Below are 143,331 nucleotides of genomic sequence, written 5' to 3'. Positions count from 1 at the left end.
GAGCTGGCCATGTGAAGATGGATGAGGGGAGGTGGCAGGAAGAATGTTCTGGGTAAAAGAACAGCAAGTCCAATGGCCAGAGGGATCAGACCATGTTGCTGGAGGAACAGGGAGATGTTTGCGTTATCATTTGCATGATAGGCTTATTTCTAGTTAAACCAAGTTTAGTTTGCATATGAATAAATAACTGATATATAGGGCTCTTAGTGATGGAAGCAAGGAAGGAAGGAAGTGTTATCACTGATTGATTGATTCACTCATCCACTCATTCATTCATTCTTTCAATAAGAATTGATTGAGCACCTTTGTAGTGCTGAGCACTGGGCTAAGTCCTGAGGATGCAGAGGAAAACCTGAGGAGGGCTCCGTCCTAAAGGTGCTCACAGTTTATTGAGGAGAGCAGACAAAAAAATAATTTCCGCAGGTGCGAGGACCGCCCATACTGCCGTATCATGGAGGACCCACCGCATTTCCAACCCCCTTCTCTCTGGCCATCTAGTCATTTTCCCAGACTCCTGTGCAGTTAGGGGTGGGCATATAACCGGTTTTGGCCAATAAAATGTAAGAGAGATCTGCTGAGAAGTGTCTGGGAAAACTCTTCAGATTAAAGGTGAAGCCACAAAAGATACCACCACTTTGCCCCTCTTGCCTGCCTTTGAATAGAATTGTGATGATGGCACAGTGGGTTCTGTGGCAGCCACCTTGTGATCATGAGGTGATGAGCACCAGCATAAAGCTGGTCCCTGTTGGCTTCATCGAGCTGCTGCGCCGAACCTGGAATTACATCTACCTTCAGGGACTCCTGGTTGAATTAGAAATTGCATGTTATTATTGTGTAAGCCAGAAGTTCTCAGCTGGAGGTGATGACATCCAGGGGACCTTTGGCAATGTCTGGAGACATTTTTGGTTTTCACCATGGGAAGGGAGTTACTTCTGGCATCTAGTGAGTAAAGGCCAGGGATGGTGCTAAACATTCCACAATGCATAGGACAGTCCACACAACAAATAATTATCCAAAATGTCAATAGAGCCACGGTGAGAAACCTAGTGTAAGCCATTATTGACCAAGTGCTTTCTTTTTTGATACAGGGAGTGGGAGAGCCTAGCCAGAGCTCATGGGATGGGGAGATAGGAGGAGGGGCAATGTCTACCTTAGGACACAGGAAAGAGGAGTGCAGGGAATTATTCCAGCTGGCTTCACTCACACTGTTAGGCTTGGAGCAAGTTCCATGAAAGAGTTGTGGACCCCAGTCCCTCAGGTGAGACCCCACTGTGAGCTCCTCTAGACCTAACCCTGCCTGTACCCAAGTGCCAACTCTGTGCCCCAGGCTAAGTGCTCAAGTGGATCGCCTCCCCAAAATTTCCCAGTGATTCTGAATGGTCAGTATCATTTATTGCTGCTGAAATAAAATTTCATATTCTAAGGCAAGTCAAGGAAAATTTAAACATAAATAATTTTCTCTGTCCTTTGGCCGCCTCTCTCCCCTCTGCTGTGCATTGTGTCTGCATTATGAATCGACCAAACCTCCCCACTAGCAGAAATACCTGCTCAACCATAAGGAGCAACTTTCTCCACTCCTTAAACTCTAACATTCCTTCTTAATCTTGTAAGGGGCCACCATGACCCATGACCCACTGCTCGCTTTGTGTCACCTGTCAATAATATGTCACTTAATGTACAGCCCTCTGTCTCAAAACCTTATATAACTGTGCTTTGACCTCTAATGGGCAGAACAGTCCCCAGAGCTTTCTGAGTGGCTGTTCCCGGGTTATAATCCTCAATTTGGCTCGAATAAAAATTTCCATTTCTTCCTTAGACTGGTTAATTTTTTCGTTGACATTCCCACTGTACAGCTGTGAAAACTGAGGTGCAGAACAATGGGGTCCCATGGTTAATGACATGTTTTGGAGATTGACTAACAGGTTTTTTTAATCGGCCATTTAGCATTGTCCCTTAAGCATCTTAGTTTATCATTTTGTTTTGTTTGTTTGTTTGTTTCCTAAGTCAAAAGAGCTTTTATTCATTTTTAAAATATCACAAATGAGTCTGGCCTCTTGCAGTTTCTGTAGCTGGATCACTCAGATCTTATTCTTCAGCCTGCCGAACTGTTTCTTTTTCAGAAACATAGATACCATCCCAAAATTTTCTGATATCCGTGTTTTTAACTGTTGTGGCTTGCTGAATCAAAGCAGCCAAGTCTGACACAAGTTCAGTGTTGTTTCCTTCAAGAATCAACGCATCTTTCTGGGCTTGAGATACTGAACAAGCAACGCCTGGCCTCCTCCGAACCCTGAGGATATATTTTTCACCCAAAAAATTCCAGATTTCAACAAGAGAAGCATTCTGCTGAATAATAACGTTGATGGGGGAAGTAAGCATACACAGACCTCATCTTGCAACGGAAGCCCAGTGTAACACCCTTGATCATGCTCTGTACATGGCTACAGATAGTGCAAACAGTCACCAGCTCCTTTCTAATCCCCCACCATTTGTCAACCGGAGCCTCTTTTTCTTTCCAAGGAGACTAAGTTCTACATTGATGTGATTGAAGTCCCTCTGCAGGGTACCTCTGGGGCCCTTCACAATAACGGCGCATCCCTTCAGAGTAACGTTGACATTTTCTGGAATGTCAACAGTCTGATTGCTGAGAATGGTCTTCATTCTCACAGTAGATACAGCAAAAAGCTATTTTATCATTTTGATCATCACTTTCCAGATCTGTAAAACAACACTACCTACTTTATCAACATTATTATGGGGTAAAAATAAATAATGCATGTAAAGGGCCTGACATGTGGTAAACATTTCACAAATGGCTGTTGTTGTTCCTACTATTTCTTAGTATGCCCACTGGGGCTAAGGAGCTGGGGCTGCAGTGCAAATGTCAAAGCCAGGTCATCATCACGGTCGCCTGAGTCACCCACTTGCAGTGGAGACCCAGAAACAACTGAGGGAGGGGAGATTCTGGGAGCCACTGGGGAAACAGAGAAAGTCATTGAGATAGGGGAGTGTGAATGCAGACTGAGATTCATTGAGTACTTTAGGCACAAGACCTAAATACAGTTATTTTGCATAGGAACCAAAAGACTTTTTTTTGGCCACGCCACACAGCTTATGAGATCTTAGTTCCCTGACCAGAGATTGAACCCTGGGGCCCTTGGCAGTGAAAGCACTGAGTCCTAACCATTGGACTGCCAGGGAGTTCCCCCAAAAGACTATTCTGAGACTACCTTCTGGCCGGGGGACTTTGGTCCTTGGTCCTTACCTGGCTTGGGAAAGAGTGAGGTCACAGTCTTTCAGGTACGTCTCACCGAGGAGAAGGAAGAAGACATCCCTCCAGGAAACTTGGAGGGTTGGAGTCCAAACACAGATGGGGGGTAGACCTTGCATTGGTTGATTCCTGGTAGAGGGTGTGGCCCTGGGAAGGAGGGTGCTTCACACCGTTGCTCTTTGTTCCTGGGAGTCACCAAAGGCACGTGTGCTCCATTTCCATAATGCAAAGTCTCTTGCCAGGTTGCGGGCAGATTTCTGGCAATTGAGGCTCCAAGCATAGACAGGTGTGAGTGTCTCTTGTGAAAATTCTTCTTCTCTTAAATATGTCACTTAGAACTACTCTACGGATGGCTCCTGAGACTGGGGCCCTCTCTTCAACCCACCCCTCTGCATTTTCACTCAAGAGCAAGTTTATCTTCTGTGTTGCACTCCCGGGCCACACAAGAGGGTAAATAATCTTTCTAAACAAACAAATATACAGACTCTCAGGGGGAAATAATATCCATTTTGTGTCTATACCACCATTTATTTATTTACTCACCTTATTGTTCTGGGGCATTTGAGTAGTTTCAAGTTTTTGAGTTTTTGGCTATTACAAATCGTGCTGATGTAAGCAGTCTTATAAATGTTGTTTTGGGGGAGCACATGCCTGCATTTCTGTTATGCACGTATCTAAGAGTAGAGGTGCTGGGTCAGCTTTACTAGATGTTACTACTCAGATTTCCAAAGTAGCTGTACCATGGTCCACTCCCACCACCAGCAGTACATGAGAGACCAGGTTGCCCCACATCCTCTCTGACGTTTGGTATCACCAGTCTGAGAATTTACAGCTACAGCTGCACACAGGAGTATGGCTGCCTCTCACAGACATGAAATAGGGTGAAAAAGACCAGACATAAAAGTAAACATGCCATCTAATTCCCACTTACATAAAGCCCCCAAACAGGCAAAAATAATCTAAGGTGTTAGAAGTCAGGATAGTGGGACCTATGAGAAGCAGGAGGGGGGCTTCTAGGGTGCTGGTGATGTTCTGCTTCTTAATCTGGGTGCTGGTTACACTTTACTCCCTTTGTGAAAATTCATCAAGCCATGTAGTCAGGATTCATTCACTTTTCTGTTTGTTATACTTAAATAAAAATTTCAAAAAAATATTCTCTCAATCTCCTTCTCTCCCTTCCTCTGTCATCTTTCCTCATGGTACTCGGTTGGGAACTGTCCCCTTCAGAGTCCCCTTCATGGCCCTGCGACCTGTACAGTTGCGCAGGTTCTACACTCAGAAGAACCTTTGATTGGTTTCATGCTCTGCCATCTTTGTCTTGAAATTCTTAATACTTTTTGAACAAGGGGCCTTTTGCTTGCTTGCTGAGCCTCACACATCACATAGCCACCCTGGCCATGGGCAGCTGCCAGTGTCTCTGCACAGATCCCCACGTAAGGCTTGGTCTCTGCTGGGCACTGAGGACAGGGCCAGGTTGCGATCTGCCTGATCAGGGAAGGTGCCAAATGCCCATTTTGGCCCCAGGATGGTTCTCCCTCCTGCGAGAACCTGGGATTGTATTTACCTGCGGATGGAATTACAGGGTCATAAGGTAGGTTCATGCATAATGCCTCTCATGGCTCTCTGCCCCTGTGCTTCCATCTGCCTTAAAAAAAAATTGTAAAATATACATAACATAAAATTGACCATGTTGGGCTTCCCTGCTGGTGCAGTGGTTGAGAGTCCGCCTGCCGATGCAGGGGACGCGGGTTCGTGCCCCAGTTTGGGAAGATCCCACATGCCGTGGAGCGGCTGGGCCCGTGAGCCATGGCTGCTGAGCCTGCGCGTCCGGAGCCTGTGCTCCGCAACAGGAGAGGCCACAACAGTGAGAGGCCCATGTACCGCAAAAAAACAAAAAAAATTGACCATCTTAACCATTTTCAAGTCTGTAGCCCAGTGGCATTTTAGTACATTCACATTGCTGTACAACCATCTCCACCATCTGCCTCTTGAACTTTTTCATCTCCTCAAACAGATACTTTGTACCCATGAAACAATAACTCCCATTCCCTTCCACCTGCTTTTACGATTTTTTTCCTGTCTGTCTCTCTTCCCAGTTACACTGTGAACTCCGTGAGGGCCGAATGGGGCTTACTCCCCTTCAGATAAGGAGGAGCATATATGATGTACACAGGGCCTGGAGGACATGGGGAAGAAAATAGTTTTGTTAAATAAATTTAAAATATGGGATATAATTTAACCCTTGTTTGAAAACTGGGCTGATTCTTGGGCTAATAAATTCTCTAAATTCAGTGTTGAGCCAGTACCCAGCACAAAGCTGGATCCAAAACCTCTTTGCTGACAGAATGAATAAGGCATTAACTCTGCTACCAATAATAAAATATTGACTCTTTATTAAGCACTTACTAGGGGCTCAATATTCAGAAAGGACTTAGTATTTGACACTCAATATATTTTCTTCTTTTCTTTGTGAGCATTATCACATTTGACCCTACGGTCACCCTCAAAGGTGGCCACTCAGTTTTCGAGGGAGAAATAAATTCAGAGACATTGTGTCCCCTGCCAGAGGTCTCTCAGCTGACAGATGGTTCCAGCCTGGGCGACTCCAAAGCTCAGTGCTTTCAGTATTTACTTTACAATGCCTCCCTGGCTTAATTAACCAAAACAGAATTTCTGACAGTTTTTTACTTTTGTTTGAATAAAACTAGTTTTTCTTTTCTGATTACAAACATGGATAAATTCGCTTTTAAAAAAAAATTCAGGCACTACAGAAAGTGAAAATGTGAACTTTTAAGACTTCTTAGAATGTTCTGTCAAGACTCATGGGAACCCTACCAGGGGTAGCAGAATTTGGAGAACAGGCTCCTCATCAACTCCTCCTTCTGAGTTTTTTTTTTTTTTTTTTTTGCAGTACGTGGGCCTCTCACTGTTGGGGCCTCTCCCATTGCGGAGCACAGGCTCCGGACGCGCAGGCTCAGCGGCCATGGCTCACGGGCCCAGCCGCTCTGCGGCATGTGGGATCTTCCCGGACAGGGGCACGAACCCGTGTCCCCTGCATCGGCAGGCGGACTCTCAACCACTGCGCCACCAGGGAAGCCCCTTCCTCCTGAGTTTTATCTCCAGGTCAAGGAATATATATTACATACAATGACCTTTTTTTCTAGATCATTCCCTCTTCAGAGTTCTTTGGAGAGAACCGAGGAAGGTTTGCAGGTGCTAAAACTACCTCCTCCTCCTCCTTTCCCCTGACTCGTGTTTCCCATAAGAGTTTTTCTTTTCTATTCCATGGACTGGCCTTCCTCCAGCCAGGCCTAAGTTTGTTTTCTGAGCGTTGGTTTCTCTTTGGGGGTAATAAGGAAGTTGTCAAGCAAAACTGTTTTTTCCAGGGTAGCTGAGATAAGCCTCTTATCTGTGGAGGAGCGGAGAGCAGCCCTGGGATAGGATGACGGGGCTATAGTGGGTGGCCCCTGGATTGGCTGCCCATGAGCTCACCTCCTGGGACATATGATAAATATGGCTCTGACCAAAGCATCTTCTGAAGCAGTTTGGAAACTGGCAGCATATTCTCCCTCGGAGAGCTGGGACTACTACCCCTCACTGGATACAACTTGCAGCAGACAGGGAGTGGTGCCTACACGTTGCTGGGTACCCAATGCAGAGCCCTCCGGTTGGAAGGTCGGGACCAAAATTGCCCTGGGACAGGATTGACTTTCATGGTCTGAGGTTGGTTGAACGATAGTCTCCCCTTTGAAGGCTGGAGTAGTGGGTAGGTATCTTGGGGTCCTGAAAGGAGGGTAGACCCTGAATGTAGTCCCAGTGCTGCTTCTAGCTTGCTAGGCTTCAGTCTCTTCATCTCTAGAAAGATAGAAAATTCAATGATGTGATCTCAACCAGGTGTCATGCAAAGAGCTCTGAACTACCTTGGACACAGAAGCGCTGAACTCAAGTCCTAGCTTAGCAATCCTGAGCAGGGAACTTCACTTATCTGGGCCTCAGTTTCCTCATCTGTAGAACAGGGACAGCATTACATACCTCTCCTGCTCATTTCCCTAATGGAGGTTGTAGAGGTCAAGTTATAGGCTTTATGCGAAGGTACATAGTAAAGGGAAACTTCACATAAATGGGGACGCTGTTATTACCTATGGCTGGATTAAGATTTTATCATTTTAAGTTTCTTGGAAGCTAGCCCAAGGACAGGGAGATCTTATGAAAAGAGTTCTGGTGGCCTGCTGCTCTGACAGGGATTTGAGAGGGGATTATAACATTGCATGGTCTGTGGTCTTACATAGAGGACAAGACGGGGTGAGAGCACAGATGTGCTGGATGGAGGGGAGCCGCGGTCATTTCTGGAGCTCTCCAGCTTTGTGTGTGATGACCCCACTGTCCCTGCAAGTCTGCCCCACTGCTGTATCATGGGGCCTGAAGTTCCACCATTAGGGAGTTCAATCTTTTGGGTTTCGAAAGATCCTCAAAAGATGCAAATCCCCAATATTTTGGAAAACAGGTACCAGGTGACGTGTGTTTGATGGTGACAATCGGATTGGGCAGATGGTACAAGTCCAGCCCTTTACATTGAGCTGTGGGGCGGCTCAGGCAGAGCTGACCCGCACAGCGGCACCACGTGGCTGCTCAGATAGCTCTGTGATCTGAAGCTTTGTGCAAAATCCCACTGGGCCCTGCTGGGGTCAGCCCGTGGCTGGAGCCCTCCGTCCCAGCCTGGCCTCACATTTTGAAGTGGACAAGGACCAGCTGGGGAGTTCCCAGAAACGGGTGCCCAGGCAGGGGATGGGTGCAGAAGCCATGTGATTTGAGGTCATCGGGTGATGGGCTGGAACAGAGAGGACTCAGGGGGTGAGGTGCCCTCTCCTCAGGCCGTGAGGGCCTGCTGCCAGCCGAGTCAGCTCAGTCTAAGGGGGACTGTCCTTAATTCCTGCTGGCTGACAGCGAATGATTTGCCTTGAAGGGTGGTGAGTTCCCATTGCAGGAAGGGTTCCAACAGGGGATGCGAGTCTGCAAAGCAGTCCTACCCTACAGGAGGTGGGCTGGATACTTCTTAGGTCCCTTCCAACTCTAGGAACCTGCTAAGGACCCCACAAAGGAGGAGGAACACCTGAATTTTCCCCATCTAACACCTGGGAGCTGGGCATGGGAGCAGGATGGGTCCGGTGTTGAGGGAAGAGTTGACCACCTTGTCCCCCACTCGAGTCCTGCCAGTGGAGGTTGGAGGTGTCCTCCCAGGAGCGTGTGGCCTGTGGATGGGAGGCACACCATCTCGGGAGCCCAGATGGAAGGCTTTGAGCATGAACAGGCACTCACCCTTGGGGTTCTAAGTGTCCATGGGCTCACCTGTGTCAATGAAAAGTAAACGTGAACTCAGGGTCAGCCCTTGACCCTCCAGCCCATTGACTGGCTTCCAGCCAAGAGTCTGTGAGCCCCGCAAAGATTGTTTACAATCTTTGCCTCTGGGACACAGATTTCAATACCTGGGCACACGTGAATGTCTGACTCCACGGGTACAGGTCACGGCAGGTACATGTGTGGACGTGGGTTATCTCTGTCAGTGTGAAATAGCAGATTTGCTCACTTCTAAGTGTGTGTGTGTGTGTGTGTGTGTGTGTGTGTGCTTATGGGAGGCCTCTCAGCGTGGGAGAAAGAATTTAGAATCCAGAGAAGTGGATTCAAGCCCCAGCTCTCTCCCCTTCCAGGCTGTAGGACCCTGGTCAAGTCTCTTAATCGGCAAAGCCTTAATCCCCCCACTGCCAGCCTGGCCCATTGCCAGGGCTGTGGCCAAGTTGAATTAAGATCATGAAGATGAAGGAGGTGCTGGGTGTCATGTGGCTGGTGAGCACATATCTGTGTATTGTATATTTTTTCCACAAACACTGAGAGCCCCCTAGGCAGTGTGGACACAGCAGAAACCAGGCAGGCTTGGGCCCTTCCTGTGGAACGTGGATCTAGACAGGAAGGGCATTCAGCAAATAAATACTCAGATAATTATTTCCTTTACACTTGGAGTAAGGGGAATTCCAGGGTGTTATGAGTCCTTGTAAGTTTACGGTATACATGAACATGTTGCTGGGTCACATGACCGTCTTAGCCCATTTGGGCTGCGATCACAAACTATCATAGACTGGGTGGCTTATAAACAACAGAAATTCATTTCTCACAGTTCTGGAGGCTGGAAGTCCAAGACTCAGGCACCGACAGATTTGGTGTCTGGTGAGAGCTTCCTGGTTCAAAGACCAGGTCTTTCCGTGTCCTCATGCGGTGGAAGTGGCAAGAGAGCACTTTGGAGCCTCTTTTATAAGGGCACTAATTCCTTTCATGAGGGCTCTGCTCAAATGACTTGATTATCCCAAAGGCCCCACCTCCTACTACCATCACACTGGGGATTAGGTTTCAACATACGAGTTTGAGAGGGACACAAACATTCTCAGCCTACAGCAATGAGTGTCTGTGGGTGTGACTCTGGGTCCACACGCACTCTCCCTCGGAGTAACCAGCTGTTTATTGACTATCTATTGTGTGAAGTCCAGCGGGGGCTGGAGGGGGGCGTGAGAAGGGGAGTGGCTAAATTCCTCTAGGAAATGGTGCCAGAGCAGTTACAAAGTAACATGACAGGTGCATGAATTAGAGAACTGTGTACAGATGAGGTCAGGGTATAATTTAGAAAATAAACCCCAAATAGTAGCATGCTTGGGAAAAATTTGCAAACTTTCCGCTCCACAGTAACTTAAGGTCAGCTCTGGGAACTTTTCTGGTGTTTTGCTGTTGTTACTTTTTAACATGTCACCGGTATACGTCATGTCTTATCAGAAGTCCTGTAATCTGTAGATCACTTGGGTATTTCTGAGCAGACTCGGACTTTGCCCTGAAATCCACTTTCTGCCAAGGCAATCAGCAAGTTTACAAGAGCAGCTGGGTTTCCATGCAGCTATGGTCTGTTGCTGTCTCAGGGTTACTGTCTGGAAGCATGGACCAGACAGGGTGGGATTTCCTGACAGGCAGGCAGAACTTGGGTGAAGTCCCAGGCAAATCAGGGGCACAAAACAGGAAAACAGAGGAAGGAAAAGAAAGACTTGCTTTGATGAATTCTAGATAGGCAGGGTTTTACAATCAGAAAGTCTGGAAAGATTTAATTTCAGCACACATAGAATTTGTGTGCATGTGTATGTATGGCGTGTGTGTGGGGGGGGTAATATTAAAACACCATCTTCTCAGGCTTAGAGACTTTAAAAGTCTAAGGACACGTCTGCCCCACAGAAGATCTTCCAGGGTGTCTCGCTGGGGGAGGGTAGGTTTGCCCTCCTAGGTCAGCCACACTCTCTCAGTCGTGTGCTTAGTGTTGCAAGACAGAATCTTTGGAACATTACAGAGGAGGAGCGGCCAGGGGGGTAGGAGGACAGTGGGTCTGAGCTCTGTCACAGCTTCCCAGAGAGGAAAGAGTCGCAGGAAGAAGTAAGAGGACGAGGTATCAAACACTGCAGCACCTTGAGGGAGGATGAGGAATGGGAAGAGGTCACTGGATTAGGGTAGGAGGCCTTGGGAGAGTCTGAAGTTTCTCTTCACTGGGGGAAACACTCTTGGATGGCCAAGGTCACACATCACCCACACCACCTCTCCTTGCCTCTGGGCTGGGGGTTGCTCCTCCTTCATCTTCCCCTGGGCTCAGGGCACTGTTGTTCCAGGGAAGGGGTGGTCAAAACAAGGCAGTTTTCTTGAAAAAACATCACAAAAGAAAACCATTGCCAGGTGGAATTGTACTGATGCTCTGATTAGAAGTAGCAGCGTGTCCTTTGAATGCAGTAGGAGGACGCTGCAACCATCAGCAATGGTGAAAACCGTTTCCATAGCAATGACAGTTTTTTAAGGAATGACTGCACCTCTTTTCTCATTAGCTGGGGAAGGATGCTGTGCCCTCATTGTGGTGGGCCCCCTCGAGCCAAGTTAGCATAGGAAGAAAAGGGGCTGGTTTGGTGGTTCTCTTACTGAACAGCTTCTCTGCCAACCTCATCCAATTTGCCCTGATCACAGGAACATACGGAGCAAGCAAAGAGAACCCTGACACCATTCAGTGAATATTTCTTTTTCTTTTCTTCCTTCCTTTCTTCCTTCCTTCCTTTCTTTCTTTCTTTCTTCCTTCCTTTTTTTCTTTCTTTCTCTCTCTCTTTCTTTCTCTCTTCCTTTATTTCTCTCTCTCTCTTTCTTTCTTTCCTTTCTCTCTTTCTTTCTTTTCTTTTTCTTTTTCTTTCTTCAGCTGTGGGGCTTGTGGGATCTTACTTCCCCCACCAGGGATCAAACCTGTGCCCTTGGCTGTGAAATGTGGAGCCCTAACCACTGGACCACCAGGGAATTCCCTTAGTGAATATTTCTGGATCAGCTTACTTGGATCTTAAAATCAAATAGATCTTTGACCTAAACTTCTCCTAAGACCACGTGCTACTAAAGAGAGAGAGTAGGGACTTCCCTGGTGGTCCAGTGGTTAAGACTTCACCCTTCCACTGCAGGGGGCGTGAATCCTGCATGCCTCACAGAGCATGGCCAAAAATAATAATAATAACAATAAAATAAAAAATAATAAAGAGAGAGAGTAGCTATCAGGGAAATAGAGCATTACTGTCATCACCACCTACTAACACCTCCACTCCCGCCCATGTGAAGAACTGAACATTCTCTTTGAGGGCACAACCTACATCTTGTTCCCTAGCACCGAGCAAACTTCCCGGTACATAGTGGGTGCCTGTTAAAGGTTTGTTGAAAGAACTTAATGAGAAGAAAGCAAAATATTTTCTTCTATGATTTCTTTTCTTATCCCACGTAACGCCACATTTTGGAAGCACAACCGTAAGGCAGCCTCTGAGGCTTTCAAGAATGTTAGTCAATTTCCAGATAAATTAGAGATGTGTGTTGCTTAAAGTTTTCATGTAACTCAAGTGTTCCTTTAAGGAACATTAAACAACAAATAAGGCCTTCCAAATTGCCTGCTTCTTTGTTTTCTCATTTCCTCCAAGACCGTCCATGTATGGACACTCCGCAGTGCCGGTGGTACCCACTGGCCTCTAGCCATCCTCCCTACCCTTCCTCCCAAGACCCATGTTAGAAGGAAGAAAGGCATCCTTGACTGTTACTGTCACCTTCAAATCTCTCTGTTATGTCCCTGTGCCTTTTCTTCCCTCTATTTATGTATCTTCCTCACATTCACATGGATCCCTGCACATCTGAAATCATAATTATAGGTTCTTATTTTTGCCTCTAAGTGGGACATAGTAATAGAGTACATTTTAAAGTAATGAATCAGTTGGTAAACACAGAAGATACATGATACATAATACGTAAATACTTAATACACTAAATAATAGTAAATGCGTGATGAGGCTATAATTACAGATTAGAGTAGGCAATCCATAAATCTAAACTCCATAGGAATCTCTGGGAGCTCAGGACTGAGATTCAAAACATACTTTATTTTTCTTTTACCTTCCACCAAAGGGCAAAGGGTTTCTGAGCAACTCTGGGAAAATTGGAAAGCCCCAGGTGTTTCAGATTAAAGACACTCTAATCAAGTGAGCTGCCTACCCCCCAGCCTACTAAAAAGCTGCCCAGGAGGAGGTGGTTCTTTTGTCTTTTCCATGGGCAGCTGCTTCATTCTAGATGGAAAACGGAAGGGCCCGGGCTGCTTTAAGATGGAACTGGTGCAAATTCATTTATTGTATGTTAACTAAACATTCTTAGGTATTGTTCAGTTTACTAAATGTTTGTTATACATTTATTCCTTTGTTTAATAAGTACATCGGTCTAGGTACTCAGGATACAAGACCTAGCAAAACAGACAAAGGGGAGGGAGAGAGGTTCACACAATAAACCACTAAACACGGAAAGATACGATATTGCCTAACATCGGGGGGTGCAGTAAAAGGAGGAGACGGTGTGCTAATGGGAGTGCAATGGGAGGGCCCCTATGGGAAGGTGACATTTGAGCAGAGCCCTGAAGGAAGTGAGGGAACAAACTGTAAGGTGGTCTAGAAAGAGGGAACAGCCAGGGTGAAGACCCAAAGTGGAACAGGCCTGAGGGACAGCAGTCAGGGCTGTATGAGGGGAGTGGAGTGAGTAAGTGAGTAAGAGGGGATGGGAGAGGTGATGGGGCCGGGTCAGTGGGGCCTTACTGGCCATTGTAAGGACTTAGACTTTGAGCCATTGGAGACAGGAGAGTGACAGGCTCTAACTTAATTTGTAAAAGCTCCCATGGCTGCTGAGGGGAGAAGTTACTGTAAGGAGGACAAGGGTAAAGCAGGGAGATCAGTTAGGAGGTGACTGCAGTAGTCCAGGTGGGCAGAGATGGGGCCTAGACCGGATGGTGGTGGAGGAGGAGGGGCGATGTGGTTCCAGGCCAGGTGTGTTTTTTTTTTTAATTTATTTAACTAATTAATTTATTTTGGCTGCGTTAGGTCTTCGTTGCTGTGCATGGCCTTTCTCTAGTTGTGGCGAGCCGGGGCTGCTCTTTGTTGCAGTGTGCGGGCTTCTCATTGCAGTGGCTTCTCTTGCTGTGGAGCGTGGGCTCTGGGTGCATGGGTTTCAGTAGTTGTGGCTCGTGGGCTCTAGAGCGCAGGCTCAGTAGTCGTGGCGCACAGGCTTAGTTGCTCCGCAGCATGTGGGATCTTCCCGGACCAGGGCTCGGACCTGTGTCCCCCTGCATTGGCAAGCAAATTCTTAACCACTGTGCCACCAGGGAAGCCCCGGGTGTGCTTTGAAAGTGGAGCCAACAGCCTCTGCTGATGGATCAGACGTGGGGAGCAAGAGAGAGAAAGAAGTTAAGGATGACTTCAAATGTTGGACCTGAGCAATTGGAAGAACAGAATTGCCATTTACTGAGCTGTCTTGTGAAATATTCTTAACAGCCTGTGAGATAGACAGGTAGGTCTCAGGCACATTTCAGATGAAGACACTGGGCCAGAAAAGCTGCAGGAGCTGCCCGCAGTCCCAAGGGGCAGGACGTGGCCTCTGGCTCCAGCTGTATTCATTTCCCATTGTTGCTGTCACAAAATACCACAAACTCTGTGGCTTTGGAATAACATGAATCAATTATCTTATGGTTCTGGAGGTCAGAAGTCCAAATTCAGGGAATTCCCTGGCCATCCGGTAGTTAGGACTCCACACTGCCACTGCAGGGGGCCGGGGTTCCATCCCTGGTCAGGGTACTAAGATCTTGCAAGCTGTGCGGTGCAGACAAAAAAAAAAAAAGTCCAAAATCAGTCTCAATGGACTAGAATCAAGGTGTTGGCAGGGCTGTGTTCCTCCTGGAGGCTCTGGGGGACTAGCTGTGAGACCTGGGGCATGACCCCCTGTGGATCAGCTTCCTCCTCTGGGAAATGAGACAAGGGTAGCCCTTCCTCCCAGGGATGCTGAGGAATTTAAATGAGACAACAGCTTCGAGAGCTGATAGTACTCACATTAAGGGTAGGTTGGTTGGACACATGGGTCAGCGCTGCTAGCCCACCCGGCAGACTCCGAGGCCTCTTCTAAGGGAGTTGTCTGTTTTGGTTGCAGTGCAATGGAGCCGCCGCGGGGCCCAAGGAAGCCTCTGTCAGGGAGAAGAGCCAGGTCTCTGGACAGGCTGCAGAACCCCCAGAAGGATTCAGAGTCGTGGGACTGCCGGTGCGTTTCCCGGCCCACCAGCCCCTCCAGGAGGATGCTGCGCCGGACGGCCAGTGACGGGGCCAGGTGTCCCAAGAGCCCAGCTCAGTCTGTGGAGGCTCAGGGCACCACGGCTGCAGCCCTCAGCCCGGAGGAGACCAGGGAGTTTCTCCCCAGTGAGCAGAGGCCTCCGCAGGACACCAAGAAGGACAAGGCCCAGTGTCGGGCCCAGCAGGGTTGGCTGAGGACCATAATGAACATCTTATTTGGGACGGGCCCTGAGGAGCCCAAGGAAAAGATCAACAAGAGGGCCAAGGGGAAGGAGGGCCTCCCCGAGCCTGCAGAAACCCCCGAGACACCGGGCGAGCCAGCTCCCAGGAAGAAAGCCCACAGCAAGAAGGCCAGCCGCAAGAAACACGGTCACAAGAAACATGGTGCTGAGGAAACCAAGGGCATCCGAGATCAGGAGGTCAAAGGGCAGGAGGCCAAGATGGCTGGTGCCTCATGCTGCGAGAAGGCTGATCTGGGCCCAGCAGCTGGGGGTGAGCAGACCATGCCAGTTTCTATGGTAACCCCACAGCCACCATCCCCCACCCCAAGGGCTAGGGTGCTCTGAGCTGGCTGCTCAAAGCTCTCAATAGAGGGGGACTTGGAAGGTAGGGCCACTATCAGGAACAACACCACTTCTTTTTTTTTTATAAGATTTAAAAAATATTTATTTTATTTATTATCATTTATTTTTGGCTGCATTGGGTCTTTGCTACACATAGGCTTTCTCTAGTTGTGGCGAGCGGGGGCTACTCTTCACTGAGGTGCGAGGGCTTCTCATTGTGGTGGCTTCTCTTGTTGTGGAGCACGGGCTCTAGGCGCGCGGGCTTCAGTAGTTGTGGCACGTGGGCTCTAGAGCGCAGGCTCAGTAGTTGTGGCGCACGGGCTTAGTTGCTCCGCGGCATGTGGGATCTTCCTGGACCAGGGCACGAATCTGTGTCCCCCTGCATTGGCAGGCGGATTCTTAACCACCACGCCCACCAGGGAAGCCCAGCACCACTTCTCTGAGGTAGAGCAGCACCGTGGCTGAGAACTTGAGGTCAAACCCCAGTTCCACCACTCGCTGGCTGTGTGACCTGAGGCTGGCGACTTTCCTCTCTGAGCCTCCTTTTTTTTTCCCCCTTGATACAATGGAGATGATAACAGTTGCTATCTCGGGGGGTGGCCATGGCCCAGAGCTGACACGTGGGAAGTGCTTCATAAGTGGCAAATGTTATTGTTAGGTACTCTGGTTTGAGGAGCACAGACCAGGGAGAAATAGGAAGACAGAGGGGAATCAAGGAGGGAAGCCCTACCCACCAACACTAGTCTATATGTGAGGACTCGGGGTGGGTGACAGGGAAATAGAAACAGCTTGCTTCTGGGGTGCAGGTTCTAGACTTGGCTCCATCAGGAATAAACTTGCTGTGTGACCTTGAGCAAGTTGCTGTCCCTCTCTGGAACCTTTGATTCTCGTTTGTAAAATGAAGGAGCTGTTCCCCAAGATGCCTTCCTTTTCTGATGCTTAGCGTCCTGGAGTTGAATGTTCCACAGGCTGCTGGAGGAAGATGAAGGTTTGCCCTATAGGACTCAAAACTCACCACGTTTTTAATGGGGGAGAAGGGACACAAGGAAGATCCAAGATATTTTGGGGGTGGGGGGAAGGATATCTGGGTAGAGGCATCCTCTTTTCAAATGGAAACCTTGGTGGGTTTCTGATTTTTTTTGGTTAAGCCTAGAGCTGCTCCAGCAGTCCCTGTCCTGCTGTGAATTCTATGCTGTTTTATTGTGTTGATTAACAAAGTTGGAAGACTGTCACTGACACCCACACACTGCCCCACGCACTTGGTTTCATCTTTATTACAGGAGGGGAAGTTTCTGACCTCCGCCAGTTCTCCCTCCTTGAAGGTGGAGGTGCTGGAGTCCGGAAGGTTTCTTCCCAAGCCACAGGTCGCCAGGGGGAAGAGGAGCTCAGAAAGCCTGACAGTGAGTCAGAATCTTCTTAGTGACCTCTTTGCCTGCAGCTGGGGCAGCTGTTGGCAAACGAGGTGAAGTGCTCCCAGTGCCTGCTTAGACCTCTCAAAATGTGTGTGCTGATCTCACCGGTTCTGGTGCTTCTGGTCACATTTACATTAGAGTTTCACAGAAGGGAGTCTCAGGAATTAGACTGGCTGCTGGCAAATACTCCTGCCTTGTGTGTTGAGCATGGGACTTTTTTTTTTTTTAGTCATTTTTAACTCATAGAAGGAATATATACATATATATACATACACATATATATACATATATATTTAAATACAGAGAAGAGTGGAAAGAGTAGTTCTATGCACACTCATATACTCACAGTTGTTAACAGTTGGCCATATTTGCTTCATGTGTGTATAATTTTGTTGCTGAACCATTTTAAGTAAAAGGATGCTTCAACCTTAAATCTTAAGCACATAGCTGCAAGAAATAAGAACAGTCTCACACACAACCATAGTCTTGTTATTGCCCCTAATAAAAGAAATAATGCTGTATTAATCTAATTCCCTACAAAGAATGGGCATATTTTATTTTATATTTTATTTATTTATTTTTTTAATGAATTAAGTTATTTACTTATTTTTGGCTGCGTTGGGTCTTCGTTGCTGTGCGTGAGCTTCCTCTAGTTGCGGCGAGCGGGGGCTACTCTTTGTTGAGGTTTGCCGGCTTCTCATTGCGATGGCTTCTCTTGTTGCAGAGCACGGGCTCTAGGTGCACGGGCTTCAGTAGTTGTGGCACGCGGGCTCAGTACTTGTGGCTCGCAGGTTCTAGAACACAGACTCAGTAGTTGTGGCTCACGGGCTTTGTTGCTCCGCAGCATGTGGGATCTTCCCAGACCAGGGCTCAAACCTGTGTCCCCTGCATTGGCAGGCAGATTCTTAACCACTACACCACCAGCGAAGTCCCAAGAAGGGGCATATTTTAAACGATATGAAATGGAGAAGCTATGCATCTGTCAAAGAATAGCGAAAAGGCATTTAATTGGTTATTTTGCAGGATAATTGTTTTCTCACATGAGAGGGAGTTGTCAGGTAGACCGAGTCAAAGTACAAAAGCCTAACAAGATTTAGAAATGAGAGAGAAGAGAGGGGTGAAAAAACCTGCAGATAGCCTGGGAGGAGGGAATCTTGTTTGCACCTTCTTTTGTGTAATCTGATCAGCTGGCAACTAAGCAGAGGCTCCTTTGGGCACATTGTCTTTGGGTAAGTCGACTGGAATATCAAAGAAAACCATTTATGTTGTTTGGGCTTCTCTGTAAATGCTTGGCAGTGTAGTTGGGGCACCAATGGGGCAGGCTACCTGTGTCATGCCTGCTGGAGTGCCTCTGTCCAGCTTAGTTAGGCCTGGTCTCCATCATTTCCCCTGCTGGAATTTTGTAGGTTGGATCAACATTAGCCTTGCAAAGTATTTCCAAGCACAGTCTCTCATTTGATGGCCTGACAGTCTTCTGAGGGAACCAGGACGGGGATTATGATCCACACTTCACAGAGGAAGAGATGAAGGCCCAGAGAGATTAAGAGACTCACCCAAGGTCACACAGCTTGTCAAACCCCAAGTAGATACGCACAGATCTGCAATGTTCAAAGGAAATCATGGGGCACAAGTTGAATGCTTGAAGGACTGACTTGAAACGTCCTGCATAAAATTTCATGCTTTGGCCTAGTACCCTTCGCCTGTGGATCTTCCAAGCCTCTCTCAGAAGGACCAGTCCCTGGAATGTGGTGCTTCTCCCACACCCCAACTTCCGTGCTAAAGGAGTTGTTTTAAGAGGACCCTGAAGGCCCAAGTTGGTCTCAGAACTCCAAGACAGTCATTAGAAAGGATTCTCTGTGCATCTAGAAAGATTAACTGGGTGCATTTGTTTTCTTCCAGAGGATACCATCATCCAGAAGATAGTGGAACTTCTCCAAAAAGTGGGAGACCAGTTGGAAGAAGAGGTGAGGGGCAAACTGTCTGCACAGATGCCCAGGGGCCTGCTGCCTTCCCCTCCTCCTCCTTGCTCGAGCCCCACCTGTCCTTCTGGGCCTCAGTGCTCCCCTGCTCCAGGCTCTGTCACCTCCCTTGCCTGGGGCCACCCTGAAGCCCTTGGTTGCCCCTCAGTTGCTTCTTGGGGAGCTTTCCCCTCTCCTCAAGGTCAGGGGCTTGACTCAGTTTCTCTCATCTCCCCCACAGCAGCACCAAGCCTCTCAGCCAGAGGTGGCTCCTCAAAACCCAGCACCAGGCTTCAGGAAGAAACCCCAAGAGAGAAAGTCTAGCCTCAAGAAAGCCTTTTCTCATAAGAAACATGGTTCTGAGGAGCCCAAGAGAGCACAGGCTGCAGATGTTTCCGGCCCAGAGTCCCGGCCGCCCAAGAGGCCCAGCTTTCTGCCCCTGTGTGTTGGTGGCCATCGGCCCTCCAGCTCCAGGAGCCCAGGTGAGCAGGCTCACAGTTACCACGGCAACACTGCAGCTGCCTACTGCGCTGGAACCTTCCCCAAGGCTTGCATTGGCCATTTTCAGAGCTGCTATCCCAGTTCTGACTTTTGCTCTGCCCTAAGCAGTGTGGGGAGGGCAAAAGGGATACCTCCACGCACGAAGCCTCACTGTCTAGGCAACCCAGCTAAGCCCCTGGTGGAAATCGTGTTCAGGGATTTCCCCCAACTATGCTCATCTCTCCGTAGCCTCAGCTTCCACACCTTGGCAGGGTGTAGCATGTGCAGGAAGGAACTGGAGCCTGGGAGGCAGGAGACCTGGGTTCTGGGCTCCATCTCTGTGCCTCAATCTCCTTGCCTGTAAAATGAGACACTTCCCTGCTGTGTATCTATATGCAATCAGTCCTCATTTTATGAATTACACCTTATTATCCTCATTTCACAGACGAGGGAACTGAGGCTTAGGGAGGTAAAAGAATGTGTTTGTGGTCACATGGCCCATCAGTGATGGAGCCAGAGCTACAGGGAGAAAGGGTCAGCCTGGGTGTCAGGGAGGAACAGCCCAGCAGGTCATCTTGGCCAGAAGAATGTATACTTTAAAAAGGAGAAGGCAATGTTTAACACCAAAGAGTGGATCCCCAGTGGTGGGATTTCAGGCCGCAAGGGGAGATATTTTCATGTAGGGGGATCCTGGCTGTGATGAGTTTAATTCGTGCCAGGGCATCAGGCATTTACTCTCCAATTCATGGATCAAGTCAAGATGGTGGAGGGATGAGGTCTCCAGGGGAGGGAGGAGAGGGGAGCAAAGCCCAGGAAAGGCAGCTGTATGGAAGTGCAAAGGGATGAGGGAGCTTGGTCTTCAGTACATCAGAGCCACGGCCCTGCCCAGCAGCTCCCCGCCACCCCAGCAAGGCCTTTGCATGCACTAGCCACAGCGTGCACTTTGGAGTCTCTGCTGACTTCTGTGCATTAGTTAACACCCTCAGACTGATGAAGCTCACTCACCATTTCCTCTTCTCAGGTGTGGAAAAACCTGAAGTCCAAGAGGCTCTGTCTACAGACGGTGGGGATCCAAGTCCCTTCGGGCTTTCCAACCCAGCAGGAAGCCGGGGACCCGAAGAGGACCTGCAGCTGGACAGAGCCTCGGAACTCAGTCAGTACCCCCTCTCCTTTTCTCAGAGGCTCCTTGGAAGATGTATGGTCTGACCCCTCTACTTGCAGAAGAGAAACTGAACCAGAGAGAGGCAGTGACCTGTCCTTACCTGCCTCTGAGTGAAGCAGGCTGGGGAGGCAGCTCAGGGTCCAGAGCACAGGCCCCGAGCCAGGCTGCTGTTACTCTGTCTGAGTCTCAGCTGTAAAACCACAACAGTGATAACATCGTCCTTGGTGAGGCCAACATAAGGCGATACAAGGAAAGCATCGGCCCATGGCAAGAGCTCGATAGATGGTACGATCTTTGGGCCTGGATTCAAATTTGGGCTCTGACCTCTCCAGCTGTGTGATCTTGGACAAGCTACTTCATCTCTGGTCTCAGTTTCCTCATCTGTAAAATGGGGATAATAATAGTACCTACTCTCTAGAGTTGTTGGAGGCTCTAAATGAATTAATGATTATAATGCATTTGGAGCAGTACCCATGAGCAGCTAATAAATGTCAGCTGCCGTTTACTGTGACTATTAGTGTTGTCGTCATGTAGCCCAGCTTGAGAACATAGCCTCAGGAGAAGTAAAGAGGATAGGAAAGGGGGTAGGGGCCTTAGGAGAGAAGCTGAACCGATGGTAGCTGCCATCACTATTATTATTATTTTATCATTGGCAGAGTTGAGCCTAAGATTATATAATCACTGTCAGTTCTGTGTGTCTGAAGAACCACTTCCCCTACCTCCCCCATTCTGCCTTGTTTGCTTTTCACAGAAAATGTGCCTTGAAGGGGAATTGAGAAGGGCCCTTGTTCTACCTAGAAGAGGAGGAAAGAGCGGGGTGAGGGGACTTGTGGGGACCAGGCCTTTCGTTATGGTCTTGAGACACCTTCTCCTGGAGGCAGGGGCCTCGGCTGTTTCCTGCACCTAACAAGGCACATCTAGGCCCTTCCTCAGTGGTGAATGAATAAGTGAATATGTTCCCGTGAAGCCAGCTCTGCCCGCAGGTTACCTCTGAGGAATCTGTGGTCCCCATGGGTTGGGCCTGAGACAACCTTAAAAGGCAAGCTCATTAGCACCCCACCCTGGAGACCTGTGAGAATCATCCAGGGAGCGATTGGGCCTTAGGAAATGAAGACTGACCATAGAAAGGCTTTTCTCAACACTCAAGGGTGAGCAATCGCTTTGTTCTTTTTTAGAATTTATCCAGAAGATCATTGACCTACTCCAAGTTGCAGAGGAGCAGGGGGGAGACAAGGTGAGGAAGACATTCCCCATGTAGACCCTGACCCTCACTATGGACACCCCTACCCCTCACTATGGACACCCCTACCCCTACCTGGCACAATAACTTCCCTGCCCCTCCCCCAGTTCTACATCTTGCCAGAGCCTGGCTCCAGTCTCTCCTTCCCAGAGCCTCCTCTGACCGCTGCAGGCTGTACTTGTTTCCCCAGCTCTGAGCACCAATCACCCTCCTCCCCCGGCCACACCCTCTGGTCCATAGTGGGTCTCTGTTTGTTTCAGGCGATGGTCTCTTTCCTCCGCTCACTTGTAACCTCCTCAAAGTAAGGGACCCTGACTCAGTTTCTCTTATCTCCCCCACAGCAACTTCAAGTCCAGGAGCCAGAAGTGGTTATAGGAAACCTGGCCCCAACCTCCAGGAAGAAATCACAAGAGAAAAAGTCCAGTTTCAGAAAAGCCTTTTCTCATAAGAAACATGGCTTCAAGGAGCCCAAGAGAGGGGGTGCTGCTGGTGCTGCCAGCCCAGACTCCCGGCCGCCAAAGAGGCCCAGCTTTCTGCCCCTGTGTGTTGGTGGCCATCGGCCCTCTATCTCCAGCAACCCTGGTGAGCAGGCCTGGGGTTGCCATGGTAACAGAGGCTGCCTCTGGCCCCTAGGCTTCTCCAGGGTAGGGTCGGCCAGCTGCTTGGTGTCCTGTGCAGTCTTGACTTTCACTCTCTGCTCTGAGCTGAGTGGGGAGGTGTGGGAGGGCTGTGGAGAGGAGAAAGGGGTCGGTTGCTGCCAGGACCCACCCCTATGACACACACCTTCCCTCCCCCCGACCATAAACACCTAAAAACAAATGTGGTATGAGAGCGATGCATCTGTTCCTCAGATACATGCATCAGAATCACCTGGAAAGCTCATAGAAAAACAGAAACCCAGATTAGATGAAGTAGGATATGTCCTGGGCCTCTGTTTTTTCACTACACCGAACTATGAGGACCACTGGTGTACAACAAATTCTCCTGACATTTGCGGAGTGCCCGCTGCCTGCCACGTTCACACATATTATCTCATTTAACACCCCCACTCACAACCCTGTGAGGTCAGTCCTGTTACTCCCATTTGACAGATGGAGAAAGTGAGGTTCAGACAGGCTAAGTGACTTGGCAAAGGCTCGCAGAGTTAAAAGGGAAGTGGGCTCACTGGGTGGGACCTGTTGGTAGGCCTGCTTGTTTTCCTCCCAGACCATGAGGAGGCAAAGGGCGTGGTTGGAAGAAAGAATGAGATTTCTGGAGGCGCAAAAAGCACTGTGAACTCCTCTGAGGCAGGTCCAGTGGGGCTGGGGGTTCCCAAGGTGGCTGGGAAACCAGGACCCTTCTTGAGCCAGAGCCTTTGGACAGCTTCTTGTCAGAACCTGGGTTCAGCAATGTGCTGGTGGATTTGAGACAGGTGCAAACACACTCACACCAACTCCTCTTTGCCCTCAGATCCAGAGGACCTGGAGTTCCAGGAGTCCTCGCCTGCAGAAGGGGGGCCAGTTGGATCCTCAGAAGCACCCTCCCAGGCCAGAAGCCACAAGCCAGAAGCAGGACCTCAGCCACATGGAGCAAATGAATCTAGTTAGTGCCACCCTGCTCTCTCCTGGGACAGCTTCCCCGGGGCTTCCCTTTTGCGTGGATTTCACAGCCTGAATCCTAGTAGCGAACTGGGAAGACAGCTGACAAGTACCCCAGGAGACTCTAGAAGGGCAGAGAGGAGACAGGGTTGGCCTTTGAACAGGTGCTGGTGGGGCAGAGTTGCAGGTGGACAACCTTCTTCAGGTAGAGAATACCTGTCCATTCTGTGGGATGTAATTTCACCCCCACCACATGCCATTGCTTTGCCTGAATGTTTCATATAAAATTCCTGTCTTGCTCTGGGTCTCATAACCAGTGGCGCACCGGCAAACAAACTCTGGGTAAGGGCGGGGGGATTGGGGGAAGCCCTGATTTGTAGCATTTGCAGATTTCTGTGGTATAAAATTCCCACCACGGCCAATTTCAAGCTGCTGACAGTTTATAACAACAGGTCCACAAATGTCCTGAGTATTTACAATTAACTCTTGGTGCAAGCAAGAGTTTGCTTGCTTTTTATAGCCCAGGCTGATGGTACATTCCCGTTGCATCAGTAGCCATGGCATTTGCCCTCCCTACATTCTGAGGAGTTGTTCCTGGTCCCAGCTCCCATTCCTGACTACTCTGTAGCCTGGATAAGGTCTCAGTTTCCCCATCTGTCAGAATGGAGCTGAATGTGGTGACAGGTGAGGCTCGGCAGGCCGAATTGCCTTCTATTTCTATACAGCTAACCAAAACAAAGCTCACATGCTCCAGCCCTAGTTTAGGGGAAGATTTTTCTTTGCCCTTCACATCTAATCTGTGTACTGTGTTTTAGAGACAAAATACTTCTGCAATCGATGGATGGGTTATTACACAACAACATGTCAATAATCCCTCAATCCTTCTTTATTTTCCTTAGAGGAGCTGATCATCCAGAAGCTGGTGGCCCTTCTCCAAGAAGTGGATGGCCAGTTGGGGGAGCAGGTGAGGATTGCTCAGTCTCCACAAAGACTGGACCCAAGTTCAGTCCCCATCTTTGCGTCTGGGTGACCGTGGTAGGCCCCTTAACCTCTATGAGCCTCTGTTTTCTCTTTTGCAAAATGGGGGATAAATACCTACTTGCCAAGGTTAGTGCATCTATAGAAAATGCCAGACACATAGCAGATGAGATCAATGTTAACTTAAAAATAATATAAACCTATGTGGCTCCCCCTGCCAGCCGGGACCTCCCCCAGTCCAAATCCTCCTTGAAGTTCAGTTCACGAGCCACCTCCCGGGAAACCTCCTTCCCTGAGTCCCGCTGATCTCGTCCTCTGCTATCTGCAGTTCACTCTGTTTTGGCACGCACCTCAGTAATTATAAGGTCTCCAATTCTTTCAAACTTTTATTAGAGTTTCTTCCCTTGCTAGGTAGAGTGTAACATAAGGTTCCCTGCCTTTGAAAACCTCACAGACTACTTGGAGAGACAAACGCAGATCGCATATGAAGAGGAGTTACGTGTGAGCACAAGTCAGAGATGAGTCATCAGTGTAGCTGACCTTGTTAGAGCCTCTCCTTACCACCACAGAGCACCTGGCCCAGCTCCCAACTGCCAGTACCTGCATCCCTTTGCCTGAGGACTGGCCCCCAGAGCCATTTACCACCCACAGGTTAGGCCACAATGAGCACTCTCCACCTCCCCAGGAGCAGCCCTCAACCACTGGCTGATGCGAGCTGGTGTACACATACCCCAGCTCCCTTATCCTTTGGAGGGATAACTCTGTGGTGTGTGTTCTTCGAGGGTTCCCAAAGTGCCCCGAGGGGATCAGGCTCAGCTGCCAGCCTGAGTGGGATGCCTTCCCATTCTTGCCCCAGGTCTCCATTCCCCCATCTGTGTTTGCCAGGATCACTCACCACATAAGTGAGCTGCATCCGAGTCCTGGTCTCAGGATCTGCCTCTGGGGGGAACTCAACTTAAGACATTTAGGTATTAAGAGGGGGAGGCTTAGGGTGGGAACTAAAATTCATCCCACATCCACTTTGCATAAAACATTAAACTATCTCACTTAATCTCCTCCCCCCAACGACAGTGTTGGGGGGGGCACATATTATTACCCCCATTTTACACACGAGCGGTCACACAGCTAGTAAATGCTATTTACGCGTCTGTTATCTGAATCTAAAGACCTACATTTTTTTTTTCCCCCACTTTGTTCTGCTGGTACAGTTGTACCTTGCAGAACAGATTCTGAGAGGCTGGGGATGGTAGATGAATTTAACAAGGGATGCTTGTCCCAGGGACAATGAGGCACCCAGCCTGGCTGCATGGAGTTGGGGGAGGGAGATGCTGTGGGGAGGGGGCTCCCTGCTGGCAACACTGATGACCTGCCTTCATTTCTGCTTCCAGTTCAGGCAACACCCCAGCTTTAAGAAGATTTTTTACAAGCTCCCAGACTCTTCCCTCAGAAAGCTCATAGCCATCCTGCGCCCCCAGGAGGCCCACTCCACGGAGCCCAAGAGACCCTACTCGTTTGTCTTTGGCTTGGCTAACAAACGTGCCGACAGCAATTACCAAGCCGTCCTCAGCCTCACCGGCCTACACTACAGGCAACCGAGTTTTAGCCAGTTCCCATACAGGGAGGACCAGCAGGTGAGAAAGGGCAATATGGCACGAGGGGCCACAGACTCACAATCACAAGGACCTGCCTACGGTCCTCTCCCCTCCCCTGCTTACTTCAGGACTTCTGGGGTCCAGCTCAAATGTTACCACCTTGCCAAGGCCTTCTGAGACGATTCTACACCACAGCAGCCTCTTTTCCAAACCCCGCCCTCTTTGCCTGCTAATTAGCTAATCAGCATCTTCTTTATTTGGTCTCCAACTGGATGTGCATTTTCACACTTCTTGACATCAGTATGGGATATTGGACCAGCTACTATCTTAGCTCGCCCTCTTATTATTCCATGGGTTGTGCTGCTTGGCTTTCCAATTGAGACTGCTGTAAAATTTAGAGAACAAAGTAAGATAAGATTACATATCAAATAAGGTAGGTGAGAAGGATCCCTGGGGCTGTTTGGTTCTGGAAGGCTTCCTGGAGGCCATTCTTCACTGACCTTGCCTTGATTGATTAATTAAGAATAGCCTCTTTTTGAATTATGGTTTTCTCAGGGTATACGCCCAGTGGTGCAGGACAGGTGTAAAGATGCAGATGTAGAGAATGGACTTGAGGACATGGGGAGGGGGGAGGGTAAGCTGGGACAAGTGAGAGAGTGGCATGGACATATATACACTACCAAATGTAAAATAGATAGCTAGTGGGAAGCAGCATAGCACAGGGAGATGAGCTCGGTGCTTTGTGACCACCTAGAGGGGTGGGATAGGGAGAGTGGGAGGGAGGCACAAGAGGGAGGGGATATGAGAATATATGTATACATATAACTGATTCACTTTGTGATACAGCAGAAACTAACACAACATTGCAAAGCAATTATACTCCAATAAAGATGTTAAAAAAAAAAAAAAGAATAGCCTCTCCACTGCCATCACTCAGCCTTTTTTTTTTTTGGCATAGGGGGATCTTAGCTCCCCGACCAGGGATCGAACCTATGCCCCCTGCAGTGGAAGCTTGGAATCCTAACCACTGGACCGCCAGGGGATTCCCCATCACTCAGTCTTTTGACTGGTTTCATGCTTTTCCTAATAATCCCCCCTTCCCTGAGGCTGCAGGATGGTTCCTGTAGAGATAAAACTTAACGCATTTTTTTTTAATCTGAATTTTCTGTTGGACTCTAATAGAGATCTCCCCACTCTTTTCAAATTCTCTTAAGATGACCTGCTTACAAACATTTGACCAGATCTGTAGTGCAGAAACCACTGAGTGAAGTTGTGATTTTAAAGGAATGAAATGTCCTATTGGTGTTGGACACATAGGACCAGAACTTTTATATCCAAATTGTCCCCTGGGAAACCAGACCTTTATTGCAATGATGTCACCATCATTCGAACCCTTTGTCTTCTCCTCCTGGAATTACCTTTAGAAGCCATGTGATAAGGCTCTCAAGAAAGCTGGTCTTATTTCATGATACTTGTACCTCATCATTCGAATGGTTTTCCTAGTGGAAACTCCTCGTGACCTTAGACCTCTCTTTTCTCAGACTCACTGTCTTCTCCTGGAGAATAGGGATAATTTGCCCTCTAAATTGGGTTAGGTAATAGCTGATGGAGTGATCTGAGTTCTTTGTGAAAGATATTATAGAAACATCAATTCTGACATCCTCAGTAGCCCTAACTCCATCTTCTGGTTTTGCTAGCCATTCATTCATTTATTTATTCAACCAGTAGACATTCAGAGCTTCCTATGAGCCTAACTGTGCAAGATGCTATGAGAGCCTGTGGAAGGTCCTGCTAGTGGAAAAGGATAGAATGTTTACTGATGACAAAATTAAATATCAATTAAATGCCAAATTAGCACTAACTGAGGTCAATAAAGCAAGTTGGTTCCAGGAGCCTTCCAGGAAGTAGCAGGCATTGATTTTGACCTTTGAGGATGGAGAAGCTATAGATGGGGAGAAAGGACCAGTAGGACACTGCAGGCAGGAGATACTGTGTGAGCAAAGACCCAGAGGTGGGAGCTAGTGGGTTAACGAGAAGTCTGTTGTTATCAGCGTGGGACCCATACATAATTGGGCTATGGCTAAGACCTGTGTTCTTTTTCTCTTCCCAGAACGGCACAAATCCTCAGAGCCAGAGTCCAGATTGAAAGCTACGCTTTGCACTCAAGTTCCCTGAATTATCCAAACATCGGCAGCTTTAGCCAGGAAACCCTGAAGATGTCCCAATCCAGTGCTTCACAGACATGACTGAAGACAAGAATGGGCAGCCATTCTGCATCCTTGCACCGTTGTAAGCTTATCTCAGTGGAGAATGCAGAAATGTTCCTCCACAAAGCTGGAGGCAGAGGCCATGGGGGGAAATAGCACTGGACTGGGAGTTAGGAGACCAGGACTCCCCCTGCTCACCTGCCCCAAACTTGCTGCAAGACCCTGTCCACATCCCATGTTCCCTCTCCTCGTCAGACCTTGGATTCTGGGCCGGATTAGTGACCCATCAGATCTCTTCTGGCTCTATTATTCTGAAGTCTCTCTAAAGAGAGGTAGTAAGTGCTTTCACTCTGTGGCTAAATATACCCACCCCACAGAGCTGGAGGCAATCTTTAAGTACTGACCAAATGAATGAATGGGGGGAACTCTTTGAGATCTAGGCAATTTTTCCAGGCATTCTCTGGGAGGCCTTGGTCCTCAACTGGGATTGTGCAACCAGTGGTTCTATCTCTAAACTGGGAGCTAGGGAGGAAATGGGGGAGCTACCTCAGCAGGCACTGGTCCGGGAATCAAGGCCTTTGCATTCTGGGGCCAACCCCAGTGTGTAGTGCCAACTTATGTGCCCTTATTTTTTTTATCATGTGTTTTCTTGATCCACCAGGGCTGAAAATATGCCTACATCATGTAGAAGGCCTGTTGATACTTTCTTCAGATGTTGGTTTTAAATGTCCTAGTTTTAAAAATAAATTTTTGTTTAATCTCTCACCAGAATGTCCACATTCACTTAACAGATGGGCATCTATGTTTAACACATAATTTATTCAGTTGGCTGCACTGTAGGTGTCATTCAGATATGCTTGTTTGGAAGACCAGGAAGTGTTCTGGCCTCAGGGACACCTCCTGATTTCAAAGCACAGTGACTGGCGCATCAAAAAACAACTCATCAGTGTTGTTGTTGTTTTTAAGGCATAAAAAGGAGAAAGGAACTATTAGGGTTGCCAAATTTAGCAAAGAAAAATGTGGGTGGCCCAGTTAAATTTGAATTTCAGATATACAACAAATAATTGCAATGCTGGGGGCACACTTACACTAGGTCATTATTCGCTGTTTACCTAAAATTCAAATTTAACAGGGTATCCTGTATTTTTTATGGCAACCCTGGAACTAATGCAACAACAATTCTCTAATTACCTCAGAGCATCTGGGCCCTAAATACAGGCTTTGAGTTAAAACAATAGTTAACATTATATTCAATCCTCCCTTGCACACCAGGGAATAAGTGTTCCTGAGTTGTAACAAGGTTGAAATCCTCCCTCCCCTGGCTCACATGTCTCAGGGCCTCTGGGCACATAGTTACCTGCAAACAGCAAGACCTTCCTGGGGAAAAGGACTGCAGCCAGCAGGGCTGCTCCACGTAACTCCCAGGTGCTTCCTTTGACTGGTCTGGGCCGCAGAATTGGAGAAGGCAGAGGGTACAAGAACACCTGAGATCTGATTCTTCTCAGGCTTCTCAAAGGTACACTTAGGTTCCTCCAGGTAGAACCATCTGAAGGGGGCTTGTGTGGACTCTTGTTCCCTGACATGTGCCATAGCCTCCCACCCACCATGGGTTAAACTTGCATGTGTCCTTCTCAAGGGCCACAGTTTAGGGCTGTCTTCCACCCAGTCCACCGGGTGGACAAATCCTAAAATTCTAGGATTTGTTAAGCAAATGCATCTGAGGCCTGTGGGCAGCCCAGGCTTCCTTACTGGGTCTGGCTGGAGCTAGAGGTTATCCACACTCTGGGAAGCAGTGAGGTATTTTTTTTTTTTTTTTTTTTTTTTTGCTGTACGTGGGCCTCTCACTGTTGTGGCCTCTCCCATTGCGGAGCACAGGCTCCGGACTCGCAGGCTCAGCGGCCATGGCTCACGGGCCCAGCCGCTCCGCGGCATGTGGGATCTTCCCGGACCGGGGCTCGAACCCACATCTCCTGCATCGGCAGGCGGACTCTCAACCACTGCGCCACAAGGGAAGCCTTTTTTTTTTTCTTTTCTGGACAGGCTGGGAAAATTGAGGTTAAAGACGTCTTTCTTTCTTTTTTTAAAAATAAATTTATTTATTTATATTTGGCTGCGTTGGGTCTTCATTGCTGCATGCAGGCTTTCTCTAGTTGCAGCGAGCAGGGGCTACTCTTCGTTGCGGCGTGCGGGCTTCTCGTTGCAGTGGCTTCTCTTGTTGCGGAGCACAGGCTCTAGGCGCATGGGTTTCAGTAGTTGTAGCACATGGGCTCAGTAGTTGTGGCTCACGGGCTTAGTTGCTCCATGGCATGTGGGATCTTCCCAGACTAGGGCTTGAACCCAAGTCCCCTGCATTGACAGGCAGATTCATAATCACTGCGCCACCAGGGAAGTCCCAAAGATATCTTTCTTGTGGACCATTTTCACTTGGGTGTGAAGAGCCGACAGAGTCTGCCCTCATTTGGGCTGGGAAAGGGGAGGGAAGGGGACATAAAGCTTCCCGTTTCCTCTACAACCATGGGAGGACTCCATGAAGGCCAGGGCTGCCCACTCCACTCAGTTGCACCACATAATCCCTCAGGAGCTTGTAAAGGCTGCATGCCAGATGAGCCCCACCTGCGGACTTCCATGAGTGGCTGAGGTGGAGCCCACTGGTTCCAAGTCAAGCCTTTTGTATGCTGTGTGAACAAAAAAAAGCAACAGAAGGAGATGTGGTCTCTTGATGCCACAGGAAACAGGAAAGAGTGTCCATGGCTCAGCTCTGCCTGACCGCCAACAGTTTTGCCCTGTGGATGAGATCTTGGGGGGCTAGGATCTTGAAAAAGTGAACTCAGGCTAGGTTGGGAGGAAGGCCCAGAGCCCAGCCAGCTGGGAGGAGGCTGTGCTGCTCGCTCTTCAGTGCCCGTCTGCGCTGACGTCCATCTGTCTGTCCAGAGCAGAGTAGTGGAAGGACTGCAGGGAAGCTGGGAGGATGTTTAGACAAGAAGGCTCTTGCCTGGGGGAAGCAGGACCCTCTACACCAACAGGCTTGGTAGTGGTGGCATGCAGGTCCCCAAAAGGCCTGGGGTGAGAGGAGGGCATCTGAGAGCGGCGGGGAGAAGCCTTGGCCTTGCGGCCGTCAGGTTCTCTCCCATTCCAGCTCAAGTTTTCTCTCTCGGCTCACAGTTTCCTAGCAAAAGAACACAAATTCATCATTTCTAAGACCTGAATCAAGGACTTCCCTCCCCTTATTTCCACTGAGAACACTCCTCACAGATTTATATGCCTTGTGCATCCTGAGCAAGTAGCCAGGCTAATATGTGGAAATTGGAAAACTCAATTTATACAAAAAGCCAGTTCGAGGGTTCACTTTATTATACAAGGGTCTTTTGCAAAAGGAGGATTCCATTTGCAGAGCAGGAGTTGATAAAAGAGTGTTTGAAATATTATTCGACTTGCCAAAGTCTGGTTGGTGTTTGGTTTTGCAGGAAGAGGGAAGAAGTGGAGTGGCCTCCAGAGTGCGGAGGACAGTTGTTCAGACTGCACACTGCCCAAGGGTACACTGCCAATACAAAAGGGTAAGCACTTCACAGACATACTTACATGTCATTCATACAGCTTTCTAGCAGTTGGCAGTCAATTGTTCAAACGAAATCAGTGTATTATGACAACATTCAAGCAGCTGGCAGTCAAGTTCTGAAGGAAGGGGTGCTGTTTTCTCAGTGTACAAGGCATTATATGGGCTAGTGTTGGCCCTGACTGTGACCAGGAAGAAGCAGGTGAGGGCAGAAAGGAAGCTGGGGCAACAGGGCTCAGAGGTCACCACAGTATCCTGGGACAGAACAGGCAGTGTCCGGTCTCCAGGGACACACTGGGGAGTTCCACACCTCAGGGCAGCTGTATTCCTTGATCCGGCTGGGATGAGGTCTGTAGGTGACCCAAACTGTCTTGGAAGTGGAGAGCAGAGAGGAGTCGAGTGGGCAGGGAGCAGACCTGGATGCGAGAAGTTGAAGTTAAGCACATGTGAGGGGAAATGAGACAAAAAGGAGCAATTGGAAGCCCTGATTTCCAAGCCCTCCTCCACCTGCTGTGTGACCCTGGGCAAGTCACTTGCACCCTCTGGGAAACTGCAGGAAGACACCTGAAGAGCTCATCTTGGAGAAATGTTGGGATGTGGACTTGCACATTCTTGGATAATTTTCAAATCTGACTGTGTCATTTTGTTGTTTAAATCCTATGATGACTCCCCAGTAACAAAGGTGAAGTTCAATCTCATTAGCATGGCACTTAAGCCAGCCTGACCTACCCCCTGCCATGTTTCCATGTGCACCTCCAGGCCTCTCCTGCCCAAATGGAGGAACTAGACTAGACTTTGTGACTTCTGATTCTCACTCCAGTGCTCCTTCTACCCCAGGAGACTGTACCACTTGGTCAACATCAAGATTCTGGTGACAGACGATCTGGATTCAGATCCTGGCTCTGCCATCTACCAACTGTGTGACTTTGGGCATGTTACTTAACCTCTCTGTGCCACAGTGCTTGGAACATAATAACTACTCTATAAGTTTTAGCCATTATTAAATTCACCTTTGAATTAGTAACTTTTAATAAGTTACTAATTCCATAGTAACTCAAAGGAGGGGCTCTTTAATGGTGGAAATTTGGGGAGTCTGACAGACTTGGCAGCAATTAGAAGGATGTGGGTAGCAATCAGCAAGATGGACCTCCTCCTTTTCCATTTGTAGCCTGTAGGCAGTCTCTCAACTTCTCAATCTGTCTCTCTACTTTGAGGTCAGTTACACAACCTGAGTCCGATGACCAGCAGAGGATAAGACTAGCAGAGGAAAGCTAGGCTGATATATATATCTAGCCATGCTCCAGGAGGAGGGCATATCTGGCATTACTGCTGGTCCTGGAAATAAAAGGGACAGGGAGCAGACTTGACCCCAACCTGTAGCCTAAGCAGAGCTATCCCAGCCAACTCATAGCCCTATGAAAGAGAAAAAAATAAATAAATGTTTGTTTTGTAATCCACTGAGATCTTGGGGGAAGAGGGTCATTTGTTATACAGCATTATCATAGCAGCAATAACTGACTAATACAACCCACACCAGAGTATGGATTTGAACTTCTAATTTAAAACATACACACATGCATATTAATGTATGGGAGATTTACCCTGAGCTTTTATTCGAGACTCTTTCCTCTGCTGGGACAGATATCAGCTGGGGACCAGGAATTTACACAGGACTAGCCTGTGGATGTGACAATGTCTCTTGTGATTGTAGTTTTGGAACAGACCTTTCCTCTTCCTGGACCACTCCTACCTCTCTATGCCTAGTATTTTTAAGCCTTTTTTCCCTGCCCACTAACCTTGTATTTGAACTCAAAGCATGGAATTGCTTAAAATCAATTGGTAAATTGCCCCCAAGCAGTTTCATAACCTGTTCTATAAAGGAGCACTGCACACAGGATGTGTGACCCACTGACAACAGTGTTTTCCACAGCTTACGAATGTTGTTTTGTTTGTTTTTTATCACAGCCTGCTTCTTTATAAAGCACCTTGATTCCTAGAAGTTTATCAACCAAGGTAGCTCTGGTTGAACTGCATAGTTCCCAGTGATCTGATGTATGGGAAGAGGCCTGGCTCTGAAATCAAAGACCCGAGTCTGGACCTGGCTTCCAGAGGGCACTCCTAGCTGCAGGGAAGCTTCCCCACACCCATGGCAGACCTGCCTACATCCTCATGACCAAACCTGACCCTGAGCTTCTAGAGAGAGACTCAAAGTTCAGGGAAGTTTTGGGGATGGAGACCAAGGAACAGAGTGAGACTAATCCCAGGCAGCAGTGATCCTACAAACCCCAGAAACCACCAACTGCCCTCTGGGTCCTACACCTTTGCTGCCCATCCTTTAATCCAGAAAGTGGCACGTAGGTCTGCCCTACTTCCTGCAGAAGCTTTGAATTTCCTCCCCACCATACTGCTTCCTACCACCTACCAAGTACCTACTTGCCCAGATTTTGCAGTGGGCCTATGGCTGCCAGGGTGAGCCTCTGACCCTCATCTACCTGATACATCCCTGTGCCTACCCAGGGACTCCCACCCAGGACTGGATGTCTCATAGAAAGAGTTAGAAATTTTTCCAACCAATTAAGGCTTGAAGCAAATTAAATAGCAAGGTCTGTTCCATTCAGAGAATGCTTCAATAATCCTGTGAAATAACTGTAGATGATACCTGGCTTGATTTGGGTTTGAGGCTGGCATTTTGAATTTGTGAGTGTGTATGTATATAGGCATGTGCCTTTAAAAACAATTTTATGGTTCAGTAAAAAAATTAAGACTTGGTTTATATGGGGCTCACAGTTTGGCAAATTAGTTGGTTTTACTCTTGTCTTTGGTCTAAAGTTCAACTTTGGGGTAAATTCTTGAAAGTTTGGGATCAAGTTGAATTCATCTTTGATATCCCCAGAACCCAGAAGAGTGCTTGGCACTTAGTAGGTGCTCAGTGAAGGTTGACTGATTAAATCAACAACAGTCTAATATAGTCAAAAGCTATATAAGAAGCAGGCCTACATTGGTCAGAACCGTTAGCTGTAGGTTGGCAACAGTTAGGAACGCTACCTGTTGAGCCACACGAGCACCCACCTGTTTGTTTGTTTGTTTAATATTTATTTATTTATTTGGCTGCGTTGGGTCTTAGTTGCAGCACGCGGGATCTTTGTTGAGGCATGTGGGATCTTTCGTTTCTGTGTGTGGGCTTCTCTCTAGTTGTGCCTCAGGCCCTGTTCTCTGCAACTGTGGCCATAGAAAAACTCAGCCACTGCCAGAGCTACCCCAAGGCAGGAAGGGATGAGGTTGGGGGGCAGAAATACCCTTGATTCACCCTCTGATCTCCTGCTGCTGCATTCCACTGGCTAAACCCGCTGGCATTCAGTCAGCAAAGGAGTCTGGGTATTGCGGTTCCCAGAGAGGAAAAAACAAACAAACAAAACAAACAAACAAGAAACAGCTCCCCAGGCCCTCTCCCAGTCACTGCAAAGACAATAATGGAGTACATGTTAAACAACCCAGCAACCCAGACAGTTGGTGCGCATTATGAAAAAAGATTTTCTGGGGACAATCTACAACATAGGAATATTAGCCCTCTTTTTATGCTGATAGAAAATAATTTGGATTAAGGGAAGTTTTTGGTAGAGTCTCTTAACTTATACTGTGCAGGATCCACCAAAGGCTAGAATGTAGCATGCCTGCCAGCTCTTTTGAACGGAGACATCAACAGAGAGTCAGATACGAGGAGGGGTACACACTCTCCCACTGCGTTTAGAGAAGGTACATTCCCCAGTGTGCACAGCAGGGACTGGGGGGAATGACACTGTCAGTATGAATAGGCTCATATCCCACACATTGCCTCCACTGAGGAAGAGAGAAGAGGGAGTGGTGGTCTGCGAACGGTAAGGCGATGGACTGAAATCACATCCAGAAAAGTAACTCAGTGCTCCTTGGGCAGCTAAAGAGATGGAAAATATCACTCAGCTGGGCCCTCTCCCCTGACCAAAGGAAAGAACATGTTCCCAATTGAGGAGACAGTTACATTGCATAAGGCTTGCTCATGGTTTCCTTCACATTAGCCAGAGGCACAGTGTGTTTGGAATTTGAAGAAGCACAGGGAGCTACAGCCAAAAGTGAAAATATAGGAGACATGAGTGAGATGGGGTTGGGGAGGAGTACTTAGTCATTTTTGAAGTAACAATAGGAAGTAAGTGAAATGTTCAGAAACAGTAAAGAACTTTTACTCTCAAATTCTTGTATTTGGGACCAGAATCACGTTGTTGGATTTGACTGAGATCCAGGGCAGTGACATCTGCAGAAGGTCTGAAGCTGACCCTTGATATAATATTATCAGCAATTCCCTCATAAAAAGCAGCCAGGGCTTCCCTGGTGGCGCAGTGGTTGAGAGTCCGCCTGCCGATGTAGGGGACACGGGTTCGTGCCCCGGTCCGGGAGGATCCCACATGCCGCGGAGCGGCTGGGCCCGTGAGCCATGGCCGTTGAGCCTGCACGTCCGGAACCTGTGCTCTGCAACGGGAGAGGCCACAACAGTGAAAGGCCTACATACCGCAAAAAAAAAAAAAAAAAAAAAAAAAAAAAAAAAAAAAAAGCAGCCAGTTGTGTCAGGGAAAGTTTTCAAGAAAATCCCCCACAGGAGTCTAAACCTTCTAGCATCTGCTTTATGTAATGCTTTTGTCTTTTTTGCTGGAATAGGAAATACAAATCGTTTCATGACCATTGTTCTTAAGTAAGCTCTCTTTTCTTTTGTGTTTTTTTTTTTTTTTTTTTTTTTTTTTTTGGCTTGCGGGATCTTAGTTCCCCAACCAGGGATTGAACCTGGGCCCACGGCACTGAAAGCCTACGTGCTAACCACTGGACCACCAGGGAATTCCCTTAAGTAAGCTCTTTGCATGTTTCTGATGAGTAGGGGGATATATAACACATGAATATTAATATGTAATTATGTAATACATGTAAATAAAAATAATATAGAATAAATTAATAACTTCCTCTTCTGAACTTCTTTCATTTGGGGACCTGCCGGATATCCCTCACTCTCCCAAATCTATTTGTGGCTCCTTTGTTTATGGATCTTCCTGGGACTTTCTGCAGCACCTGCCGCCCCCAACAACAACATGGCCACTGCCAAACAACTGCTAACATGAACCCCTGGGGCTCCACTCTGCCCAATCCCTACAGGTGGCCTAGGGTGTCACTGCTGAGACCAGCTGGAGGCTCCAACAGAATCCTGAGCACTACCGACGCTCAGGGCCAGGCGATTCTTTGTTATAGGGGTTTGAGCATTGCAGGACGTTTAGCAGCATCCCTGGCCTCTCCCAACTAGACATTACCCACTTGGTGACAACCAAAAATGTCTCCAGATGTTGCCAAATGTCTCCTGGGGGGTAATATGGCCCGCAGTCACAAACCACTGGGCTATCCATACCCTCCGTCCACCCCCAATATGAGTAAGGAACGCCAGCTCTGGGTCCAGGAGTTCTCAGTCCCCTGAAGATGGCTGCCTTTAAGCACAGGTGCAATAAAATAAAATAAATGCATTTCATGTAACAGGGAAGAAGGCAGCAGGTGAAAGACTTTGAACAATTTTCTGACTCTTAATGTTCTGATAGTTTTGTCTCATTGTTAAAAGAATCAAAGTGAACCTATTCAAAAAAAGAAAGAAAGAAAGAAAAGAAAAGAAAAGAAACAAAAAAAAGACAAAGTGAACCTATTCCAGAGAAATGGGGGTCACTCCTGACTCAGGGCAGATCCACAAAGAAGACAACCTTGCTAATCTGTGCTACTGTTTATCGTAATAACTATGGAAGCTTGGCTGGTGGACCATGAGGACCCTACAACCTGGCTTCGGTCCATCATTTGGGCTCCTCTCCCTTGGTCCCCACGCAGACCACCCACAGTGGCCAAACAGGTATCCTCTTCATCCTGAATGTACCTTGCACTTTCCTTCTCTGCACCTGAGCCTCTGGAATAAACAAAATCTGAAATGTTCTTTCTACTCTGTCGTATCCCACAAACCACAATTGTCAAAATCTTGCCCACTTAAAATCCCTGTCACCTCCAAGAAGCCTTTCTTATCTCCCCAGAGAGATGTAATCTTATTCTCTATTAATACCCTCAACACTCTTTTTGTTAGTTATATAGTACTTAAGAATTCCTTTTGCGTTTTTGAGGTTGGTATCCATGCCATTCCCTCTGCAAAGAGCTGTTCATCTTTGCAGCCCCCAGCGGGGTGCTTCACCTGTAGTAAATAACCAGTTTTTAAAAATACTATTTACAATCCATAATGGACTAGTGCTTTTGTGAAATACAATATAAATGAATTAGTAGGAAAATGACCAAGCTCTTGGATGTCATAGCTCTACTGTATTGCTATAAACATTTCTAAATGCTTGCTCTCACTTTCTGTACTCATTTCATTGTGAACTAGTTAGTAACAAATAATTCAGGGACTGGCACTGGTCCACAGACCCCTTCTTGAGCAGCATTGCCCTGGCACAGCAGCTTTCACAATAAAAAAATCTACTAGAATAGCCGCTCTCAAATGTGGAGGGCTTGTAAAAAATGCAGACAGCTGGGTCCCACCCCTAGAATTTGTGGCTTAGTAGGTATGTGGTAGGGCCTGAGAATTTTCACTTCTAACAAGTTCTCAGGTGGTGCTATTGCTGCTAGTTGGGGAGCACACTTTGAGAATCACTGGACTAAAGAAGAAAAAAAACAAATGTCAAGTACACTGCCCTCTCGTGGTGGTCTGTCCTCATAGCAAGTAGAGCCGCTAAAGTTACGGGCTAACTTCACCAATGCATCCCTCTAAAGCAAATGTTATCAGCAACCATGTCGTTACACACTTGCCAACGGGCTCCAGACATGAGGAAGCTGTGAGAAGCCAGAAGGGTCCATACCTTGGGGCTGTTCTGGGCCCAGTTCCTCCACAGGTGGCTGTGCAGGTGATGCTGAAGAAGAACATTGGGGCAATGTTGGAGATGTGCCCACAGCGGAAGGCCCCAGGGACGTCCTGGATGACATAGATGACTGGGGGGGTGGGGATCTGAGTGGCGATCCAGTCAGTTGTACCTGCTGTGATGGTGATACGGGTGACAGCCCAGGTGTTGAGCTGGGGAGGAAGTGCACAGCTGGGAGTGATACAGGTGGCAAGTCAGTTGGAGAATGTGATGGTGATGAGGCCAGTGGCGATGCAGGTGGTGAAACAGGTGACTCCACAGGCCACTCACATGTGGATTCAAGTGTCTGCACAGGTGGGGACAGAGGTGGACCACGGCCACCTTTTCTTTCCCCTTTGGGAGCCCATTGTGTGTGAAGTTGTCTGGATTCTTCTGGACTGGCCCGCTCTGTTTGGAGGCTTGGTTGACAGTGTTCAGGGCACTCATTGCCAAGGGCGAGTTCTATCTGGCAGTACACTTCTACCCAGGGGAAAATCACTCTCTTGGAAGGAGAATTAAGGTAAGCAGCATCTAGGAAAAATAGTAGCATGGGGTCACAGGTGGCATTACTAACCCCTGGCATCAGCAGAGTATTTGCAAAAAATGGTTTCCCAAACTATTCTCATAAACAAGATTAGTGCTTTTCATTGTTTTTGTTCTGTTTTTGCTGCACTGCACAACTTGCAGGATCTCAGTTCCCCGATTAGGGATTGAACCCCAGCAGCGAAAGCCTAGAATTCTAACCACTAGGCCACCAGGGAACTCCTGGATTAGTGCTTTTCAATGGCCTTTCTTTACTTACTTGAATTTATATTGAATATCTGATTGTGTTTTTTTTTGCAGTACGCGGGCCTCTCACTGTTGTGGCCTCTCCCGTTGCGGAGCACAGGCTCCGGACGCGCAGGCTCAGTGACCATGGCTCACGGGCTCAGCCGCTCCGCGGCATGTGGGATCTTCCCGGACCGGGGCATGAACCCGTGTCCTCTGCAACGGCAGGCGGACTCTCAAACACTGCACCACCAGGGAAGCCTTCTGATTGTGTTTTGATCCACTTATTCAATGGATACTTATTGAGCATCTAATATGTGCCAGGCATTATACCAGGCACTGAGGAGTTGAAGGAGACAAAAATAGGCCTCTTGGAGCTTACAGTCTAGCCTGGGGGCAGGCACTAACCATGCCCATAACCTCAAGCTTTAACCAAGACAAGTGCTAGGAAGTGAAGAATGTGGTACTAGGAGAGACGGGAGCAGGAAGGGCTTCCCAGAGGGAGTGACGTTTGAGCTGAGACGTGACAGGGGAGGGGTCCAGGGGGTGGTCAGGGTGGGATGAGGAGGAGCATTCCAGGCAGAGCGAACAGCACACACAAGGGTCACAGGTTCGGGGGAGCAGCAAGAAGCCAAGGCCCTGGGAGGTCAGTGTAGGTGGAAGAGGGGTGGGCATACTTGTGATGGGACATGGGGCTAAGGAGACCACAGGGGCCAGACCATGCAAGGGCTTACAGGCGGCATCAAAGACCCTTGGTTTGGGCTTCCCTGGTGGCGCAGTGGTTGAGAGTCCGCCTGCCGATGCAGGGGACACGGGTTTGTGCCCCGGTCCGGGAAGATCCCGCATGCTGCGGAGCGCCTGGGCCCATGAGCCATGGCCACTGAGCCTGCGCGTCCGGAGCCTGTGCTCCTCAGTGGGAGAGGAAAAAAAAAAAAACTTCTCCTTTTCAGAAGACACTGTTAAGGAGTTGAAAAGAGAAATCACAGACTGGGGGAAAATATTTGCAAGTCATATTTCTGATAAAGGGCATTTATCTAGAATACATAAAAGCTCTTAATAAGAAAACAAACAATTCCATTTTTTAAATGGGCAAAAGATGGGAATTCCCTGGCAGTCCAGTGGTTAGCACTCTATGCTTTCATTGCTGAGGAACCAGGTTCTATCCCTGGTTGGGGAACTAAGATCCCACAAGCTCCCATAAGCTGTGTGCGGTGCAGCCAAAAAAATAAAAATAAAAAATAAAAATAAATGGGCAAAAGAGTCAATTGAAAGGGCTCCCAATGGCCAAAGGTGGAACACTTTGAGTAAGAAAATAAATAAAGTAGGACTGAGTAATAACCCACAGTATAAAATAAGTATCAACGAGTCCATACTAATATAAACAAATGATTGAATAGGTAAACAAACGATTGACTAGGCGGAGAAAGAGACACATCTCTCATGATGAAGAATTCCCAATAATTTCTGTAGATACTCGGCCCTTAAGGAAGTGGAGAATAACTCCCTACTTCTTAGTGACTTCCTTCCAAAGAGCACAGTATGGAAAGGAAGAGTAGATTTACAGTGGAAAAACCCGACAAACACCACCTCACAGCATGTACCCTTGATACAACGTGATGAGAATGGCACTTTGCCTCTGTGGTCTTTCCCCCGCAAACCCACAACCCCAGTCTAATCATGAGAAAAACACCAAGCAAATCCCAACCGAGGGACATTCTACAAACTATCTGGCCAGTAGGTCATTAAAAACAAGGAGAGTCTGAGCAACTGTGACAGACAAGAGGAGCCTAAGGAGACAGCACAACTAAATGTGATGAGGGATCCTGAATGGGATCCTGGGTCAGAAGAAGGACATTAGGTAAAAACTAAGGCAATCTGAATAAAGTATGGACTTTAGTTCATAACGATTTATCAACATTGGTTCACTAATTGTAAACAATATACCATACTATGCACCAAATGATTTGTGTACCATGCTATAACATCTAACAAGTGTGAGACCTAAAACAATAGGGAAACCTAGATGTGGAGTCTATGGAAACTCTCTGTACTATTTTCACAGTTTTTCTGTAAATCTAAAATGATTCTAAAAAATAAAGCCTATTCAAGGTCTAGGGGAAAATGGGCAAAAGAGTTGAACAGACACTTCACCAAAGAATATATTTGAACAACTAATAAGCCAAGGAAAAGATGCTCAGCATCATTAGTCATTAGGGAAATGCAAATTAAAACCACAATAAGATACTACCACATACCTATTAGAATGGCTAATATTAAAAAGACTGACCATACCAAGTGTTGGTGAGAATGTGGGGAAACTGGAATTCTCATTCACTATTGGGAATGTAAAATGGTACAACCACTCTAGAAAACAATTTGGTAACTTCTTAAAAAGTTAGACATACATTCTGGGTATGTTTCTCAGTACGTACATATCTGAAAGTATTGAAAATAGGATCTCGAAGAGATATCTGCACACCCATGTTCATTGCTGTATTATTCTCAATAGCGAAGAGGTGGAAGCAACCCAAATGTCCACTGACGAATGAATAGATAAAGAAAATCTGCTCTATATACACGATGGAATATTATTTAGCCTTAAGGAAGGAAATCCCGTCAGATGTTACAACATGCATGAATCTTGAGGACATTATACATGAAATAAACCAGTCACAAAAAGACAAATACTGTTATGATTCCACTTACATGAGGTACCTAAAGTATTCAAACTCATAGAAATAGAATGGTGGTTGCCAGGGTCTAGGGGGTGGCAGAAAAGGAGAGTTGGTTAATGGGTGTAGAGTTTCATTTTTGCAAGATGGAAAAGTTCAGGAGATTGGTTGCACACCAGTGTATGTTTAACACTACTGAATTGTACACTTAAAATGGCTAAGATGGTAACTTTTATATTATGTGTGTTTTACTACAATTAAATACATTACATTTTATATTAAAATATTATATGTTATACATATATTTGTAGACATATACACATTACATAATAAACATGCATCCACCATATGATCGGGTCATTCCATTCCTGGGTATTTACCCAAGAGAAATGAAAGCATTTGTCCATACAGAAATTCATGCATGAATGTACATAGCAGCTTTATTCATAACAGCCCCGAATTGGATACAACTAAAATGCCCATTAACAGGTGAATGGATAAATGAACTGTGGTATATACATTCATACAGTGGATTGGAACGCAAAAAGGAATGAACTATTTATACCATGCAATGACATGGGTGAATCTCAGGATAATTATGCTGAGTGAAAGAATGCAGACAAAAAAGAGTTCATACTATAAGAGTTCATCTATCAAAAACTCTAAAAATGAAAATTAATCTATAATGACAGAAAGACATCAGGGTTTGCTTGGGGATGATGGGATGAGGGAAGGTGGGAGGGATCCCAAAGGGGCATGAGGAAACTTCAGGCATGATGGATTGTTCCCTATCTTGATTGTCGTGCTGGTTTCGCAGGTGTGTGTGTCTGTGTCTGTGTGTCTGTGTCTGTGTCAAAACTCACCCAATTGTGAGTGAGAGGAATGGAGGGAGGAAGGTCAGTTTGGCCGGGCATGGCTGGATATGGGATGGATATTTCAGACATGGCATCCTCTGAGCTCCAACCTCACCATGTACATGTGTCTGTGTGGGGAATGTGGATTTTCAAGGATGCCAGCAAGCAGTGTCCTTCCCTTTGGTAGAAGGCTGCTGTTAGGGGAGGCCAAGAGTGGAGAGGGAGGCTCACCTGGTGGCAGGAAAACTAGGTAGATGTGAACCCTTAGGAGGGAGGAGAAAGAGGATGCTAGGATGTGAGCTGAGGGTGACACCTTGCACCCTTGCACACCTTGCAGGTGTGGCTTCCTACCTGAGCTGACCCCCTTTCAGAAAGCAGGCAGGAGGCTGGAGCAGACTTCCGTTTTCCGTTCCCAGATAGTAGGTGGGGATTTCTCAGGCTATGTCAGTATTTCCTGCTTGCATCTGGTGCCGGGAGAAAACTCCAGGCCCACCAAACCCAAGAGGATTTAGGTGCTGGAGCTGAAACTTGCACTGAGAAAGCCACGCACACATTTGCAAATTGGGAGAGGAAGCAAAAACAGCTGGCAGCCAGCACGAGTTTTTTTCTCCCTTATGAGTTGTGTCTGTTCCTACTTGGAGTGATTCCAGGGCCATTGGGAAAAAACCTGCCATCCTCCATATACTGCCCCAATTCAGGAGTGGATGCCTGCAATGCTACTATTAGAGTTTCATCCTTGGGTTTAAGACTGCCGTTCATACCTGTGAAAATGTCCACACCAGCTAAGGGTGGAAGCGGGGAGGGTGAGAGGGTAAGGGGCTACTGAGAGATGGGGGAGACTAGAGATGCTTAACAGCCCACTTTGTAAGTCTTCCCAGGGCTTGCCCTGAGAGGAAGAGAAAGGAAAAGTTCTAGGCGAGAGACAGGTATGGAGGCAGCCAGGTAGCCAGGATGCAATCTGAGGTGTAGCGGGATTTCCTGGGGCAGGCAATTGGTGTCTGCTCCGAGATCCAAGAACCAAATCAGGGGCTCCCCAAACCTCAAGCCCTCGATATACACCATCACTGAGGAAAGAATGGAGGGGATCCCCACCTGGGGCAGAAAGGACCACAGGCCCTAGCCAGACCCTCCTATTCCCTAAGCTCTGTAGGTGAGACCTCATCTCCACCGCCACCACCCCCCTCAGGTCGTCCTCCTTTTGGACACTGGGGGCTCGGCTTCACAGCTGTCACCTGTGAAAATGTGGAAGATGGGGCAGTTGTCAGAGGACAGTCAGGGTTAGGAAAAGTCTGTCTGCAGAGAGGTCAGAGGGGGCAGTGGACTGGATTGACCGTGGCTAGGAATAAAACTCAGAGGTAGGTTCCACCATCAGCCACCTTGTACAGATGAGAAAACAGGTCCCAGGAGATGAATTACTTGCTCAAGGTCACATAGTTGGTGTGTCTAAAACCAGGATCTAAACCCTTTTTACAGATTTGGAACTAAGACTCAGAGAGGGAGAGTGATTTCCTGGAGCTCACACAGCTTGGGGGATGGGGATCCTGGCCCAGGGCTACTTGCCTCCAGAGCCACATTCTCTCCATCCTGTTCTCCTGCTCCCTACCCCACTAGTCGGGAGAATGGACCCAGGAGAAAGTAAAGAGTTAGGACAGCGGAGCTTAGGAAAGCAGGAAGCAATTATTTGGCCGCACCACGCAGCATGCAGGATCTTAGTTCCTCAACCAGGGATTGAACCTGCACCCCCTGCAGTGGAAGCATGGAGTCTTAATTGCTGGACTGCCAGGGAAGTCCCAGCAGGAAGCAATTTTGAAGAAAAAAAGTGTACATCTCCTACGAGAAAAACCTCATTCCACCCCTTAATCTCACTCTTTAAGTATATTTTTTAAACTACATACACAAAAAGTTCACCACAGCATTGTTTATAATAGTGAACATTTGGAAACCCAAGAATGATCAAAGTATTCTGTACAACTGTGATGGAATATTATACAGGTGCCAAAAAGCCAGTTACAAAGACCATATGGCAACGTGGAAAAAAATTTATTATATAACATTAAGTAAACCCTTTGATCCAGAAATCCCCTTTTTCTGGAAATATGCTCTATGGAATTAATTCTAAATACAGAAAAGCATTTTTTCTTTCCTTTTAACAAAGATGTTTGCATGGCCTTCATGGAGTTAGCGTGTGTAGTGTATGCCTTTGGAATCTTCCTCCCACCCAGATAATACACAGAGGATACACAGGGGTGGAACCATGCTTTCCAAACCAACTTAGGGCAAGGGCTCTTCTCTCTCATTTGTTGATCAATACGTCACTCAAAAGTCTCACACAAACATAAACTAGTCACATCTAGTTCTACATTAACAATACTGTTTCATTGGAAAGAGAATAAAATGCAAGAAAATGTAATGATATGAGAATGGAATGCTCCAGGGAGATATGAGCTATGTATTTCCTAAGCATAGTTTTTAAATTCAGAAATACGTTTGTACAAAAGCCCTAGACACTGTCCCATCAGTTAACCTAAAGCCCCTTTTCCACAGTGGTCCTAATTTCTGGCCACAGTAACATCTGGACAATGAAGGCTGTCAGGTCCCTGTGCCCATTTCCAGCTTTCCTGGGTGAAGAGCACCCCACAAACTGGGGGGAAATGCTCCTCTATCCAGCCCTTCTACTTCCTGTCTTTGCCCCACTTTCCTCCTCTTCCTCGGGGCACCACATAGTACTTACTCAGCCGCCTCAAGTACGAAACAGCATCTTCATACCCTCTGTAGTAATAATTGTGCAGGATCTGCAAGGAGGGGCACCAGGAAAATAACTAAGGCTGTAGCAACAGAGAGACCCATAGTCCCCTCTTCCAAAGCAGTTGCTTTCATTGCTCTTAAGCTTTATATGATGAGCTTTTCAAAATGTGCCCATCCTTCAGTACCTGCTAAGAACAGCTGGTCATCAGCTTTCCCTGGGCCGGAGAGGGTGCGATGTTTATAGTAGAACCAGAGAAGGTGCATTTGGACAGTATAAAGAGCAGCATTTGGAGACTGGACGCAAATCCCAGTGCTGCCACTTACTGGCTGGGTGGCTGGGTGAATGTAACCTCTCACAGCCTCAGTTTCTTCACTTGTAAAATGGGAATAAAACAGTATCTATCACAGAGGATGCTGGAGGATTACACCAGATATTGCCCACAATGCCTTTTCTGTAAAAGGCCAAACAGTAAATATTTGGGGCTTTGTAGGCCACATATAGTCTCTGTCACTTCTTCTTCTTCTTGTTTTTTTTTTTTTTTTTTTTTTTTTTTAAACAATGCTTTAAAAATAGAAAGTCCATTCTTAGCTCACAGGCTGTATAAAAACAAGTCATATGCTGGATTTGGCCCCTGGGCCATAGCTTGTTGAACCCACATTGTATGTCAAAATGGGAGAGTTCAGCCAACATTGCTATCAGTGGTTCTGAGATCATCTCATTTTACAGGGGAGAAAACTGAGGTTGGGAGCACTTAGGGCCCTTGTTCAAGGTCACATACCCAGCTGGCAGCAAGGCCGGGATACAGCTTTAGGAGGAAGTTTAAGGGATCATTTGAGATGGACTGAATGGGCCTCATTGGCTCCCCCATCCCACTCCAGACCCCATCACCCTTTCCGGCTCTCCTTGCCCACCCCCCAGGTCCCTCCTGTCTCTTACCACCAGGTCTGGGGGGAACAGGGCATGGGTCATCCTGGTGATGTTCTCCAGGGAGAACTGGAAAGAGCAGTTGAACATGAGGAAGTCACAGAAGATGGCGGGGCAGTCCCGCGGGCAGATGTCCTGCTGACCACTGAAGGTGGAGATGGTGATGGAGTCCGTCCAGAAGGAGCAGGGCTGCATGCCCGAGAAGGCCCCGTCGATGTACCGCTGCAGGGCGGAGGGGGGAGGCAGAGTGAGAAATGCTCATCTGGGGTCATAGGTCCTCTCCCCCACTCAGGGAGAGCAAAGAAATGGGTCCCTTGGGAGAAGCTTTGACGCCAAGGTCCGGGGGCATCCATACCCTGGATGAAGCAGGAACGAATGCTTCCCTGTCACGTTACCCCTTGTGGAGTCCCTCAACAGCTGAGGGCAGGGCCGGGGAAAGGAGCTCATCCACAGGGCCTTTTGAGAAGGTGCACATGTGGTGGGTCTGAGCAGGTTGTGAAATAGCCCTCCTCCAGACTGCCCTGGGTCCAAGCTGCCTCCCTCTGTTGAGGTCAGACACCCTCAACACCCTCCAGAGCACCCCTGACCACCCTGTGTCCACCCTCAAGTCCCTTCCCCTCTTGGGGCTTCTGTTTCCTCAGCTGTGAACAAAGGATCACAGATACTGAGGCTCTAACCCTCTGGGTGCCTGCGAATTAAATGAATGACATGCAATACAGGGGTCCATCTACTAGCTGATTCGTAATCTCTGGATCTCATTTCCTCTCTACATAAAATGAGGAGAGGGCACGGGTTAACTCTTCCTACTCAGAGTGCTGTCCGTGGACCAGCAGCACTGGCGTCAGCTGAAGTTGCAGGTACAGGGTCTCAGACCTACCGGATTTTCCTACTGGGGAAATCTGGCAAACCTGTGGAAACTTGACTTGTTGGGTTCAGTAATGTGTTGGTGAGTCCAGAGAGAAGCCCAACTTAGGGGGAAAAGTTCTTCTTAAAGCCCCAGCAATCTATCTACGCTGGGAATTCTGAGTAGGAAACCACAAGGACCTTTTCAATTCTTGGTCTTCCCACTGAATTCTGAGACCATTCCTCCCAAATGTGGGTCACAGGGGCCCTGAGGCACCCCTGGATCCCAGCTCACCCGCCCTCCCACACTGAGGTACTTACCACACCGCGGTAAGTTGGAGGAATGAGGCCGCAGTACACAGGGACAAAGCAGCTGCAGTACAGGGCCTGTGGGGGAGAAGACAGGGTTGAGATGCCCAAGGCCTGGGGGCTGGGTGGGGAGGGATCACCTGCGGGCATCTGGGACACCGTCAGCCTGGCCCTTCTTAAACCCAAGGTGGAGTCACTGCCCTGGGAAGTGGAGCCCCAGGTTCAGCTCCTGGCTGGATCCTTGGTAACCTACTTGGTCAGGCTGGGCCAGATGTCTCAGTTTTAAAGGGAGAGAGTGGCCTCAATGATCTGCAGGGCTCCTTCTAGCACCAAATTTCCATGAATCCAATGGGATTCAAAAACCATTAATGTGTGTCTGGCCTGGGCTTGGAATCAAAGGAGGGTGAGATGCCCACCCTTGGGAATGCTCAGAGGGGGACCAAGCAATTAGGTGACAGTACATGGGGTGACAGGTGCTGTGATGGAGGTAAGCATGGGCATCGTGGTCCCAAAGAAGAAGCACCCAACCCAGGGGTTGCAAGGCAGGCAGGTGATGAAGAAAAGTTCCCTGGCAGGAGTGACTGGAGTCTCACCAAGCAGGTGAAGTGGGGTGGGAAGGAGGGAAGGGCATCCGGCACGAGGCAGGAGGCACGGCAGATACAGACACAGAGGCCTGCTTTGTGTGATTTGCTCTGGTTGGCATGGGTAAGAGTGGGAGGTGGTGGGAGAGGGCTGGGGAGAGAAAAGTCTTGAAGAACTGGGTGCTAATAAACCCAGGGGACATGAGGTAGCTGGAGGAGGTATCCATGTCCCTGCCCATTCATCCCCAACCCCCAGGGTCAAGGCCATGCCAGTGTGGGGATGTGAGGATGGGTGGCGAGGGTCTTGTATTCAGAGGAGGGGAGGGGATTGGAAATATGGGTGGAGGGTCATGCAGCTCAACTCTCGCCCTGAAAGAAAATTGGACATAACCACAGCACTCTCCAGCAATAATAAGTCATAACTAAAATGTATATTAGTGAGCTTAGAACAATGCACTGTCAGAATCCCCTTTCCTAAGTGTTAACCCATTTAGTGATAACACAGTCCTTTTTATCAAGGACCAGTGGAAGAGAGGGGGCGGAGGGAAGCTGTTCCCACAAACTGGGAGAAATTTAGTGGGGAAACACTGAAGTCCAGGCCCTAGAGGAGCCATGGGACCTCTGTTGGTAATACAAACGGGCCTCTGAGAAGCTGCAGGATTAGAGCAGAGGGCAAGACAGAGGCAAAAGGAGGCAGACTCTGAGTGCTGAAATGTAGGATGGTGAGCATGTCTGATTAGTTTTTGGCTTCTCTGTGTCCATCTTGTCTAACAGCGTGCCTGACACAGAGGGATAGATGCCAGGAGGGTGAAGGGAGGGAAAAACTAGGGGGGCAGAAAGCAGAAGGAAGGAAGTGAGGCAGACAAGTGGACCATCCCAGGGGCCTGTCAAGAGAAGCAGGGCCAGCCTCTCCTTTCCTGTCCCAACTCCCTGGGCTCTGCCCCCACTCCCTGGCCCCGCCCTATCCCTAGCCCCGCCCCCACCCTTATTCCCAGGTCCCGCCCCCTTGCCTCGATGAGCTCTTCTTTGGATGTGTATTCTGAAACCACAACACTCTCTCCATCCGTGAAGCGGGTGAGGCTCACGTGGAGCTTCCCTGTGGCGACCTTGTAGGAGTCCTCAGGCAGGACCCGGTACAGAAACTGCCTCATCATCTGCACCATCTTACAGGACGGGGACAAGGGCCCCAAGAAGAATTTCTTCACCTCGGCCACACCCACACTGAGGACTCGGAGGTACTCATCTGTGGAGGAAGCAGAGAGGAGTGGGAGCTTAGCGGTCCCCGTGGCAAAAAGAGGTCAAGGGCGATTTCGCCATCTCATCCTGCATCCAACAAATGGGGAAACCTATAATTCTGACGCAGGGAAGGTCTCAGGCATCAACCTGTCATTCTGCACACAAGGAAAGCAAGGCACGGAGGAATGAAGTCACTGGCTCCAGAGAGTCCACAGCTAGTCAGGCGTCCTGACTCCTTCCTACTGAGGGCAGAGGACCACTTTTCTACCCCAGATAGCTTTCCCTATCACCATGCCTGAAGTCCACCACCAGACTGCATTCTTTCGAGTCTTAGAGGCTTTTGGCCCCATATGAGATTCCCATTAAATACGGCTGAAAGCCTTCACCAAGTGACACCCTGGGATGCTTGCTTAGTGCTGGCAAAGTCTGTGGGGCTGCTGACTTTGAGGCAGGGGAATTACAGGGAGGGGTGAACTTGGTCTTGAAGCCATTGCATCATCTTCCTTTTATGGCCCCTGGTACAGGCCTGAGAGGGAGAAGGCCCTAAATTACAGACCCAAGGCTGTGCTGCAGGGGTTCCCAGGAGGGCGAGATGAACCTTCTGTCTCCTTCTGAGAGGAGCACAGCCTGGGCACATGAGGGCCTACACGTGCCAGATGGGGCTTGGAGGGCAGATGCGTTGTCCAGGGGCTGGCAGAGGAAGGTGTAACCCACCTGCCCCCCACATTCCCCAGAATTCTACCAGGGAAGTTAGAGTTGTAAGCTAAATAAGAAGTGCTATCACAGCAATACTGAGGTAGGTATTTCTACCCTCATCTTACTGATCAGGAAACTAAGGTTCTGAGAGCTAGTATAAGTTGCCCAAGGTCAACCATCTAGTAAGTGTACAAAGTGGGATTTTAACCTAGAGTGTGTGACCCCGGAACCCATACTCCTTCTGTTACAGTACGCTAAAAGCTTTCAGAGCTGGGACTGTACCTGCCTCTGGCCAATTGCTGCTAATTTCTACCTTGTGCAAACCCACTGGGAAAATCAGGAGCAGAAATAGCTCTGAAAAGAACCGCTAATTTTTTAAACAAATATTTAATTGTAAAACATCATATACAGAAGAACTTTCTTACAATTAGTGTCATGCAGTGAGAGCTACCTGGGAAGTTGTGCAGTCATGAACCCTTTGCCACTGGAGGTAACCAAGCAGAGGTAGGACAAGTACCTCGGTCAAAGAACTTATCAAAGGGATTCCTGCATGGGTGGTAAGGGCTAAGATTCCTTCCAACCCTGAGATTCTGGGATTCTCATGGGCACCTGACAATAAATCTGAGAAGCCATCACAGTGCACGTTACTTTCCTGTTTACAAATAGAGCATCTGAAGCACAGAACTGTTTAAGTGATTTGCCCAAGGTCACACACAGCAATCTGGGGACAAACCAAAGCTAGGGAGGCTCTACTCCTTTTGCATTTTACCATTTACAGATTATTCCTCATTAATCCGGGGAGCGGGTAGGATAAGGAACTTTAGTATCATTTTATAGATGTAGAAGCTGAGGCAGAGAAAAGCTAAGTGTCCTACCCGAGGTCAGACAGCCAGGCAGTATTTGTTCTGACTCCAGACTCCACCTTCTTTCCCTGAGGGTTGGACTGATCCCAGAGGCTGAGCAGCCTGGGTTGCCATGGTGACGGCTTTTTCTCTCCAACATTCAGAATCACAACTGCCTCTGTGTAGTAGAGGCAGTAGACCTGATCAACACGGCATCTTAGCCATCACTCCCCTACAGGGGAGGGTGCTCCTGGCTAGCGGGGAAGGCCCTACAGTTTTAGCAAGGCTAGCTTTACCAAGTACCAACTTGTACAAACTGTTTTGCCTCAAGGGAGGGAGGCAGCCAACCCCCCCCCCACCCCCGTAGGTTATGAAGCAACTGAGCGTTTTGATACCAAGGTGTTGGGTCATTGAGCTCTTGCCCGCAAGACCAGTCAGGATGGGGAGTGGAAACAGGGTGGGGACTCGCTGTTTTGGAAATTCTTAATGAGCAGCTTGAAGTGGCCTCACAAGGGTTGGTGGCCTTTCCCACAATGCCTCAGAGCCAGGAGCACCTGATTCAGCTTGCCCGTACACTCCTGGACTCCCAGCAGGAGGCGCTTGCTGGGACCACTGGAAGGAAATTTGTTCTCATTGTACAAGAAATACATGTTCATTGTGGAAAAAAAAATTTTTTTTAATGCAGATAAGCTAAAAGAAAAAAATTTTAATGTCTTAGAATCCCTCCACCTAGAGATTAACATTTGGTATATGTCTTCCTAGATTATATATTTTATATTTATTCTTACTTATAAGAATACTTACATGGAGTCATACTGTATACACTATTTTGTAACTTGCTTTTTACACCTAATAAATCATGTCTTTCCACATCAATAAGTAACCACTTATAACCCAATTTATGGGCAGTATGGACAGCTATTGTAAGGTTATACCATTATTTATTGAGCAGGTCCCCAACAGGGTTGGCTATTTAGTTTCCTTGCTTTTCTAAACAACGCTGCAATGAATAGTCTCTTGCTAAATTCTTTTTCTGTGTCCTTAATTACTTTCTGTAGGATAAATTCCTGGAGGTGGGAATGTTAGGTCAAAGGCATGCATATTTAGTCTTATAAAACTTACTTAAATCATTGCTTTTGTATATTATCCACTTACAGTCAACTCTCAGCTATATAGGGATGGTAGCGGGTGACAGGGACAAAGCAGTGGCCAAGATAACACAGACATCTCCTATATACTTACATCTGAAAAATGGTGCTATCTGGAAATTAGCAAGGTAGACAGGGAGGAAGGGGGTGGGAGATTGCCTGATTTCTCCCACTCAGGTGCCCAGTTTAGTATTCTTCCCTGCTGCTCACCGGGGCTGTGTACCAAAGGATGGCTTTACCTCTGTCTCTCCTTGCTTCTCCTCAGGTGTCTCTCTGTGCATCTCTGTCTTCAGAGTCTCTATCTCTTTCTCTCTCTCTCTCTCTCTTCCCCTCTCTCTCTGTCTCTTTCTCAGAGAAAAACAACTAATCTTCTGGTTAAACAAGTCTCTGTTGATAGAAAGTCAGGTATTAGCATAGCAATTGCTGGGGGTCTACCAGGAGGGATAAATTTAGCTTCTTTCTTTATGCAACTCTGTTCTTTCCAGCACCTTCTCCCGTTTAAAGGCCTCCTTCCAAGCTGCAGGCTGCTGGGCTCTGAGACACAGTGTCCCACAGTGGCCAGAGCAAGTTGGGATTTAAAAGCAGCACTGTGGGAACTCAAGGCGGGCTGCTCCCACCCCCAGCCCACACTTACCACATCCACTTCTGCTCCCTCCCACCTCCTTTCACACCTTTCTATTATCTAATTGCGGGTCTGTCTCCCAAAACCAGGAGATTCTCTGAGGGCAGGTGTTTGTGGTCCTCCTCTCTCCATGACCTATCACTGCACTTTGCCCATGGAAGACCCTTCAGAAACTTTGCTCTAAGCTGGGAACTCCTCAAGGGGAGGGATGGGCCCCATTCACTTACACCCACTAAGCCTCCCACAACACTTGGTGGGTGCTTGGTGTTTGTTCAGTATGTGAACAAAGGAAAATACAAACCCAACAAAGCAAGCGATGGAGATGCTTACAGGGAAGAGTTACTTGACTTAATTACCCAATAAAAACTTGAAGACAAGATCATCACAGATAGATGGATAGATAACAGAGTTAACTATATTGATAAATGCGTGCCAAGAACTTCAGCAGGAAATTAAATAAGATCCTGGGACCGGGAGGTTTTGAAGGGCGTGTGGAAGCCACTCCAGTGTCAGCCACTCAGAGACTCTTTTCTGTGACCAGACCCATTTCTTGGAAAAAGCTCAGGCTTTGGAGCCAGGGAGATTTGGTTCAAATCCCAGCTTTGCCACATACTATCTGGGTCACCACTGGCAAGTCAAATAACTTCTTCCAGCCTCAATTTTGCCACCTATAAAATGGGAAAAATAATAATACTTACCTTACTGGGCTGTTATGAGGAAGATAGTTTTTTAAGAGCCGGCACATAGTCAGTGCTCAATACTGGTTATGCCAGTAATTCTCCATGTGACCATGGACAGGGTTTCTTGATGTTTCTGGCTTTCAGCTTTCTCATTTGAACAGGGGACAATGATCCCCGCCCCATATCTTTATCAAGGTGCACTCAGGGCTTCCCTGGTGGCGCAGTGGTTGAGAATCTGCCTGCCAATGCAGGGGACATGGGTTCGAGCCCTGGTCCCGGAAGATCCCACACGCCACGGAGTAAATAAGCCCGTGTGCCACAACTACTGAGCCTGCGCTCTAGAGCCCGTGTGCCACAACTACTGAAGCCCGCGCACCTAGAGCCTGTGCTCCGCAACAAGAGAAGCCACCGCAATGAGAAGCCTGCGCACCGCAACGAAGAGAAGCCCCCACTCACTGCAACTAGAGAGAAGCCCATGCACAGCAACGAAGACCCAACGCAGCCAAAAATAAAAATAAATAAATTTATTTTTTTTTAAAAAAAGGTGCACTCAGGCTCACTTGTGGGTTCAAGAGAAAAAAGTAAAAGCACTGTGGAGATGAGAGGATGTACCCCGGTTTTAGGGAGTGGTAAGGGTATGGGTGAGGGGTAACGTAGTTTAGGCATGGTTGGCAGCAGCACTCCTTACCCTGTCAACTTGGGGGACCCTACAGATTTAGTAGGGGAAAAGGGGGGCTTAGTAAAATCACTGACGAGGAAGGAAAGAAATAGATATGTGTTTATCTCACTTATATGCTTAAGTGTGTAATGTTTTCCCCTTCATGAGGGCAAGGATGGTCTCCATCTCATTCATCCCTTTGTCCCTAGCACTTGATATAGTGCATGGAACATGGCAGGCACTTAATAAACATAGATGCATGCGTGAATAATGAATAAATGAATGAAACCAGAAATCAAGGGAGGACAGTGCAGCCCAGAGAGAGAAGAAGCTGTTCAAGGTGACCCAGAGTGTAAAAACAGGGCTTCTCTTTCCCTCCCTCACGTAGCCTCTTGCTAAGTGTTAAATCCTAGAAAGATGGGCACTTGGCAGCTGACAATTTAAACTGCTGGGGATCTCGTTCACAGGGTGCCCGAATTAAATTGGCTGTGCAGGATGAATCTGCAGTGGAGGATGGGACTAGAGGCCCCAGTCTGCCTCGGACTGGTAGCCTAGCAACAACTTCCAGTTCAGCCAATCACCGTGAGGCCCCTCTCACTGCGGCCCTGCTCCCCCACCTGCGGGAGCGGTGGGCACCGGGGAATCAGGGGGCTCGGCAGCCTCTGTGGAGGCGTTGGCGAGCAGAGTCGCGTTTCCAGGAAAGCCATGCAAGTCTCCGAGTCCCTGTGAGGAGACCCTGGGAGTCAACTGCTTTTACCTGATCCCTACTTGTAGGCTGAATTATAGGCTGTATTTCCCCGTGGGTATATCTTGACTGCCCGACTCCACTATGATCATTATTATTAGTATTATCTTAACAACAGTCGTTTACCCAAGCAGGTTTTCACATTTGTAATCTCAGTTTATCCTCACAGAGACAGCGAGCCCCTGAGCAGGAGGGGGGTGGGGAAGTGATTTATTCACCATTTTATTTCTAAATCCTACACTGAAAGGGCACTGATTAGAAAAAAAATTGGCTTGAAGCTGCAATGTTACCACTGCACCACTGGAAGGTCCATAGAGACCCTCCGGGGCAGCGATTTTTCAGCCAAGGAGCCTCCGTTCAAAGAAAAGGAAATAAAAGGAATCCAAATCGGAAAAGAAGAAGTAAAGCTGTCACTGTTTGCAGATGACATGATACTATACATAGAGAATCCTAAAGATGCTACCAGAAAACTACTAGAGCTAATCAACGAATTTGGTAAAGTAGCAGGATACAAAATTGATGCACAGAAATCTCTGGCATTCCTATACACTAATGATGAAAAATCTGAAAGTGAAATCAAGAAAACACTCCCATTTACCATTGCAACAAAAAGAATAAAATATCTAGGAATAAACCTACCTAAGGAGACAAAAGACCTGTATGCAGAAAATTATAAGACACTGATGAAAGAAATTAAAGATGATACAAATAGATGGAGAGATATACCATGTTCTTGGATTGGAAGAATCAACATTGTGAAAATGACTCTACTACCCAAAGCAATCTACAGATTCAATGCAATCCCTATCAAACTACCACTGGCATTTTTCACAGAACTAGAACAAAAAATTTCACAATTTGTATGGAAACACCAAAGACCCCGAATAGCCAAAGCAATCCTGAGAACAAAAAACGGAGCTGGAGGAATCAAGCTCCCTGACTTCAGACTATACTACAAAGCTACAGTAATCAAGACAGTGTGGTACTGGCACAAAAACAGAAAGACAGATCAATGGAACAGGATAGAAAGCTCAGAGATATGCCCATGCACATATGGTCACCTTATGTTTGATAAAGGAGGCAGGAATGTACAGTGGAGAAAGGACAGCCTCTTCAATAAGTGGTGCTGGGAAAACTGGACAGGTACATGTAAAAGTATGAGATTAGATCACTCCCTAACACCATACACAAAAATAAGCTCAAAATGGATTAAAGACCTAAATGTAAGGCCAGAAACTATCAAACTCTTAGAGGAAAACATAGGCAGGACACTCTATGACATAAATCACAGCAAGATCCTTTTTGACCCACCTCCTAGAGAAATGGAAATAAAAACAAAAATAAACAAATGGGACCTAATGAAACTGCAAAGCTTTTGAACAGCAAAGGAAACCATAAACAAGACCAAAAGACAGCCCTCAGAATGGGAGAAAATATTTGCAAAAGAAGCAACTGACAAAGGATTAATCTCCAAAATTTACAAGCAGCTCATGCAGCTCAATAACAAAAAAACAAACAACCCAATCCAAAAATGGGCAGAAGACCTAAATAGACATTTCTCCAAAGAAGATATACAGATGGCCAACAAACACATGAAAGAATGCTCAACATCATTAATCATTAGGGAAATGCAAATCAAAACTACAATGAAATATCATCTCACACCAGTCAGAATGGCCATCATCAAAAAATCTAGAAACAATAAATGCTGAAGAGGGTGTGGAGAAAAGGGAACACTCTTGCACTATTGGTGGGAATGTGAATTGGTACAGTCATTATGGAGAACAGTATGGAAGTTCCTTAAAAAACTACAAATAGAACTACCATATGACCCAGCAATCCCACTACTGGGCATATACCCTGAGAAAACCATAATTCAAAAAGAGTCATGTACCAAAATATTCATTGCAGCTCTACTTACAATAGCCAGGAGATGGAAACAACCTAAGTGTCCATCATCGGATGAATGGATAAAGAAGATGTGGCACATATATACAATGGAATATTACTCAGCCATAAAAAGAAACGAAATTAAGCCATTTATAATGAGGTGGATGGACCTAGAGTCTGTCATACAGAGTGAAGTAAGTCAGAAAGAGAAAGACAAATACCGTATGCTAACACATATATATGGAATTTAAGGGGAAAAAATGTCATGAAGAACCTAGGGGTAAGACAATAATAAAGACACAGACCTACTAGAGAATGGACTTGAGGATATGGAGAGGGGAAAGGGTAAGCTGTGACAAAGCGAGAGGGTGGCATGGACATATATACACTACCAACGTAAAATAGATAGCTAGTGGGAAGCAGCCACATAGCACAGTGCTTTGTGACCACCTAGAGGGGTGGGATAGGGAGGGTGGGAGGGAGGGAGACGCAAGAAGGAAGAGATATGGGAACATATGTATATGTATAACTGATTCACTTTGTTATGGGGCAGAAACCAACACACCATTGTAAAGCAATTATACTCCAATAAAGATGTTAAAAAAAAAAAGAAATCTCAAGTGAAAACCTAATGTGTATTACAAAACAACTGAAAACACGGCTGTTCTGGGCTGAAGGCAAGTGGGGTCTCAGGCCCAATTGCCCCAGTCAACCCTAAGAAAGTAGGCCCTGAAAGCGCAACCCTGAAACTCCTAAGGATCTAGGAGCCTAGGTCAAAAATACTAAACCAGACTAATTCTCTCATTTTACAGGTAAGAAACCCAGCTCAGAATAAAGGTTGAGCTCAATAAATATGGCTGAATGGGTGGCTGCCTAGCTGGCTAAATGGAGAAATGAATAAAGGCCGGATATACCCTAGGTCATGCTCTCTATGGTAGCAGAAACTGGAACTAGAATATATGACAAAACTCACATTTTCCTTCTCTGTTCTGAATGCATTATTGGCTTTAGCCAAAAGCAAAACAACTCTGACTTAGTAAGCACTTAAAAAACCAAAAAAAAAAAAAAAAAAACAATACTTCTTATGGATAATAACAATATTCCAGAGAGACATTTTTCTAACCATAAGAGTTTACCAAAAAATTGGTGTAAAAAGTTCAAATCATCTTACATCAGGTTGCCATGGAAACAGCAGTGCCTGCCACTGGTTCCTCACCTGGATTCCTGTCAAGGTGCCCTCGGAGCTTTTTCTCAGGGCCTGGGGCCTCACTCAGCCCCCATGTGCCTCTCCCCCAGAATCTAGACACAGTCTCCACAACTTTCCACTGAAGGATCTACTGATTACCTTGAGATGAAACAGGCAGAGAGAATGTACCTAGAAAGTTCTCTGGAACCTCACAAAGTTCTCAGGACCATTGCCCCTGCTCTTCTCTCTCTGGTGGACCCAGAAGTCCATTCGGGATTCTGTTCCAAGGTATAAACCAATACTGCACCCCTCCAGGCTGTAGCCTGTCCTACCCTACAGACTGTCCCTGAACTACTGAGGGGACACTGGGATAATGCAAATGTTGCGAACTAGTCACCCTACAGTCTTAGTGTATATGTGTGTGTGTGTTTGTGTGTATGTGGTCAGGGGACCTCCAGGTGAGCCTCTGCTATAAAGAGAAAAGACCATCTCAGAGCATCTCCTCATTTGAGATTTGCCCAAATTAATGCACCACTACAGAGGAATGCCCATGCCTCCCTCTTTCAGAACCACTGATAGTTGAAGTTCATTTCTGCTGACTGGCAGTATTCACTGCCCCAGCTGTCCAAGACTTCAGTTGGTGGGGTCTGTTACCTACCTACCTACCTACATAGACCTCCACCTATGTTACATGAGTCTTGAAGTTCTCACGGAACCACAGGTTTTGGTCCCACCAGCTGTTTACTGCTCTTACTGGCTACCACTCTTTGGTACCTCCTTGGTGCCAGGTGCTGTGCCAGGTTCTGAGGCCTCATAGTTTCATGTAATCTTCATGACACCCCTTTGAGGTAGGTACTGTGGCTATCTCCTCTTTACAGATGAGGAAACAGAAGCTCAGCCAGTAGCTTGGCTACGGTCACACACTGGAAAACAGCAGAGCTAGGCTTCCAACCCCTGAGGGCCCCAAAGCCAGTGTTCTTTCCACCACAGCTCACTGCCTCCACCAGGGACACGCCCTTCAACTCCAGAGCCTCCAGTTCCCACAGTGAGGTAGGGGGAGCAGGGTGGCTCTGCAAAGGCTCTTGGGATCTGCCTTTCCAGGATTTAGTTTAGGCATATCTCCTAAGGGCTCAGATGTCCCTGGGAGACAGGAAGACTCTCTTTAGAGCAACAGAACTCAAATCACATCTTCAAACATATGTTCCTCTGTCCGCACACCCAGAGACCCTTCCCAAGCCAGGCCAATCACTTCTCTCATCAGTAAACACAAAGCGCACAATCCTGCTTTTCTTCCTGCTACACAACTTCTATTTACTTATTTATTTTTTACTATCTATGCAGACTTCACCATAAAGCCCAGCTTAAGATCTGGGCTTTCTCCTTAAAGCCTTCCCTGATCACCCTTGCTGTTAGCTCTCTCTTTCCCCGTACCATCTGCACCATTTATCTCAGGCTGCCTTCAGTGGTTTGTCCTGTCTCTCTGGCTAGCGCATTCCTTGAGGACAGGACCTGTATCAAGAACACCCTTCTCCTGGGACTTTCCTGGCAGTCCAGTGGTTAAGACTCCGTGTTTCCACTGCAGGGGGAATGGGTTCGATCCCTGGTCGGGGAACTAAGATGCCTCGAGGGGTGGCCAAACCTAGTTCTGTGTTGAATACTTAGTAGGTATTCAAGAATAAATTAAAGAACTATTTAATGTTCCATATTTCTTTTTTGCTCCTGTTATATCCCCAGCACTTAATTCAGTACCTGGCACACTGTAGGGACTTAATAAATGTTTGCTGAATAAATTAATAATGAATGGTAAAGAATGAATGAACTGAAGGAGGAGATCAAAGAGTATCTTCTCTATTGGACTGCTGGGACTCTTCCCAGCTGGTGGTCAGGAAGGTGGAATTCTTCAGTGACTCATCCGGACTTGGGGCTTGACCGAGCAGTTTGCTCTGTCAAGCCTGGTCCTAACTCTTGCCCCCCATTAATGGACACGAGACCCTGAGCCGGAGCTGAAGAGGAGCTTTTTCTTTACGTGTTGATCTCAGGAGGACAGAGGTGAGTTACCCTCAGGATTGGTGAGTCAACTCCTAATTCAAATGAGAGTCAAACCAGCCTGGAGATTTGTTTATCATTTGTCTGCTTCTTTTCCCTGTAGAATTAGAAATGGAATTAGAATTTGATCCCAAAGAGAAGCAAAGAAAACATCGCTATTTTAATACTCTCTAAGTAAGCTGGACTAAAAATGGATCCACCAAATGTAGTGTGGGATGCTGGATTGAATCCTGGGACAGAAAAAGGACATCAGTAGAAAAATTGGTGAAACCTATAGTTAATACTAAGGTACCAATATTAATGTCTGAAGGTTGGCAAATGTACTGTGGTTATATACGATGGTAACATTAGGGGAAACTGGGTGAAGGATGTATGGAGCTATCTGTATTATCTCAGCAACTTTTCTGTAAATCTATCATTATTCCAGAATAACAAGTTAATTATTATTAAAGTAAGAAAAAAAGAAAGAAAGAAAGAAAAAACAGGGACTTCCCTGGCGGTCCAATGGTTAGGACTCCGCGCTTCCACTGCACGGGGCACAGGTTTGATCCCTGGTCGGGGAACTAGGATCCCATATGCCATGTGGCCAAAAAAGAAAAGTGAAAAAAAACCATAGATCGACCAAGGCTGTTAGACACTCGGCAGGGGCTCAGTTAACACATGCTGCTTTAAGAGGAATGAATCAACATAGGTCACCTGCATGACTTGCTTTCCAAATAGTTAGATGTTTCTAATGTGTAACCAACACATTCAGAGTATCACCCGATTTTCCATTCAGTTGTCTTCTACTTGAGTCCAAAGAATCATTTGGGTAAAATAAATTTTTACCCATTTGGTTTGAGAGGTTAAACATGTAAAACACAAGTTACTTTCAGTGAACTGAAAGATACTGATTCCATCACAGTAGTAGGAGGTACAGCCACCACCACCCAGCAATGTCATTTCTGTACATTTTACGAAAAGTTTTTTTTTTTTTTGCATACATCATGTCATTTGATCTCACTTTCTTAACCAATGTGCAAATGATTGCTTGGCCCATGGAGTCTGGTAGGAAAGCTGGGGTGTTGCTTGCAAAGCAATTCTGAAATCATGATTAGAGAGGATATAGAAATGTAGAAATTAAGAAAGATTCCAGTCTTGGCTCATCGTGTTAGCTAATCTCTCTGAACACCTGTTTCCCACTTTGTAAAAGAGGTATAAATATAGTATCTAATTGATAGGTTGCAGGCACTCTGCCAGGCACATCCATGACTTCTTTTGTCCCTCACCGTAACGTCCAAGGGATATGTCCCCACTCCCAAGTTACAGATAGGAAAACTGAGGGGGAGGCAGGTCACTGGTGGGCGGAGGACCCACAGTGATTAGTGGCAGAGCTGGAACACCAGCCCAGTCCCCCTCGTTCCTGGGATATGAGTTCTCCATCAACCCTGGGGTGTCTTGTCCCTCAACTGAGTGACAAAGACAGGCACATGGGTGACTGAGGAAAGAAGTCACCAAAGTCAAGGTTCTCACAGAGGCAGTGTTGTCCTCCCAGCATCCGCCCCTGAGGCCCCAGTGGGTCCACTACCCAGAACACACCTGAGCCACCTGCCAATGACAATAACTTCAGCCACACTTGGCTCCGGGGCCTCAGGAGGGGTGGCAGGAGCTGCCCAAGGCAGCACTGGACCAGGTATGGGAGGCAGACCAAAACACCTGTAGCATTCCCTGCCTCCACGGGAGGAGTCGTGCCGGGTCCGGCTGTGCCCACATTTGTGGGGTGGGCGCCCCCACTTGTCGTCTGGCCCGCTCAGGTGCTTTGCAAGGTCCTTCTGGAACTCACTTCCTGCCCGGAAAGACAGCTTGTCTTCCTTCTGAAAATGCAAGCACATCTGTGTGCAGGGCTGTTGCACCCGCTGAGCTCACAGCCTGGAACACTCTCCTCTCAGAGTGCGTGGCCCTCCCACCCTTCCTTCCGCCTCAGAGCGGGCCTCGCCACCCAGCCCACCTGAAACTTTGCCCTTTGATCATTCATCACGCCCTTCGCCTGCTTTATTTTCTTCTTTGAGCGTGCATACTGATATTTTTCTGCATGTTTAGTTATTTATGGCTTGATTTCAAGAAGAGAGTGTCAGCTTCATGAGGGCAGACTGTTTTGTTCACTGCTAGATCCCTAGGACCTAGAATGAATGACTGGACAAATGGTCTATTTTATCATCGTAAATTCAGCCGGAATCCGGTCCTCAACTTCTCTGTCTTCACACTAAGTAGATTAGACCCAAACAGTGGCTTTCAAACTTAAAAAGAAAAAAAATAAAATCATTGGAGATCAGGAGAGGCACAGAAAAAAAAAATCATTGGAACACTTCCTTTAAGAGAAATTTTATAAAGAGTGGACAATAGCAGGGTTGTACTCGTTGAAGCTGGGGTAAGGGTCCAGGACTTCAATGTGTGTCCTTTCCCTGCTCCCCTGTTCCAGCCTTCCTAACCCCACCTTGGCCCCCATGGAACCCTGGGGTTCCTCAGAACACAGTTTGGAAACCACTGGCCTAAGTGAGGTCCACTTCCAACCAGTCACTTCCTCTTCCAAAGTCTAAATACAGTCATCCATAAAGTGGAGGAGTTGGACTCGCTGACCTTCCTTCTATGACATTCTAGTATTACTCGTCATATCAGGTAAACCCCAAAGTAAAAACTGCAAAGACACATTCAGTGTCACACTTGCCAATGGCCAGCAATTGTCAGGAGTCTATCAGGCAGTTCTTGTTGGACCAGAAGTTTGTGGGAGCCACGGAACCCGTAAGATGTTAGATTGCTCAACCAATCTAGATGATGGGATGAGACACAGCATCTGAAACAATTAAGACAGGATACTATCAAGTGCTAGAGTAGGTGGACAGATTCTATAGGTAAACTCGAAATCATGGAAAGAGATCCAGTGGGGTAAAATGGGAGGATATGTCGGGAAGAGGTGTTATCTCTGCAGAGAAAAACAGAAGGTCATTCTAGGTAGGGGACACAGCAGGTGCCGTGAGGCACTGCCCAGGACCACTAGCAAGACTGAAGCACTCACATGCCAGCCGCCAGGAAGGCAGTCTGCTGATGGTTCAGAGCTGAGCCCCTTCCCAGCCAACACACTGGACTTGACCTGGTGGTTATTGAGTCAAGGTCTGGGTCCCAGGCAGGGACAGAGTTTTTCCATCATCATCATATATCCAATTACAGCTATTGTGACAACGACTGCTAATTGTCCCCAGTATCTATTCTCCCCTTCTTCCTTAGCAGTTGAACCTCCAATTTTTAGCTGGACACATGGCCTCCCACAATAAAGTCTACCTTTCCCAGCCTCCCTTGCAGTCAGGTGTGGTCATGTAACTAAGTTCTGATCCATAGGATGTGAGGTGACATGATGTATGTCACATTCAAGGTCTGCACTTAGAGGGAAGAAGTGTGCCCCTCTTTTCCTTCCCCAACTAGCTGGAATGCAGATATGGTGGGGAGCCCTCTTGGGCTGTGACCAACATGATGGAAGGAACCTGGGTCCTAATTCTGTGGAGCCACCACACCAGGCTTGGAGGCCTGGAGTGCAAAGGCCACATGAGGGAACAATGCTCTCGGGTATGGCTGAGTCACTGCTATCCCAACCAGTGCAACTGCAGTATCAATCCGAGTTTGCAAAGCTTGTTCCCAGGGACCACTGCCGACCCCACTGCTGACCCCAGAGCCAGCTGTCGGGAGGCCTCAGCAGGCATTATTCCCTCCCACTGCTCAGTAGCTGAGCTGAGGCTCAGGGTGGCCTGTCCAAGGCCGCTCACTGCTGAATGGATTCCTGGGGCAAGAGGAAAGGGAAGGTGGACAGAGTTTGGACGTTGGGGTCAGACCAACTTTGGTTTGAAGACCACCTCCCTGCTTACTAAACCCTACTCTGAAAGACCATGTGAAAATAATGTGTGTGGCAAGCTAGGCTCACAATCTGACTGTAGACACTTTTGCTCTCAGAATGCAGAGAGCCTGCTTCCTAGACAAGTGCTCTTTCCCAGGGGGATCCTGGTCTCTGAGTCAAGTGCTCTCCGAGAGCGAGCTGTGGGAGCACCAAGGACTTAGTGCCTGACGGGAATGACGAGAGACTCTCAGAGGAGGTGACATCTGCGGTGGGCCTTGGAAGATGGGGAGATGCAACACAGGGAGAGAAGAAAGGGGATGGCATCCCAGAGAGAGGGAACAGCGTGAGCAAAGGCACAGAGATATGACCCACCCTGAGACTATCCTGGACGTGAAGAGCTCTCAATCCCAGCCCTCAGCATCAGGCCCACCCTTTTAATACTTTATTTAGCACTTTGGGAGTTTGGTGGGTTGGCTTTTTTGACAGGCAGCATAAGAGGTATTGGAAAACAATTAATTTTAGAGGCCAAAACAAAGTCACCTGATGAGCTCAGCTAAAAGTCAGCTCAGTCCCCTGCCCTACCCGCACCCAGCAGGGGAACAGCCACTGAGGCTGGTACTTCCCAGCACCATTCTGTGCCGTGAGACCAACCAGCCTCACCCCCCTGGGCTTCTCCTCAGGCTCACAGTCCTTATCTGCAGAGATACATGTTGCAAAATGTTCCCGCAAGAAAACAAAGCCTACATGCAACTTCTATGCAGATTTAAAATTATTTCAAAATAATATAAAAAAACAAAACAAAGCAGGGTTGTGAGTACACAGATGAAACCCAGTTGGTAAGTGTTGATAAGAGTTGAAGTTAGATGATGGGTTCTTGAGGATTCGTTATATTATTCTCTCCAAGATGTTTGAAATTTTTCCGTTTTCAAAAGTTATTTAAGGACATCCCTGGTGGTCCAGTGGTTAGAACTCTGCGCTTCCACTGTAGGGGGCATGGATTCAATCCCTGGTTGGGGAACTAATATCTCGCAGGCCACGTGGTGTGGCCAAAAAAAAAAAAAAGTTATTTAAAAGTTTTTAAAATGTACATGAATGTTCACAATGACATTATTTATAATAGCCCAAAGTAAAAACAACCCATATGTACATTCCCTGATGAATGGATTTTAAAAATGTATTATATCCACACAAGGTAATATTATTCGACAATAAAAAGGAGTGAAGTACTGACCCATGCTACAACGGATGAGTTTCGAAAATATTATGCTAGGTGACAGAAGCCAGACACAAAAGGACAAATATTGTATGATTCCAAGTATATTAACTGTCCAGAATAGGCAAATCTATAGAGACACAAAGTAGATTAATGGCTGTCATGCGCTTGAATGGCGGTATTGAAAGTTAACAGCTAAGGGGTATGGAGTTTATTTGGGGCGATAATTAAAATGTTGTATAACTGATTGTGATGTTGGATGCACAACTTTGTGAATATACTGAAAGCCATAGAAAAAGTAAAACAGCCAGTAGAAGCTCTGAGCCATGGGTCTCCACAGGCTTCTCAGAAAAGCAGACTGGATATGGACTTGGGCTAAGGGCAAGGGATGGACCAGCCCCTGAACCAAGGTCCGTCTTCCTCATCTGTGACCCAGCCAGAGGAATTCACAGAATCTAGTCCAGTCTAAAGCCACTGTAGGAAAACTGTTTCTCTCTATCCTGGAAAAATACATATCCCACTAATAATCAGATACGGAATTTTCATTAGTCCAGGACTATGGTGGGCGTTTTACAGATTTCCATAAGCAATGCCTGACCCGTTTCCACTGCCTGGTCATACAGTCCTGGCGTCTCAGGAAGGTAGTACATCTTAGTTTTGCAAAGTGCACTGGGGCTTAACTGTGGCTGAACACCGGGATCACCTGGGAGTTGAATAAACACTGGTGCTGGGTTCCATCCCCAGAGATTCTGATTTAATTAGTTTGGGGGAGAAGCTTGGGCAGTGGACGTTTTAAAAGCTCCCAGATGATTCAAACGTGCAAGATTGAGAACCATTGACTAAGTGAAGAATTCTTCAATGACTAGAAGAAAATATCAAAATTGTAGCATAGAGTATGGTAAAGTTTCTATCATAAAACTTCTCTTTTAGATTTATGTTCACCCTGGGTCTCAATACAAAAAATACTTCTCACTGTAGGTTTCAGTCTGGGAGACTGGAGACCTCAGGTTTACAGGTCCTGTCAGTCACCAAGCTAAATGAAGGGGATTCACCAGTAGCAATCAGGTGTTTCCCAGCCTCTCCGTGGGCCTCTCGGAGGGCAGGTGCTCCCCTGCTTCCAAAATAGCCCTTTCCCACTTTGGACAACCCTTGCCGAGTCAAAAGCTGCCTTTCTGAAACTTTTGCGTCAACCCCTGACACCAGGGGACCTGCACTCTTCACCACTCCCTGGAGGCATCACATTTCCCCACCACGCGACTTTGTCCTGTCGTTATGCAGCGTCCTGGCTAGAAGCTGAGGCTCCTGTTCAAACTGTCTCTACCCGTCAAATTTCTACTCACCTTTCAAGCACTAGCTCAAATGTCACTTCCATGAGGCCTTCCACGATGGGAGCTGTCTGCTCCCTCCACCTGCACTCCTCTACCTTTTAATTTTCTAACATTCAGTTGGAACTCTTTGTAATGTAACAACTTGGTTACTACCTTGGGCTTTGAGTAGACTGTAAGCTCCTTGAGGGCATGGGTGGAGTTTCATCTTGTATTATATCTCTGTATCCTTTGCAGCACTCAGTATATGCTCAAAAAACACTCGCTGAACGAATGAATGAATGAATAATTGGCTTGCCGTGAAGTTTTTACAGGGGGGAAGGTGCCACGTAGTAGCTTAATTGGGGATGGGGTTTTAAGTCCACCAAATGCCCATTCTCTGGTAAGACAAAATTAACTTTCAAAGTTATGCAAATGCAGTTTTGAGGCAAGTTCCTAGCCCCAAATTGGAAATCATGAATCTCTGCGCTGGTTGTCAGGGAGACCATCTCTCCTCAGCTGAATAAATGAGTGAACAAACATTCATTCTCTAACGCATCTTTAATGAAAACCAGGCACTGGGTTAAGTGTTTTATAAACATTTTCACATGCCCCCAAATTGGCCCTATCACAGAACTAGGCACACATGGCCAGAAGATGGACCCACTGCTGCCTAAGCTTCCACAGAACAAAACACAATCTCAGGACAGAAAAGCCCAGACTGGGAACAAGAGGAGGGGGCATGGCCTGGAGGAGAGAGGCCTGGGGGCCACATGTTGAAGATTTTTTTTTAAATTTATTAATTTAATTAATTTATTTTTGTCTGCATTGGGTCTTCGTTGCTGCGCTTGGGCTTTCTCTAGTTGCGGCGAGCAGGGGCTACTCTTCGTTGCGGTGTGCAGGCTTCTCATTGCGGTGGCTTCTCTTGTTGTGGAGCGTGGGCTCTAAGCATGCAGGCTTCAGTAGCTGTGGCACGAGGGCTCAGTAGTTGTGGCGCACGGGCTTATTTGCTCCACAGCATGTGGGATCTTCCCGGACCAGGGCTCGAACCCATGTACCCGGCATTGGCAGGTGGATTCTTAACCACGGCACCACCAGGGAAGCTCAAGAATTTTTTTTTAAAGAGACAAACCTCTAGTTATATGCAGATAGTATGATTGTTTACACATAAAGTATGAGATAATCTACCAAGAAACTTTTAGAACTATTAAGAATGTTCATGAGGTTGCTCAAAACAATATCATTTAGCAAAAACCATCAACATCCCTTTATGTCAGCAATAGTCAATTACATTAGAAAATGCCATAGAAAAAAACATCCCGGGACTTCCCTGGTGGCGCAATGCAGGGGACAAGGGTTCGATCCCTGGTCTGGGAAGATCCCACATGCCGTGGAGCAACTAAGGCCGTGTGCCACAACTACTGAGCCCACGTGCCACAACTACTGAAGCCTGCACACCTAGAGCCCATGCTCCACAACGAGAGGAGCCACCGGAATGAAGAGAAGCCCCCGCTCGCAGCTACTAGAGAAAGTGCACGTACGGCAACGAAGACCCAACGCAGCCAAAAAAAAAAAAAGAAAAAAGAAATCCCATTCCCCATAGCAACAAAAACTAATAAATCTAAGAAAAGACACACAAGATCTTTATTGGAGGGCAAAAAAAAAAAAAAGGCCAGAAGAAATAGAGAGATAGATAGACTATATTATAAATGGGAAGATATAGTTTTAATCAAAATTCTAATAGAGCTTTTCACATGGGGGAAAAAGAGGGTTAAGAATGATAGTCAATATTTGAAGAAGAAACTGGAAAAGGAGGAGATGACTGCCATATATGATGTACCCCTTATTATAAGCCTATAGTGATCAAAACAGTGTGATTTGGTGGAGAAATAGACAAATTCACCAAAAGAAGAGAAGAGAGGCTCCAGAGACAGACTCTTGGGATTCTAGGAACTTGAATAAGCCAGAGGCAACATTTCAAACAAGTGTGGAAAGGGCTGCCTATAAATAGTGTGGGGTAATTCGTTATCACAATTAAAAACTTCTACTTCTACCTCAAACTAGCCACAAAATAAATTTCAGATGGATGAACTTAAATATGAAAGAGCAAAACTTTAAAACTTTTGAAAGAAAATACAGAAGAAGTCATTGTAACAAAGAAAGATTTTAAAAAACACAAATTGTAAGTGGAAAAGATTTATTGATACATCTGACTGCATCAAAATTGAAATTTTATGAATAACAACAGACATGGTCAAATAAAAAGGCAAGTCATGGAATGGGATAAGATAGCTGCAATGTCCATAACTGACAAACGACTCGTGTACAGACTATATAAGGAACATCTACAAGTTGAAGAGAAAAGGATAATGGTAGAAAAAACAGGAAAAGGTCACGAGCAGGTAAGTTACAGAAGAGGAAACACAAGTGGTCGGTAAATACATAGAGATGCTTAACATCACTAGTTATCAGGAGGTACAGATTAAATAACAAAATAAAATGAGATATAATTTCACATTGATCAGATTGACTTAAAACTCTGCGGTCTTGGGAGTTCCCCAGTGGTCTAGTGGTTAGGATTCTGGGCTTTCACTGCCATGGCCTGGGCTCAATCCCTTGCTGGGGTACTGAGATCCCGTAAGCTGCGTAGCACGGCCAAAAAAAACAAAAACAAAAAAACTCTGCAGTCTGATAGTACCAAGGTTGATGACATTGTGGGGAAATTAGAACTCATATATGCTGCTAGTGGTTAAATTGGTACAACCACTTTGGAGAGTAATTTAGCCAAGTCTGGTTAATTTCATGTGACCTGTACCCTAGGTCAACATTCCATGTGGGCCTGGGAGACACAAACAAGGATGCCCTTTGCAGTGTTGTTTATAACAACAAAAACTTGGCCGTGTCCATCAACAGAATGACTAAATGAACCGTGATCAGTCTTGATGAAATAAACACTGAAAGAGGTAAAAGAGGTAAAGAGGATTGAAGGAAGTCAGGAGACCAAGTCCTGGTTCTTGTTCTGCTTCTAACTGATGACAGGATGTTATACAAGTCACGAGTCCATCTTCATTGAATGCTCTCCCCAGATATTCCTGTGGCTCACTCCCTGCCCTCCTTCAGGTCTGTGTGCAAATTCCACCTGCTCAGAGAAGCTTCCCTGACCCTGGTATCCATACAACTAGCGTCCACGCCCCCTGACACTGCTTTGTCAAGAAGCAGAGTGGCTTAAAGGCCGATCTACCTTCAAACACCAGCTTTACCAAGTACTGTTTGTATCACCTTAGGCAAGTTATTTAAGCTTTCTGTGACTCAGTTTCCTCCTCTGTAAATGGAGATAATAATAGTTTTCACCTCAGAGGGTTGTTGTGAGGACTGAATGAATTAATACACCAAAGAGTTAGAACAGTGCCTGATACAGAGAAAGTGCTGGTTAGTAGTAAATTGCATGGCAGTTAGAAGGAATGAAGTACACTGGAGTGACGTGGATGAACCTATAAACATGCTGCTGAGTGAAAAGAGCAAGTCCCACACACATGTCACCCTTCCCTCCCAATTGCACGCATGTGGCCCAGCACACGGACCAGCCCTTGGTTACATGGCCATCAGGTGTCCTTCTCATGGGTCTGAGTTCCTCTCTCCTGCTGTCCACATCGGTCACAGCCTGGCCAAGTCAGTTTTGGGCAGTATTTATTGAATCGATTGACTTGAATTAATTCTGAAAGTCCTCGAATGCCTGAGGATTAAGACGATGGTGTATTTTAAGAAGTTGAACTAAAGACATGAGGAGGGTGGCAGCGATGGAGCAGGTGAGCAACACAGGTACCCAGAAAGAGAGAGACTCCCAGAGGCAGGTGTCTCTAAGGGTAGGATTCTGTGACTCCAGGACCAGGGAGTGGGGTCCATGGTGTGACTGAAACATTAACTGCTGCATTCACAGATGTCTTGGCAAAAAAAAAAAAAAAAGATCTAGAAGGATCCAAGCAGAGCCCTTCCACTGGCTACAAGAGGGAAAGTGGGATTGGGGACAAGGGGGAGGTGAGTAGAGGCTTTTTTAAAAAACTCTAGATACTTCTGCATTGTTTGAGAATTCTGTACAGTAAGAAAGAATTTGTTACTTGTGAATTATTAGAAAAAAAAATATCTTGCACAAAAGAGGTACTCAGGGAATGGGCATTACAATTATTCTTTAAAACAGAGACAAAGACTTCCCACCCAGCGCAGATCCCCAGGCAGGAAGGGGCCCTGCTCGCACCCTTCTTCACACACTGCAGCTGGCCCTTCAGCAAGTCTCATTGGCTCTACCTTCAAAGTGTATCCTAAATCCAACCGCCTCTCACCACCCTCACTGCCCAGGCACCTGCCCTGCCCATCCCTCGTCTCAACCTACAACCTTCCCCTACTGTTCTCCTTGTTTCTCCCTTGTCCCCTCCATCTCACTACCCCCAGCGGGCCGGGGTTCCTTAAAAACCCAAACCAGGCAGTTGACATGTACCAAGTGCTTGCCATGTGCCAGGCACTGTGATAAGCAGTTCACTCACTTGCTCCATTAACCCTTTAACAAGCCCGGGAATGAGATACTAGTAGAATCGCAGCTGGAGAGATGCAGAAGCTGAGGCATCCAGTAACTTGCGCCAGGTCCACATCACGAAGGGCCAGCACTGAGATCCAATCCCTGTGGATCACGTGCTCTTAGCGGCCTCCCCACTTTGCCTCCCTCCCAGCAGCCTGTGCTCCCCACTCTCCCAGAGTGAAATCAGAGCTCATACTCCAGCTACGAGGTCCCACATGACCTAGCCCCTGCCTGCCCCTCCAGCCTTATCCACCACCTCCCTCCTCGTCATCCACCACTCCCCAACCCCACAGGCTCTCCAGCTGGTCCTCCACCTAGAACAGTCTTTCCTTACTGATCTTCTAATGGCTTGTTCTCTCGTTTCACTCAGGTCTCTGCTTGAATGTCACCTCCTCCCAAATGGCCTCCCTGACACCCTTTCTAAAATAGTCCTCACTTTATTCTCTGACCCTTTTCTGCTGTAATTTTATTCATAGATCTTATCACTTCCTGATATGACATCATGAGACTACTTTTTGGATGCTTATTATGTGTCTCCTCTCTCTAGAATTTCTGTTCCACGAGGGCAGGGACTTTGTCCCCAGTGCCTGGAACAGAGGCTGGCACAGTGCAGCCAATGAATGCCCATTCCCTGAGCATTGGGCTGGCCTGCCCAATGCTCACCCCCTCCCCAAGCCAAGGCAGCCCAGGGCTGCTCTGGGACCAGGTCTGGGCCTGCTGTGTGGGGCTGCTTGGAATGTGCCCACTCCCCTTACACGGGATGGTGCTTCTGCCTCTGGGTGTGTGGTCCCATCCTTCCCTCTGGGCCCTCTGGACTAGTGGGGCAGGAGGCAAAGTGAGATCTCCCATATTCCTTCCCAGTTTCCCTCCTCCGCTGGCCCCTCTGGCCATCCCTCTAGCCCCAGGGCTTGCACCTCTAGCCACCTGGAAGCTGGTCTGACGAATCCATCTCCACCAAGATGATGAACATGCCAGTCTGTCCTTTGCAAGGATATTTGCATTTTAAACGAGGCCATGCAGGAGCAGCTCTTCACCCTAATGTATGACTGTGTCATGGAATAACTTCCAAGCCCAGGATGTTTGAGAGAGATACCGCTTTTCCCTCTCCCAGACCTTGGGGGAAAGGGCATGGCAGGTAAGGGTGTTGAGGGAGAGGGAGAAATGGTTCCAAACTCACCCAGTGGGTCAGAGACTGGGACCCAGCAGACCCCAACCTCAAATGCTGTCCCACTCGACCCACCTTTCCTGCCACTCAGAAGGCCTGGCTTTGCTCCCCAAAGCACCCCCAAGCCATCCTCAGGCTCTGCTTTGTGGAATCCCTCCAGAGGCTCCCCAGGGAACCTAGAACAAAGACCTTACCCATTTCAATCCCACAGACGGCCAAGGCTGCAATCACCGCACCTGCCGACGTCCCAGCAAAGCGATGGGCCGTTTCCAGCATCCGGGGAGCCAGGTCCCGAAAGGCGTCCACCACCCCGGCCTGGTAGAAGGAGAGGAATCCACTGCCCGAGAAGGAGATGGAATGAGGGGTATCTGGGTCCCCCTTGAACACCTGTTCTTCCATCTCCCCAGCCTGGGGCCTCCCGGGGTGGGGAGGGAACCCTCAGTGCTGGCCTGTCCAAGCGCGGACCGCCCTCCTGTCAGAACTCGCTGCTAAGACTCCCTGCCAGCCCGGAGCCTGGAATGTGGCCGTCTCTCCCCAGGCGGTTGGGACACCCATGGGTGGCTCAGGCAGCAGCTGCCTGGGCCTGTTGAGCTCCGTCAGTAGTCAGTCCCAAAGCCTGGTAAAGGGCCCAGGCCCAGGACGAGGTGCAGGAAGTGCTGATGTGTGAGCAGCGCCCTGGCCCTGCACGTGCGCTGCTCAGCCTTCAGCCCTGAAGGGTTCACTCATCTGGTTGCAAAACCTCCAACGATGGTTATGGGATGGCGCCTTCCTCCCGAGCACACTGCAGTAAAGGAACTGACCTCCCACCAGGAGGACGGTATCCCCTTCCCGCAGGGGCAAGGATGCCAAGTTGGCTCTGGTTTTCGAGGGAAACACGGTTCACAGCACCCATGCCTCCACAGCGATGCCCTTCCCTGGGATCCTTCTCCAGGCTTTGTGTGATGTGTTACACAATTACTTTTATTTGTTCTTCTTACATAAGTGCCCCTTTGCTTATTCACTTTTTTATTCACATGTTAGGACTGGCCACCAGCAAAGTTGTAAAGAAAAGAGTTTTGGCTTCAGGGGCACCACCCACCACCGCCTCTCCAGCTCCCACCTTCTTTTCTCCTTGGCCCTTTACTGACACACTAACTCTTAGTCAGTGCCCTCTCTCCAAGTCCTGAATCTTTATGCTGTATCCTAAATGTCCCAGAAGAAATCAGTCTGGAGTCTCGACCATTCTGTTTGGGCTTCATACCGTGCACTGTTCTCACTTTGGAATGAGAAGCCTGAGATGCCAGTATTTAACCCCAAGGATGAGCAGCTTGGGACGCCAGGTATGGAGGCATCTGGGTCAGGGAAGAGAGATGATTTGGAGCCCAAAGGGAGGTGGCGGGGGGACCAGGGTTAGCTCCAGGGAGCACTGGTCACGCTCCTCTGGAGCTGTGCAACGTGGCCCTGGCAAGGAGAGCCTTCCTTAACAGCCGGCAGATTTCACTGCCTGAGGAGGTCGCAAAGCGGCAAAGTGGCAAGATCACGTCTCTCCCTTCAACACCCGCCCAGGCCACCTAGAGGCAGGATCAGAATTGAAATCGACACACAAAGTCCCCTGCCCAATCCCCAGTCCAGCTCCAGACTCTGTTAGGATGTGATAGCCATGCTGAACCCGCCCTGGGGCGCTCCCACCAACTCTGTCCGCCTTACTGATCCGTATTGGAATTTCACATTGGGGGCAGCGCCCAGTGATCGGTCAGGAGGGGGTTTTCTATCTCAGGTAGGTAGTTCCGAGTATATTACCTCTGTCTGAGAAGGGAACTCCTAACTAAATGTGTCTGCAACAGAGAAAATGCGCGCCCGCCCGTGTCTCTGTGCGTGCGTGTACGTGTGCGCATGCGCACAGGGGGCAGGCTCACGTATGTTCACAAAGATCTGAGGCAACCGACTGGCTGGGGTGAAGGGTGGGGTGGGGCTGGGTGGAGTCCAATCAGCTTTTGCAACATTGAGACCCTGCCTCCTTCCTGGGAAATCCGGTTGGCCTGTCCAGCTCTGAGCTGGGGGTCCTGGGAGATGGGAGGGAGTGGAAGACCCATCCCCGAACTCAGACGCCTACACTTATTGGGAACAAGATAGACAAATGAGAAATAGCCAGATACCCATACAAGGCAGTCTATAATTAAGTACCAAATTGTGCAGGGCTGAGATTCCTGCCAGAAAAGTTAAGAGATGAGTGTGAGTGCTGTGGGCTGGAACCATCAGAGAAGCTATGTGGTAGAGCTCTGGGTTGGGGTGTTTGAAGAAGCTAGAAGGAGGAGGGAGGGTATTGTGGCAAGAGCAGCATGAGGTCCTTACAGAGAGGGAAGGGGTGTGATGGCAGCCAGTTACACAGAATGAAGGGCCTTGGAACAGACAGACGTGGGTTGAAGCCCATCTCTGCTATTTATAGGCAGTGTGACGTGTGGTAACTGCTCCAGGCCTCAGTTTCCCTCATCTATAAAAGGGACAATAATGCCTATGCTGTACAGGAACTGTAAAATTTTAAATATAGCTGTAAAATGCCTGGCACGTGGTGTGTCTCATTATCAAAGGTCAGAAAGGGCCAAGGCTTTGGGAACAGATGGACCTGGGAGAAAAGGTGGAGTAGAAAGATGGGGTCAGCAGATGCATTTGCATTTGCAACATGCAGGAGGAGCTAGGAGAGTTCTCAGGCAGGAGAGTCTTGGAAGGGCAATGAGACAGGCTGAAGGGCAATGAGGAAGGAGGATAGTGCTCTATCCTCCTATGGATGTTGGTGGCCAAGCCGGGGTGGCGGCTGACAAAAGATAAGTTAATGAAGCCATTGTCTCAGAGACTCTCAAGACCTGGGGACAGGTTGGATGGGCAGGATGAGTCATGGCTGATGCCTCATTTTTAGCCTGGGTGCTGGGAGGGGTGGGGCTGCCTTTGGCAGTTTTGGGAAAACTGGGACAGAGCTGGGGAAACTGGATAGAGTATGAGTTTACTTTAGGACATGTCTGAGATGACAGCAGGACACTGGAGTTTCGGAGGAGAGGCAGGGAAGGCTCCAGAGACAGGGACAGAGACCCCTGCCATTGAGTAGCAGAGAAGGGTGAGTAGTTGGAGGTGGGCACAGGGTCATGTTGAAGGAAGACAACCTTGGACAGGTATGCTCCTTCCCGGTCATCTTGCTATTCCCAGTGAAATAGGAGGCAAGGCCACTTGTTCTACGTGGACTGCAGGGCCTCGAGGAGGCTGGGGACCCACCACCCTTTCAAAGACAGCACTGTGTCCTGACTCAGTCCCTGGCACCTTGCTCTTCAGGCCTGGCTGTTGGATTAGGCCACAAGCAAACTAGAAATTCACGATTGCACTTAGGAAGGCCCCATTGGAACTGTTAACATGTTCCCACGCGCTGACCCTGGTGGAGTATTCTACACCTCTGAGGAGGGCTGGGGGCGGGCCGCAGGACTCGCCCATTCAGTTCCTTGGTGTTAAGTGATTGAGGAGGTTCGTCCCATTTCCTATTGTTCCTGACATTATGCTCAAAGCCCTAAGAACTCCAAGTGGATGCCATCAAGAAAGGATCACGGGGCTTCCCTGGTGGTGCAGTGGTTGAGAGTCCGCCTGCCGATGCAGGGGACGCGGGTTCGTGCCCCGGTCTGGGAAGATCCCACATGCCGTGGAGCAGCTGGGCCCGTGGGCCATGGCCGCTGCGCCTGTGCGTCCGGGGCCTGTGCTCCACAATGGGAGGGGCCGCAACAGTGAGAGGCCCGCGTACCGCAAAAAAAAAAAAAAAAAAGAAAGAAAGGATCACATTCTGACATTTCTGCATTTGATTTTTAAAGTCGGCTCATAATCCTTTCAGGTGTTTTACACTAAGTTAATGCTACGCGTATGACTCATCAGCCTCTGAGGAAATCCCATGCAAGAAACTGAGACTGCTCATCACACACAATTCCAACAAGACAACCCGAAAGGAACTTATAGAAGAGCCTAGAGTTCCCCTAAATATAACATAAGTGAGACCACTCAGGACACATCTCACAGGGAGAAAGACGGCATTGAGATTCTGGGTTAGCTTTTCATTGATGGTGCACCCCGCTTTACTTAAATCTTGTAAAATGTTTATTGAGTGAAGAAAGTGGTTGTTTCTCGATGTGAGAGAGTATGAAGGTCACAGCACCGCCCATGAGTAATCTTGCCAATAGTGTTTAACCTGAATCTAAGGGAGGCCTAACTTCCGGTTACTGTGAATACAGAGTATGAAGGAACAAATTAAATGATGCCAGGTGAAAACAAAGACAGAACTTTCCTGGCGGTCCAGTGGTTAAGACTCTGCACTCCCAAAGCAGGGGTTGCAGGTTCGATCCCTGGTCAGGGAACCAGGATCCTGCATGCTGTGCCACGTGGCCAAAAAAAAAAGAAACGGAAACAAAAACAAAGTGAAACTGGGAGAAGAGCTGGTAGATAACTTGTTACTACACAGCAGCCATTCCCGGCCCACCGTTCCTTGCCCACTTCCCTACAGAGCAGCTGAAAGGTTAGATACTCGATTTCCAAGTCTCCCTTGCAGCTAGAGTCCATCATAAGACCCAGTTTTGGCCAATGAGAAGTAAGGGTGAATCTGCTGGGTGGCTCCCAACAAAGGTTTTCCTCCTTGATAAAAGGAGAAAGGTACCTAAGGAGAGCCCCTTTCACCCCATCCCCCTTTCTTCCTGCCTGAGGATGGCGCTATGGCAGCCATCTTGTACCCATCAGGGGAAACAGGCAGCCACACTGAGTGTATTAGTTATCTATGGCCGTGTCACAAATTACCTCAAAATTCAGTTCCTTCAAATAACAAATGTTTATGATCTTACACAGTTTCCAAGCATTAGGAACCCAGAAATGGATTAATTCCAGGCTCGGGGTCTCTCATTAGGTTGTAGTCAAGCTGACAGCTAGGGTTGCAATCATCTCAAGGGTCATTGGGGTGGAACAGTCCACTTCCAAACACACTCTTATGCTTGCTGGTAGGCATCAGTTCTTAGCTGGCTATTGATAGAAAGCTTCAGTGCCTCACCACATGGTCCTCTCCACTGGGCTGCTCACAAGATGACAGCTTGCTTTTCCCAGAGTGAGATGTGCAAGGGAGTGAGAGAGAATAAGAGAGATAGAGAGTGTGAACCCCCAATGGAAGCCATAGTCTTTTTATAACACTGTGAGAAGTGATAACCATCCCTTCTGCCATATTCACACCCCTCCTACATTTTGCTAGGGTTGGTCTATGTGACCAGAAAGTGGGGATTCTTAAGGGACAATTTGGAGGCTGGCTACTTCACTGAGGATAGCAGAAGAGAGAGAAAGAAAGAGTCTGGGTCCTTGAGGAGATTGTTGAGTGACTGTACCAACCCCCAAACCATGTGTACCCTTCCTGTTATATCAGATAATTGAATGCCTTTATTGTTGAAGCCACTGTGCATTTGATATTTGCTGCTGAAAACCTCAGGACTAATGCAAGGACTATTCAGTATTTCTAGTAAAATGTAGAATTATCATCTTGAGACGAACAAATAAAAACCAGTTCTTTGTTTTTAGGAAAAATAAAAGAAATACTTTAAGGTATAGTTTATTATAGCTGAAATCTGATTCTGAAAAATTCAATCTGAAAATTTCAGAAGAATTTTATTATACCTTTTAGAAATTGTTTACCAACTATTACTTCTGTTAGAATAGAATATTTTCCTCTTCCTTATTCCTCCTGAAAAACAAGTGAGGTTCTGCTCATTAATTGAACACCTCTCTAATATAGCACTTGACTTTTGAGGTCTGTGACTTAATTTTTGAATACTTGATCAACATATATGTATATCCTCTGTGGGGTGCAAGTGTTTACACCTTTTCTAAAAAGTCAGTAATTAAAAAAAAAAAAGACAAGGCGAGAGGAGAAAATTTGACACTCTTGAGATGGGGACAGAGCTTGCTAGCACCCTGTCATGTTGTCCTTTTACATGACCTTGAGATCATTCATGCAGCCTAAATCACATCTTATTCTCATTATGAAACAGCTTAATCATACAGTAAAGTACTGAAAATAGAATAGCAAACAACCATGTACCTACCTGACAGACTGAACTAAACTTAACATTTCATCACATCTTGGACAAATACTTGCTTGGTTTTAAAGAAATGAAACATCATGGGTAGAGGTGAAACCTCCTTCAGACTCTTTCCTAATTTTACCCCCACTCTCCCTCCCGTGGGAAAACCATGTCCCAGATTGGAGAGAGTCTTTCCCTTCCATGTTTTTATATTTTTATTACATGAATATGTTTTATAAACAATATATAGTATTATTTTATAAATATTTTAAATTTCACATAAGCAAACACATCCCTTCTCTTGGTATTACCAGATTTTTTAAATGTTGCCAATCGGAAGGGTGTGGACACCATCGTATTGTTGTTTCACTGATGTTTTCCTGATTATTTACGAGGCGAGGCGTCATTTCATATGTTCATTGTCCTTCCTCTTCTCTGAATTGCTTTTTCTTAGCCTTTCCCCATTGGGGTGAGGACAGCGTTTGCCTTCTGTTATTAATGTGTAGACATTGATACTAATATAGCTCCATTGAATGCATTGCAAATATCCTCTCCCAGTTTGTGGCTTGTCTTTTAACTTTTTTATGATGTCTCTATGGTACCGAAGTTTAAAATTTTAATGTAGTAAAATGTATCATTCTTTTCCTTTATGGTTTCTATGCTTGTGTGTTTAAGTCATAAAGATGCCCTCTCATATAAAATAGAGTCTTGGTTATTTTAAATGATTTAACCATCAAGCCTAAGCTATTTGTTCAGTCTCTAGTGAAAAACTGCAGTCTGGTGGGCTGTTTGGCACCATCTGTTTTAAAATAAATGCTTGTAGGAATTTATCCTGCAGAAATACGCACAGGAGCCCCCCCAGAACCCCAATATATGCACAGGGTTGTTAAATACAGCACCAGTTGTAATAGCAAAAATCTAGAAGTAACCTAAGTATCTCTCAGTGGAAAGTTAGTTAAATTAATTCTGGTATATATTCGTTTACCACATAATGTAATTCTCTGCAGCCATAGAAAAGAATAAGGGAGATCTGGATGTGTTCATATGGAAAGTTCTCCAAGATATATTGGTAAATGGAAAAAATAAAAATTAAAAAAAAAACCCAAGGATCCAAAGAATAAATATGCTACCATTTATGTCAAAAATGGAAAAAAAATTCCCTATGTGTATGCACGTAAAATTTCAGAAACAAAACTACTCACGGTGGCTACTTCTGAGGAGGGCCAGGGTTTGAGGGTGTGAGGGAAACCCATTTTTCATTGCCAATCTTTCCTGTTTTCCTTGTTACTTCCATTACAGTAAACAAAGAAGAATTGCTGTAGGTGGTCCCCATTGCTGTAAGTTGCTATTTGTTTTGGCATTTGAAATATTCTGAGGTGAAGAGGAGAAGAAATTGAATTATTAGAAATGGGGCAGGAGACTGGGCATCATTGGGACAGATTTGATTACATGTGTTCTGCAGCTGGGTCTGAAGGCATAAGGGGCAGTGCTTGCAGCAACGTGCTGGTTGATGAGATCCAGGCTTGCCTTTGTCTGGGGGAGCGGGCAGTTGTCTGGGAACCAAGGGGAAGTGGTTGGGAGAAGCAGGGAATGAGAGGGAAGAGGGATGGAAGGTTGGGGCAGGTCTGAGCCAATTGGATTCGCCTAGGTCCCTACTGTCTGAGTCTTGCGGTCTGGGCCACCGTAGGCTCTGAGTCCCCTTGCACTGTCTGGCTGCAGGGTAGGAAGAGGCTCTGCACCCCCTCCCCCAGTGGAGGAGGAGAGCTCCCACCTCAAAGGTACTGGTAGGCAATTCTCTGGAGAGGGAGAAAAGCCAGGCTCAACCTAGGAAAATGCTCATCCAACAAATGGGAATTAAAGGCACCCCGAGTTTATCCTTGTTGAGATTTAAGAAGGGAGAGGGATTGGGCCGGCATTCACAGAACAAAGACAAATTGTACCCCAGGGTTGAGTCCAATGACCTTCCTCAGGACAGTACAGTGTAGGTGGTCAGGGACCTGGGTGGTCTGGGTTTAAATCATAGCTATGTTGATTCCAAGTTACTTAACATCTCAGTGCCTTAGTTTTCTTATGTATGGGAAAATAATACCTCCTAAAGGGTGGTCCTAGTATATGGTAAGTGCTTACAAAGTATTAACCATTGTAATTCTTTATTTACCACCTCTGTAAATTCACGTAACTGGCATCCTGGGCAGTGACATTGTCGGCACTGGGGGTTGGATCTGTATCTGAGGTGGATGCATGTTAACCAAGCTCACAAGCCTGATGAATAAGCTGTAACCAACTCATTCATTCACACCGGCCAGTGCTTGTAGGCGGATCTGTCGCCACCTCTCTCTTTTCCCCATGTGGGATCCCCGACTATACTCAGAGGCCCCTTGGGGGATTGGGGACACTTCTGTGCTCTTATTCATTTCCCTGGCTACTCCCGCTGTGTGACCGTCAGCCCCACGGGGGAGGGCACTTTGGTACACTGGAGGATGGCAACTCATGGTTGTCAAATAAATACTTGCTGAATGACTAAATGGTCATCACATGTTCCGTGTCATAACCAAACACTGGAAACAACCTAAATGCCCAACAACAGGGAGTTGTTATTAAATTGTGGTGCAGTCACCCCACAAAACCAGTCATCGAGAAGGATAATTATAGCAATTGTATAGAAAGATAGAGAAATGCTTGTGATGTAATCTTAGCAAAACAAAAGAAATCAGAATGGTCTTGGCATGATGTGGATCAATCTTGATATTTTGTTAAGTGAAAAAGCAAGATCCTGGAAAAAGAGTATGAGATGATGCCATTCATGTAAAAAAGGGGGCAAAAAATAGAAGACTTCACTTGCAGCTCTAAGCACAAAATACCTCTGACCAGCAAACAAGTGACTGAAAACACCTGGGCCTCTAGGGCGGGGACAGAGAGGTGGACATTTGGGAACAAGTCACTGACAACTTTTCTACCCTCTGAATGTTGAACCAGGTGAGCATGTTTCTGATTCAAAAAATCAAATAATTTAAAACACTTCCTGGTATATAGCAAAGTAAAATAGATTGATATCTTTTTTCCTACTATATTCCTCAACTCTAAGGCACAATTCTAACCCACATTTTAAAGTTTCCGTTATCAGAATATATCTCAATCAATGGGCATTCTTAATAGGTTCTTGTGGTGGTTTTTTTTTCCCCCTAAAAAGCTTTTACTAAATCAATGCTGAGGCTTAAATTTGATGGTATTTTAGAACCAAGGAAATATAATACAGAAAGATGTGTCATCTAGAAAGGAACTATAACAATAAAAACCATTGTGTGGTGGGATTGTGGGGATCTTCCTTTCTCAAAATGGTCCTTACTGGTAATTTTACGTCACCTTTTCAATAGTTTTTTAAAAACATATTTTAAACTGTTTTCAGGAGAGAATAAATGTTTTTAGAGGGAAGCATCCCCCAGCACTGGGGTATAGAGAACCTGCCAAGCAGTAAACCCATGAAAATCACCACTTCCTCAACTTAGTTTAAATAATTATCAGAGCAAAGCTCTGGGCCCTAACTTAAGCTATGGTTACAAGGAGAGACCCATTGTCCTTGGATTTTTCCTGAGATACTCACCTTCCAGGAACAGTTTGTCAAACCTGAGACAACACTTACTTGGCCACCATGGGTGTCTATTTCAGCAATCGGTTCAGACCTTGAGCTTTGATCATATAACATGTGGGATACACTAACAACGCTCCATACTGATGACTTGCAGTCTGTCAGGAATCGACTATTAGTAAATTTCATGTTTGCAGATTGCTGCAAACCCTTGTTACTCAAAGTGTGGTGTGCAAACCAGCATCAGCAGAATCTCATGTCCCAGACCTACTGAACCTAAGATCCACACTTTAGCAAGACTCCCAGGTGATTCACACGCACATCAGAGTTTGAGAAGAACTACTGTAAACTGTAAATTGCAATATAGATGTTAGCTGCATTATTATTAATGAAAACAAAAAGTGAATAATAATAATTTCTTAATCTGTTTTCAGAGACCTTCACGTTATCACCTCATTTGGTTTTTATAGCAATACTATAGCAAGAGTTAGAGGGTTTTTTTTGTTTGGGGGTTTTTTTTTGGCTGCATTGGGTCTTTGTCACTGCGCGGGGCTTTCTTTAGTTGCAGCGAGCAAGGGCTGCTCTTCGTTGCGGTGCGGGTGCTTCTCATTGTGGTGGCTTCTCTCGTTGTGAAGCACGGGCTCTAGGCGCGCCGGCTTCAGTAGTTGTGGCTCGCGGGCTCTAGAGCGCAGGCTCAGTAGTTGTGGCGCACTGGCTTAGCTGCTCCGCGACATGTGGGATCTTCCCGGACCAGAGCTCGAACCTGTGTCTCCTGCATTGGCAGAAGGATTCTTAACCACTGTGACACCAGGGAAGCCCCAGAGTTTTAGAGTTTTTAAACCCTGGTTTATAGAAGAGGAAATGAGATTCAGAGAAGTAAAGGGAAACTTATTATATTGAGTTTTGTTTAGTCCTGTAGTTAGGAAAAAGGTTGCCAATTCATTGTTCAGGTACTCTTGTGATTTTTCAATGATGCAGATATTTGATGTCTAGCCAAACTGGGAGGTAAACAATAAATGCTGGAGAGGGTGTAGAGAAAAGGAAACCCGCCTGCACTGTTGGTGGGAATGTAAACTGGTACAGCTACTACGGAGAACAGTATGGAGATTCCTTAGAAAACTAAAAATAGAGCTACCATATGATCCAGCAATCCCACTCCTGGACATATATCCAGAGAAAACCGTAATTCCAAAAGATACATACACCCCAATGTTCATTGAAGCACTATTTACAATAGCCAGGACATGGAAGCAACCTAAATGTCCATCAACAGAAGAATGGATAAAAAAGATGTGGTACATAGATACAATGGAATATTACTCGGCCATAAAAAAGGATGAAATAATGCCATTTGCAGCAACATGGATGGACCTAGAGATTGTCATACTGAGTGAAGTAAGTCAGACAGAGAAAGACATATATGATATCGCTTATATGTGGAATCTAAAAAAAAAAGGCTACAAATGGGAGGTAGGCTCCTGCCATCCCTTTGAACATCCTTTTCCAGTCTCTGCTAGGATTGTGCTTCTCTCTCAATGCCCAGGACCGTCCTCTCTCTCAGGAGGAGACAGATGACAGTCCAGTTCACGTGGCTAGCCCCTCTTGTCTGCCTATCTGGGGCCCAAAGTGGTCTCAGCCTCTGTGTGTGGGGGGAAGGGGAGGAAGGGGGTCTGAGCCCAAGGCTGAGACTTGGCTGAGACTCAACAGCCAGTATAACAGGTTGCTGGTCTGGGAAGCCAGATAGGCCCTTACACCAGCCCTGCAAGGAGTTTTTAATTCTAACTCCAATTAGTATGGCCCATTCTAATCAGAGGACCAAGACCAGGATGAGATTAGGCTGTGCTTGAAAATAATTCAGGATTAGTGAGAAAAGAATAGAAACATTCATTTCTCAAGAAACCTAATTATTATTTAAACCTAAGAGTTTACTTTTTAAAAATATATCATCACATCGAATTATTTACTTGGCTATTTAATGGTTACTTTGTTTAGCTCTTTGATGAAGGGTTGGAGTTCTGTTTCAAGAAAAGATGAGGAAGCATATTGCTTTCTAGCTCAGTTAACTATATCTCCAACTTAAGCCATGTATTCAGACCATATGAGCTCAGAACAGGAGCAGCCCACCCTGACTATTAGGAACCTAAGATGAAAAAGAGAGTCCTGAGGGCGAAGCTCACAAGGTGAAAATAGCCATAATACATACTAAGTTCTTCCTGAGTCAGGTGATCCAGTTTTTCATTTTTCATGTTAAATAAAAATCTCATGTGCAATGATAGAAGCATTTTGGAGGGCAATTTGGCTATTTACCAAGAATTATAGCAGCTGTGTCTTGGGTGAGGCTCACTGCTTTCAATATTTCTTTGAATGAGTTATTCCATTCCTGAAAATTTATCCTCAGGAAATAATGTAAGGCATAGAAAAACTCTAGCCAAAAGAGCTCACCACAGCACTATTTTAATTTTTTTTTTTTCTATTTTTTGGCCATGCTGTGTGGCAGCATGCAGGATCTTAGTTCCCCGACCAGGGATTGAACCTGCGCCCCCTGCAATGGAAGCACAGCATCTTAACCACTGGACCACCAGGGAAGTCCCACGAGAGCACTATTTTAGGTATTCAAGCATTGAAAACCCATAGCATCTGAGAGCAAGGAAATAGGTAAATGACCTACAGCGTATCTACCTAATGATTTATTAAGTAGCCATATTTTAAATGATGCTTACATTTGAAGTACATCTGGTATTGAACTGGATTGTCCCTCTATTGCCTTTCATCTACTATGTGAAAATGGTTGAAACAAAGTTAAAAATGAAAGTTTTAAGACAAAGACTATTTGTAAAGTACTAGCTATAAAATTTGGTCTAAGATATATTAGGAAGGGTCTGCCCAGACTATCATCATCTTCTTTATCCATCCAAACCCAAAGTCCAGCCATTCTTCAAGTCCTGTGCTGCCTCCTCATCCCTCCCTCCTCACAGCTCCTACAGTACACATTGGCCCGTGATAGGCTACCTCGTGCAGTTGGTATTTTCATTCAGTATGTATCTCTCTCACTGGGATCCTTGACATCAGTGACTGGGTTTTAAACCTCTTTTATTCCACACAGCACACAGCTCAACCCCTGCACCCAATCAGTCACGAGTCCTATTGATTTTACTTCCAAGCTTTCCTCAGCTCTATCTTTTCCTCTCTATCCTTTCAACTAAGCCTCATCTCTCACATGGGCTCCTGCCACATTGTAGCAATCAATACTGTATCAGTTATGGTGCTTTAGGCTGCAAGTAACAGAAAAGTCAATGTGGAGTAGCTTACACAATGAGGAAAGTCTGCCCTTTCTATTTAAGAGAAAAGCCCTTTCCAGAAAGCCCCCCAGAAGACTCTCCCTTGGGGTCCACTAGCCAGCACTGGGTCACACATTCATGCTTTAGCTGCAGGGGAGGCTGGGAAAGCCATCATTTGGCAGTTTCAATCTCAATAGTGGGATGCAGGCTCTGCCAGCAGGAATTAGAAGAGCGTGAAGAGGGTAGGGAACCAATAGTGTCAGCCCCAAACTTCCTGCCTTGGGTGTCCCCACCCCTTTAATCCATTCCCAACGCTGCTGCTATTAATTCACTCATTCATTTAATTAATTATTCATTCACTGTATTAGTCAGGTTTGGCTAGTTTATGTTCCAGCAACAAACAGCAAGGGAGAAGAGAGAGCACAGAGATCGGCACTGGCTTTTACCTGCTTCCGCCTAAAATGGACCTATGTTTCACCCATCATCCCCCAACCCCCCTCCCCACAACCATTAGTCTGTTCTCTGTATCTATGAATCTGTTTCTGTTTCATTATGTTTGTTTGTTTTGTTTTTAGAGTCCACATATAAGTGAAATCATATGGTATTTGTCTTTCTCTGTTTGACTTACTTCATTTAGCATAATACTCTCTAGGTCCATCTATGTTATCACAAATGGCAAGATTTCATTCTTTTTTATCCATTAATCTATTGATGGACACTTAGGGTGCTTCCATATCTTGGCTGTTGTAAATTATGCTGCAGTGAACACAGGGGTGCATGTATCTTTCTAAATTAGTGGGTTTGTTTTCTTTGGATAAACACTCAGAAGTAGAATTGCTGGTTCATATGGTAGTTATATTTTTAATTTTTTGAGGAATCTCCATATTCTTTTCCTTAGTGGTTGTATTCATTTACATTCCCACCAACAGTGCATGAAGGTTCCCTTTTCGATTCTGCTTACATTTCATTGGCTAAAGCAAGTCCTGTGGCCACACTTAACTTCAAAAGGGCACAGAAGTGAGATCATCCTTCATGCAGGGTAAGCCAAACGAACAGTTACCAAATCCAACAAATATTTATTGAGTGTTGGCTATATGCAAAGAGACGTGCTAGAGATGTATTGGTAAGAAAAACAAAGTATCTGTTCTGAAAGTTTTTACAGTCTAGAAGCAATAGTCTACCCCTTCCTTTATGTGCTCAGGCTAACATTTGAGACTTCAATTGTACCACCACTTACAGTTTCATTGCATTAAAAAAAAAAGCTTGGCTGTCTTCCTGAATAGGCTGTAAAACCTCAAAGATGTCTTATCCCTTCTTGTAAACCTCATACCTAGAATTGTGCCTAGAACTAGTAGAAACTTAATGTTCGTTGAATGATGTATGAGATAGGATGGGCTCAGCTATGGAACAGGAAGCCCAGATGACAGTGGCTTAAACAAACAGGGTTTGTATTTTAATATTTAGTGAGAAGTCTAACAGCCAGCAGCTGCTGGGGCTGATTTCTCTGTTCAACAATGTCATCCAGGACCCAGACTCTTTCCAGCCTTACATTTTGATACACTTGGCTTGTTGGCTTTTCCTCCCTGTGATTGTGCTTCATGATCATAAGACTGCTGCCACTGCTCCACGTAATATATTTTTAAGGCAGGAAAAAAAACAGAAGGGGCAGCAGCAGGGGGCTGTCCACTGGTAACTGTCCCTTATAGCAGGGAACAGAAACTTTCCTAGAAGACACCCAGTAGCTTATGTCTTATGGCCAAAACATGGATCACATGGCCACCTCAAGCTTCGAGCAAGGCTGGGAAAGAGAATATCGGGATTTCCAGTCTCTGTGGTTGGAGATGGCCAAGAAGGGGCTGGGGATGGTTTGGGCAGCCAACCAAAAGTTTCACCACAAATGAAGAATATGTGCTCAATAAGTACTAATTGGTGGAAGCTTAGATTTTTATGATCTGGTTCTTTATTGATTTTTAATAACATATAAAGAACCCTCATCATTGCTGTGTCTAACCAGTATTGAATGCATCTTCTGTTCGTGCTGGGAACTATGGAATTTTCTCATTCAGTCTTTGCAACCCCGTGACAGGTATTATCAATCTATTTTACATATGAAGAAACTGAATCCCAGAGTAGTCAAGCAGCTTGTTCAACATGCTCACTTACCAACTAGTAAATGATGACACAGGGGTTTGAATTCCCGTGTCTTGAGTCCAGAGCCCATGATCCTATCCTAGAACTTGAGGTCTAGAGGTGAACAGAGAGCTCATCAGACACAAGTCCTTTATTTCATAGTGCTGAAGCCCAGGATGGGAGGTAACCTGCTCAAGGTCACACAGCAAGCCCAAGCCAGAGCCAGGCCCAGGACCCAGGAGTCCTGACCCCCAGGCCACCGTTCTATCACTCTGGGCTGGCTCTCTTTAGAAACCTCCCGTTAGTTAACTGATCTTTAAAAAGACAAAAATGCCAAATGGGATCCTGTGGACAATTCAGTTTTTTTAAAAAATGTATTTGACCTAAGTTTTGGCAAATTAGAACAAGTTGTTTCCTTTTTTGGAGTCGAAACTTAGCGATTAGTTGGTTCAAACTCTTCTACCCATCTCAGTGGAAAGTCTAGTCTGTACAAAATTTTTCAGTTCTCAAGTGATAAAGAGGAAGGAAAGAATGCAATGATCAGAGCCTCAGCTGGGGCTTAACCAAGATTACTTTGAATTCCAAGCTCATGACCCAGAAATGCCTTATTTGTGGTGTTTAAACACATCCTATGTAACACTGCCTTGGGAATCCTCTTGATAGTGTAAAATGTGTACGTTTTGAATCCCACTTCTACCACCAACTAGCTGCGGGAACACATGACCTAGGCCCACTGTGAGAATTGCGTGGAGCTAATGTACAGACAGCATCTGGCACAAAAGGGGACAAACCAAGTGTCATTTCCCCTTCCCCTGTCCCCTGGCACTTCCCCTTCAGGCTTGGGGCTGAAACATCTCTAGCACACAATTTAACAAGGAGTGCCTGCCTTCCCACACTGCTTTCTGTTTCAGAGGGTCAGAGTCCCTTTTGTTGACAGGACTCAAACCTTTCGGGGGAAAAAATTTGCTTAAATTGAAAAGTCATTTTTGTGTTGCATTTACGACCCTAGAGCATCAAGGTTATAAGCATAGGCTCTTGAATCACACAGAGGCTCCGTCACTTCCTGTGTGTGTAGTTGTGTAACCTCCTTGTGTCTCCGTTTCCTTCTCCACACAATGGAGGTAATAACAGTACCAACCTCAGGGGGCTGCCGTGGGGATTAGATGAGGGAATGTGTGTCACTCTGTAAGCATGTCATACAGGTTTGCCGGAGCCTTGTTGGATCCTTCAATCTAAGATAGGCTGGGACCTAGGACCTGCTACCAGAGCGACACAGTACAAAGAAACTATAAGGGACTAAAAATAACTATATACATATACAGTTGGGGCAATTATGAAGAATAAGACATAAAAAGGCCATAAACCTACTGCTATTTCTGAGGTGCTAGGAGAAAAACAGGGTGAGCCCTGTGCATGACTCCTGCACACAGCCCCACCGAGGGGGTGGGCAGACCACCTAAGCTACCCCTCTGGCCCGACCTACCAATCCGCCCCTACCATCACCCCATGTAAGGGACCAGCCCACCCTCCTAGAAGAGCGAGCAAGGGTACCCATTATTTGTTTTTGCTCCCAATAAAGCCTTGCCTGAATTCCTCGTCTGGCCTCTTATCAATGTCTATGGATTAAAGAGTCCAAGGACCCGAACTGGTAACAAATCTCTTCCACAGTGTTTTTCAAGAGTGTTCAGTGTGGGTTAGACAAAATATTTTCTCTCCTTCTTTTAAGGATAAGGACAATTGGGCAAATGAAAGCACAGCAGGGCAGCATAGCAGACAGTTGGAGAGAACTCAGGACTGCAGGCAGGATACTGGGTTCAAGTCCTGGCTCTGCCGCCAGTGTCCTTCTATTCTCTGGGCTTCAATTCTCTGCTAATCACGGCTATTCAAATGTCTTCTTGGAAGCCTTAAGTGACCAAGACTAGCAGGAAACAACAATTTGGTAAAGGTTTAGAATTCTGTAATTTGGGCTCGAGAATGAAGAACTCTTTCAAGATCTTCTCCCAGAACAGGAAGAGTCAGTTAGGAAGGAACAGCAGCATTTTCCTTGGGCAAACTTGAGGAGTCCCCTGCTTGTCCTCCTCACCCTTCTCCCCCTCCTCTGTTCCTCCTTGGACACAATGTGACTTCCATCCTCCACTTTGCCCCCAGATACCACCATAAACAAGTTCTCAGATCCTTTTCCACCATCTGAAAGAAATGCACTCAGCAAACATGCACATTTACCTTGTCAGCCCCAAGAGGGCAGGGACCGTGTCTCAGTCCACTGCTCTGTGTATGGACTGTATAGGGACTGTCTGTATAGGGGCAGACAGAGGCAAGTAAAGTAAACAAGTAAAATATACAGCGGAGCAGGTGGAGCCGGCCGAGAGCTGGATTTAACTGGGCTGGAGTTTTGCCAAGTGAGTACAATCTAGAAAGCTTGAGGTACGGGAGGGGAGGCTGTAGACAAGAGAAGAGTTGTAATCACTAAGATGGAGTTGAGGCAGGGAAAGGAGGGGAGAAGGGATTTGAAGGGGACAGTGAAAGGTAGTGAGATCAGTGGACTATGGGGCCCATGGGAGTAAAGGCTTGAAGAGAAGAACTAGAAAGAGTTTTGAACATGGGATCTTCAGAGGGCCTAGGGCTTGAGTGTGGGGCTGAGTAGTGAGCCAGGGAAGATAAGATCACTGGGGCAGAGGAGGCCATGGAGCAGGGAGGCCAAAGCATCAGTGGATCGGGCACATGGATGGTGAAAGCACTGAGCGTAGTGGCAGGTTGAGTGGGACAGAAGACAGTGAGGTGGGAGTGAAACTGTGTGGGACACCTGAGGACCTCTCGGGTGTACAAGCCACCCCTCCCATGTTCCCCATCTCTTGAGGTAAAAGGCTTTGCTTCAGGCCCCCCCTCAGTTTCAAAAGTCTGGCTCAAGAGTTAAAGATTAGGAAATTCGAACACACAGAAACAAAGAATAGCTGTTGGGCTAGGAAACATAACAATTTAGCCTATAAATCAGTTACATAGCAGAGTCACTGAATTCCCAGTTCCCTGAAAGATATAGATAACGAGGTCTGACACACATTCCTAAACCGTTTTTACACAAACCAGACTTCTCCCGCTTCCAACCAGGAAAACTGCTGTCCACAAGCACATAGACCCCCAGGCCGGTTGGGACCAGAAGGTTGATGATGTTGATTCCCAAAACCTCACCCTGTTACCTCACTACCAACCAGCCAGAAGAATGCAACCCACAGCACTAATATTGCCTTTTAAAACCCTTCCCTGAAAGCCGCTGGGGAGTTCGGGTCTTTTGAGCATGAGCTGCCTGCTCTCCTTGCTCAGTGCCTTCAATAAACACTGTACTTTTCTTCACCACAACCTGGGGTCAGTAGATTGGCTTTGCTGTGTGTCAGGCAAACGGATCCAAATCCAGTTTCTGTAACAGGAGATAGGACCTTCAGATAATTTGTAAATAGTGACAGTGGTGAGAGGAGGAGTTTGTAACGTCATATTTAATAGTGTGATTTAATGTTACATTTGAGGAAAACCTCTTCTGTTTTATTGTAAGAACTATAGAGAAGGAGAAAGCTGTTCATGGCATGAAAAGCAGGACTGAGCATTAAAAAGTTGACAAAGACCTGGGAGTATCTCATTTCATGAAGGATCAAAGCTGTCAGCCTAAGGGATATAGCTCTACTTGTGCAATCACAAGCAGCCCTAAACTGGTGGGAAGGTATTTAGATTTTTATGGGTGAAGGACCTTCCTTTTTTGTTTGTTATTTTATTTTATTTTGTAAAATGAGCACGTTATTTATTTTTTAAAAAATTTTTGGGGGGGGCCATGCCGCACAGCTTGTGGGATCTTAGTTCCCCAACCAGGGATCGAACCCACGCCCTCGGCAATGAAAGCGTGAAGTCCTAACCACTGGACCACCAGGGAATTCCCCCAAGGACCTTCCTGTCATCCCTAAAATACCAAGCAGAGAGCCACCATTTCAACAGAGGCTTGAAATAATATTATAATGATAATCCATTAGTGTCATATACTAAAAGCCATTGACTGAGAGCCAGTGGTATAGAAAAGTTAAGAAAGTGGACTCTGCTTGGGTTTAAATCCCGGCTCTGCTACTTACCACTCATTTAACCTCATCTGTATGAGGGGGATAATAATGTCCCAGCTTCTGAAAAGTAAATGAGCTGAGAGGTTGCCTGGAGTGTGTGTGAGGACTCAAAAAATGTTGGTTAGATATTCTGATCTTTCTAATCTTTGTTGGCAAATAAACAAGAAAATAAGGCTTTGAAGGCCCTGGCCATTAGTTCTGTGTAGGGAAAAACAGCCAGAGAGTAAGGCTGAGACAAGGGTCCTACCTCAGCTAATTGCATTTCAACAGCCCCTGGGAGGCAGTGTGGCCCAGGGGTAGTGAATCTGTGCTGGGAGTCAGAAGCCCTGGGTTTCCATTCCTCCTCAGCCTGAGGCCAAGATCAAGTATGGCCAAGGGCAAGACAGGGTGTCTCTGACCCTCAGCTTACCCACCTGTAAAGTGGGGATGATCATTCTGCCAGGCCCACACACAAGGTCGTTTTGAGGACCAAATGAGGAAATGTTCCATGAAGGTTAATGGTAACTCAGTTCACCTGTGTTGAGTGCCCACCTACTGTGTGCTGAGCACAGGAGAATGAAATTAGGCCTGCTCTCGCCCTAAACAAGTGCCCAGAAGACAGGACATGTACCCAGACAGCCAGAGTCTATGGGAGAAAGTGCTAAGGGAGTCTGATTACGGAAGGAAGAAGTATCTTTATGGTTGAGTCTTATGAGCAGATTCAGGGAGGATGTACTGAATGGTGCCCAGTGCACTCAGCAGCTCCCCTTCTAGAGCCTCATCCAGCAGATGTACCTGCTCATACCAGACGACCTGAGGTCAAGGCTGTTCACTGTAGCATGCTTTATAGCTGCATAAGTTCAGAGCCCCCTAAAACACCCACCAAAGAGAGAATATGTGGGCTCTATAGCAGAATAAGGAAAAGTTCTTTGTGAACCGACATGCCAATTTGGGCTTCCTTCCCCTTCCTCTGGATGCTCTCAGACCCTGAACTTGCGTCTACCACAGTCATTTTCATGGGCTCCTTGAATTAGAAGTGTCCTTGATAACAAGGAAAGCTATGACCTGCAAGTGCATGAACATATGCCCCACTGGGCCCCAAGCCCCAGAGAAGGGTTACTGTCCTCTTTCTATAAAGAAAATGAGGCCCAGGTTTGCCAGGGCAGCACAGCCAATAGATACTGGGCTGGGATTTGTCCTACGACTGACTTCCTGGTTGTTTTATGTATCTGTTGCTCCGCCCCCTTTGAGACTATTCATTCTGTAAGGGCTGCGGTCAGTTTTCTTATCCTCTCCTTCAGGGCCAGGCAAAGTCCACCCCATTAGGAAATATTAATTCTTGAGATCGGGATGGTCCTAAGAAGGAGATGCCGGGGTAGGACCGTCCCTAAGGAATCTGTGTGTGTGTGGTGGGGGGGGGGGGGGGGTGGAGTGTAGGGGTGAACAAGTTGGTTCTGGGTTGGTTCAGAGGGAAGGGCGAAAGATGAGCATTACCATCTGAGAGAAAAGGTGTGGTGGTGAAACAAGACAGGACAGATACAGTTCCCATCTTGGGAACTTGGGGAATTAAGGGAATTTGCTGGAAGCGGACAGGTGGTGGGCCAGAGGGGAGCAAAAACCATCTTCCATTTTCATCTAAATGTCTCAGAAGGTCCCTATGTAAGAAACCTACATATAGACTCCCTCAGGTACAGACACACTTTACCATCTCTATACAAAGCTATTCATTGCAGAATTGACTGTAAAACAATGGAGCCAACTCAATGTCTATCAATAAGGAACTGGTTAAATAGTCAGATTTCCATATGATGGACACTTTCCAGTCCAAGAAAGGAGGAGGAAGTCCTTACCGCTCTGATATAGGACAATTGCCAAAATATATTTTAAGTAAAAAAATTCTAAGTGCATAACCAGGGAAATAAAAAATTTAAACCACAATGAGTTATGATCCCACATATATCAGCCTGTAACATTTTAAAAACTGAGAATTCCAAGCATCGGCGAGGGCGTGAAGCAAAGGGAACTCTCAAAGAGCTGGCAAGTATGTGAACTGACACAACCACTCTGGGAAACAGTTTGCCCTTATCAATAATGTATGTTCCCTAGGCCCCTGCAAATGCCCCACAGAAATCCTTACCCCAACCAACCCCCCAAACATACATACACACCAGGAGAAAAAATTAAGAACATTCACACAAGCACTGATCCTAGCAGCAAAAAATTGGAAGCAACCCAAATGTCCTTAAATAGTGCAATGAAAACTTAATTGTGGTGTCTTCATACGATGGAATTCCATACCAGAGTGAAAATGATTGGCATCACTCAACTGAACCTCAAGACCCTTAATCTAATCGTGGCTGGGATACAAGCAAGCTGTAGAAGACTGCAGGCAGTACACTTCCTTCTCTTCAAAATCCAAAAAGGTGAGACACTACCCCATACATATTGTATGGCGACATGAACATATGGCAGGACTATAAAGGAAAAAAGGGCATGATAAGCATCACATTTAGGACAGTATTTAGGGGAAGAAAAGGTGAGGCTGGGAAGGGCCACAAAGAGGATTTTAAAGGCCCTGTTTCTTTGCCTAGGAGAGGTGGTAGGTACCAGGTGGCTTATTGTATCATGGTTTTTTTTTTTAATAGATATATATTGTATAACTACTATTTTTATAACTAATCAATATTTAATAAAAACAATTTAAAAAATGAGGGCTAGACCAATGTGAACAGTGTGCTACCATTTGTATAAAAAAAGGGACACATACACCCATAGACACACATGTGTGCATGTGTACACATACGCTGATATTAAACTACCTCTGGAAAGTTACATATGCAACTGGAAAAATCGGTTGCCTCTGGGAGGGGAACTAGGAGGCTGGGGACAAGGAGGGAGACTTTCCTGAATATTTAAATTTTCTAAATCACTTAAATCAATTAGAGTTAAAAATAATAAAGAATAATAAAATTTGAAGAGAGACTGAGAGAGGGAGACACAGAGGGGAGGGAGAAAGGGAAGGGAGGGTGTGAGGAAGGGAGGAGGGAAGGACAGGGGCAGGAGGAGGGGGAATGGCGGGGCTCTGGCCGCCAAAACCTTCCAAAACATTGGGAGTGTGTCCAAAATCATAAGTGGACCCAGAAGCCCCACTGGACAGCCCAGGGAAGCCTGTGTCCTCAGCCCACAGCTTGGCCTAGACCCCAACACGTTCTTGCACCTAAGGACAGGGCTGGCTTCACACGACTGCCCACATCAGTTCAGGCTCTGCAATCTTTTGTTTCCAGAGGTTTGTTCCCAAACAAGACTCCCTCTCTGGGTCTCTTCCCCTGACCCTATGGTCTTATCTCAGACCTTCGCCCACCTGTGATCTGAACAATTCCTCTGAAGTCGATTTAGTGAGCCGTCATCCTTGATGGCTCTGAAATGTGTGTCTGTGTCACCAAGGTCAGCCAAAAGCAAATAGGCCCTTTTCATCCCCTCTTTAATCCTCCCCTCAAGGACCCGGTGTCCTTTGCTCTACTGCCTCATCAAGACCTGCTCGCACATTCTTTATCACGCTGGGATAACAATAATTCAAAGGAAACCAGGGCCACAGGCATGTCCCCAAGGATCATGGCCTTGAGAGGTAAAGGCATGCAGTGCAAATGGAATTTCAGATACCAGCCAGTGGGCGAGGAAGGATTTGGACACAATGTGCAGGGGGTGCCTTCTGCCCTGCTTGTACCCAGGATGCCAGAGGAGTGAAGTATTGGCAGTGTGGGTCTGTATGAGAAAGGAAGCCCCTGAAGCTGGGCTCAGTCCCCCAGAGTCCAATGGCCAGGGGTGAGGAGGAGGGGCCCAGGGAGGATTGTGTTACTCTGAACTAAGAAGTTCCTTATTCCCCAAAGAGCCAAAGCAGGATCTGGGTGGCACCATAGTACAGAGGTAGGTGCTAAGAGAAGGCTGAGCCACACAGGACAGGATCAGTTCTCCCACCTCACCCATCCCCTCAATGGGGGGTTCCCTAGTTGAAAACACCTTGGCAGTTCATAACTCTCCCTTGGGAGCAAGGTAGTGCTGTACAGGAAGAAAGAAGCCTTGCTGTATGATGGCTCTTAGCGGAAGTCGTTCAACAAGCAGGTCTAGAGCAAACGTCATGGGCTGACAATACTAAGTGCTGACAAGGATGTGGAACACCTGGACTGCCGTACACGGCTACAAGCGTGTAAATCATCCAACCAATGGAAAACTGTTTGGTAGAACTACTAAAGCTAAACACACACCCAACCAGTGACCTAGCAATTCCACTCCTGGGGATTTTCTGAAGAGAAATGAGCATTGTGTCCACCAAATGACATGTACAAGAATGTTCATAGCAGTGTTACTATGGCAGCTCAACATGGAAACAACCTAATGTCCACCAGCAGGAGAATAAACACACTATGGTATATTTGTACAATAGAATACTACTCAAAACAAGCTACAGCTACGTGCATAACAGGAATGAAGCCCAGAGACATGATATTGAATGAGAGAAGCCAGACAAAAACGTACACACACTGTCTGATTCCATTCATATGAAGTTCAAGAACAGGCAACATGGATCTATGGTCATAGAATCCTGGATAGTAGTTACCCTTGGGGGATGGGGGGAGTAGATATTGACTAGGATGGAACATGAGGAACTTTCTGGGGCACCGGAAATGTTCTGTATTTTGATCTGGGTGGTGGTTTCATGGATGGTTACAAATGTAAAAATTCACAGAGATTCAAGGTTGTGTATCTTAATTACTGTATGTAAAGTTGTATCAAAAACAACAAAATTTGTTTCTTGGTCTAAAGCTCTGTTGCTCTGGCCCCCTGACAGGCCTACTCAGCAGCTGGTTTTGCACTCAAAAGTGTGTTGTGTCCACCTTGGAATGACCTTTCATGCCAGGTGCTGGTGCTGTACCAGAGGGCAGAGAGCAAGAACTTCTCAAGCTGAAGAAGAATGTATATGGCCTTTTAGGGACCATCTCGCTCACAGGCGTTTGAACATGGGGTGGAATTTGGTCCAAGACTTATTTCCATGGAAATGTACCCCCAACAGCAAAAGTTCTTAGGATGGAGAACTATAGCTCTTATTCAATTTCAACTGTTAGAGTCTACCAATATCTTAGCAAAATGACGGGAACAAGCAAACAATAACAGGCAATGGTTGGCACAGGCCAGTTCATGATACTTAGCAAGTGAGGAAAAGTTAAACTTGGGCAGAAGAGCTGTTGGGCCTTGTGTTCCAGTCATGCTGAGAACTTCTGCAGTGACTGCAGACAGCTATCAGCTGATTTCCCAGCAACCCAGTACAAGAAACTAAAATACATGCATGCTCTACCTAGAAAAAATGAGACAGTAAGGAATTACATTAAAATGGTGGAAATGGTTATTTCTAAGTGGTTAAAATAGTCTTACTTTCTCCTTTGCACTTAAAAAATTTTCTTTTCCCAAATTAGATAGCAAATAACAAATTTTATATTCTTTTGTGACCAGCTCAGATAAAATCCTTTGGCAGTCTTCTGGACTGTGAAGCTGGGGTGGGTGGGGAGGCCCTCCTCTGGACCCCTATGCATCCTGCACTCTTGCCCACCAGGAACCATCAACATTTCATCCCCCCAACTATCTTTACGGCCACAAAAGAGGCCAATACAAAGCAGAAAGAAAGAGGAAGGAACTCAGACACTGCTTCAGAAATGAGGGGAGTTAGACTGAAACCCTCCACTTCCAACCAGCCTTACAGGTGCCAAGCAAAGGACACACAGTGTTCTTTGAAATAACAACACAACAACCCTTCTGAAGTTTGGGGACAATTAGCTTTTTCTACTCCATGTAGCCTGTGAGTCCTAGCCCTCTTAAGAATATTAAAACTGTAGAGAATACTAACATATATGTAATTATATTGCAATATATATAATATAGCATGCAAAATATAAGTAAATACAAATACATCTTTATCTTTTTCTTTCCACCCTTTAAGGGAAAGGACAAGCAGAAGGGAACCCCCAAGTGCCAAGGTCAAGTCAGAGTTCCCCTCCAGCTCTGGCTCAGACACACACCTCCCTGGCCCCTCTCCTCCACCACACAGTCAGGCAGAAACTTCTTCCCCATCTTTTGAAGAAACTATTTTCCTCCTTCAAAGACCTCCCTCCTTTCTTCCTGGTAAAGGCCAGACTGTCTGCAGTTGGCAGGACCAGATGTTCACACTCCTTGCCCTACAGATACCGTGGAGAGCCTGCAGAGCCAGGGGCAGACAAGGCTCCCATACTCAATCTCCCTTCAGCACCTGTCCCAGAGCCTAGCAGTCCTACCATTCACCCCCTCTTCTCTCAAAGCTCACAGCCTGGCCAGGTCAGAAGAGTCTATCTGAAAAGCAAATTCACACTCAAGTGTTAATAGCAACTATTACATTAATGAAAGTGGCCAAGCTGACCAGGGTTTTGGCAAATGCTTTTAATGATATTTTTTAACTTGCTAGGAAAGTGAGATTTTCTTTTCCTGGTCAGAGTGCCTCTACATGCTCCAGTATCATATTTCAGACTTGAGGCCATGAATTTTAATAACAGCAGTGATAAAATTAATTAAGGAAACGTCTACTCACTTCTAGGGCTCTGAATATGTGGGTATGGAGAGAGTAGAAAGTGCTAGGTTCTGGATTCTGATCCAGCACTGCCTCTTCCTGCTCTGTGATGCTGAGCACACCTGACCTGCCACTCTGTGTGAAATGAACTGGTGGGGGGGTGGGTTGGTGGCTAGATGATCCTTAGGGTTTGACATTGTGTCAGGCCCTCCCTGAGGACCAGATATCTCTGAAGGCGCTGTCTCCATCCTCTGTCCCCCAGCCCCATCCTCTAAACATAAGGGGCTTTCCTCAGCACTGCCCTTGCCCCTCCCTCCCCTTGGCCATTCTCCTAACTACACTGATGGGCTTCAGTGGCTCCACATTTCTGTCATCTGCTCCTACCTTCCTCTGGAACTCCAGGTCCAGTTCCATCTGCTTGCTGGGGGGTTTTCTCAGATGTCCTGTAGGCAACATAAACTCATCAGGAACTAAACTCTTCCTCCATCCTCACCCGCAAACCCACTGCTGGTCCCTCCAGCCACACAGTGACCCTGCCATAACACTCCTTTTCGACTCTGATGTCTAATTAGTTGCCAAGCTGCAATCAAGTTTCTTCCCTATTCAAATCCTTCAATAGATGCTGCCACCTACCATGTACTAATGCCTCACCCTGGCTTTGGGGTCCTCTATTAAATCAGTCTGAGAGAGGCTCAGAGAGGCCCAGTACCATGCTTGAGGTCACACAGCAAGTGAGTGACAGGGCTGTTAATCCCAACACACTGCCTCACTCCCTAAATTGTTTCCAGTCAAAGGGGATGGCAGTTGGTCACTGGAGTTGGAATACACACCATACCTCCCAGAGGCTGCCCTTTGTTTAAGCTGCTTCATCTATTTACAATGACTTCTTTTTATCCTTCTCTACTAAAATCCTACTCATCTGGTCATTTTTCCTTTATTTGCAAAATGTTCTACAGGGTGAGCTTGTAATTTCGCTCTAAATTGCTTTTGTAATTCAAAATATAAATTCATATATAGGTATTTTTAACCCCACTTGAATTAATTGCTTCATTCTTCTGGAAGCTTTTTCAGAGTTGTCTGCAATGTGTCTTATAAATCAGGTTGTTAGCTTCGCGGGATTAGGAGTGTGTAGCTTTGCATAACACATAATATAAGGACTATCAGTACATTAGAGAGACTTTGTTAATGTTATACCAGATTGACAGCCTTTACACTTCAGTGACTTCAATAAGGATTTCAAAGGCCCTGGGGAGCAGGCGATCAGGAGACTCCTGTGTCCTCCAGCCACACACTGAAATACATAACTCCCAGCTAAGCACAGGAGCCAGGCAGAACCAGAGAGAATGGGTCAAGGAAAAGCTATCCTAGGCCCAACAAACAGTTTGTCTCAGGGAATACTCCTGCTTCTGCTCAAGATATCCCTTTCCAGAAATGTTGGAGCCAGAGCCACAGAGAGGGGAGGGAGGTACAGAACAGGCCAGCATAGCCTTGAAATGCTATGGAGCCCACAAAAAAAGCCTTGGCCAGATCGTCGTCCCTCAATTCTGCCACCATTTCTTGGCTGGCTGACCTTGGCCAAGTTTTTTAATCTTGCTGGTCTGTTTCCACATCTGCAAAATGAAGACCAGGTAAGTTAAAGGCTCGCTTCCAGCTCTAAAAGGAGTCAGGCTCATGTTCTGACTCTCTGTGTGTCCCGGCTCCCTCCCTCTCTATAGAATGGGGATGGCAATAATGTCAAATGAGGTGGCAGCAGCCTAGACACTCCAATTCTGCAAGCTTGGTGAACAGGTGCCCGAGATGTCCAAAGGGCCACTTCTCCCACTGAACAAGGAGCAGATGCTCCTAAAGGAATGGGGCTACAGAGCAGCCAAGGCGTGGGAAGTAGGCTGGACCTTCCACACCTCCCAAAAGGCAGTGCTGTTGGGGAGGAAAACGTCAGAAATCATTCTTGCACCCCTCCCAGGGGTCCAAGAGACAGACGGGCAGGCAGACAGAGAGACAGAGCCCTGTCCAGCTGGGAGTCTGCAACAGCTAGACAACCCCATTCTTAATAGGCCCTGGTGTCTTGAAGAGGGGGAGGGCTGCAGAGATTAGGAGGAGAAGGGCAGGCCCCACTGACGACATCAAACACACACAGCAACTGCTGCCCATTAGAACATTTATTTCTCAGAGAGAAAATAAGTTTAAGACAGTCATATTACAGTAGGTAAAATTAACTTTTGTATTCTTTACAAGCATAGATTTTTCTCTGTTTATTACCTCTCTTATACCATCTGTTATAAACAATTCTAGAAAGCAAATAAAGTCACTTTCTACAATAAATAGAGCATCGTGTGCTTCACAGCAGACGCGACTGAGACACATAGGCCCCATGCCACAGCAGGATCTGAGCCGTTTCCCGTTCTAAAAGAGCAGTTTTAAAAATGAGACTCAGAGAGAGACTGAAAGATTCAAAGAGACTGAAAAAAAAAAAAAGGGAGAAAGAGACTAAGAAAGTATTGGGGGGAAGAGACAGACACAGAAAGAGAGAGAGAGAAAGCCCCGAGATCTTACAACACAGGTTGAGACGAAGGTCACATAGTCCACAGCCGACCGACTACCTGGGGAGGGGGGACACATTGGCTCCTTTAAATAAACCACACTGTGTGCATTTAAAATACTCAGCCACACAATGGAGGACTCCAGTAATGGAAACTATAGGCCTGAATAATTTAGAACAGTATTTTACAATTATATACACTATGTCCTTCCCTAGCCATAGGCTGTATTGTAGTTTCATTATTGTACAAAATCCAAAACCCCATCCTTTATGTTATAGAGAGTTTTGTTGGTTCCCTTTTAAACTCTGGCTCATGTCCCAAACGTATAAGAAGTCGTGGCGGTTGGTTGGTTGTATTTTTAAAAAGTGTGTAAAAATGGCAGTGATCTCCCCAGTGACTTTGTTTTGTCCAAAACTCCCCTATGAAAAATTTAAAACAATTAAAAAGAACGTCAGGTTAAAAATCAACATGGCAATCAGTGGCCTGCAACCTGGCCCTGCAACTTTGGTGCTTAAGAGGTGAAAAGGAACATCCAGAGAACAGACATCGAAGCCTCTGAAAGTTGTGTTGGTTTGTCAGTCAGCATTCCCGTTTCACAGTTTTTTTTCCCTTCTGTTTTTGAGAAGGTAAAGGTGGAGAGGGGGTTGAAGGAAAAGAGGGAAAGGGACAGGGGGTTTGAAATAAAAGACTGTGTTCCCTGGAGTTCAGAGCAGCAGAGGCTAGGCAGGGCAGAGCGCAGGACAGGAAGATGCTGGACTGCAGGCCCCACGCCATCCCTAGTGGTAGAGAGAGAGGCTAGAGGCTGCAGGTGCAGAAAAGGAAAAGCCCACGAGGAGACGCTAGGAGGAGTGAAAGGGCAGACCCAGCCAAAGGGCACAGCTTCACCCAACAACCCTCGGAATCCACGTGGACAGATGGACACTGGCACAAGCAGCCTGGTCTGCTGACAGGAGCCCGTCCAGCCTGAGCCCACCTCTCTGCAAGACAGAAGAGGGCTGGAGGGACCCTGCCTCAATCTAAGCAGGCAAGTTCTCACAGGCTGGCCTCAGCTGTTTGTCTGTAGCACATGTAAGGGGGTGGGGAGGTGTACTGGTGAAGGGGTCACCCAAGTGGTAGGCTAGCAGCTGGCCTCAAAGGGAATGAGCCATAAAAAGAAAAAGATCAGTTTGGTGATGGTTTCTGTCAGTTTGGCACAAGAGGAAGTCGGGAAAGGAACAAGGGAAAAAGAGAGACTGGGCAGAGGTACAGAAGATGGGACAGGGAAGAGGTATGAGGACGGGTGATAGAGAGAGAGGGTGAGCTCTGTGAGATTCCCCGTGGGACCCTAGTGTATCCACAGCACCTCTGGGGTCAGTGTCAGAGCCTCACTCACCCTGAGGTGTAGTTAGTTGGGAATGGGTTGGAGGGGCCAGGCACACCCTTAAGAAAGCCCAAGACCTCTTGCTTTCTGGGGCCAGGTCTATCTCCTCGGCTGGGCCCAAGCCTCACAGCTGTTTCTATTTCTAACTGGTTCTTCAGTGGACAAGCCCCTGAGGGAGCTCAGGTGGGAGTTTTTGGCACACAGCAGGCCCACCAGGGGAACCATGCAGTTTAGTCCAAACTGGGGCCTTGTCCTTGGGGAGGATACAGCCCAGTCCCTGGCCTGCCATGGAAGGGGCAAGCTGCCAGCCGTACGTCTGGCTGGGGCAGGAAGAGGCTTCTCTATGCCCCACAGGACGGAGGCAGGGCAGGCAGATGCAGGCCAGGCCCTGCCCTTACAGGTAGCTGGAGGTGACAAAGGAGTGGGGTCCCCGCACTCGGCTCAGGTGGATCATCGCACGGTCGTAGGCCACCTGCACTGACTTGCGGATGCTGGTCTTGCGGCCTTCCAGCATCTTGAGCTTGTCCACAGTGTCTTCCACACCCAGGGGCAGGACTTTGTCCCTCGGAAGCCACTGCCTAAAATACAAGCACAGTAAGAAGGCTGGACCATGGTGGGTCCCAAAGGAGGCTCTTCTGGACCCACTTGCCCAGGACCAGCAAAGCCGGGGGAGGGACAGGGCAGAGGGAGGCAGACTGGGATGCCACAGGCAGGAAGCCACCAAGTGACTTATTTTGCAGCTGGGCCCAGGACACTCACTCAGCTTAGATGGTTGCCAGAGGGAAGCCCGTGTGCCCCCAGGGAGACTAGCTGAGTCATCTGGAGGGCTCTGAGCCTCACCCTGCCTTGTGGAGTCAGGGAGCTACAGCTAGGAAGTGGAGCTGATGTCAGGAATCGATGAAATGATCTCTGGTGGGGCCTGCACCTGGTGTTTTTTAAAAGGTCCCTGAGTGAATATAACATGTGGCTAAGAGCCCAGCCTTTGGAGCCAGATCTTGGTTTGTATCCCAGTTCTGGCTATGGATTCTTGGCTTTCTGAGCCTCAGCTTCCTCATCTGTAAAATGGATTGGGAGGGGATTAATGAAGATTTAAATGAGGACCAAATGAAATCATGCATGTAAAGCAATTTGCATAAAGAAATGGAGTAAATGCTCAATAAATGATAGCTATTAGCTAGTCCTACCTCCTCACTCTACAGAAGCAGAGGTGAAAGAATCCTCCTGCTGGTGTTTGTAAGCCATGAGCAGACAAGCCCCTTGCGGTGGATCCTGCACTGCCCAGAACTCTCCGCCCAGGACTGAGACATGCTTCCCTGCAGCCGCTGGGAGTGTTGGCAGATTACAGTCTCTCAAGTGAGTCCTGCTCCAGGAATCAACCCCCATCAATATCACCCCCCTCCCCAGGGGCAGCCAGCATTCAATGACTGGTTGACATGGGGGTACAAAGGCACAGCCCCAATCCCTGACATCTCTAATGAGCCACCCAGCTCCAGAGCTCCAAACAGGATGAGCTGAGGCCTCTGCAACAAGTGCACTGCAGTTCAACTTTTTCCTCTGCCCAGTGCTGCGCCCCCTCACCCTCACAGCTCTTCCCAATGACTCCTAATACAAATCTCCATCTCAGAGTGCTTCACAAGGAATCTGATCTGCAATACCCCTCAGTTACTATTAACACCATTAATCAGTGTGATTAGTAACACCAGGTTACTGTTAACATGGCAAATGCAGACCAGCTACTGGCAGGTAACCCTTCACTTTCACCTGGGTGGAGGCAGGGTGGCCGAGTCCACAGCCCCTTTGTGTACCTCTCCGGCACGTCAGCATTAGAACAGCCACCTGGTTGGGCCCCTTGGCCTGCATCCTGGTGCACCCTCCCAGCAGCAGCACCCACTCACCAGGTGCGTTTATTGTCAAAGAAGAGGACAAGGAAGAGCTTCTCTCCAGCCTCGGCCTGTTTCTGCTCTCCCAGCTTCAGCACATCCAGTGGGGGGACGGGGATGGGGACGCCATTGTGCAGAAGGCCCTCCCGGGGCATCTTGGGATCGATGATCTGGAAGCAGGAAAGGAGACAGCATTCAGTGGGGGGTGGATGGGGTGACCAGTGCACCCTGCTGTAGGACTAACCACTGAACCACCGTACACCAAAGCTATGCAGGGGATTGGCTCGGCCCACAACGCAGTGATGGAGGGGCTGACCCCTTCCAATGACCCTCAGTACCCCAAACAGAAATTCTGACTCTGTTTCCCCAGGTATTGTCCTAATCCTTTGGCCCTTTCCAATCAGACCTTCTGACAAGGGAGCTTGCTCCATCAACTGTCAGGCCCCAGAGCTGAAAGAGAAGTACTGGGAAGCCAGGGTGGAAGCCCTCTGACGTCCAGGCCAGATAGACAAACGCCTTCCTCCCAATGTCCCTTAGGGGAGAGGAATGGAGGCCATTTTTTTCCCCTGCCAATTTCCCTTTAGAACCTGTGCAATTCATTTCAAAATCTCAGGGGCTTCCTAGACACCATGGCTGTGAAGAAAGTCCTGAATCGGCCAGAGGGCCCATCCCTTTGGTTCTACCTAAACAGATCTCCTGGTTACCCACCACCTTCCTGTCTGACTATAATCCTTCCTGGTGCATAGACCAGATACAATTTTAGCACCTCCACGGTAAAATCAGAGAGAAGGCAAAAGACTGAGTGTGGAGGGTTGCTGAAGAGGGGAGAATGATGTGGTCGGAAACAAGGGCCACTGGAAGAATGAGTCCTTGAGGCTGCAGGCTCCACAAGGGCAAGGGCTCAGCAAAATGCCTGGTGGCATCAACATAACAATAATTCTCCAGCTCTGTGGAGCACTGACAAAGTTACCAAAGCTCCTAATTATTCACACATCATCTTATTTCATCCTCTTGCTGATGCTGAGAAGTCTGCTGACAAGTACTAGCTGACAGAGGAGAACGCCAAGCACAGAAAGATGTAGCTGGCTGGGACTAAAACCAGGCGCCTGGACAAGGCTTGGGCCTCTGCTGCCCACTGCCTCCTACACAGCCCCTGCTTCCAGAGCAGCTGGCTGATAATCTCTGTGCACCAAGGCCAGGGAGACTTGGAAACTTACGGAGGAGGCAGCTTTCTCCAGAGATGGAGCAATCTTAATTCCTATACCCTGTCCCAGGGGGTCTCTTATAATAATAAATTGCTCTATTTACTTCTGGGTGTTTGCCAGCTTCCCTACATCCTTCTCAAGATAAGCAGCTAAAAGCAGGTCCTCTAGTTAAGAGTTTACTCTAAGGAAGAACCACCACTACCCTGCCCCCAGCTGTGTGATTTGGTAAAAACTCTAACTCCCAGCCTGTCTGTCCCTCCTGGGACTGAAGCTAAGGGTCCTAATGAGAACCACCAGACAAGCCCTCCTGAACTTCCTCGATTATCAACAGTGGGGATAGTGCCTGGCTTGGAAAGTGGGGCAGACTGTGAAAAGTGTCCCCCCAAGGGCAGAAGCAAGATGGGCAAGTCTGCCTCTTAAGGGGAGCTCGCCTCCCTTTTTAAAGAAGACAGAGGCAAATGTATCCCCAAATAATAAATAATGGTCCATTCACTCAAATGTCATGCACATGTAAAACAACATGGAAATAAAGTCTGCAATAACATTTAACACATTACATAACAAATGTGTACACACACCATTGTTACGGCTATAATATATAAACGATAAATAGAAGCAACAATACAAAATGCTTATAGATGATGTCATAATGCTGCGATTTGTGTTGATTTTCTTTTTCCAAAGCTTCTGCAATGTAGATACATAATTTTTACAGAAAAACAAAAAACATTTTTTTATAGAACAAGAGCCTCAGAAATTTAAAAACCATATAGTCACTATATGTGCAAGTACATATTTAAGTATACAGAGGAAAATGACTGGGAGAGCATAAACCAAAATAAAAACACAGGTTGTATTCAGGTGGTAGGTTTTTTCAGGTGGTGGCTGAATTTCTTTATCACAAAAGAAAATGTATGATTAAGAAGATAATTAAAAAGGAAAAAAAGAGGGGCTTCCTTGGTGGCGCAGTGGTTAAGAATCCGCCTGCCAATGCAGGGGACACGGGTTCGATCCCTGGTCCGGGAAGATTCCACATGCTGTGGAGCAACTAAGCCCATGCGCCACAACTACTGAGCCTGCGCTCTAGAGCCCGCAAGCCACAACTACTGAGCCCACATGCCACAACTACTGAAGTCCATGCGGCTAGAGCCCATGCTCCACAACAAGAGAAGCCACGACAATGAGAAGCTCGCACACCCCAACGAAGAGTAGGCCCTGCTCACCGAAACTAGAGAAAGCCCGTGCAGAGCAACGAAGACCCAACACAGCCAAAATATAAATAAATAAATTTATAAAAAAAAAAGAGACTAGTTTTAGACTGGCTTTCTTTGTATTGTGAGATTAAAAAAAACAAAACTAAACCTGCACAGTCTTAATCAATTCTTCAGCAACTAAGCTGGGGGTCTCACTGACAGCTGGGCATGGAGCCTGTGAAGGCAGCCACAGGTCCAACCTCCTCAGCGCTGGATCACAATGTGGATCTCCCACCTGCCACTGCTAAGCAGGGGGTGAAGCAGGTAGCATGGGTTCCAATATGACTCCAGCAAGTCATATAACCTCTTGGAGCTACAGTTTCCTCACCTGTCCAAAAAGGATCAGAGTTCCTGCACTCTTCACCTTAAGAGGCTGCTGTCTATGAAAAGAGCCATAGACAAAAATGAGCTGGGAGAGGCTCAGAGCTCTGTGTGCACGCATAGGCTGGCAGGGCGGTTCTCAACACCCACTATAGATCATCTGGGGAGTGTTAAAAAAAATAGTCATAAAAAAAAGAAACAAAAATATTCATGCCTTGGTCTGGCTTTAGAGAGTCTAATACAGTTGTTCTGAGATGGGGCCTCAGGATCTACATTGTTTAAAAAATTCCCCCAGATGATTGTGACATGCCCCAAAGGTTAGAATCAGTATTTTCAGGGCCAGATGGATATTACCTCCCTAATATAGAAAGAGCCCTAAGACATAACAATCAGGGTGGTAAAAATTAGAATTTTTAGCTACTGCCACTATGGAAAAAATGGAAATTTTAGCTACCATTGGTGGGAGTATAAACCAGAACTAATGTTCTAAGGGGCAACTTGGCAATTTGCATCAGAATTTTACATAGATGCCCCAAGAAGGCATTCCTAAGACTTCTTCACTGTGAAGAAATAACCATGGATGTACACAAATGTTAAGCTACAATGATGCTTACTGCTGGCTGTTTATCATAGTGAAAAATTCAAAATGATCTAAATGACCAACTAGGGAATGGTTAAAATAAGGTACACGCATACGACTGCAGATGATGCAGTAATGAAAGTGCTGCTGATGAAGAATGTTTAATGGCATAAGACATGCATGCTCATGGTGTACTGTTAAGTGAAGGGGAGGTTAAACAGAGTACAGTCTCATATTTATGCACATTTATGCATTAAACAGAAAAAAAAAAGGCTGAGGATATACATCAAGAGGTAATCTCTGAATAGATGGCACTGTGGGTGATTTTGAACTCAGTGGCTCAGAACACAGGCTTTGACATCACACACTTTGAGCCCTGGGCTCAAATTCCAACCCTGCCACTTAATAGCTAGATGACCATGGTAGCAAATAGATCTTCAGTTTTTTCCCCTATAAAACGAGAATAACCATACCTTCCTCAGCATTTCAAGAACTTAGCATGACAGACATTTAGTAAAACACCTAAGCATTATTAACAGCTTTTACAATTTTCTACAATGAGCACATTTTACTTTTATGAATAGTAGATAATTTTTTTTATTTAGCAAATAAATATATGCTATTAAATCACTAAGAGCCCTAGCTTCTGTCAGCATACTTTAACCTATTTTAAGAGCCCTAAGCAGGGAGTCTAGCTGGTGTGACCCACCCAGGCTGGGATAAAACCTCCCTCCCTTCTGCAGCTAAAGGTACCCTGACTCCCAATCACACTCTCCTGGCTTGATCCAATCAGATAAGCCCCCAAGGCAAGGCAGGGGCCAGACCACCCCTGGGAGGGAGGAGGATCAGGCAGACTCACCAAGGCGGGGTAGGAGGGATAACCTCGGCACTTGGCCCACACCAGCTCCAGGGGCTCCAGGTCTCCACGGTCTTCAAAGGGCATCAGGAGGCTTCTGCCTGGGGGTGGGGGAGGGGAGGAGACAGTGCCCAAGGGGGCATGGAATGGTGCCCAGGAGGCCTGCCCGGGGCCTCCATTTGACTGGGACAGCCCAGGAATGAGTCAGAAACATCCCCTCCACCCTTCCTCTTCCCTACCCTCTCCTTAGTTCTTAAGACTAGATCAGGAGACAGCAAACTTGTTCTTTAAAAGGCCAAATAGTAAGTATTTTAGGTTTTGCAGTCTCCATTGCAACTACTCAACTCTACTATTGTAGCATGAAAGCAGCCACAGACGATTGGTAAATGAACAAGCACTGCTATATTCCCATAAAACTTTATTTCTGGACACTGAAATCTGAATTTTGTGTAATTTTCACGTGTTACAAAATGTCATTCTTCACTTGATTTTCAATCATTTGAAAATGTAAAAAACATTCTTAGCTCGTGGGCCCTACAAAAACAGGCAACAGGTTACAGTTTGCTGACCTCTGAACTAGAACCCTAGGTTGATGTTCCTTGGAAAAATATAACTGCTTCATCACCAGGACAGCAGGAAGAAGGACTATAATGCATCTTGGCAAAGCCACAAACTGCTCTCTGGGCCTTCCTGACTGGTGGGCCTCATGATGGAGGCTTCATGGAAGAAGATGCCTGGGATGGATATCCCAGTAAAACTATTTGCTGAATGAGTTCTTTTCTGACAGGGCCATACCTGGCTATCCAGGACACCTGGCTGCACAGCACTCAGCAGAGCCAAGCAGGTCTGCAGACTCTTTTCTTGCCAGTTTTGTCAGAACCTTACACAGGGTGTCCTGCCTGGGGCAGGCACCACATCTCTTCGGTTTATTTTGTTCTGCACCTAATGCATTAGCACACATGGATGGGTACTTCACAAATGTCTCTGAATACACAGAGGAACCTCCCTTCCCCTCCCCAGTCTATAAGCTGGCAACAGGGAGGTGACCACACTCAACTAAGGAAAAGATCCAAATTCCACAGAGTAGAAATCATGTTCCTAAGGAAACATTACCATCTACAAATATAATTTTTTATAAAGTATATTCCTGATAATGAGGTCTTGTTTTCTGTCTATTAAATCAATAGCAATAACAACAAAAAGACAAAATCCATTACTGAAGAGGCAGGCTGTGGGGAAACTGGTGCAATCATATACTGCTGAGGAAATTGAAGACCAGTCTAATCCTTTCAGAATATAATTTGGCAGTAAGTCTCAAGAGCCATTAAAAAAAAAGTATGAACAATCTACTCCAGTAAATTCCTTCCCTGGGAATTTGTTCTTAGAAAAATAACTTTTAAAATGAATAAGAGGCTTTTGAACAAAAATATGGGTTCACTACCTTATGTATAATGTTAAAATTTGGTTAGAACCAAATTCTAACAATGAAACAAGTAAATTATAATGCATTGATTGGAAGATAACATTGAAAAAAGCAGAATATGAAAGAGCATGTGTTTTAGATTAGCATTTTGTGAAAAACGTGCCTGAAATAAATAGAAGGCAACATAGAGAAATGAAGACAATTGTGTTAAGGTGATGGAACAGTGGAAGGTCAGTTTCCTTTTTAAATTTCCTTTGGCATCATTTTAATAATTACGTGGTTTTAAAAATAAGAATAAAATGTCACCACCAGAAGCACAAAGTACGTGCCAATCCGCTCCCAGTTCTGCACTAGATGCTGTACAAATTAACCTAGACATAAGCCCTGCCTTCTGGGCACTGACAGTCAGACAGTAATGAAACATGCAGGCATGCATTCATCAACACACATATGAAAAAGAAACTGATGCTAAGGGAAAATAAAGCAGTTGGGAAAAGGAAAGAGGGGAAGAGAAGCCCTGAAGGCTGAATGTTAGATGGAAGCTTCAAAGACAGGGCATCCAGAGTGCACACCCCCCATAGGAGGGCTGGACAGAGATGTGCTCAGAGAACAGCCAGCCCTGCACCTGTTCCACCTAAGCACCACCCAGTCCTCTCCTTTGGCTCTGCCCTGTCCTTTATTCCTTCAGTCAGAAGAGATAAGATCCATGTGTTTTACTGTTTGGACCTGCTGGAGTAGAATGTCTCCATTTTACCCCAGTAGGGAGTAGAAGCATTGGATCACATGAAATTACAGGGTTATGTGTGAAATTCAGTGACACAGGATATCATATTACTCCTGTGAGGGCAGACTAGAAATATCTATCAAAATTACAAATGCATACTTCCTCCAATACAGCAATAGAGTATATCTATAGATATACTCCCCAGGGATACAAAATGATCTTTGTACAAGGTTGCCCACTGCAACATTGACTATGACAATTAAACAAAAACATTTAAACATCCATCTGCAGAGGGCCAGCTAAGTAAATGATAGCACACCTATGTAATGGGATATTAGGCAGCCAATAAAAAGCACAAAAGAATCTCCAAGATATATTATTAACTGAAAAAAGGCATGGTTTAGAGGAATGTGCATGTTAGGCTTCTCTGCTCACTCTTTTAAATATACACACAAGTTTTTGGTTTGTGTACGTATGGATTACATCTGGAAAGACATACAAAAAACCGCTAACAACGGCTATTCTAGGGAGGGGAGAACTGGCTTTTCATTATGCACCCTTTTGTACGTTTCTGATTTTTGTCACCACGGTATGTGTTACTTATTCAAAATAAGATGAATTAAAAAAAAAAGTAAAAGGAGTATGAATAACCTGGGAGGAAGGGCCATTTCCCTGACCAGTGCCTCCAGGTTCGGAGGAGCTCAGGGTCTGGCTGCAGCCCGCAGAACTGGTTCTCTGGAAGGCCTGGTCCCCCAAGATGCACCTGTACAGCAGCACTCCTCACCTGAGCCGTTGTAGTCAGAGTCTCCGTTCACACCTTCCAGGAAGGGCACTCGAGACAGGGCTGGCTTCCCTCGGCTGCGTTTGGGGGGTGTCAGACCACTGCATATAGAGCAGGGAGAAAGAGAGGAGCGAAATGAACAATTTCAATGAGTAACACATCCACTCCTGCTCTCCCATCTCTGCTAGGAGCAGAGCTGCAAAAACCCTTCAAGGAGAATGGTTCCTCACCTTCCCCTAAAAACTCATATTAACCCGTGATATACTTCTGACCAGAATGTTCCCACGAGGCTTAAGGAAACATTTCATCCATGTGGAAGGACTGAACTTGGAAAGAGAGGCCTGCTCCCCTGCCCAGGGACACTGGATTTCATCCAGAGGGAAGGTCACCCAGGCACTTGTCAATCCTTCCAGAGTCTAAGCAGCCTGGCCATGAGGAGGGCCTGTCTCACATCTGCCCAGAATTCTGAACCCTCTGGTTCACATTGCTTCTCTAGAAACCAATTTATTTTTGAGGTACAAAAATCTGCCTCTTTCCCAAATTTTCTATAATGGACATGCCTTACTTCCGTAATTAGAAAAGACTTTTTAAATTGGAAAAACAATCCGCTTCTCACTTCTACTTTATGTGTGTGACGTTTTTCTTAGACAGAGATGGATTTTTTTAAACTACCAAGCAGACCGGTTTTTTTAAAATATGGCTACTGCAAAGAGATAAAAAATATATAGTAGACAAAGACTAGAAGGTAATAGGCAAAAATGAGAACAGTAATACAAGAATAATGGTATAACTGGAACCCACCCAGGCATCAGTATTTTTAAGTTGCTCCCAATGCAATTCTAATGTACAATCACAGTTAGAAGCCTCTGAGCAAGAATGATGTGGCTATGTTTTTTTCCCATTCAAACTTTAAAAAATATTACTGCTATATAATTATTTCAACAAAAAAAATTGCTTAAAAGACAAGTCAACAACCTGCAGTAGAGCAAAAATGCTTAAGAAACCCCTAATAGGATACGAAGAGGCCAGGGTTAAGACTGGTTGGAGAGTAGGGTACTCCTGCGTTACTGAATCATAACTGACTTTATCATGGTCTTTTACAGAAAACCTGGCACAATGAGAACCTGATGAATCATAATCCTTCAGTTAGTAGTAGGTTGGGAGCTTTCTTCCTGCTAGTCAAAATTAGGACCTGTTGGGGAAAAAACAACACCCAGTTCACATTCAGAATTCAGTTCCCATGCACCCTACAAAAATCTGTCACTGGACTTAAAGAATCTGAGTCCTTATAAAAATGTAAGGTACTGGTAGTTCTATTAGGAAAGCCTCTCCAAGTTCACATCATGGATCTGGGGAGACATCTCCAAACACAACATAGGAGGGCACAACCAAGCAGTTAAGAGAGAAACTCTGGAGCCAGACTACCTGGGTTCAGAACCTCACTCTGTGCTACTCATTCATTCTGTGACCCTGAGCAAGTTAACCTCTCTGAGGCTTGTGTTCGCCATGTGTTGCTGTGAGGATTTAATGGATTAATACACAGCAAGCACTCAGTACAGAACACACCAAGTATTCAATAAATAGCAGTTATACAGTAAATATTATTATATAAACGGTAGTAAATTTTAATGTCTCACTTGAATATTATAAACTACCAATGTTATACTATCAGATGATGAGCTCTGAGAAGGTTGAGCTCAATGAGACAGGATGCAACACCAAAACTAGGTCCATATGTTCCTGTTTCATAGAAAAACGCACAAGTGACTCGATCATGGCCTGCATTTCAGCCCTCTCTCTAAGTTACCCAGGTCTAAGCAGACAGCCCAATCTATAATTATTTTGCTTACTGGCTTAACATTTATCTCTCCCTTCTAGATGATAAGCTCCTTGAGAACAGACACCTTATCAGGGCTTAGAACAGTACCTGGCTCACGGTAAGTGCTTAATTAATAATTGAATGAGTGACCCAAAGAAGAGGGTGCAGCTCCAAACTGCTCAGAAAATCATTAGAAAAGATAAAGCCAGGGACAGGATGGGACAGGGATGGGATTAGTGACCAGAAATTCTTTCAAGGTTCTTTATTCTGCGATTATATGATTCTAGTCTAATTAATAAGATCTTCCTTTATGTACTTACCCCCACAATGTAGGAAAAAAGAAAAGAAAGAAAAAGAAAAAAATCCCTGTAGTTGAAGGCCTGAATCTCCTGTTGTAAACCGCAAAATTCTACTGAGAACCACTGAGCTAAAGAGGAAACGCCTTCCAAGGGCATTGTTCCCACACTGAGCAGGGCCCCAGAGAAACTGGTGGCTTTGGCATGTTCTGCAGAAAGGTAAGCAGTCTGAACGGGCAGGCTAACCAGAGCCTGGCCTGGCTTGCTCCTTGCAGCTCACAGCTGGGAAGAGTACCCTTTGTGGAGGGAGGGGCCGAACACACCTTCTACCTTTAGTCAAGGACTAAGAGGGGACAGTTTGATAACCCCACTCCCACCCCACCCCAGTGAACTGGGTTTCCAGGCACCTTATCTTTGAAGGGAGTCAGGAACTCCAACCCGGACCGGGCTAGAAGCATCCTGTATGATTTTGAAATCTCTGCCTCTTCTCTATGCCTGGTAACTGTATTTTCCCATCCACTCCTCCTATATCTCTAGAGCTGTAACATGGAGGAAGACAGCTAGGACATTTCTGAGGCTTGGTGGGGAAGAAAATCTCTAAGGAGCCACTGAAAGCTGGGCCCTGCTACAGCACGGGAGCAGTCCAGGCCCAAGGGGGCATCTGGGGGCCTCCACGAGCCCAGCACCAGTGTAGAGTGAGAACCCAATAGAACCTACACCCAGCCTGCCTTTGAAGCACTTCAAACACAGACACATAGTATTTTGGTGCTGCCCTGGGACCTCTCCTCCCCTGCTCTGAACCTAGAATCCATCCAGTAGCCATGTGGAGGGATCATGAGGTCAGCCTTCAGGACAAGTCATTCTTCTTCTGTGGCACTGAAGGTCTCCCATTTCCAAGAGTCCCACACTCCCTGGTGTCTTGCAGAGCATACAACACAGAGCAGAGAGATTCAATAAACTCTTAGTCATGGAAGAAAGTTGAAGGTTCTGGCCTCGGAAATCCTCCCTTCAGGTGAAAGAATGGGAAAAGAAACCCATCCCTTCCCAGCTCAAAGATGGTAGAAGAGCTGGGGCCTTTGTCAGACTAAAAGGCAATTCCAAATTTCCTATCTGTCCATTTCTTATTCCTACACCACTGCTATGATGCCCCGAAAGGCAAAGGGTGAAACCATGTCTATAACTGGGTTATCTAAATGGGCCAGGGGGTGGGTGGGGATTGGCTCAAATGTTAACTTCACTGGGCAATACAGAGGGTCTCCCCACCCTCTGGAGCCAAATTCAGATCTACAAACCCTATAAAGCATCAGCACTACTCCTCCCCCCTAGTCAGATCAGGCCTGACAGTCAAGGGTCACAACGTTTCCTAGGAGCTACCAGAGTCACAGATGAGAGGCTTCAGGAAATAACAGGGGTGCAGGAAGAAAAAAACTGAGATAAGCAGGAGGAGGTTGAATCTGCAGCTGAAAGGAAAATAAATGGAGAGGTGGCAGAGCTGCAAACACGGCTTTGGGACAAGTGTTCTTACCTGCAAGCTTCAAATGCCAGTCCACCACTGAGACCCAAACTACATTCTGAGTCAGACCCGCTCTCAGTGTGTTTTCCAAAGCCGTTGGTCACACCTGCCAAGAACACACAAAGTGAGCCTGAGTGTAGAAACCCCCCTCCCCTGACACATGCTGCAGTGTGAGGCAGCCACCTTGGGAGGGCTCAGCAAGGAGGGATGGAGAGGATGGCTGGTCCCTCCTCTTGGGAAATGGGTCTTGGGTGGTGGAGAGAACCTGATAAAGGTTTGGGGGAAATGTTGGCTAGGGCAGTGAACAGACACTGCATTTACCTTCCCATCCTTCTGGGTTTACTTGAAGGAAAATAGCCTATAGCTCATTCCAGTTACTGTCATTTGACTACAATGGGAAATACCAAGACTTCCTCACTCCGGCTTGTTCACAGGTTCCTGGATCTGCTTCTAATTTCAAGCCTCAATTATCAGGGAGTCTCCTCTGCCTCTTGGGAAGCCCACCCACCTTGCCTCTTCAGATAAACACTCACACACCCTATCCATCACACAGCTGGCAATAGCTAGCTTCATTCTTTTGGGATGGTATCGGGGAGGTTGGAGCCAGATAAGGACTGTGTCAACCACACCCTGAGATATCTAGCAGAGCTAGTCAAAGTTGAGGATGGGGGGAACTTTTCAGCAGATCTAAGGCAGACCAGACCTTCCTGGGATGATGGGGAGTCAGATTCCCTGGGTTCTAGACTGGGCTCTGAAATATGGGTCCCTTTTCCTCTTTAAGCCTTGGCTTTTACTTTCGTGAAGTGAAGGTAATACCTTCTTACTTATGGAGGATGCTATTAAGTATGAATGAGGGAAGGTCTGTTTACAGCAGGGAGCCCTTCAGAGGCAAATGAAGACTGTCTGGTCATCCCAGGGACAAGACTCTCACCTGCCATGAAAGCTTCAACTCTCCTCTCTATCTATCCAATTCCCAACCACCATCCAGAATCCCACAAGTCTGATAGCTGAGCCAAGAGCTCTAAGTCACATATACCTTAGCCAGAAAACTGTGAGGCAAGTCACACCTGTAAGAGCAGGTGTCTGAGCCAACATATCTGGACCCTAACCTGGCTCTGCCTCTAACATCATGACCTCAATTTAAATCACCAAAGCCTACTGTGCCTCATCTATAAAGGATCAACACCTGCTTTTAAGAGAACCCACTACATTTGTGCAAAAATATTCCTGGGTACCAGGTAGCTGGGATGGTGGAGGAGAAACAGATTCTAGCCCCCAAGCGGTGGGCCCTCTCAGGTTGGATGAGCCTGATGTCTAGACCTATTTCCCAACAGCAGGATTTTTCATTTTTAGTGCTCAGTGCTGTTTGGCTGTGCCTGATATAACTGACAGGATGACAACAATAACTGCTGCCAACTACTGCTATATACCAAGTGCTTTATATAGGCTACTTCCAATCCTTAGAGCCACACAAGGAAGGTGTCACTAGCCCCATATTAGAAATAAGGAATAGGCTCACAGAGGTTAATTCATATGCCCCAGGATACACAGCTAGTAAGAAGATGGGATTTGAATTCAAGTCTGCCTCAAGCTCTTGACTCTATATAAACACCCTACTGCCCTAATACAGAGAAGCTTGGACCAGTCAGGAAAGGAAGGTACTGCTGGAAACAAAGTATTAGGTAGGAAGACAGAAAAGCAGAGAAAAGCATGTGCTGACCACACAGCCCAAAGCCACCATGTAACAGGACATGAGGAGCAAAAGCCAAGAGCAGGCCCCTCCCTGCCAAGTGAGCTGGCCTTCCATATCCCACCAAGACTAAACAACTGTCTGGTGATGGAGGCCCTGCATGTCCATGTCCACCTTGCCCACAGCATTGGCTTCTGATGCCCCTCTTCGCTTTGGAGAAGGAAGCCCCTCTCCAAACTGTCCCTCACAGGGACTCTGACCTTGTTTCTACACACCTGGGCCTGAGCCCTTTGTTCCTTTCTAGTCTGTCCTCATCCCCAGGGCCAGCTTAGGCACTGTCTACTCATGAAGCCTTCCCAACTCCCCCAGTTCCTATTCCCTGAATCTCTAGCAGTGCTGTCACCTGACACATAACCACAGACTGTCCAGCACTGGGGTATCTCTGCACCTCAGGACACCATCTAGTCTCCCCACTGGATGGTAAACTCTCAGATTTGGACCTGGGTCTGATTTACTGCTCCCCAGTGACCAGCTTGTGTTGGACATGCAGTAAGGACTCTTTAGTGACAAGCCCCTATTACTACCTCTGAGACCCCATCTCCTATGATCCCTTGGCTCACTCTGCTGTGGCCACATAGGTCCCCTCACTGTTCCTCAGACATGCAAGCATGTTTCCACCCCCATGGCCTGTGCACTTGCTAGTCCATCTTTTTGGAACGTCTTTTCCCCAGATACCCAAAGAGCTCACACCTTCAGCTCCTTCAGATCTTTACTCAGAAAGCCTCCCCTGGCCACCCTCTTTAATATCACCTCAGCATCCCCTCTCCCCCGCTTTCCTGCTGGACTTTTCTCCACAGCTTCTAATATGCGATACAATTTACTTATTTGCTTTTAGTCTACCTCCCCTACAAGAGAGGACACTTGTCTGTTTTATTTATTGATTTTTTCCCCCTACACTTTAGTGCCTACAATAATGCCTGATATAAATATCTGATGAATAAATGAACTAAAATGAAAGTAGGAACCATTTTATCATATATAGCTTTATATGCTGCTCAGGGCCAAAGAGAGCCCCAGACACAAGCTGGCCCTCTCAAAACACTTGCTCAAAGCCTATTTCCCCAGGCCACTACTCATGTACCAGGCCCAACTGTGCGCTACGGAGCCCTCAGTGCTACTACTGGCATCCACAGGGGCCATTAGGGAGGCAGCTGACTGGGGAAGGTGCCGGCTGGCAAGGCAAAGCAGGAAAGCAGATGAGAAGTAGCAAGAGAAGTCACAGGCGAGGTCACCTGTCTCTTCCCCCTGCTGGGGGGACCTCTCCCCTTCGCTCTCACTACAGCTCCTGCTCCTTGGCCGCTTCCGGGAGTGCTGTTCATCCTCGATGCTGGTGGGAGACGCAGGAGAGCCCACTGCGCCATGGTCCTCACCGTTCTCCAGGGCCCTGTCTGGGCTCCTCTGTAGTTTAACCCCATTCTTGGCCTTCTTGAAGAGGACTGATGTGCGACGGCCCACGCCACTGAGTGGGGCGCCTGCGGGGGATGTATCGGGGGTCATGAGGGATACTCTATTAATGCCATTGTCACTGAGCAGGCGTTGCAAGGGCTCATTCCCTAGCTGCAGAGGTGATTTTTCCAAAAGCTCATCTTCTTCCACTTTTCTTGGCTTTGGGAATCGGCTTGGAGGTTTGCTATCATTGATGGGTTTCAGAGTGGGGGGATCCGGAGGGGATTCTTGCTCAGACAAGGAAGGCGCAGGCCCAGTAGGCTCCAGGGTTGGTGGGGGAGGCATTTTGGAGTCATCTGTTAGAGAAAAAGAGAACCTGCTTGAACATTTTAGAAAAAGTCTGCCCCTACAAGCCAGATAATGACACTGATAACTAAGAGCCAAGAGCATAGGCTATTAGAAGGTTTGAGACGCGTCTCAGGTCTAAGGTGAAGAGAAGGTAGGACTAAGTTGTGTCTACACTAGTAGTTCTAAACCCTGGCTATGTATTAGTTACTTAGTTTCTTAAAAATTCCAATGCTGAGGTCCCACCCCAGACAAAATGAAACCAAATAGCTAATGGATTTTTTTTTTAAAGCTTACCAGGTGAGTTTGATGAAGTCAGGGTTATAAACCACTGGCCTACACCCAAGAAAGCCCAAAGCCCCCTGCTTAATCAATAATTAAGTAAGTCTCAGCCTCACAGATTAGGGGTCTACAACTCTCTTTAGACCCAGGTGTTTTCCCATCTGTCAATGTATTTTGTTACATATCACAAGTAAAGCAAGAAGGACAAGCAGAAAGAAGCAGCTTACAGATATGAAAAAATGAGAGCAAGGAAGTTATATCAGTGGTTCCCGAACATGTCTATTCAACCTCCACCTTAAAAAATGACACTTTCGGGGCTTCCCTGGTGGCACAGTGGTTGAGAGTCCGCCTGCTGATGCAGGGGACATGGGTTCGTGCCCTGGTCCGGGAAGATCCCACATGCCGCGGAGCGGCTGGGCCCGTGAGCCATGGCCGCTGAGCCTGCGCGTCCAGAGCCTATGCTCCACAACAGGAGAGGCCACAGCAGTGAGAGGCCCGCGTACCACAAAAAAAAAAAAAAAAAAAGACACTCAAAACAGAGCTCAGATTTCCCTAATCTGAATTTCTGGGAGATGAAGCCTAGAAATTTTTTGAAACCTCTAGAAGCTGCTGCAGCCGGTCCACTGGGCATGACTCTGCACTGCCTTAGCCCAGGAGTGGGGATGGATACGAGTGGCATGCTGACTGCCACATGGGAAGCTGGGAAGGGTCACAATGGACACGAAGCCCTCTAATGATAAATCTGACCTCTCCGCCACATCCCCGCTCTCCCCCAACCTAAAATAAAATGGGCCATTCCCTGCAATTTGGCCCCTCTTCCCCTGGAGATAATTCCCAACCTTCTTGATTGTGTGGATGACAGGCCCTCCTGAGCTACAGGCTCAGATCCAAGGGCTGGTAAGAGGGAGACAATTCTATCCCCAAAGCGGAGAGGATGGAAAGCAACTCAGATAAGGCACCTGGATCTCTGAGAATCACTTACCCCAGCTGTCTTTTGCAGTTCTGGGCTTTTCTGCTTGGGGTGGGCCTGTAGACTTGGCCAGCTGGGGTCAAAGCCATGAGCCCAGACCATCCTTAGGGTCTTTCTTTCTTTTCTGTTCCCCCACACCACAACCTAACCTGCTCTAAGAGCCTCTCTACATGATGGTATAAGTTGAACTAATATTTAACTGGTATGTGCAATATGGCCATACCAGGTGCAAAATATTGAAATACTTCTTTACAAGTTAGTAAACAGCTACTGGGCCCCAGCATCTGAAACTCCCTGAACCCACTCACAATCCAACAACTAAATATCTGCATCAGAGGCCCTCAGGAGCCCCCTCCAATATAACAGCGAACATCTACTCTGACGGATGAATTCTGGTCTCTACGTATTGTTAAATATTTTGAGTATCATCCCTGGGTATGCATGAAAGTGTGGCCCCTCCCAGGGCTTTTGCTTGCCCACGAGGGTCACACCGAGAGCTGGGGAAGGATGTTCCCACTACAGGATTTCAGCTTAACCCTCCATTATCCTGGCCCGCAGCCCCCGGCCTGCCCGTGACTGTCTCTCACCTCTGTCCCCATCGTCTTCTGGCTCCTCCTGCGGGGCCTGCTCCAGCACAGCCACATCCCCCCGGGGCCCTGCTGGCAGCTCCCCATTGGACACAGTCTTGTTTAGCGATGCCAGCTGCAGTGGTGGCGGCTGCGCCAGCTTCTGCCGAAGGGCATTGATCTCCCGGCGTAGCAGGCGGACACGGCGGGTCCGGGCCCCACTGGACCGCATGGCACTCACCAGGTCCAGTTTTTCCAGCAGCTCCTTCAGCTGCACCTCTGGGGACAAGTGGGCCCGGTTCTCTGGGATGAGGATGTTGTCCACTGCCAGGGAGAAGGGAGGACAGAAGAAGGGGCTGAAGGACCTGACCAGCCCAGGGCAAAGGGAAGGGCAGGGGCCAATTCCTTCGGATGCAAAATATTCTCCTGGAGTGCCTGGGCCAGTGGCTTCCAGCAGCGTCACTGTGGGGCCTTGGCCCTGGCAACACTGCTCCCAGGAGAGCAGCCACAGGGACAAGGTCAGAATCTGGGAAACACCTGCAGGAAGCAGTTCACAGTCACGATTATGGGCTCCGTGGAGCAGGCACGAGGCAGCTTGGCAATCCCCTGGCCTGAGTGACTGTTTGGCTGCTGCCATTGAGAAGCAGAGAGCAGGGGCAGGCAGAGTAGGGAATTACAGAGGCAATTCCATTTTTCTGATGCTCTACCTGCACTCTTCTGAATGAGCCAGACATACACCAGCACTGCACTCCTGCTGCCCATGCTCCAACGCCACACAGAGGGAGTCCAGGAAAGAAAGACCCTTGGTGAATCTTTAGCTTTTCAGACAGACAGCTAGTACCTTATTCCCCTTATCCTACTATTCAGGAAGTGCTCAGGGAATTAACTTTAACCCTAGGAACTATTCCAGCCACAAGCACATGTACCCCAGCCTGTGCCTATCCCCAGCTTTGCTCCTGGAGTCCACCCTATAGCCCCAAGGCCCATCCTGATCCCTGGCTCTCTGGGCTCTATCCCTGCGCCTCCTCCTGGCCCCTCTCCCTGCCCGTCCAGGCTTCTCACCGTCTTCCCAGGAGAAGCGGTAAAAGTCCTCCAATTTGGGTGACTCGGGCAGGTGGGTGCCCCTCTCGGGGTCATAGCCGATGTTCTCTGCCTGCCGCCGGGCGTGCCGCAGAATGGCCCCTCCCAGGTCCCGCAGGCGGACAGCTGCTCGGTGGAAAATTGTGTCTTTAGCATTATACTTCATGCAGTTGGTAACTATAAGGTTAAAGTCCTCCTCAAACTCCTCCAAGGTGCCGTACAGGTGGGACTCCAGCTTCCGCCTCATAGTAGAAAAATCCATTGGCTTGGATATGAATTCCAGGTAATCTGGAACCTAAACATATAAAACCTGTACAATTACAACAACCATTTACTAGCCAAACAGGCGCACCCTTCAGCGGCACTCTTGCCACCCCATTTTCTGGCTTGGCCATGCCAGGCTCACTCACAGCCCCAGGGCCCTGGCCCACCTTGGCCTGCTGAGCCCTCACCGTGGGCAAGTCTACTAGCCTTGCCAGACACCCCCAGGTTTTGTACACCCTGTGGCCCAACCCCTTCCTAGCCTACTCAGACCCTATTTCCATTTCAGGCAGGGCTCACTGCTCAGGAAGTAGGGGGGGAACTTGCCTCACTCAGGTTGACAGGCTCGGCAAAGATGTGTGCGGGATCCTTCTCCTGCAGCAAGTCCAGTGTTGTCCTCAGCAGAACGTTGAACGGCATAAGCTCCAGCTCCATGGCGGCCTGCTGGACCTTGACCTGTGGGGGAGGTGGGGAGAAATCAGGACACCCCCCAAAGAGGCACTGAACTTTTGCTTGATAACTTGACTTTCGCCAGTTGTGTAAAACAAATTTTCACAAGATATTAAGCTGACCACTATTTGAGGAGTTATCACTGAACTTTTAGCCTAGAAATAATAATACCAACAGCTGCCACTTTGTGAACATTTCCTATGCATTCAGGCTATATCAAAACTTACAGTAATAATAGTTAATACCTTTATAGTCCTTACTAAGTGTCAAGTAATGTTCAAAACAGGTACAAATGAGGTATTTTACAAAGAGGAAACTGAGGCACGGAAGGACTAAGTAAGTGACTGGCCCAAGGTCAAACAGCTAATAAGGGACAGATTGGGATTCACAGTGTCTGCTTTTGACTACTATGCCACACTGCCTTTCTACTTATATTACCTCAGTTAATCATCACAATAACCTCGAAGGAGAAACTGTAATTATCTCCATTTTACAAATATGGAATCTGAGGTTTGAAAAGAGTATGATGAGGAGTTACTAACCCAAGGTCACCTGGCTAGAAAAGAACAGAGATGGGACTTATACCTAAGTATGACTTAGTCCAAGAGGCACACTGATGATATAAAATGTCCCTTGGGCCAGAATTCCCACCTAATTGGCCCTTGGACCACCTAGGTCAGCCTAGGGTGACCAGGGCCTCGAGGCTCACCCCCTTGGGTGGCAAGTAGCCTGACATATTTGCAGCAGTGTGCTATACAAATGTTATTTTCCACGTGTGCCCTAATGTAAAAAGGTTGTGCCGTGTATTAGACTACAAGTTCCTGCCTCTTGGCTACATCAAAACAAATGCCTGCCTGCATCCCCTGCCTGCTTCCTTTTCCCTTACATTTCTCTGGACCAGAAATGGGAAGAGAAGCTCAGCTGTGGGGCCAGGCCTGGGACGGCACAGACAGTTTGAATCCATAGACAAGGCCCTGAGATGTCCTCCATGCCCACCTGTGCTAAGTATGGCAAGAGCTGCCCAGTCTCAGTGGTGGAAACTCGGGCTACAGGACCGTGAGAGAAGGGCTTGTGCTGGGGCTGAACAGTGAAGCAGAGTTCGGAGAAAGAGAGAAAGAACATCTTTAACCCAGGCCTCTGAAGCATGAGAGTAACAGCTGCTATTCCTGGACCAGAGAGAACAGTTTTGGCATTCAATTAATAGTTTTTGCTCACTGTCATGTGCAGAGTGCTGCCGTAGACACTTCAGGGAGGCAGAGTATCAATAATGATGATGATGATAGCAGCTGACACTTCTATAGCCTTACTATGTGCCAGGCACTGTTCTAAGCTCTTTATATACACTAAGTCATCTAATCCTCACAACCTTATGAGATGGGTTCTATTATTACCCCCATTTTATAGTCAAGGAAACTCGAGGTATAAGGAGATTAAGCAACTTAATGTCATACAAGTAGTAAGTGGCAGAGCCAGGATATAAATGCAGGCTGTCTGAATAAAGATGCAGACGTAGAGAATGGACTTGAGGATGGGGGAGGGGGAAGGGTAAGCTGGGACGAAGTGAGAGAGTGGCATGTACTTCTATACACTACCAAATGGAAAATAGATAGCTAGTGGGAAGCAGCCGCATAGCACAGGGAGATCAGCTCGGTGCTTTTGACCACCTGGAGGAGTGGGATAGGGAGGGTGGGAGGGAGAAGCAAGAGGGAGGGGATATGGGGATATAGGTATACATATAGCTGATTCACTTCATCGTACAGCAGAAACTAACACAACATTGTAAAGCAATTATACTCCAATAAAGATGTTAAAAAAAAAACAAAACACACAAGCTGCCTGATGCCACAGCTCATATTCCTAATTCCTAGGCTACACTACCTACCTCAACATTCTCCATGCTCAGAGGCTTAGAATCTCTTTGAACAGAGGTTGGAAAATTTAAATGATTCAAGACTATAAGTGTTTAAAGGCCAAGTGAGAAACCCCAGAAGCTCCCAGGTCAAAGGTGATACCCATAAGAATGGCTTGAGAAGCTCTCCAAAACATAAGGCCAGGAGGCCAGGCTCCGCCCCCCCCCCCCCCCCCCCCCATATCCTGAATGAGAAACTCCAGGGATGGGCCCAGGCATAGGATATTAAGCTTATGCCTGAGGCCACCAGGAGTTATACTCCCTAAATTCGAAGCCATCAGCAGCACCACACCCAACGCAGAGTAGGCAGGCCTTGGAGCCCATAGTGCTGGGCAGGAAGGTAAGAAAGCTGACACCAGGCAGGGTCTCCTGGGTCTCCTGAAGCCACACTGACAGTAGGAGAAAAAGATCTTGAACAAGAGCCCTGGGGGCTCCTCCTCACCTGCTCCCGCTTGAGCTTTTCTCTTTTCCGAATCAGCTCAATCAGCAGCCGTGCCCGCTCCAAGTCGTGCCGGAGCTTCTGCCAGTATTTCAGCTCTTCCTTCACTGCATTTGTCTTCTCGTCCTGCTCCCGCTGCAGGAGGGAAGGGAAAGGATAGAGGAGCTGTGGGCCTCCTTCCTGCCCAAAGTCCTCTCCCTGCTCAAGCCTCTGGGGCCTCAGCAGGTAAGAGCCCCATCCCCTTCCTGGACCCATGGTCCCAGAGAGCCCTTCCACCCCCTCTACAACCCTTCCTCCAGTGCTTCCCCAGACTTATAACAATGTTTCTTCACTATAGCACAATAACCATTGCTGGGGTGAGAGCTGGGACTGCTTCTCCCTACCCCCAGGGACACCAGAGAGCAGCTGTGCATCCTCAGGGCTGGAAAGAATTTCAGAAGGAAACTAATAGACACCTCAGGGTGGAAAGAATTTCACCCTAGAGCTTCGACTTGGCTAGAAAACAAAGCGAAGTTTTTACTACGAGCTTGTGCTTACTGACTTGAACATACTTTAAAACACCACCACCACCACCAAAAACGTGATTCCTGCCCTAAAAGTGGTTACAGTGTAGTTGAGGGAAGAAAGAGGCCTAGGGTTTGATACGCAAGGGCACAGCAGCATAAAGACAACAAAAACTGATTGGATAAACTGAATATAAAATGCTAAGAGGACATAAAATAGAGAAGATCTCAGTAGACTGGGGTTAGGTCAGGGATTCCTGGGGCGAGCAATCTTACTAGGGTTTCACATGTAATGATGCATGTGGATGAAGAAAGCAGTAAGAAAGGCCTCTTTTGGAACTGAAGGGACCACAAAGCAGAAGTATGAAGACAGAATTAGTGATTCTTTGCTTGTTGAGAAAAACGGGCTGGCCAGAGCAGAGAAACTGGAGAACCACAAAAGCCAAGGAAGACCCAGGATCCAGCTGGCAAGAAGCTTCAAATGGCAGGCAAAAAAGCCTGGACGTGGCCTGCCTGGCGAGGGGGAATTTATTCCGGAAAAGGAAATGACAGGATGGAAAATGGTTAAGTGTGTAAGACAGTACCAGCTGTAAAGCAAAGAAAGAATTAGAGGCTGGAGACCACCTAGAAAGTTACTGCTGAAATTAAGGGGGCATGGGTGAGCAGGGTAGCTGTGGAATGGAGATAAAGGACCATATACTGATAAATCCCCCAAAACAGATCAGGGGATGATTAACTGCAGCTCCTTATGGAGGAAAGAGCCAAAAGTAACTCCAAGGTGGGCAACATCTGAGGTCAGGAGGAAGAAGCTTCCATAACAGTAATGGGGAAATACATTTACGGAGATGAAGGAAGATAATGAATGAATTCAGTTTCCAACATCTGAGTTCAGGAAATAACATCTACACGGACATCTATAGTTCGTCTGCCCCAGAGGGACTGAGGGCAGAAAAAAGGGAGGGGACAAGACAAGAAACCTGGAGCTACTGCTACACAGTTATTGACAACTATGAGAGTGGACAAGCTCTCCAAGCCAACAGGGAGGCAACAGAGCCCCTGGGAGTATTACCATTAAGGGGTAAGAATTAGGATCAGCACAGGGTACAGTCAGTGGGGTAGAGGGGGTGGGAAATGGTGTCACAGAGAAGCTGTAAGACAAAGTGATCGTGGTGTCAAATGCAGTCCAACAGTCTATAAGGTGAGAATCTGAGGAAAGACTTGCTGGGCTGGAAGGGGTCACTGATGTTCTAGAAGAAGCTACAGGGGAGCAAGCAGACCATTTCAAGGAGAGATTGGATATACACTTCCCCTTCAGGACTTCAGTTACAAAAGGCAAAAGTAAAATCAGACAGAACAGAGGGCACCAGAGTCATGGGAAGGCTTGCCTTGTCTCTGGAGTAATGGTGTGGGAATATTTCAAGGCAGAAGTAATGGAACAAGTGAAGAGGCAGAGAGAACTAAATATGTTTTTTAAAAGTCTCTCAGGAGGACTCCAACATCTCGGAAAACACTAAACATGCAGTAACTCCAGTTGCTAATGTCTAAAAGATCACCCCAACTGGGCAGGCTGTGCGCTACAACCTAGATGGTTAGTGTATTTTTTATGGAACATTTTTAGGCAGATAGCAGTATGGTGTCTTAAGGAAAGTATGCCTTCCTAACTTATACAACATGGTCACCTGACTCTCACTCAGCCCACTTCTTCCTTTCTACCATATCTAAAGGGTTTTCCCCACGTAGAGGGAAAGCTGGGCTTGCTTTCCACTCTCCCCTAGAATTTGCTCCAAGCCAAGCCTCTCTCACCTAGAAGGGCTGCTGTCTGGTCTGAAGAGCTCTACAGTCCTGGGGGTCACTCCTCGGATGGACCACCTAGAGAGGTGATGGCTACAGGCAAAGGCCCCGCAGAGGGCTCAGGGAGAGTTGCCCCAACCATCTCTCCTTCGTCACTCTCCACCTCCCTCCACTGCCCTCAAATAACTACTTCACCTACCTGCTCAGCATTCCTTTGGGACTGCAGGTGGGAGTGCAGGCGCCGTATGAGGGGGACACCGTTCCGTGCCTGCCGCTTCAACAGCCAGTAGTTGTGAAGCCGCTGCATGAACTGGTTTTTCCTCTGAAAGGAGAGACCACTACAGATCTTGTTCAACCTTGAGTAGAGGCAGAGGGAAGTGAAAGACAGGGTCAGTGGGCAGCCCAGATTACAGCCTCCTATTCAGACCCCCTGGTTCATTTCTGAACCTTATAGAGAAAGACAGAATAAAGTAGCCAAAGCCTCACCTCAGAGAAAGCCTTGAAAAGGACAGCAAAGTTAAGCAGCTCAGATTCAGCACGGGATATTTCACTTGATTTTCCACCTCCTGCCTTGCAGTCCTGATCCTCCAAAAGAACCCTCCCCCAGGAATCCTGACCCTATAGTCCTGGACTCCTGAGACACAGGTCTGTGCCCCAACACCCCCACTCTTCTCTTGATAAAGGCAGCAAAAGAGAACAGGAACTTGCATAAGCTGTGGGCAAAGCGGTCACTATTTCCTGCCCCCTGTAGTTAAGGGTCCCACCAGACCAGGGAGTAGTCCACAGCCAAGCTGGAAGGAAAATTAGTAGGAATATAGCAGGCTACTGCCTTCTGAACCCAAATACAACCCTTTGGAGTTGTCTGACCTCTGGTTTTTCATTAAAAATCTCAGTAGCCTAAAAACGTCTAATTTTGAACCAAATGAAAAAAAAAAATGGATCTAAAGATGTAAGAGGATGGAGAATCTGAAAAGTCAGCTGGCTAGACAAAGAAAGATAAGTACTGTATGATAACGCTTATATGTGCAAACTAAAAAAGACAACAGGGGAATTGCCTGGCGGTCCAGTGGTTGGGACTCCGTGCTTTCACTGCAAGGGCCCAGGTTCAACCCCTGGTCAGGGAACTAAGATCCCACAAGCCGTGTGGCGTGGCCAAAATAAATAAACAAATAAAAAATACAACAAGCTAGTGAATAAAACATAAAAGAAGCAGACTCATAGATATAGAGAACAAACGAGTGGTTACCAGTGTGCGGCAGGGGGGTGGGGGGCAATACAGGGCTGGGGGAGTGGGAGGTACAAACTATTGGGTGTAAGATAGGCTCAAGGATATATTGTACAACACAGGGAATATAGCCAGTATTCTGTAATAACTGCAAATAGAAAGTAAGCTTTAAAAATTGTATGAAAATTTAAAAAAATTTTTTTAATTTAGCTGGCTAAACTGCGCCAAAAGAGAAGTCTGGAGGTCGGCGTTCAAGCCAATAACATGTGGCGGGGGAGGAGTGGGAAGGGAATTAATGAGCTCCCACAGTCTCTACCATAATGCCCAAACTTCAACGTGGGTCACATTATTCCCATGTTACAAAAGATGGAAAGGCAGCTTAGGAACATTGTCAAAGTCACTAATGCAGCTAAAAAGATGGTGAAGCTGGGCAGGATTTGAACTCATGATCTCTCTGCTACAACATCTGTGTTCCGAAATTGGTTAAGCAAGGCGTCAGTGCTCCTGTGGCGTTTCCTCTGCTTCTTCTCTTCCTCTTACTCCACTGAAAGGAAGACAATTGTGGCTAAACAAGAAGGTGGAATCTAAGAAGGATGTTCATGTTGGGCTAGACATTGCTCACCCAGGCCTTGTGCCTTTCCACGGTCAGACATTCCTGCCCCAAAGCCAAGCTTACAAAATCAAGGCCTAGGCCTTTCCCCAAAGGACAGATCCCCCACCAACACCCATGCCAAGCACACCTGCCCAGATGCAGGCAGCCCCCTCCCTCTACAACCTCTTGGCCATGGAGGGTCCCAACGGTATTTGTGCAGGTGGGGAAAAGAATAATAATAAAATAGCAGTAGCAGCAGCAGCCATCATTTATTGAGCACTTACTATTTGCCAGGCACTGTGCTTTACTTGTATTATCTCATCTATTTCTCCCAACAACCCTATAAGGCAGTTTCACTTACAAATAAATAAACTAAGGCTGAAAGAAGTTAAGTGACTTGCCAAAGATCACACAGGTAGTTAGTGACAGAAGCAAGATTCAAACACAGGTCTGTCTGGTTCTTAGCCAGCATGCTGTGCTGGCCCCTGCAAGAGACCACCTACAAGAGCAGACCTGACAACCAAAAAGTCTAGCCCCAGGGCATAACCACCCTACAGATGGAGACTAAGCATGGACCTCACCTAAGGGAGGAGGTGAGCCTAGAACAGCTCTGTGACTAGAAGGCCCGTTTCCAGTTGACTGAATCTAACTCCAGCCATGGCTCACAAGAGCCTCTCCCTCTGGATCTTGTCAGCTCTTGTGTCTTCCTTCCAGACCAACAAGTCTGGTTGCCTATTTCCCTCATACAACTCACTCCCCACTGCCCTCCAGTACTCCTTTCTCCCTATCCCTTACACCAAGAGAGACAGACAGCAGGAACAGAACCTAGAGGCATCACAAGCCCCAGCTTGTCCAGGGTCTGTCGCTTTACCCCTGGTTCCTTCCAGCCCTTAGAACAGGACTTGGCATATAGTAAGTGCTCAATAAACATCTCATTGAATGATAATGGAGTGAACAACTTTACCTCCCGTGGCCGCAGTTTCTTCATCTGGGGGTGTGGGAGAAGGTGCAAGGACTATGTTAGATGAATAATCTCCAAGATTCCTTCCTGCTCTAACACTGTAGTCATTTTAGTGAACATCACCAATGAGATGGGCCTCCGCTGGAAAATCTTCCCTGTCTCTTGCTTGTCTGCCAAGCTCCCATCCCTCCAACAGTGCCAGCTATCTCTCTGATGGTTTAAAACAGGCACAATGGTTTCTCTACAGACTCGGTGGGGGCCAAGGCGGCTTAGTTACACAGCAGAGCTGAGTGATCTTCTTTCCTCTAAATCTAAAAGCTTCTCAGGAGGAGACATAGCATGTCTTCCCCACATGACCACCCCCTTACACAAAGTCCCCATCATTCCCAGGACAGAGCTTTCTGGACAGCAGGTACCTATACTGACCCCTTGAAACAGTGGTTCTCAATTGGAAGTAGTTCTAGCCCCATAAGGTTACTAGAAACATAAGTAGGGAGCATCTGAGGTTGTCACAAAGACCAGGCAATGAGGGAGGGGATGCAAATGGCACTTACAGACAAAGACTAGGGATGCTAAACATCGAGAAATGTACGGGACAGCCCTAATAATGAATTACCTCCTGTCCAAAATGCCACTTGTGCCCTGTTGAAAAATATTACCTTAGACATCCTGTCACCTGGGTTTCTAAGCAACTTAAGTGTCTGTCTCACCTTGAATCAAAGGAAAGACATTGCTTTGAAGGGCACAATCAAAACCACAAACCAGTCCAGGTGAGCCCAGGGTCTACAGGAGAAGTCTAAATTTGAGAGCACAGAAGAGAAGAGGTATTCACCAACCTTGGGGAAAGAAGCCTGGCTCAGAAGCCTGGCTCAGGGCCAACACCAGCCCGAGAAGAAATCATGAGTCCCTAGGGAGCCCTCCTGGGCAGGCTCACCTGTAAGAGGGTATCTGTGGGACAGTGACCATGGGGACAGTGGAGGGTGTGTCTCGGCCCACTTCCTCTGGCTCCTTCTTGATCCTTTGCTTCAAAGTCATCTTGTTCTTCTTGGACACTCCCTTGAGGGGGCCACCTACCCCACCTTGGCCTTCATCTTCCTCCTCCTCTTCTACCTCTTCCTTCTCTTCTTCCTCCCCACAGCCTTCCTTCAGCCCTTCTTCATCCCCAACCTCACTGAGACTTCCTGGGGAGTCGCCCTTCCTCCTAGCAGTGGCGGCACCTGGCGGCGAGTGGGCCTCACAGTAGGCGGTCTTGCGCACTGTGAAGATGGTGCCATTGAGGCTGGTCTCACGCATAGGCTCAATCTTCATGAAGAGCCCAGCCCGCTGTGCACACGTCACATGGAAGGCCGTGTAGCAGTTCACCTTATGGCACTGGATGGCTGCACCCAGCCCCTTCTGCTTGCAGATATAGCAGGTTAGTTTCCAGCGGGCAGGTGGGATGTTGTCGATGCCCTCAATAGGCTCCAGGAACACGGTGTTAGCAAAGCAGACTTCAGGGATCCAGATGGCACACACCACGTGGGCCCAGTGCCCATCACTGGTCTGTTTGAAGGCGCCACCCTTGTTGGGGCAGAGGACGCAATCCACAGGCCGGGAGGGAGACTGTAGACAGCAGCGGCATAGCCACTGGCCCTCGGGGATGTAAGGGACGCCATAGCACTCCTGGTGTACGGCCAGGTTGCAGATGTCACAGAAGAGAATGACGTTGCTGTTGTGGCATTCGTCATCCAGGCATACACAGCAGAAAGCATCTTCGTCAATGAGTGACTGTTGGGCCCCACTGCTTCGACTCTCCAAGTACGACTCCTTCTCAAGCCGGTCCACCAGCAGCTCAAAGGTATCTGCCGACACCAAACTGTGCCCATCTACTCGCCGCTTCTCATTTACCATGTCCAGCCAGGCAAGGTCCTCCTCATCCATGTCGTACTCTACTTCTGCATCCAGGTCTTCAGGTGGCTTCTCAATGTAGCGGTAGTAGGCAGCAGGCAGCGGGGGTGCTTCTGGTTGACTGCCTGAGTCCACCATGCGGAAGCTGGGTTGTGGGAGGTGGAAGGAAGTGCCGGATGCATGCTTGGAGCAGGACTCCTTCTTCTTGCCCTTGGATGAGGGTTTTTTGGACTTGACAGGGAACTGAGGCTGCTCACTGTTTTCCTTGTTACTATTGCATTCGGTGATATCCTGGGCAGTCAACTCATCCTCTGTGATGATCTTGAGTGGGTCATAGATGCTAATACGATGCAGACGTCCATCAATGTCCACCTCGACGATCCGTTGGGCCTGGGCATATGTCAGGGTCTCCCGAGTGGGTGAGCACTTCAGACTATAGGGGGATGGGGAGCGCCGGCCCTCGGCATTCTGCCGTGACTTCCGGCGAGGCTTCCTCATGGCACCCGGGAACCAACGAGACAGGCCTAAAGAGGAGGCCAGGAGACTGTGAGCCAGATGTTCAGGCATGCATGCATTCATTTACCCTTCCATCTGATCAAGTGGCCACTGAGCAAACTGGCTATTCCCTCTGTCTGAACATCCTGCCCCTCAGGTATCCACATGGCTTGCTCTTTCACCTCCTCCAAGTCTTTCCATAAACAGTGTTTCTCAGTGAGACCTTTGACCATTCTATCCAAAATTGCAAATCCCTTTCCCCCACCAGCAATCTTTCATCCTGCTTTATATTTCACTATAACACTCACCAATTTTTTACTGTGCTATGTAATTTATATATTTATCATGTATATTTGTTTCCTTCCTCTAGAATGTAAGGCCCATGAGGGGAGGGATTTTTGCCTGTCCTGTTCACTGCTGTATCTCCAGCACCTGGAACGGTGCCTGACTCCTAAATAAGCATTCTATAAGTGTTAGCTGAATGAAATGAGAAATCAAACACTCATGATCCCTGCCCTCAAGGAGCGCTGTCTGATTGAAGGGACAGAAAAGTAAACACAACAGATCACTACAGATCAATGCAACATGGGGAGAGAGCTAATGTTCTAATGAGGTATATAAGGCTGTGGGACAGCTAACTATGGAAAAGGGGGTGGTGGTTAAGGCTGAGGAAAGGAGTAAACAAGAACAGCATCCACTTACAAGCTCTACACATGACCTGTGACCCCATGGGGGATCAAAAATCCACAGGTCTAGAGCCCTCTCCCAACCCATCTTACCATGATCCATGATCAGAAACACAATCCCCGACCATGCCCAGGGGTGAAGGGGTAAGGCACCTGAAATGTCTATTGCATGTGGTCTAAGGACTTCAAACTACAATGTGCAGGGTATTCTCTGCAAAAGGCAGCATTCAGGATGCATTGGCTAGTACATCTCTAAGCAGAGACCCTCGAAGCTCTGGGTGTGGCCCCAAGTGGCCGATTTGGGACCCTCACTGGACCTAAAGCCAAGGTAACTGGGGCAATATCTGGGGTAAACTCTCAATGCATCTGTTACTTCAAAAGCCCCTCTCTCCCAAAATACATCCAGTCCACCCTTGTGCAACAAAGAGAAAACTCTAAATTTTTCCCATTGTTCACTGGGATGGAGGGAATTATGACAAGCTCACAAGGAGCTGTGGTCACAGTTACTGAGGCCATCAATACTAAGAAAGACCTTTGGAGATATGGTGCCCTGAGGTGCGGGCAGAGACTTGGAAGGGTATGAACAGGGAGACGATTTCAAGGAGAAAAACAGAATTTGTCACCTTGCTTGCAGGATCTGCCATCTTTATAAAGTGGAGATGGTGATGATAATGTAGCACACTTTCACAAACTACAAAGTCCTTTTACTTTTAATATTTTTCACAACTACCTTGGAAGGGAGAATAGATATCCTCATCTCCATTTTACAGATGAAGAGACAGAAGCTCAGAAAGGTGTCACTCCCCCTAAAGCTGGTAAGTGACAGAGCTACAATTCAAACCCAGATCTTCTGATCTGCTCAAGCCATCTCACTAGGACATAAGAACACCACAGAGATGCCATGGTCTGGTACAAAAAGAGGCTCTGAGGCAATCCAGGTACTAATCTTGGCTCTGTGTGACCCGGAGAAAGTCACTGAAACGTTCTGTGCCCGCACACTCCATCAGTAAAATGAAATTAATAAAATTTATTTCTTAAGGGTTGCTATTTGGTAATAAGGTATTCTTAACATCCTTATTTTAAAAGCCTTCCAATCCCAAAGTCTGACTGAAAGAAACAAACAAAAAACAACTTGTGTGAGGCACAGTGCCAGGCAGGCACAAACCCTATTTGGAACCAAAGGAAAGAGAATCATTCGCAGAAGTTCTGTCCAGGTTCCAGAGACCCTTGGCCACTACATGCCTGACAAATGCCAACTCCCTGGGGGCGGCCCGGGCCAACAGACCTGCTTTATTATCCCCACCCTGTCAAGGGCATGCAGACCCTTGCAGAGGTGTGAAAATCTATCTCAACAGTAACTTGAAATGCTTCAGAAAGGGGATGTAGCTCCTCCTTTGTCAAAGCCAGGATGTATTCCTCCTCCCTACCCGCTACCTCCTAGAGTATCTCTCAATCAAGCAGCAAGTATCTACAGAGGCCTCTGTTGTCCTACCCAAGCCTCTAGACACTGGGGGGCCAACTCCAGAGGGGGAAGGGCTGCTGCTGAGGAAAAACGAAATGAGTTTCGCCCTCAAGGAGCTTACAGTCTAGTTTTTTGGCGGGAGTTTCTCATCCCACACAGCCCTTCCCACATACACAGCTCCAAATACCTCCAACACCCCCAGAGGTCTACCCGGCATCCCCTGAGCCCCCACTCGCCCACCCCACCCAGGTCCGCGAAGAATAAGGAGTTTCTGCAATTAAACTGTTCCCCCTACACCCCACACGAGATACTCATGAGACAAATAAGGACCCCAGCCAAGACTCCCGCCCCTTTAAAGGGGCACCTCTTCCAGAAGAATCCTGACCCTTCGGAGAGGAAAGGAGGGAAATAACATCTCCTCACCAGAGGGGAGGGAGCAAGCGTGCCTGAGACAGACGCGGAGTCCGACCCTCAGACAGAGAAAGCTAGCGCCTGCGAACAAGCGGGTCACAGAGGCAAGCGCCCATTGGCCGCCTCACCTGCCCGTCTGGAGGAACCGGGGGCCAAGGGACGCTCAGGGGGTGGAACTCTCCTCTGACCTGACCAATTGGAGAGCGTGGCGGGGGCGGGGCTCGGCGGCTCGGCTTCCAGGGCCAGGGGAGGAACAAGATGGCGGCTGCGGGAGGGGGTCCTCGCTTTTCAGCTCCCCCCCTCACCCGCCTTTTCCTTCTCCGCTGCCACCCTGGCTCCAGGAAAGAGCTTTCGCGCCGCCCCCGCCCCGCTCGGGAGGCCCCTCGCTTCCCTCCCCCATCCCGCGCAGTCCCTGGTCCCCGTAGGCCCCGCTGCTCCCGCCCCCGTTCCGTCCGGCCCCGCTGCCGCCCCCATTACCTCAGCAGCCGGCCCGTCCCCACCGTTCGGGGCTCCTGGGCGCGGGCGGGCCGGCCGCCTAGCAGGTCGGCGCGGCCCGGGGAGCGGAGCGCGGCCTCCTCCCGCGCTGACCTCCGTGGCCACCGCCGTGCCCCCTCCCGGCCCGCGCTGGGGCCCCGGCCCGGCCGCCGCCGCTCCCGGGGGAGGAGGGGGAATGGAACCGCCGCTGCCGCCGCCGCTGCCGCCACGGAGCCCGGCCGAGGGGAGGGAGGGATCAGCCCCCAGGCAGGATCCGCCCCTCCGGCCTCCCCCCCTCCCCCCGCCACCTCCACCCCTTCCCTCGCTCCCTCTCTGGCTCCGCGGGCTCTCCCGCTGAACAGGAGCGAGAGCGCGAAAGAGAGGGGAAACAAGAAAAAAATCCCCCCGCCCGTGCCCGGCGCGGCGGCGGCCGGGGCGGCGCGGAGAGGAGCGCGGAGCCGCTGCCGCCACAGGGCACCGTCCCCTGCTCGGCCTCACGGTGGCGGTGCGGACACGGCAGGGGCGCGGAGCAAAGGCGGGATCTGCACCCGCCGCGGCCCCGGCTCACGCCGACCTGGCTCGCCACGGGGAGAGTCCGACTAGAGAGCTGGGGGGCGTTCGGGTCCAGCTGGGAAAGACGGGGTCCCTAACTCCTTAGAGTGGTTATTCATCCTCTCCCCTAGCCGTGCGGGGGAGGTGGCTAAGGTTTGGAGCAACAACCCCCCTCCCTGAGTTAGAGGGTCCCTCCAAAGGCTAAGTCAAGAGCAGTCATTGAAGACAAAACCGTTCTGTAGTTTCTTGGGGTGCAGGTGCCTGCAGTACTCCCAGAAAGTCGCCCCCTTCCCCCCGTGCTCCAGTCCGGAGGACAAAGGTCTATCGATGTCCATACCCTTCCCCAGTGAGGACAGCCGGGGAAGACCTGCCTCTGTTGTATAAAGGTGAGCCTCGTTCCCCACGAGACATCTTTCTAAAGAAACAGACTTGACTTTTCGTTGTGTGCCATCCTCTCCCTTCTGTGTTTAAAAAGAGTAAACATAAAAGAGTAAACATAAAAGTTTGACGGTCTACGTAAGGACGTCTGGTAACTTGCTTGTCACCATAGATATGGGAAACACTGTCTCCTTAAACCTTATTTGGCTAGGAGTCGGTTAATTTAATGCAAAAGCCGCTTTATAATAGATGTTTGACAAATGGCAACTTCAGACTTTAAGAAATAATCAGCCTGGCTTTTGCTTTGGTAAATGAATTTAAGAAGAGAAAAGGGCTCCTTTGTCACCCCTCTTTTGCCTATAAATTGGAAAGCTTACCTCATATGACTGAAGTCTTAAGCACCAGTATTTAACGATGTTTATAAAGGATGTATGGATAGACTGCCTTTAAATGTGAACATGAATGACATGTTTTGAAAGCGTTTCCTCTCCCCGCGCTGGTGGTGTAGCTTGGTAAGACTCACAATTTCTTGCTTGGTTCTGATCATTAATGACAGAGATTGTAAAGTCAGAGGATGAAGGATAAAGGCTTAGGATCCAAGTCTTCCAAATGCTTAAACTTAACGAACTGCTACTTTTGAAGTATAGATGTTCATTATCCTAAGGAATTTAAACATATTGTGTTTTGGATTTGAACGTTTGATAAACGTAAGGAAGCTAATTTGTATGACAAAGATGTTTTCCTGATTACATGGTAGCACCTTCTGGCAAAATGATAGCAAAAATACTTCATTAACCAATTTTTTTTTTAAGAAAAAAGGACTGGCTTGTGAAGCTAAGCAAGGACAGGGCATTGTTTTGAAAGCTGTGAAGGTGAAATAGTATGAATTAACGTCAAAAGGCTAGGGAGAATAATCATTTGGAGGGAAGGTGTAGAAGAAAAGATGATTAATTGTGGAAGGGAAAGCCCCAGAGGCAAGAGAATATTACAATTACTTTTAGTTAAAGAAAAAAAAAAAAGAAGACTAATAGAAACAAGAACACTGAATTTCATTTCTTGTTCTTTTAAAATGTGAAATATAACCATTTCTACATATAACTAGTAACTTTTATTTCTTGAGGGATGTTCTCAAAATTTATTTAGTACAATTCCCATTTGTGGGATTGGGAGCTTTTTCCACTAAAGTTAAAGAATAAATACTTTGAGGAAAGGTATTGGTTTCTATTTGTAACAGTAAGTAAAATAATTATTTAAATGCTGTTGAAAATGCATTGTTAACCTGATACATATGATTTCCAGGTTTTTCTATTCAAAGCTTTCATAGAAGACCTTATTCAGCCTAAATGTTTTTCTTCCATTTTCAACTTCCACTTTCTTTTTTTTTTTTTTTTTTTTTTTTCATTTTCAACTTCCACTTTCTTAATGGTAACTTTACAGTTGTCCTCGCTTCTATTTTTGATATTTGGAATTGGTTTCTGTTTGTATAACTGCACACATAGCCAGTTCACTATGATGTAATCTTAAATGTAACATGGGACAATTATGTCATTAAAAACAAATTTGAGGGCTTCCCTGGTGGTGCAGTGGTTAAGAATCTGCCTACCAATGCAGGGGACACACGTTCAAGCCCTGATCCGGGAAGATCCCACATGCTGCGGAGCAACTAAGCTCGTGCACCACAACTACTGAGCATGCACTCCAGAGCCTGCGAGCCACAACTACTGAGCCCGCGTGCTACAACTGCTGAAGCCTGTGCGCCTAGAGCCCGTGCTCTGCCACAAGAGAAGCCACCGCAACGAGAAGCTCATGCACCACAACAGAGTAGCCCCAGCTCGCCACAACTAGGGAAGGCCCGTGCGCCACAACTAGAGAAGGCCCGTGCACAGCAACGAAGACCCAATGCAGCCCAAAGTAAATAAATTTATTTATTTTTTAAAAAACAAATTTGGAACATGTATCAAAAATCCCAGAGGCACTAAATTTAATTCACTTTAATCTTTAGCTATTTTAAATAGTTTAAATTCACCAGCCCTTGGTCTTTCCATTAAACCATACAGCAATTCAGTTCAACAGACAGAGGCACAGACCTTTGATTCCCAATAGTAGTTTTTAAAATCCTCCATTTCTAAGTAGACACTAACTTAATTTGGAGTAGGAGACTATTTTACTACTTAAACCCAGAAAAGGAAACATGAGTACAAAAAGTTTACCCCTCAATTTTTTTTTCAGCATCTCAGGATATCTTTGTCAACAATTTACTGTTATCATTAGTTTACCAAAGCAAGAAACCTCTGAAGGGTCAGATGCAATACCCACTGGATTAATAAAAATATGTGTAATGAAAAGGAAATAGACTTTGAGTAATTGTTGAATTTTTTTTTTTTTCCCTGTTGTACGCGGGCCTCTCACTGCTGTGGCCTCTCCTATTGCGGAGCACAGGCTCCAGACACGCGGGCTCAGCAGCCATGGCTCACGGGCCCAGCCGCTCGGCGGCATGTGGGATCTTCCCGGACCCCAGGGCACAAACCCATGTCCCCTACATCGGCAGGCAGACTCTCAACCACTGAGCCACCAGGGAAGCCCTGTTGAATTATTTTTAGTAGAATATTCCTTCCTTAGACTTTGGATAAAAGAATTCTAAACCATACATAGGAAGAATATGGGAGTTTGAAATCATTGTGATATTTTTATGCTGTAATGAAAATGCTGTAAGAATATAGTTTGCTTAGAAAAAGGAAAAAATTTATGCTAACAACAGGCTTTCAATCGAATACCACACCCTCTAAATTTAATTGCGTTCATTCCTGTAACAGACATTTATCGAACATCTGTGTGTCCAACACTGTTCAAGTTGCTTTGGAAAATAATGACAAAATCTCAGCGTAGGGCACAGTGATCATATGTAAATGTAGAATATATTTTTCTTTGCCTTGAGTAGTGTACAATCAAGAAGCAAGCTAGAAATAACTAGAAAATACATGTAGGAGAAATCCGATAAGGCAGTGAACAGTGTAGAGCCACCGCTATTCAAATGGAGGATAGGAGACTTCTTTTAGCCTGGTTCTAAGTAGTGATGGACGTGAATTGGTGAAAAGAGTGTGGAATGACATTATTAGGTTGGTGACAGGGCAGCCCAGGCAAAGGGAAAACATGCAGGGAATAATAAGGAAATTACCCTAGCTGGTCTGTATGGGAAGTTGTTAAGAAAGAAAAAGTTGAATTGGATATGGCAAGGGTATAGGGATAATAAAAATAATACCTAACACTTATTTATAAGGTACTGTGCTCAGTGCTTTACCTACTGTATTTATTTATTTATTTATTTATTTTTTGTAGTATGCAGGCCTCTCATTGCTGTGGCCTCTCCCGTTGCAGAGCACAGCCTCTGGATGTGCAGGCTCAGCGGCCATGGCTCACAGGCCCAGCTGTGCCGCGGCATGTGGGATCTTCCCGGACCGGGGCACGAACCCGTGTCCCCTGCATCGGCAGGCGGACTCTCAACCACTGCGCCACCAGGGAAGCCCTACCTACTGTATTTATTAAAAATCTTTGTTGCACTTAGAAAACAAACTAGTTTAATTAATAAAGGAAATCTGTTGATTCTCATAACCAGAAGGTCCAGGGGTGCATCTGGTTTTAGGTAAGGTCAAGTCAAGAGATTCAGATTATGTCATCAGGACATAGTTTCTTGCAGTCTCTCAGCCATCCTGAACTAATAGCTGTGGCCAGAAAGACATGATACTCTAATGAGGTGTGGTCATTGTTCACTACCAGAACCAGAGGACACGGGCAGGAGATGATTCTCCAAAGATATAGTGGGCACTTGTACAAAGTAGGTCCAATATGCATGCTATATCTCATTTATCAATTTGTAACTCTGTGAAATTATTATTATGGTCCCCATTATGCATAGGATAAACTAGAGCAGGAACAGTATTAGGTAAACCAGGAAGAATTTATAGTATTTGTTGTGAAAATAAAAGGACATTAACCAGAATGGTGGAAGAGACTGTAGAGAAAAAGGAAAGGAAGGGTCAAATCAGAAATCAGAAGACAGATCAACAGTTTTATGAGTGATTGGACATAGGAACAAAAGAGAAAAGCAAAGATGAATCTAAGCTCAAACTTAGGAGGTTTTGACCATGCTAGTATGGTCATTGCAAATTAAGAGGTGGCAAAGGGTTACTCTGGAGCTCCTTTTGGGTCTGAGGGCCTGAGGATTGAGGAAATGATAAGTCAGCCCAAGTTCTCTGGAGCCCCTTTTAGTCACACTAAAATACATATTCATTCAATAATTATCTGTGAGCTGCAGGTAAGGTTGTATTTTATGCCTGTGAAGACCACAAAGGTGAAAAGGCTATGCTGTCACACTTGAAGTCACTTAAAATCTAATCACAGGAATAAAGCAAGTATATTAGTAACCAGAACATGCAATGGCATATAAGCTCCTCAAGAGAGATGCAAGCAGAGTGGCATGAGAGTTAGAGATGAAAGAGAAGAGGGGAAGGCTCCATGAAGAAGGTGCCAATTGAGCTCCACCTTAAAGCTTGGGTTGAGTGTTAACTAGGAGGATGGGGGAGTGTGGTCCAGGCTGAGCACCATGAGCAGAGAAAGGTGGGACACCATAATATTGATTCAGGGGACAGTGGGTTATCCCGTTTGACCAAAAATGGGAGATGTGAGAGAAAAGACTGGAAAGATAAAAGTCCGAGCATGGAGTCTGTTTTATAGGGAGCTGGATGTGAAGGGGCGGTAGTTCCTCATGATTTTTAGAACACGGAAATGGCTTGAATAATTCATGCTTGAAGATCCAGTCAGGCAAGAGAGTATGGTACAGTATGTTTTACATTATCCACCTAGTATGGCTTACATTATCCTCTTTGGACTTGAATTCTGGCTAGAACATTTTACCATATTCTTAGTGAAATGTTAAACCACAAACCTAAAAGTAAATAGCATGTGGCAAGTGTAAATTGTTCAACCTGATTTAATGTCCTTTCATTTCAGCCTTTAATTAGCATTTCTGTTAAGTCCTAAACTTTTAGTCATGCGTGAAGTCAGGACACCATAAAATGTTATTTCCATATTTTAACAAAAGAACTGACCCTGCAAGTAGCCACCTACTTGGTATAATTTTACTAAAGAGAGAACAAAAATAATAGCACCTAAAAAATAATAATAATAGCATCTACCAAACCAGAACCTGCATTTTTACAAAATCCCCCTAGGTGATTCATATGTGTGATGGTTAATTTTATGTGTGAAGTTGACCGGGCTAAGGGATAGCTGGTAAAACATTATTACTGAGTGTCTTGTGAAGGTGTTTCTGGAAGAGATTAGCATTTTAATCGGTAGACTGAGTAGAGAAGATAACCCCTAATAGTGCGGATGGGCATCATCCAATCTGTTGAGGGCCTGACTAGGACAAAAAGGTAGAGGAAGGTTGAATTCGCTCTCTGGTTGAGCTGGGACATTACCTTGTCCTGCCCTTGGTCCTGGCTCCCACGCCTTTGGACTTGGCTAAGTTATACCAGCAGCCATCCTGGTTCTCCAGCTTGCAGATGACAGATCATGGGACTTCTTGGCCTCCATAATTGCTTGAACCAATTCCTATTATATCTATTTATTCTGTTTCTCTGCAGAACCCTGACTAATACAATGTGCATATTAAAGTTGAGAAGCAGTGGATTAGAGGATATTAGACAATTCCAGGATTAAAGTGTTTTAAGGTCCTTGCATTGTCTGGGAAAAGGGTAAAACTCAAGAATTAATATTTGCCTTTGATTAGTCAAGAATACCTGTTGTAATGTATGATTCCATTTATTTGAAATTCTTGAAAATGCAAACTAATCTATAGTAACAGAAAGCAGATTGGTGGCTGCCTGGAGGTAGAGGAGAGTACTGACTATAAAGGGGCATGTGGGAACTTTTGGGAGTGATGGAAACATTCCATAAGTTGATTGTGGTGGTAGAGAAACATTTGTCAGAAGTTATCGAAATAGTGGGATAGCCATCATGTATTTTACATAAATTGTACCACAATTAAGTTGATTAAAAAAAGAATACCTGTTGTAATTTTTAGACTAATCATTAAAAGAATGAAAAAAGAGTATATAACTCACAAACTAGTAGAGAGGAAAAAAGAAATAATAAATATTCAACCAATCAAAAAGAAGACAAAGAAAAAGGAACACAAATAAGCAATAAGAAGAAAAATAAGCAATAAGATGATGGCAGATATAAACTCAATCTACAGTCTAAACGGTAGAATGAACAGTGTACAATGAGAGGGACATTTTTGGGAAAGTTTAACGATAGATGGTTAAAATGTGTGGATTGAGCACATGTACTTATTCCCCAAACTTAATATGTTAATAAAGGATTAAAACAAAAACCCTGCAAGATAGTAAAATCCACAAGAACAGAGAATGGGGAGAAGAAACAACAGCAGTTGAGAACTGTCAATAAAATTTTGGAGAATGGAAGTAGATGGGTGAACAAATCAGAGAAAGTTAAAAGTCTGCAAGAAGAGCCGGTAAAAATCAGCTGATTCACTTAGACCACTAGAAAGGCTTAGAAGTAGGAGACTGCAGGTACTTCTGAAGAAATGTGTGTGCTGGGGGGTAGGGGGTGGTGGTGAGGGGGTGGCAGTGGCTTGGAGAGTAGGCCTGAAAGTAGGATTGGCTGAAAAACCTGTTAAAAGGGTGGTTAGATGCCATCAGATCTCCCCACTACTCCTTGGAGATTTGCCATCTCAAGAAATTGAACTAAAGAGATCTGGACTTGGAGATTCCAGGCAGGCACCAATGAAGGCAGGGACAAAGTGCCATTCTGAAAATGGCAATTAGAATGAAACTCTACATACTGAATGGTGAGACACTCCATCCCCACCTCATTTCCCTTCTCAGTGCTGATAAAGAGGAAGGGAGAAGCTGGTACAAATTGATGGGATCTGGTGGTCCAGAAGGGGGCTGAGAAAAAAATCCCACGAAAATATTTTTAGCCAGCTTATCCTTTCAAGTGGGGAATTGAGAAAAATGTTTTCTTGATATCAAAATCCTCAGTGGCCCAGCCTCTTCCTCCACCTCACATTTTAGAACACCAGGAGCCAAATATATTAGAATCTTGCTATTCAGATTGTTGTCCAAGAACCAGTAGTATTGGCATGCCCTGGGAGGAGGTTAGAAATGCTGACTCTCAGGCCCCACTCCAGACCTGCCAAACCAAAATCTGAATTTTAACAAGATTCCCCCAGGTGATTTATTTATTTATTTTAATAATTAACTCTTTTTTAAAAATAGATTTATTTTATTTATTTATTTATTTTTGGCTGCGTTGGGTCTTCGTTGCTGCACACCAGCTTTCTCTAGTTGTGGCGAGCAGGGGCTTCTCTTGTTGCGGAGCACAGGCTCTAGAGGTGCAGGCTCAGTAGTTGTGGCACATGGGCTCAGTTGCTCCGTGGCATGTGGAATCTTCCCGGACCAGGGATCGAACCCGTGTCCCCTGCATTGGCAGGAGAATTCTCAATCAGTGCACCACCAGTGCATGTTTTGCATGTTAAAATTTGAGAAGCAGTGGATTAAAGGATATTAGAGAATTCCAGGATTCCTCTCTGAAAGTAAAGTCCTATTTACAAATATTTATGGAGGAACATCCCCAGTAAAAACAAAAAAATTTCAGTTTGCCACCTTTTGCCTTATATTGAAGCCTACCAAATACCAAAATACCCCCTCCCTTTGCCCCAACACACACAATTTTAAACAACTTTTTATTACCTCACTCAAAATTGAGTAGACAGTCAAGAACCAAGAGATATATGAGGAAAGTCTCACGAACGTCATAGCCCAAAACAAAGGAACAGAGTGGAAACAGTTAATGTAGAGAACCACAGAAGTTTTAACAAACAAAAATCTCAGCCTCAAAGAGTAGCATCCAAAAAAAAAAAAAAAGAGTAGCATCCATGAAATGGGAACGTGATAATATTAGAAAAGAAGGGAGGGAGGGAAGGAGGGAGAATGAAAAGACGCAGTCAAAAGATTAA

At 46.8% G+C, this 143,331-nt stretch overlaps 3 protein-coding genes and 1 pseudogene across 3 annotated transcripts; 1 reads left to right on the top strand and 3 right to left on the bottom strand.

Annotated features, from left to right (window-relative positions):
* Positions 1-2,085: 2,085 nt before the first annotated feature.
* Positions 2,086-2,661, bottom strand: LOC136129423 (large ribosomal subunit protein uL6 pseudogene; annotated as a pseudogene).
* A 12,158-nt stretch (positions 2,662-14,819) lies between these two features.
* Positions 14,820-28,060, top strand: BNIP5 (BCL2 interacting protein 5). The gene is made up of 11 exons (XM_065885954.1): positions 14,820-15,444; positions 16,838-16,915; positions 18,827-18,891; positions 19,127-19,367; positions 20,387-20,518; positions 21,703-21,761; positions 22,109-22,349; positions 23,217-23,348; positions 24,244-24,308; positions 25,711-25,953; positions 28,025-28,060. Exons 1-11 carry the CDS (start codon positions 14,820-14,822, stop codon positions 28,058-28,060), a joined length of 1,917 nt encoding a protein of 638 aa, XP_065742026.1.
* A 3,849-nt stretch (positions 28,061-31,909) lies between these two features.
* Positions 31,910-72,565, bottom strand: PNPLA1 (patatin like phospholipase domain containing 1). Its single transcript, XM_065885953.1, has 8 exons — positions 72,361-72,565; positions 49,314-49,546; positions 47,735-47,800; positions 46,583-46,792; positions 45,632-45,692; positions 38,568-39,137; positions 35,690-35,768; positions 31,910-32,090 (listed from the first exon to the last, which is right to left on the bottom strand). Exons 1-8 carry the CDS (start codon positions 72,563-72,565, stop codon positions 31,910-31,912), a joined length of 1,605 nt encoding a protein of 534 aa, XP_065742025.1.
* A 27,460-nt stretch (positions 72,566-100,025) lies between these two features.
* Positions 100,026-131,330, bottom strand: BRPF3 (bromodomain and PHD finger containing 3). Its single transcript, XM_065884761.1, has 12 exons — positions 129,880-131,330; positions 126,367-126,523; positions 123,877-124,008; positions 121,403-121,531; positions 120,797-121,109; positions 119,756-120,058; positions 117,418-117,927; positions 114,448-114,541; positions 110,811-110,908; positions 107,883-107,980; positions 103,680-103,834; positions 100,026-102,362 (listed from the first exon to the last, which is right to left on the bottom strand). The coding sequence occupies exons 1-12, from the start codon at positions 131,328-131,330 to the stop codon at positions 102,179-102,181; spliced, it is 3,624 nt and encodes a 1,207-aa protein (XP_065740833.1). The 3' UTR covers positions 100,026-102,178.
* Between the last annotated feature and the right edge of the window lie 12,001 nt (positions 131,331-143,331).

Source organism: Phocoena phocoena, chromosome 10 (genome assembly GCF_963924675.1).
Source record: "Phocoena phocoena chromosome 10, mPhoPho1.1, whole genome shotgun sequence".
NCBI classification, from domain to species: domain Eukaryota; kingdom Metazoa; phylum Chordata; class Mammalia; order Artiodactyla; family Phocoenidae; genus Phocoena; species Phocoena phocoena.
The sequence above is the reverse complement of the archived record's forward strand: the minus strand, read 5'-3'. Positions and strand labels throughout refer to the sequence as shown.

What these genes read in the sequence shown, in the direction of transcription:
- BNIP5 (XM_065885954.1), top strand. Translation starts at nt 14,820, where the DNA reads ATGGAGCCGCCGCGGGGCCCAAGGAAGCCTCTGTCAGGGAGAAGAGCC. An exon ending in CTCCAGCTCCAGGAGCCCAG is followed by an intron (nt 19,368 to 20,386) that starts GTGAGCAGGCTC and finishes TCCTCTTCTCAG; the next exon opens with GTGTGGAAAAACCTGAAGTC. An exon ending in CTCTATCTCCAGCAACCCTG is followed by an intron (nt 22,350 to 23,216) that starts GTGAGCAGGCCT and finishes CTTTGCCCTCAG; the next exon opens with ATCCAGAGGACCTGGAGTTC.
- PNPLA1 (XM_065885953.1), bottom strand. Translation starts at nt 72,565, where the DNA reads ATGGAAGAACAGGTGTTCAAGGGGGACCCAGATACCCCTCATTCCATC. An exon ending in CGTCTGTGGGATTGAAATGG is followed by an intron (nt 49,547 to 72,360) that starts GTAAGGTCTTTG and finishes CTTCCTCCACAG; the next exon opens with ATGAGTACCTCCGAGTCCTC. An exon ending in ATGAGCAAGCCTTATGCAAT is followed by an intron (nt 32,091 to 35,689) that starts GTAACTGTCTCC and finishes TCTCGCATCCAG; the next exon opens with GTCTGCTCCCTGCCCACTCG.
- BRPF3 (XM_065884761.1), bottom strand. Translation starts at nt 131,330, where the DNA reads ATGAGGAAGCCTCGCCGGAAGTCACGGCAGAATGCCGAGGGCCGGCGC. An exon ending in AAAAGCTCAAGCGGGAGCAG is followed by an intron (nt 121,532 to 123,876) that starts GTGAGGAGGAGC and finishes CCTCCCCCACAG; the next exon opens with GTCAAGGTCCAGCAGGCCGC. An exon ending in ATCCCTCCTACCCCGCCTTG is followed by an intron (nt 103,835 to 107,882) that starts GTGAGTCTGCCT and finishes TCCTGCTTCCAG; the next exon opens with ATCATCGATCCCAAGATGCC.